This window comes from Schistocerca nitens, chromosome 4 (assembly GCF_023898315.1).
Source record: "Schistocerca nitens isolate TAMUIC-IGC-003100 chromosome 4, iqSchNite1.1, whole genome shotgun sequence".
Classification (NCBI taxonomy): Eukaryota; Metazoa; Arthropoda; class Insecta; order Orthoptera; family Acrididae; genus Schistocerca; species Schistocerca nitens.
In genome coordinates this window covers 944,444,848-944,566,743 of record NC_064617.1, presented here as the reverse complement: position 1 = coordinate 944,566,743, position 121,896 = coordinate 944,444,848, and the positions used below count along the sequence as shown (strand labels likewise).

General features: G+C 43.6%; 3 protein-coding genes across 5 annotated transcripts; all 3 read right to left on the bottom strand.

Annotated features, from left to right (window-relative positions):
- Positions 1–275: 275 nt before the first annotated feature.
- On the bottom strand, positions 276–64,721 carry LOC126253590 (cuticle protein 63-like). Of its 3 annotated transcripts, XM_049955025.1 has the most exons (3): positions 64,689–64,721; positions 56,662–56,889; positions 276–724 (listed from the first exon to the last, which is right to left on the bottom strand). In XM_049955025.1, exons 1-3 carry the CDS (start codon positions 64,701–64,703, stop codon positions 410–412), a joined length of 558 nt encoding a protein of 185 aa, XP_049810982.1. In that variant the 5' UTR covers positions 64,704–64,721; the 3' UTR covers positions 276–409. The 3 variants fall into 3 exon arrangements, with proteins under 3 accessions (XP_049810982.1, XP_049810981.1, XP_049810980.1); XM_049955024.1 differs by lacking the exon at positions 56,662–56,889 and having other exon boundaries at positions 276–961; positions 64,689–64,707; XM_049955023.1 differs by lacking the exons at positions 56,662–56,889; positions 64,689–64,721 and adding an exon at positions 2,647–2,681 and having other exon boundaries at positions 276–961.
- On the bottom strand, positions 31,369–41,217 carry LOC126253592 (uncharacterized). Its single transcript, XM_049955027.1, has 2 exons — positions 41,146–41,217; positions 31,369–31,912 (listed from the first exon to the last, which is right to left on the bottom strand). The coding sequence occupies exons 1-2, from the start codon at positions 41,158–41,160 to the stop codon at positions 31,505–31,507; spliced, it is 423 nt and encodes a 140-aa protein (XP_049810984.1). The 5' UTR covers positions 41,161–41,217; the 3' UTR covers positions 31,369–31,504.
- A 23,914-nt stretch (positions 64,722–88,635) lies between the features above and the next one.
- LOC126253591 (cuticle protein 63-like) lies at positions 88,636–96,116 on the bottom strand. The gene is made up of 2 exons (XM_049955026.1): positions 96,030–96,116; positions 88,636–89,187 (listed from the first exon to the last, which is right to left on the bottom strand). The coding sequence occupies exons 1-2, from the start codon at positions 96,042–96,044 to the stop codon at positions 88,777–88,779; spliced, it is 426 nt and encodes a 141-aa protein (XP_049810983.1). The 5' UTR covers positions 96,045–96,116; the 3' UTR covers positions 88,636–88,776.
- Between the last annotated feature and the right edge of the window lie 25,780 nt (positions 96,117–121,896).

Below are 121,896 nucleotides of genomic sequence, written 5' to 3'. Positions count from 1 at the left end.
TCTGGAACTGTGCGACCGCAGCGGTCGCAGGTTCGAATCCTGCCTCGGGCATGGATGTGTGTGATGTCCTTATGTTAGTTAGGTTTAAGTGGTTCTAAGTTCTAGGGGACTGATGACCTCAGCAGTTAAGTCCCATAGTGCTCAGTGCCATTTGAACCATTTTGAACCTCAGCAGTTTGGTCCCTTAGGAATTCACACATATTTGAACATTTTGACCGTAAATTAGGTGAGTGGAAACATATGTTTTCAAAGTAAGTCAAGGATATTAACACAGATTTTAAAGAAAAGCTTTATTTGTAATCAATGAAAATGTAAAACAAATAATCGCCACTTTTAGAGATTTGTTGATAGGCAGATGAAATTGGCATGACATTACGATACATCAATTAAGTTAAACTGCTGGTACGCTTCACCAGTGGTGTCCGTGACCGAGGGCGGCACCATGCGCACCCAAAAGACCGTGCGCTGCGGGCAGGGCGGGCGCTGCGACGGCGACGAGGGATGCGGCGTGGGCGGCGGCCAAGGGGGCGGCGTGGGCGGCGACCAAGGGGGTGGCGTGGGCGGCGACCAAGGGGGCGGAGTGGGCGGCGACCAAGGGGGCGGAGTGGGCGGCGACCAAGGGGGTGGAATGGGCGGCAGCGGCGGCGTGGGCGGCGGCCGCGGCGTGCGCTGCGGCGCCGTTGAGGTGGGCGTCGCGGGCCTGCGTCTGGGCGACGGCGGTCAGGTGGGCGGCTCTGGTGGCAGCCACCTCGTGGGTGTCCTGCACGTAGCCGCCGGGTCCGACGGCGATATGCGCCGGGCCGTAGGCGGCCAGGCCCGGGTGGACGCCGTGGACACCGTGGGCGGCGACGACGGCGTGGGGCGCGGCCACTACTGCGTGGGCGGCAGGGACTACACCGTGCGCAGCGCCCAGGTAGCCGGGTCTAGCCACGGCCACAGCGACGACGGCGACGAGGAGTACCTGCGAACAGTTGGTAGTTGCTACATGCTACAAGATCAATAGGTAGGATGCATGCTCACTGTCCACATCTGTCTGCGCTTAGCAGTTGAAAATACTGTCGATTCACTGGAGGTTAACCTTACTGAGCTGTTATGGACGTGAGAAGTGGCATGAAAGCGATAGTTAATTTTAGAACTTTGTGGTCAATCCTTCCATAGCACAGTAGAGACACTCATTAGTCTAGTAGGGTATTTAGAGACAAACAGTTTTCGTTCATTGGCAGAACCCTCAATGTTCTAGTAGAATATCTGGAATAAAAGGTTTGAAGGTATGCATATTACTGAACCATTCAAAAGTGCAACGTATTTAATTAGTCATTTCGGATAAGCCAGCAGAGGAGACCCTCAAAATTGATGTGATATATCTCGGTCTGCATTGAACGAAAAATATCGAACGTTGCCCGTTTAGAAATACATCACGATTAATCCACAGAATTTTAGCACCTGTAGTACCTACAGTAAGCTGCTCGTATGTTCACTGAGGATAACCATGGGCACTTAATCTGCACACCTCTCTTTTCTAATCCGAAGATCAAGTAAGACGCTTAGAAACTAATGACATTTAGCTCCTAGTGGGCACCGATTGACACCAGTATGGAAATAAAGAATTTGTGCCTCACCAAGAATCGGACCCGGGTCTCCTACTCACCAGGCAGATGTGCTAACCACTACGTAACCTTAGCACAGTCACCACTAAGTCACGACGACACGATGCTCATCGCAACTGTGCGGACTACCCAAGAACGCCTCCCGTAGTGCCCCTGCCCATCATCCTCATTACTCGTGAAATTTCGATGATACCCCTAACCGCATCGTTGGGTGGCTTGCGGAGTATAAATGTAGACGTACAGTTCGAATGTAGTGTCCATCCGCACTGAAGAGATCATTGGCCTACGTGTCCTTAATATATACGTCGTGTTTGTTCCTTCTGACATATCCGAAAGAACAGGCACCACACATAGAAGATAAAATACGTTACTACAAGGATAAGAGCGCTTTGTAAAGTGTATCAGGTGTTCATTGAAAGCATCACAATCCTTCGTTGGTTGCGTTACTTTAGACCTGCCTACTACTTTCTTCTTTGCAACAACGACTGTGAACAAAACATAGTGTCGTAAATTAGTGATCATACTTGTTCGCTTGAGCAAACTTATGCGAGACATTCCTTATGGACACTAGTTCTGAGAAGGCAAATGTGTTGTAACCTCGTACGATGAATAGTGGTTGCATGTACGGATTACTTTTCATTTATATTCAGTGGCAGAGTTCTATGCGGTGTGTCGAAATGCTGCCGAGAGAGATCGATGTTAATCATATTCATTTGCACTTTAATTCGTATGTGGTTCTATAAATAGTATAGTTACTGAAAATTTTTTAAGTTTTTAAAACTCACTGGGTATACTCACAGTGGGATAAGCTGAGCTATAGAAAGTAACAGTCGTCCTATGGATTCATACCAATGTCAGGCTCTGTAGTCCACTGAGTCCGAAAGTCTGCGTTCGCGAGGCGCACATATGTCTATGAAGTAACTGTGGTTTAGTCTATTTAGTTACGACGCAATGGGGAAATACCAGTGTGAATTTGGCACCCGGTGGAAACTGTAGGAATATGTGTAGCGAAATCACACGATGCCTGACCGCTACTCACCAGCAGGACCTTCATGGCGGGGCTGTTGTTGGAGCTGCTATGAACTGTACCGTGACACTGGCGGCCACGTCCTTATATACCGCGCGCTGGGCTCGTGAAAGTACCAGGCGGACTCGGTTCCTGGCCTTCCCTGCCCAGGGGGACTGTCCTCTGGCCGTGTCGTTTCGTTCGGCCTTCCCTCATCTCGGCCTCTGCAGATCCCTTTGTTAGTTCAAGTAGCCGAAATACGCATACTTGTCCACGTATCAGTTTATCTCAGTTAAGGCTACGGTATCAAGTGGACAATAATGATCTTACGCACACGAAAGGAATGAAGAGAACAGAAAAATCAGCACAAGCGCTAAGCATTTGCTGATTTAGAGAAAGATTTGGCCAACGTAATGATGTGAAGTTGGAAGTACAATCAGTTTTTGTTGTGGTCTTCAGTCCACAGACTGGTTTGATGCAGCTCTCCATCCTACTCTATACTGTGCAAGCTTCTTCATTTCCCAGTACCTACTGCAACCTACATCCCTCTGAATCTGTTTAGTGTATTGATCTACTGGTCTCCCTATACGATTTTTACCCTCCACGCTGTCCTCCAATACTAAATTACCCTTGATGCCTCAGAATTTTCCCTACCAACCGATCCCTTCTTCTAGTCAAGTTGTGCCACAAATTTCTCTTCTCTCCAATTCAATCAATACCTCTTCATTAGTTATGTGATCTACCCATCTAATATTCAGTATTCTTCTGTAGCACTACATTTCGAAAGCTTCTATTCTCTTTTTGTCTAAACTGTTTATCGTCCACGTTTCACTTCCGTACATGGCTACATTCCATTCAAATACTTTCAGAAATGACTTCCTGACACTTAAATCTATACTCTATTCTTCAGAAAGGCTTTCCTTGGCATTGCCAGTTTACATTTGATATCCTCTCTACTTCGACCATCATCAGTTATTTTGCTCCCCAAATAGCAAAACTCCTTTACTACTTTAAGTGTCTCATTTCCTAATCTAATTCCCTCAGCACCACCCGACTTAATTCGACTACATTCCATTATCATCGTTTTGCTTTTGTTGATGTTCATCTTATATCCTCCTTTCAAAACACTGTCTATTCCGTTCGACTGCTCTTCGAAGTCCTTTGCTGTCTTTGACAGAATATCATTGTCATCGGCGAACCTCAAAGTTTTCATTTCTTTTCCATGGATTTTAATACCTACTCCGAATTTTTCTTTTGTTTTCTTTACTGCTTGCTCAATATACAGATTGAATAACAGTGGGCAGAGGCTACAACCCTGTCTCACTCCGTTGCCAACCACTGCTTCCCTTTCATGCCCCTCGACTCATATAACTGCCATATGGTTTCTGTACAAATTGTAAATAGCCTTTCGCTCCCTGTATTTTACCCCTGCCATCTTCAGAATTTGGAAGAGAGTATTCCAGCTTTTTCTAAGTCTGCAAATGCTAGAAATGTAGTTTTGCCTTTCCTTAATCTATCTTCTAAGATAAGTCATTGGGTTAGTAGTGCCTCACGTGTTCCAACATTTCTACTGAATCCAAACTGATCTTCCCCGAGGTCGGCTTCTACTAGTTTTTCCATTCGTCTGTAAATAATTCGTGTTAGTATTTTGCAGCCATGGCTTATTAAACTGATAGTTCGGTAATTTTCACATCTGTCAACACCTGCTTTCTTTGGGATTGGAATTATTATATTCGTCTTGAAGTCTGAGGGTATTTCGCTTGTCTCATACATCTTGCTCACCAGGTGGTAGAGTTTTGCTAGGCCTGGCTCTCCCAAGGCTGTCAGTAGTTCTAATGGGATGTTGTCTACTCCCGGGGCCTTATTTCGCCTTAGGTCTTTCAGAGCTCTCTCAAACTCTTCACGCATTATCATATTTCCTATTTCATGTTCATCTACATTCTCTTCCATTTCTATAATATTGTTCTCAAGAACATCGCCCTTGTATAGACCATATACTCCTTCCACCTTTCTGCTTTACCTTCTTTGCTTAGAACTGGGTTTCCATCTGAGCTCTTGATATTCATACAAGTGATTCTCTTATCTCCAAAGGTCTCTTTAATTTTCCTGTAGGCAGTACCTATCTTACCCCTAGTGAGATAAGCCTCTACACCCTTACATTTGTCCTCTAGCCATCCCTGTTTAGCCATTTTGCACTTCCTGTCGATCTCATTTTTGAGACGTTTGTATTCCTTTTTGCCTGCTTCATTTACTGTATTTTTATATTTTCTCCTTTCATCAATTAAATTCAATATTTCTTCTGTTACCCAAGGATTTCTACTAGCCCTCGTCTTTTTACCTACTTGATCCTCTGCTGCCTTCACTACTTCATCCCTTAGAGCTACCCATTCGTCTTCTACTATATTTCTTTCCCCCAATCCTGTCAATTGTTCCCTTATGCTCTCTCTGAAACTCTCTACAACCGGTGGCTCTTTCAGTTTTACCAGGTCCTATCTACTCAAATTCCCATCTTTTTGCAGTTTCTTCAGTGTTAATCTACAGTTCATAACCAATAGATTGTGGTCAGAGTCCACATCTGCCCCTGGAAATGTCTTAAAATTTAAAACCTAGTTCCTGAATCTCTGTCTTACCATAATATAATTTGTCTGATACCTTCTAGTATCTCCAGCCTTCATCCATGTGTACAACCTTCTTTCATGATTCTTGAACCAAGTGTTAGCTATGATTAAGTTATGCTCTGTGCAAAATTCAATCAGGCGGCTTCCTCTTTCATTTCTTCCCCTCAATCCATATTCACCTACTACCTTTCCTTCTCTCCATTTTCCATCTATCGAATTCCAGTCAACCATGACTATTAAATTTTCGCCTCGCTTCACTATGTAATTTTTTAATTTCTTTTATCTCATCGTACATTTCATCAGTCTCTTCAACAGATAGATTCTTAAACAATTTGCTTGATCAAAACAAGGAGACTTTTGTGCTGATACAAACGAAAGACGAGTTTGCAGCTTATTGTGAGATACGTTGAAGTAGTACCAAACTAGGAGAGGGCAAGTTTGGTGGGAGGGCGGCGGGGGGAGGGGGGGGGGGAGGAAGAACACACGTGGATCTGAGATAAGCTGTGATAGTTTCGCGTAAATGGCAAAAGAGTTTGAAGATTTCGTGTCAAATAACTCTGGGTTTACCTGTTATTAGTCAATACCCTTCACATTCCGTGGTTTTCTTCAAAGTGATATTGAACTGATACTTCTTTGGAGCGGATCAGTCGGAATATTCGGTAGGCGATTTTCGTTTTTTTATGGAGGTGTGGGTTACATATGCCCTCATCTGCCCCTCCGTGGGAATCTCTTGGAAACAAATTATCAGTATCTGATGACAGGGTTCATAGACAATATGGGCTTCCTTGCCGAACGTGAACATCACCAGGAAGAACTATTCAGTGAAGTGCAAATACCACAGAATTTGTCAGAACAATAAAGTCATGTAAACCGCAAGAAACGTTGATAGTTACTACTGAATGTCAGAACTTAGTAGAAGAAGATGTGAGCGACTCTGCTGTTCTTGATACAACGTTACATTACAGAAGTGAAACAATGTACAAAAGAGATTCGTACATATAATTTATACTTTCCGTCAATAAGCACTTCCAGGCATGAACGTTAGAAACAGGTTATTGAAACACTGCAATGTTTACAGCAGGTGTACAGTGATGTGTAACAGTGAACATGAACTGTATGGAAATCGTAGAAAAGAAGGAACATTTGAAACGCAGCGCTACGAAAGAATAACAAAAACTGAATGAATAAAGAAAATACGGCATGGAGACGCAGTGGAACCAACAGAGATATTTGTCAGTGGATGGGGCAGTCGAAGCAAAACGTTTACAAGGCTAGATAGTATACTAAGCAAAACAGATTAACAGAGTCCCTGCGCAAGCATACCCTGAGTGTTCACACTTAACGAGAGCGGTGTAATTTTTCTTCAGCCGGTAGACGAGTTGCGAGATTCGTGCATGACAAACACCAATCTGGACATTGTTGTTTCACTGAACGACGATTTCGGTTTCGAGAATGAGGCGCGAGATCACGTTGGAGGAGACTAGTCTGTAAAATTACGTGACAGACTACTGTCGACATTAATGTGAGAGATTCAAATTAAGTCTCGTGGATTTCGCCCTTATTAACTTTTGGTTGTAATTGTGTATTCCCGATAATATCAAGTGTACCAAAACTTGTAGTAATATAGCTTATCACGATAAGATTAAGTTTTATTGGATTCAAATGAGATTATCACCGAGATTGTCGCCTATAATGGTCAAAGCTTAGGGCATTTATTATGCCATTTTGCCACCGCGAGTGATTCATTCAGCATACTGAGCTCAAGCTACTTATTTTGATAGGTAGTAAACTCGTATCTCTGGTAATATACCCAGACGGTTAGCAAAATTGTTATACGAAAATTTAATGTGCGTTTCTTTCAACTGACAGGAATAATTAACTGTTTTTCAAACAAAAGCGAAGTAAAATTAAATTAAATTTTGGAACACGTTTCATTTCAAGTTTTCCTCTCTTTGAAATGAACTCATTCTGTGGTACTATTAGCTGGGAGACTCCGTCCGGGATAGTATGGCCGCCTACTCAAAGTCTTTTCATGTGAATTCTCTCATTAAAAAATTGATAACAAGAAATCGAAGCATGATCATATTTGTTAAGATATTTGCGAGTCGTTGGGACCTATACGTGAGAGCCTCGCAATTAGTCAGTGAGAATGAAGCTCAGATTTCGACGAACTGTTGTAGTTAATAGTGATACTTTGCTTGGAGTTGGTACATTGAAACGGAAAACCAATACAGGGTGTTACAAAAAGGTACGGCCAAACTTTCAGGAAACATTCCTCACACACAAAGAAAGAAAATATGTTATGTGGACATGTGTCCGGAAACGCTTACTTTCCATGTTAGAGCTCATTTTATTACTTCTCTTCAATTCACATTAATCATGGAATGGAAGCACACAGCAACAGAACGTACCAGCGTGACTTCAAACAGTTTGTTACAGGAAATGTTCAAAATCTCCTCCGTTAGCGAGGATACATGTATCCACCCTCCGTCGCATGGAATCCCTGATGCGCTGATGCAGCCCTGGAGAATGGCATATTGTATCACAACCGTCCACAATACGAACACAAAGAGTCTCTACATTTGGTACCGGGGTTGCGTAGACAAGAGCTTTCAAATGCCCCCACAAATGAAAGTCAAGAGGGTTGGGGTCATGAGAGCGTGGAGGCCATGGAATTGATCCGCCTCTACCTATCCATCGGCCACCGAACCTGTTGTTGAGAAGTGTACAAACACTTCGACTGAAATGTGCAGGAGTTCCATCGCGCATGAACCACATGTTGTGTCGTACTTGTAAAGGCACATGTTCTAGCAGCACAGGTAGAGTATCCCGTATGAAATCATTATGACGTGCTCCATTGAGCGTAGGTGGAAGCGTAGGTGACGAAACTAAAATGAGCTCTAACATGGAAATTAAGCGTTTCCGGACACATGTCCACATAACATCTTTTCTTTATTTGTGTGAGGAATGTTTCCTGAAAGTTTGGCCGTACCTTTTTGTAACACCCTGTATAATACATGAACAGATACGGATACCACCTGATTATCTAAATCCTCATAACTGGGAAATACTTACCTCTTATCAGCGTACTTCGTAAGACAATCAAAGGAGATCAAGTAATTCATGACGGCCTCTAAATACTCGTAGGACAGGACGTCGGATGTTAGCAGTATAATAACCACGAATAAAATAGTAAATGGTCTGCGAATGTTTACTTCAAAGTTGGAGTTTTTCATCCAACACCAGTAAATGACGGCAATAAAGATTGCCGATAGATACATCCCATGCTTCTATAAATCACCCGAGTATTTGGACATATAGTGAAAGAAAAACATACTAATTTTTCTCGTAGAGTGTGTTGTGATGTATTATCTGAGAATTGGATAGAGTAATGCTAATTTACATTTACAAAAAAGAGAATGGATAATTAGTAAAGGTACCTACGGGCCAAATACTATAGCAATAATATAAAATATTTTTACCCAAGTTCCCAGTAACCTTTGTAGAAGAATACGAGAAGACGACGGAAAGGTACTGTTTTGAAAATAAGTTTAACAATAACTTCATTGAATATATTGACAAATTTGTGTACATAAGTATACCATAACAAGATTTGGATCTGTAACGCGCAAACCAGCAAGAAACTAAATATTCTGCAATTCTCAGTAGAAACAAGCAAGCTGTGAAAACGAAAAAAAAAAAAAAACAGAAAATATAAGAAATGGAATAAAGAGAGCATTTGGGAAGCTACAGGAGGTAGGCATAGGAAATTCTTTGCTAGTTTCCTCGCACGAAGAAACGGTCGATTCAGAGACGTAATGAATAATGGGAAAACGACAAAAGGAAAGAAGCAGGAGACCTTCTAGGCGTGCAACTATAGGTTATAATATGTAAGGCTATGTTACTTATGCAACAACGTTTAACGAAAGTAAAAGCCGTTGCACCAGTCACCAAATTACGCAGCATTTAACATTTTAAGTTATTGTCTACTTAAACATGGTGTTTGATGTACTTAGTTTCACACACTGATATTACCATGTTTTGCTTAGTTCCGCCATCATCATGCGTATTCATACCTGTTCGTCATTCGATATGTGCCAGCAGTGATGCGTCCTTCTCATTGTCAATTGTGCACATTTCTTTTCTGTCTTCACTAGATTGATTCCATGCAAGTACACAAGACCGTTGTTTTCGTATGTCATTATTATACCTCTGATACTCTCAACACTAGCTACCCTCTTGTGTTTTAATTCCTTTTATTTTAAAGTAACGAATCATGTTAGATGTTAGAACCAAACTGCTTGTCCAGCGTTAGTGATATTGCAATGGGTTCTCAAAAACGTGGAGTAAATAACCATACAGGCTGAGTTAAAAAGGACTTTACAACTTTGGAATTATATAGAAATTTATTGAGATAACTTACAGAATCGTTAGATGTGTCTAACTGTAGCAAAAAACTATCAGTTTGATACATGTAGTGCATCAGTACCCAATTCCGCCACCACGAGCGCCAGCGTAGTGCACAGTTAAAATGGCTACTTTCACTGGTGAGGAGGGTGCACTGTTAGAGTGTATCTTGATATGCTTGAAAACTTTTTACTTCCACATTTCGATGAAGATGACAGTGTGGGACGGTTTACTACCAGCAGTATGATGAACCACCTCATTTCCTCACTGAACTTCGAGGTTCACTCGATAACCTCTTCCCAGGTCGATGGATTGGCTGTGAAGAGCCAACGGCGGCGCCAATTCGATCTCCGTACCTAATACTACTGGATTTCTTTCCTGGGGTTTCATTAAAGACCAGGTGTATGTTCCTCCCCTACAAAACAAATTAGCCGACCTGAAAAATTGAATCTACGCTGCCATGGCAAAAGTTACGCCCGATTTTCAGTAAGGAACGTCGAAAGAAGTTGATTATCGGCGTTTTGTTTGCTGCGTCACAAATGAATGTCACACTGAACGACAATGACACTTGACTTTCTTATGTGCAACTTGAGGCTGTTTTCTAGAAAATGACACATCACCGGTTCAGTAAGTTACCTCAATAAACTTCTATATCATTCCTAACTTGCAAAACCCTTTTTTGACTCACGTTGTACTTAATGCTCTCTTTCATTGATTCACATCTGTACAAATGCAGATCTGCTCCCTACACTATGACTGTTATACACCACATGCTATTTCTTGACAAGCTTCCTGTTATTAGGCGACAGCAGGAGATTTATGGGAATACAGGCAAAGGCATAGGCTCAAATGGCTCTGAGCACTATGGGACTTAGCATCTGAGGTCATCAGTCCCCTAGAATTTAGGACTACTTAAACCTAACCAACCTAAGGACATCACACACATCCATGCCCGAGGCAGGATTCGAACCTGCGACCGTAGCGGTCGCGCGGTTCCAGACTGAAGCGCCTGGAACCGCTCGGCCACACCGGCCGACAAAGACATAGGATTCCACGTGTTTCCACTTCATCTTCATGGTCGCCCCCACCATTGCCCTCTTCCTCCAGGACACAAAAGACACAGACTGTAGGATTTCCCGCACCATTCCCCCTTGTGAATTCTGGCTCTTCCCCTACTTACTCCCCCCAACCCTCTACCCAAGATGCCCACATGTGGTGAGGGCAGCACATTGGGGTTCTTCCCTGCAATCCCCATCACATCCACCCAGCTTGTGTATAATATTTTAATGCCTAACGGGAATGGTCAGAGATACATAAAGCTGTGTATGCTGCAAAAAAGAAATGTTTTGAGGTTAGCGACATATTTGTTGAGACATATACTCGACAAAAAGCAATGTCCTACATTTTACAAATAATACATGTAACTAAATTAATATTAATTATTGTATGTAAACTCCATTCTTCTTCCTTGCATCGTGAACTCAATGATTACACCATCGTAGAAGTTATGGCTGCTTCTTAGATCATGAAGAACAGCCATTGCTGCGGACAGAAGAACCCAAACCAGAAGACCCGGTTGACTGTGTGTACACCTCTGGTGCGATTTAAGTCTTCTCAGTGCTGAGAAAGATCTTTTTACTGATGCATTTGTGCATAGGACAGTAACAAATAAGTAAACCTAACTTACACACTTCAGGCAGTGCTGTATCTAATTGTCTGTTCTTCGGTGAACTCACAAGTTTATATGGGTGTTAATTATTAAAGTCTTCATATAAATACAATACGATTAGTTCATTTTTCAATCGAATGAAATCAGACACATATTTATGGGTATGTTTCAGTTTTTCAAATTCAGGTTTGAAACATTTGGTCTGTGTGTTTCAAGCAGTTTTGGGTCTGGCAAAAATATGAATTCAAGGAGATGCAGTCACTCAAACCTTTCTTCAATTTGCACAAAAATATTGACAATAATATGGCAGTAGAGAGGACGTTCTTTATATGGAATACTCTATATTGCAACGTAACTGTTTAGCAAGAGGTTCGTCTTCAGCACCAGCCTGTGGTGCCTGCTTCTCACTTCAGGTGAAGTCATTCTGGTTTCTGAGGTTCAGTATTTCCCTTTTGCTAACAGCATACTTTTGTGAACAATACAGAACAGCTAGGTGTTTGGACTAAAGGATATTGGAAAGTATATTTGTGAAGAAAAAACTCTGCTGAATGTCAGAAATAAAAAAGTTGTTTCAGGGCTAGTCCAAAATTCCATCTATCGTTGATGTGCAATTACTACTTCACAGACCCAGTCTGAACGTTCACACAGTAATTTTTGAAAGAATGTCCGCCTGCTTAGCTGTGTGGTAAATTGCTTGCCTTCCATACAGTGGGCCCGGGTTCGATTCTCGGCCGAGTTGGAGATTTTCTCCACTCGGGAACTGGGTGTTGTGTTGTCGTCATCAACATTTCCTCCTCATCATCGGTCGCAAATCACCCAAGGTGGCACCAAATCAAATATTACTTGCACTTGGAGGCCGAATCCGAATGGGACATCCAAGCCAACAATGTCATACGCCCATTTCATTTCTTTTTTATGTTGAAAGAATTCAAAAATGAGCTTAGGTTTTCTTTTGGAGTGTGACCCAAATGGGATGAATAATTCCATCGGGATGGGACGTGGCTTGGTATTCTTTTCACTGTGAAATCGTTTTGTGTATGTGTTATTATTGACGATTTGCGGAAATATGAAACCAAACCTGTTGACGTCTGAAAAATACTATGCGTTCTTTTACACAAGAAACGGAATGACATAGAATGAAATTTTAGCTGTGGCTAAGACACTGATCAAATATTACCTCTGAATGTAGTTATTGAACTTTAGCTCTTAGTCCACCCGAATGGCCTGCCGTCACAGCTGCACTGTAAAATGTTTGTTTTGTCACCTTAGGACTTAGATCAAATTCTTTAAGAATCTTGACCGCTTGCTGAAGGAAACCATTCGCTGCTCTGTGCGCACTCACATCAGTAAATGGTACGAACCTTTCAAGAAACTTCCCAGTTTCAGAATTGATGTACCTTAGAGCGGTTGAGCGTTGAGGAGAATTCATTATATCTGATGTTTCGTCTAGTAACAAAGCAACAGTTGTTCACTATGTTATTTCTTCTTTAATTTTTTTACAAGTACCTCACTGAAAGCAAGTATTAGTTTTGTTTGAAGTTCCTCGAAACACTGAGCATGTCTCAGGATGATTACATAATGTTGTATCATACCAGGATACTACGTCAGTAAGATCCAAGTAAACGCCCTTATTGAGAGGATATCCCTTATTCTCTCCGCGAAACTGAAGCTCGTGAAGAGCAAGGACACACACAACGCCAATTAATTTCTCTGTTTTTTTTTCTAACAGATCGAGTATGATGTGCAATATCAGTGTATAACTGTGTATAAAACTGAATATCTATATGCGTAGCGCCGAAAGTTTTCAGCTGCAACAAAGGAAAAATGTGAAACTGAAATATCTCGTGCTTCTGTATGGGACTGTGTAAATTCTTCGAACTACCATATACAGTGTTTGGCCATATGCTTTGTTCTTTTGCGAACAATAAACACCGATAGCTAAAAAGTTTAAGTTTCGAGCTTCCCGAGATCCATTCTGTCTTGCTGTGTAGAGAAGCACGGAAATGTCAAACGTCTTTTTCCTTTATCAGTTGCCTTGAGATAAAGCAGTTCTGTACGGCATCTACCAGATAGCACAATTTCAGATTTTTTGTTTACGCTCTTTGTAACAATTGTACTATACCACACTCTGACTCCACCATGTTCCAAACAGAGAACAAAGAAGAATGTAATCGTTTTTCATAGACATTAATTGTAACTCAGACATCATTTTCACTTGAAAAGTACTTTCGCCAAGTGTAAGTTAACCAACTGGCAGCGAAAGACCCACAGCTTTCGCGTGTCGCTGAATATCATGCCTGCAGCGCAAGCGCACCATCACGCTTGCCGCGCAACGAGCAGCTCTCGGATTAGCGGTAAGAGTTGTAGCTATTCCACAGCAGAAACGCGAATCGCGGAAGGAACTTCTATGTTTCGAGAAAGCAGGAGAATGACTAATAGTAATAGCTGAATTATTTTTCAGTTTTCATTTTCAAAATTCGTATGGGTAAGCAGCACTTACCTAGCTACCCAGAACGCACGCCCCTGATGCTGGATGCAGTATAGAATGGATGGTGGATGTGGTTAAACATGGATCAGGGACATTTTTATTTATTTAAACGTCATAGTGCTGAAAGAGGAACGTCTGGCATGTCCGATCAGTCCGGCATATAATTTCAAACAATAACACTTCAAGGGGCAGGCTCAACCAAAAAATACGTTGGTGGCTTCTGGCGGCGCGAGGCAATGCTGGTAGTCAGCGCAGGTGTCTGGCAAAGTATATCGAGCGGCTGACTGGTATTTATTTGCCGGCAGTCCTCCAAACCCCACTTCAGCACCTTAGTGATGCGCCTCCCATCCCTCTCAAAGTACGCTCTCTAACCCCCTCGATGCGCTCTAGCGAGGGTGCAAGCCACGGTGTAGCTGTTTCTGCATGTTCTATGGTTAACAGGCTGAAAAATTATTTAAAAGACGCAGCAGGGTGGCTGATCACAATCTCCACCGCCTTATTTACTCTTGCTCGTACATGCATCTGGCGTCGTGGTCACAAGTGCAGAGGCTGATAACTGAGCTTGCAGGTATTCCACACTACACCCAAGGAGGGAGTCAAACAGTATTCGAGTTCCCCAGAGATTACTTACAATTGAATTGCAAGTACAAGCAAATTTACAAGGCACTAAAGGAAGTAAGGACATGATCACATGGCCGAAACTGTTGTCATCTGGGACTTTCGAATATATAAGAAGCCTTGATAGCTGTATCCGATCAACAGTCTGCGGTAGTGCTTAATGTCGCTCTGGTTCTTGGGGAGACGAGTCCAATTGTTGAACGGTTTGGTTTGTGGTTATTACTGGAAAACGTGAAGAGTCTTGTTACTTATATTGGTAATATCAAGCCCACGCAAAATGAAGCGCTCCTTAGCAAAGAAAATTTAAATTTCCTTACGCTCATTACAGTACTGATTTGCGACAGTATTATGGTGGTAAAAATTAGTGATCTAATGGTCTATCACTAACAATTATAGAGGACACGGTCTATATTGTTAAAGAAGAAATATGTGGTGTATGTAGCAGCTGTGTATGTGGTAAATTCTCCAAGTTTATCTCTTTGAGACACAGCATCATACAACTACCATTTATCCTAAAAGCAATGATGATATGTCTGCAGAAGGAATACCAGGAGAGATAGGCAAGGAAGCACTGGAAAACTTTTCAAGAAAACACAAAAGTCCTGTGGTTATACCATAGAAAGTAGAATTTACTAATATCAAAATGGTTGTTCTGATTGACCAACTGTCTGGAATGTTGCAGCACTTTCTTGTAGACAGCTATTATCTTAAGGTCCTTGATGTAACACCGGATGTTACAGGATTTTTGAGAAAATGAAGGCGCGTGATTGCCTAACATGAAACCGCGACATTTGTGTGCAAGAATACTACCAAGAGAACAGTGATGTGATTGTGCACAACGATAAGACTGTTAGAATACACTGTTTGCCGTGGAAAAATTCAAACTGTTGAATGAAGATAGATAACAAAATTGTTTGTCGAAACTGAAGCCCACGAGTAAGCATTTTATCAGTTTAATAAAGTATGCAGACATGTGGTTACAAGAAACTTCTACATCTTTCTTGGCTAAACAACATGGGATCACCAGGCTGGAGGTTACAATATACAGCTCCAGAATGGATGGTCTGTTTTAGCCTGTCGAAGACTGCCTAGGTGTATTAAACACCAACAAACAGTATTTACAAACTAGTCCACTGTGCTCTGTACCAATCGCTTCTAGATGGTTCAAACAAATGGATAATTTAAAGAATGATTTATGTGTCGTGTTTAACAGTTTTCTCCAGTTTGCTTACTGGGGCAATATAAAGAATCAAAAGTTGACTGTTGTACAATTAAATCTCCCAAACAACCATGACTGAGAAAAGGTTATAAACTGCATTATTGTGTTTTAATTATTTACCTGTAATCTACATGGAAAATGTTAAGTAAGACTCTCACAAAAGTGACTTAAGTATTATATATAAGTCTTGTATTAAAATTGGAGAAACATATTTTTCTCTATCCAAGACATGTTCTTCACAATACTGTCAAATATAGATATAACGACATTATGATTGGTTAATAATAATATTCATCAGCCGTTAAGCAAAAGAAAGTATCGAACTGACTTAAACCATTTTCTTTTAAAGAAATTATTTGTTTAGGTGCAGCTAGTGTGCTACATGTGTGCAAAAGAAAACTGGAAATGGAGAAGACTGTATTCAAAAAGCGAAAACTGGAGTATGTGATAAAATGACTGCCATGAAGGACGGCTTTAAACTGCTAATGGAAAAAGGTCAAGCAATACAGACATGCGAACAAGTGTGACAAAAGATTTTAAACGCAGTACATGAAAAATCAGGATATAACTGGTGAATACAAGATACCAGAATTTACTGTAAATACCGATGGAAAGTGGTCACACATTGGAGTATTTACAGAAAATTAAGGATCAGACGACATTGTTTACTCCATTACTACATTGTAGGAATATCTCCGATGCCCTCATTGACGATAAAACGTTAAACAATAATCTTCCTACCTTCCTATATTACGGAATACGTGAAAAATCAGTATATAACGTCCATTCCTGTATGGATCTGCTTAAAAAGGACGGCATAGGTTTAAAATGGTTGTGGTCTGGAAATGGTACACTCCTAGTAATAAGAAAACCGTCTGCAGAATTTAAAACCGATGCATAACTACATTTCACGTCTATTTGTTTGCTACCAGTACACAAATTCCACAAGAACATGGAGAAGTAGAACCGGCAGGGTACGCCAGATAGGATGTGGAATGCTTTAAGAATAGTTTAATGCTAGAAATAAGTGGTAAAATTATAATCCCTTGAAAGCTCGCAAATAAGAGAAGTAGGAGAAAGAATGGAGCTAATTGTTAAGGTCATACTAGCGATAATTTATAGGAAAAAATAGCTATGTATTGCTATTCATGAACAGAATTTTGTGGTTTTATTAAATTACTGAATGGAGGAAGAATTATATGATTCTGATGTAGATTTAAAATAAAAGTTATACTAAACGTTATTATAAGTACATGAAAGAAACATAAATAAATATTTGTTTTCTGTGTGTAAATGTGTATGCATAAACCAACAAACAATTTTTACGAGAAACCTTGTATCTTATTTTCTTCCCTCATCGTAAATAAAAAAGAATACTTCATCGTCGAAAACGTTCGTGCGTTTTTGAGATGATGAATTAATATGGCCTCAGATCACCGAAGTTAAGTGCTGTCGGGCATGGTTAACACTGGGATGGGTGATCGTCCGCATCTGCCAACCGTTGTTGGCAAGTGGGCTGCTCTGATCCCTTGTGAGGCTAATTGAGGAGCTGCTTGATTGACAAACAGCAGCTCCAGTCACAAAAACTGACAATGGCAGAGACAGCGGTGTGCTGACTACTGCCCCTCCATATATGCATTCAGTGACACCTGTCAGCTGAGGATTTCACAAGGGGCGCTCAGTACTGTTGAGTCTTTCGAGGCCTGTTAGAACGGCGTGTAGTTTTAGAATGAATTGGGCATCACTGGATGGGAGGCTACAATATCCATCAATAGAACGTATGGTTTATTTGACCCTGTGGAAGGCTGAGTGTACTTTACACCAACAATGAGTATTTTCGGAGTGTCCCACAATAATCTGCCAATCGCTTCCTTGTGACATAAAGTACTGCATAAGTATAAAACAGTTGCTGTGTTGCGTTTAACAGTGTCTTACAACTTGTCTACTGGGTATCAATAAGAATACCCTGAAGCTGACTGATGTACAGTTAAACCTCCCAGACAATCAAGACCAAGAAAAGATTGCAATTTTATCTCAATGGAGGACTTGTTGCCTCAATACCATCATTTGTAGCTAATATTGACTTAGGATTAATTGCAATCAACACTATTATTCAGTGTATTGGACAGGTTTAAACCAGTCCCCAGTAAAGTAATTATTTAAAATTAAAAACGAGTTCCGTCGACTCTCGACGCTCGTGTAACTGCAGAGTCGACGGAACTGGCAGTGTCCATCCACCGCTCTGGAGTCTGAAGATGACTCTATGAAAGACTCGAAACCGGTCACTCACTCCAATAACAAAAAAAATGCGATCACGGCTGTTTTAAATTTTAATTTTAACAAATTTTAAGATCGCTGACTATGTTTTCAAAAATTTTAATAAATTATTTCTTTAAATGCATTTAATCTTTCATGGTTTCATAAATAAACTATAATGGAAGAGCTAGAAGTGCAACAATTCTCTGTCTGTACCAGAATTGTCCAGGGGGGAGGGTTACGGGATATCCTATTGTCTGTTCTGTTCTCTGGGGAGGGGAGAAGGTGAGAATGACCTTGGATGGGAAGGACCTGTACTCATAAGATACTTTACTGGTGACATACTTTTCTCTTTAGAGGAGGAACAGCTGCTATGAACATATATGTGGCGAACAGATCCATGTTTTTCACAGACAGTGCGCTATCTGGGCACAACTCGCAGGCAGACTCAAAGCTTTATTTAGCCAGACTGGTATGGTGAACACCGTTTTGAACTGATACAATAATCTCTGTGGAATGTGAAAAGTGTCTAGAGGAACTTGCCACAGACGTTTGAACGCTTCACTCGGAGGGAATTGGTGCTGTTATAGATCTAGTAATATCAGATACTGAAATTTCTTCCTCCTTATCGGTGCACTTCTCTCACACTATTTTTGTGCACAAATCTGAATCATTTTCACAGTCAAGTCAAAAAGTCTACTATTTGTATTCTTTGGAACTTTACCACAATTTTTCTCATTCAGTCAAGGAGCCACAGCAGACGTGCACTGACTGTACCATTCACAGTCCTACGGGACACACACGTATAATGAGCATCAAACGATTGCTATCTTATCACTAAATTAAATTGTTTAACTTTATGTCCATCTCGTTGCTCCGACGGGCGAGCCAGGTTTCCATCGCTCTACGTTAGGGACTCCCAACACACTCTTTTCGCCGCAAACGTCACCGATCGTGTGCAAAAGAAACAAATGCAACGCTAAAGGCAGGCTGTCGATATATAGAACGATACGCTGTTTATATATGTTTCAGTAGTTTCAGGATAAATATTGTCGATATTCTCCTGTAATCATTTCTTAAAGCGTGATCAGCTAGTAGTAGTCCATTTTGTGTACTTATTGCTTTAACCGTTTAGTGTATTTCCACCCTAGTCCACCGTTAAAGCATGAAATAAGTCTCCGAGATTCCCAGTTGCCCTTTCTCCGACTGCCTGGACGCCATGTGCTATCAAGACATACCTGCTTACTAATGATACGGCAGACTGGACTATGCCAGTACATACCTCTTTTCCTCTTAGAGCTTACAGGTAGACATTTCGTCTCAGCACGATATTGTGTGCTACTGACCAATAATTCCGGGTCACATTCAGCGATACCACCCACTACTGGCAATAAAATGGTCTATACTAGTCAGATTAGTGCTTTGTTAGTCTTAGCGTCTCTGCTTATATTTATCAGCTCTTCAGTAATTACTTTTTCCCTAGTTTGATATAGATACAGTTTGATTAGGATGTGATTGAATAAATATACTGTGATCCGTTGTCGTTCTTCTCCTATTCCCTTTCCCTATTTTTCGCCCACGAGTAACCATTTATGCGGCTTGAACATTAATAAAAACGATATATATATAGAGGCAACGGTTGAAAAATGGGCCTCTGCTGGTATTATGGGCCCCCTACATATTTGGAAGTACAGGCCACCAATTCTAGAAGAGAGCACATTAACTACTAGAACTAGTTGCCAAAATTCACTGTAGAGTGCGCAGACGTAGTAGCTGTCATGGTTTGTGAGTAGTTGTGCTGTGAATTTTTTCGCTGTCATCAAAAGTTTGAAAGGTTTGTGTTTACTTGAATAAAACACAAACTTCTAACATGTTATTAGTAAAACCATCGTACGGTACGTATTTGGCTTGTTGTTGGGATGCCGTTTTACATTAAATAACGTCGGTTGCGAACCCAACTAACCGTAGGCAAAATCGTTTTTCCCAAGATGGCGAGGGTGGATATATGGGCCCCTTTTGCTGCTGGTATTACGGGCCCAGTAAAATCAATCAGATTTTATGGGACCATTTACAAATATTGCTACTCTTTATGTTTCAGATACCTCGAAGACATCTTGTACCCCCAAAAAAATCGAAACGGCAATCGTGGGACAAAGCAAATATGACAAATGCTATTGTAGCTATTAAAGAGAAAAAAATGGGGTTGAAAAAAGCGGTTAAAGTGTACTCTGTCCCTCGTTCTACGCTCCAAAGGCTTTCACGAATCGATAAACCGGTCGAAGAAATAGTTAATATTAAATTGGGCCGTCCACCGGTTTTACCACAGGGACTTGAGGACGAACTGGTTAAATATCTTCTCATTATGGAATCCAAATTCTACGGCCTTACAAAAAATGACGTCAGGCGCATGGCCTACCAGCTTTGCACAAGAAATAAAATCCCTCATCCATTTGTAAAGGGCGAAGTTGCTGGTCGAGCTTGGTTTGACCATTTTATGTCGCGGCACAAAAGTATTCCGTCTATTTTGAAGCCATCCGCAACTTCTATTTCACGTGCTAATGGGTTTCATAAACAAGCTGTCGACAATTTCTTCAAATGGTTCAAATGGCTCTGAGCACTACGGGACTCAACTGCTGAGGTCATTAGTCCCCTAGAACTTAGAACTAGTTAAACCTAACTAACCTAAGGACATCACAAACATCCATGCCCGAGGCAGGATTCGAACCTGCGACCGGAGCGGTCTTGCGGTTCCAGACTGCAGCGCCTTTAACCGCACGGCCACTTCGGCCGGCGACAATTTCTTCAATTTACATGAAGCTGCATTCAGTAACTACAAATATCCTGCGGACCGAGTTTTTAATGTAGACGAGTCAGGCCTTATTGTCGTTCAAAGCAAAATTTCTCGTGTCATCGGCCTGAGGGGAAAAAGGCAAGTCGGTGCATTATCTGCCGCTGAAAGAGGATCACTTGTAACGTGTGTGTTCTGCATGAGCGCGTCTGGTACTTTCGTCCCACCAATGCTAATTTTCCCCAGGAAAAATATGACGGATACAGTGATGAAAGGGGCTCCGCCTGGCTCTATAGGAAGGTGTCATCCCTCTGGTTGGATTCAGAGCAACCTTTTCACTCACTGGTTAATCCATTTTATCTCTAAAACAAAGCCACCAAAAGATGATCCTATTTTGCTTATTTTAGATGGCCACCATACCCACACAAAGAATATTGACGTAATTGACATAGCTCATGAACATCCCGTTACAATAGATAGCTTGCCTCCGCACACTACACACAAGCTGTAACCACTAGATAGGAGCTTCGTGGGACCCCTTAAGAATCATTATAGTGACTACGTAAGGCAATGGATGCTGCATAACAATAGGTCTCTTGGGCCATACGATATTGCTGAGCTAGTTGGGAATGCATTCCTGAAATGTCAAACAGCCGAAATAGCCATTTCAGGGATCAGAGTCACAGGAATTATTCCTGTAAATTGAAAAGTGTTTAATGATATTGACTTTGCTCCTTCTGAAGATATTGACGTGCAAACTATGACTGTGGATGCTCTGGAAGCCATTAAAGAGCGAACTCAAAGAATGGTTCAAATGGCTCTGAGCACTATGGGACTTAACATCTATGGTCATCAGTCCCCTAGAACTTAGAACTACTTAAACCTAACTAACCTAAGGACATCACACAACACCCAGCCATCACGAGGCAGAGAAAATCCCTGACCCCGCCGGGAATCGAACCCGGGAACCCGGGCGTGGGAAGCGAGAACGCTACCGCATGACCACGAGATGCGGGCAGTAAAGGGCGAACTCCGAAGGACAAGCCTTCAAGTCAATCAGCTCAATGAATTCATCCTGGCACATCATTGAGATTAACTACACCATCTGCAAGAGACTTGGCAGAAGCTGGGCCCTCAGGGTGCTCTTCCCAACAACGTTTTGGTCATGTTTCTCCTCAAGACGTATTGCCGATACCAAGACCAAAAAGAAAATTGACAAACAAAGGCCCTAAACCCATTACGTGTGTTGTTGTAACTTCTTCTCCTTATAGAACAAGTAAAAGAAATAAGTTAGTGTATGAACATGAATCAGATGAAGAAGGTGAAGAGGCAAGTGTAGGTTTTGATTCGGGAGAATCCCTCCCAGACATTGAAGTTGGTGTTACTGTCCCTGATGTTGACGACGCTGTATGTCTATTTTGTGAAGGGGTTTTTTTCATTGGACACAAAAGGTGAACTTTGGATCCAGTGTACGCCTGTGAGATGTGGGCTCACAACGAATGCGCTGGATGCGAAAAAGATGCTTATGTGTGTGACTATTGTAAATAGACGAGGCGTAGGCTGTGAAAATCATCCCACCAGTAGACGAATTAACGATGTTCAGAGTGAGACTTTCTTTCATTATACAAAAAAATTAAATAAAATTATTTTTTTTTCAAATTTTTGTTTCTTTTTATTTCCAACTACCTTGGGGCCCATATTACCAGCACAAAATCTTGACGCAACAAAATGAACACTATCAGGAAAAAAATAAAGTTTTGTTTTAAATATTAAAAAATTGAACCAAACCACGTCATAAGTATTGCAGGACATACTAGAGAAATGTTTTATGTTAATTTCAGGAGATTGTAATAAAAATAAAAGGTGTTATATAAAAAAAAACAATGTGGGGGCCCATTTATCCACCTATATATATATATATATATATATATATATATACTGCCCATTTTCAGTGCAGTAATATGTTCGTTGTAAATAAGTGTGTGTGTGTGTGTGTGTGTGTAAGTACAATCTAACTTCTGCACCATTTCAGTTCAGTAATTTGTTCATTGTAAATAAGTATTGTAGTAGTTCTATTACATGTTTATTATCTCATAAACAAAATGAACTTTTTTATTTTAAATTGAGTGCATTAGTGGTTGTAAAATGATTACTTCATATACTGTTCACTAAAAAATGACGATCATTCCACTTGGGACCCGTGGAAGGTACATTAGCTCATTTGTTTCAGTTGTAAATATTCGTCATGTATTATTGTTTTTCTGGCATGTTCCACATCCTGGAGGACCTCAAAAAAAATGGTTCAAATGGCTCTGAGCACTATGGGACTCAACTGCTGAGGTTATTAGTCCCCTAGAACTTAGAACTAGTTAAACCTAACTAACCTAAGGACACCACAAACATCCATGCCCGAGGCAGGATTCGAACCTGCGACCGTAGCGGTCTTGCGGTTCCAGACTGCAGCGCCTTTAACCGCACGGCCACTTCGGCCGGCTGGAGGACCTCCTCAGTATGGATCAATTGGAATGAAAGCAAATCTAATCTAATCTAATCTAATCGGTATTTTCAGGTAGACGAACGCTCAGGAAGGCGGTGGACTATCTTTACATCAGATTTGGAGGACCAGGTCCTACAGGATATTGAGACTAACTCTAGTACAAGCTCCAGACAAGTGGTTCTCCAACACGCTGTAAGCTAAAGTACGATTACGTGTATACTGATGACAACCGCTATCCTTATCACCTGCGACAAAGTGCAAGGATTACCAGCATCTGATTTCCCTCTACAGGAAGGAGTTTGTTGAGGGATTTTACACTATACTATCACTACACCGACGAAGAAACGTTAACCAGAACTGGCATAATCAATGTGTATAATCGTCATCTGTGTGCTACAAAGGAACTTTTATTCGTTACCGCCATCTTCCGGGACAACGATTCGTTTTCAGACACATGTTCACAGGACCTGTTTCCTCCATTTTCAGTCAGGACTCTCTCCCTGCAGTTAATCGGTTTTAATATCGTTTATCCTGTATCATGGGTAATTCAGTCGCCTCTGCGTTAGGGTATTATGCAACCCGTCACGCAGCAGATATACCGTGCAAGATTTTCATATTCTCTCCCTCGGTACGTGCACACTGTCAGTCCTACAGAAAAAAATTAACAGGACTTTTATGTAGGAAATTATGTAGCTAAATGATGTACATGATATCAGTCAGTGTCATACTACTTTACCGCACACGAGTTGGAAATCTGACTGCTGAAATTAGACTCAAACACCGAAATAATACTCTTAGTAAATTTTTCCTATTCGTACCTTTTTTTAAAAAAAGCATTGAAATCTCCAAAAAACTAGTAACTGTTTCTTCTCCTCTAACAACTAGCTCAATAATTCCTCTACATTTCTCATAAACACCTGAAATTTTCCTAGAGGGAATGTGTAGGATATTACAATTATCAGTGAAGTATTCTGCAACAACAACTAACAAGCGTATGCTTCTAGGTTCTTACAAACACACAAAACTATTCATTTCAATATTATTCGACTTTGTGTCAAATTTTTACACGGAAATGATGAAAGTCTATGACCCATGATATTTAACTTCTCCATCCCTGTGGTTACATGGTGTTCAGGGAGGTACGGTACATCTATCCCTTCATAATTTTCCACGTCTTCTAGCCATACCACAAGCCCATGTACCTTGTTTTTCAAACCCTAATGTTGTGATGAAATAAATTAATTTTATTTTTCCGGAACCTGTTACACATATTATGGTCTTGTACTGCTCTAATTTCTTTCAGTACTGACGCTAACCTTAAAAAATTGCCCGCTTGATTCCAATAATCTCGGATATTTTGTCTTGCATGCTTTTGTGGCCATCTCTCCATTTCTGTAAGATACTCAGCTAATATTTCCTTCTCTTTCCTGTTTAAGTGAAGGCCACGTGTAGTGTGTCCCCATCTCCATCACAGTAACAGGCATGGCACAGATATGAGACTTTGCTTCAGTCAAAAGTAACTCGCACTGCTCTTTCTTCACACGGGTAGCAGCTGTGTTAACCAAGGAATGATCATGTCGGCCATGTGAGTGTGTGCTGTTGCTGCCTCTATTTTCTCCAAGTTACCATTAATGCTATATTCGTTAATGCTGTATTATCCTGTCTGTTTCTTGCTCCTCCTAAAATCTGTACCTGATCCGCTCTATTAGTATCTCTAATTAGGGCCCCTACATTTTCTGTCACTTGGCTACGCTCGGCGCTATGTTTCATGATGCTTGGGACCTGCTATTCTACACCCAGCTTTTCCTGTAGTAATTGGCGTACACCTCTCCCGCGATTGATTCCATGGGAGCAAATCTCTTTTTTTTTCTACGTGACTTTTTTGGTGACTTTGCCTTAAAGTTGTTCCTACGAGTCTGCTGCACCACATTAAGCTCAAAAACTGAATGGAGCTCTTTCCCTATTTCAGGTAAGACGTCAAACTGATTGCTAGTCAGAATTTGAAATGTGATTTCTGAGGTTTTCTCCTTTTACCCATTACTTGTCATCTTCTCCCTCTCTTTCCCAGTCTCTTTCCCCCTTCCACTTTTCTAATGCGAAATACTCCATTTCTAATTCTGCCTGTAGAACAGAAAACTTTTTCCCCTGTTCCACGATTTCCTGTTTCGACTACATAATCTACAACTCCAAGGAAGAGCATCGTCTGACACTTCCGCTGCATTCTCCTCAATGAAACACCAACCCACAGTCCTGACAAGTTTCTGCAATATCAATTAACCTACGGTAACATCCACATTTGACAAACATGACGTTACTCTGATAGTAAACTAAAAGACACCAGAACACATTTTAACTGTAATAAATTAATAATCAGTAAATTTATCTTTCGGTGAGATATGAAACTGAATCCAGGTGTCAGGCAGATGTCGAATAATACGACAGAAGTTCATTAAACGTAGGTAGTACCCGACACGAAGTGAATGAAAACTATAAAAACACGATATTTGCTAACAAAATTCTTAAACCGACGCTATCATGAAATAAGCAATGACGGGCGGGGCAAGGAGGACATCAAAAGCAGAACAGTACTGGCAGAAAGGGCATTCCTGGCCAAGAGAATTATACTAGTAAGAAACATAGGCCCTAATTTGAGGAAGCTAATTTCTAGCACACCATTGTATGGTAGTGAAATGTGGACTGTGGGAAAGGCGTAACAGAAGAGAATCGAAGCATTTGAGATGTGGTGCTGCAGACGAATGTTGAAAATTAGACTGACTGATAGCGTAAGGAATGAGGAGGTTCTGCGCAGAGTCGGAGAGGAAAGGAGTATATGGAAATCACTGACAAGGAGAAGGGACAGGATGATAGGACATCTGTTAAGACATGAAGGAATGACTTCCATTCTACTAGAGGAAGCTGTAGAGGGGCAAAACCTTTAGAGGAAGGCAGAAATAGGAATACATCCAGAAAATAATTGAGGACGTATTTTGCTAGTGCTATTCAGAGATTGTCACAAAGTAGATGAAGTTACGAAATTCTGCTACCTAGGCAGCACAATGACGGGTGGAGCAAAGATGACATCAAAAGCAAACTAACACTGGAAAAAAGAACTTCCCTGACGAAGAGACGTCACTAGCATGAAATATAAGCCTTAATTTGAAAAAGAAATTTCTGAGAATGTACGTTTGGAGCATAGCGTTGCACGGTAGTGAAACATGGACTGTGGGGGAACCGGAACAGCAGAGAATCAAAGCCTTTGAGATGTGGTGCTACAGATGAATGTTGCAAATTAGGTGGACTGATAAGGCAAGGAATAAGGAGGTTCTGCGCAGAATCGGAGAGAAAAGGAACATGTGGAAAACACTGATAAGAAGAAGGGACAGGATGATAAGATATCAGGGAATGACTTCCGCGGTACCAGAGGGAGCTGCAGAGGGCAAAAACTGTAGAGGAAGGCAGAGACTGGAATACATTCAGCAGATAATTATAACAGATGCCAACTGTCACCTCCATCACAATTTGAGAAGAACAATGATGCCCATACCTAAACACTGGAGGAAAAGTGACGTTTAATACCCACTGTGAAAGCTGTCAATGACTCAGGGAAGAGCTGTATATGCAGTAATATAAACTTTTGATTATTTGTCTGATAAGCAGCGAAGCTAGGTTTAAATCTAATTTGAAATCATTTCCCCTGGAGGACTCCTCCTATTCCATTGACAAACTGGTAACCAATAAAAAACGACAAAAATATTGCTTTGAGTGTAGTCTCATGATAGGTATAAAATGATAATGTTTTCATTAATGTTATGACTAATTATTTATACATATCCTGTATTGGCTTGTTCCATATCATTTCAATGAAACAATCGTTTAAATGATCTATGGAATATGTAACTAACTAACTGCACTGGGATACGTTTTCGCTAAGGGCCCTCGTCTTCAAATTATTCAAGAAAACGTACAAAAGTTACATTCAAACGCGTCTTTCTTTAATAACTCGAAGATCGTGGTCTCCAGCGAAATCATATCACAGCAAAAAAATTAACTACATTAAATTTCCTACAAAGAAGTCTTGTTCATTTTTTTTTTCTGTGGGATAAATAGTTTGCATGTGGCGAGCGTGAGTGTAGGAAAATCTCACACATTGGTTTCGAAGGCGCTGAGAATTGCATAAACCCATATAGTAGCGGCAGCTGAATTCTGATAAGGAAATGCATCTGATCCAGTCATTCTCTCTTCAGCCAGTATGATGATTTCTGCTGTGGGTAGTGGTGACAATTAGGTATATCCTCAGGCCCACACACAATGCTTCCACTGAAATTGACCAGAACACCCCAGAGAATCCCAGGAGGCACATTTTTGCTTGGACATAGCAACTGTTCTTCTGGTTCCAAGGCTAATTCGGTGAGTTCCTGTACTGGCCTGACACTTAGGCATGGGAATCATTCGAGGGAGCCAAAAGTGTTGAGTCAATTTTTCAGAGTGACGTCCGCCCTTGGTAGCTGAGTGGTCAGCGCCACTGAATGTCATACCTAACGCCCCGGGTTCGATTCCCGGCTGGGTCGGAGTTTTTCTCCGCTTAGTGACTAGGTGCTGTGTTGTCCTTATCATCATCATTTCATCCCCATCGACACGCAAGTCGCCGAAGTGGCGTCAAATCGAAAGACTTGCACCAGGTGACCTGTCTACCCGACGGGAGGCCCTAGCCACACGACATCTACATTTTACTTAGATTTCCATTTATTAGAGTGACAGCTCATCGGGAGAGCCTTACAATAATGTAATCAACACCAGTAGTATACCATTTATTAAACAAATCTTGGTACTAGCACTTGATACCACTCAAGAGCTGTGGACAGGTAGAGATATTTGCTGTGGGTATCCAGCTTCAAAAATGATCAGAACAGCGGAGGATAGAGGAGACTTAATGGATGTTCTCGAGCAGCAAGAATGCAGTGATGGGAAGAGTACATTGGGGCTTCAGGATGACACCACACACAGCAGTACAATTGGCGAATGAGATACGTTTATTGTGATGCCCCTTGGCTGGACGCTCTTGTTATTTTGCAGAGTATGTAATGTGGTGCCGTGTCTTAAATCTCCACCAGTAAGTAGGTTGTGTCTGTTTCCATCTTTCAGTTAGAGCCTTCCAACTGTGTTGCTATAAAGATACCTGTTCATCACCAGGTTGTCAGACTACAAATTTCAGACGTTAGTCTTGCATTACGAGACTGTGTCTTCTGGCTAACATATATGGATCCACCAAACCGCATGAATAGTTTAAGAGATGTAGTTTACAACTTGAGGCTGTAGATGTTTTTATTCTGCTTCTGCTATTTTGTCATTACGCCTTGTCAAGCATACATATTCCATTCATGTCATGGGATAGTCATCCGCCTGTCAACTGCAACTCGATTCCGAGTACGCACAGCATGTCAACTCAACTCATTGATGTGTTTCTGGTCACTGAACAGACCAATCCTGTATAAGATATGTGTCTGCACAAATCGCACTGAATTGCGGGGTGCTAATTAACGGTGCTTTCTTGTTCGTCGCATGGCCTCTTCATGTTTATTCTCCTTGAAATAAGTTGACAGAGGTTCAAAATGGTTCAAATGGCTCTGAGCACTATGGGACTCAACATCTTAGGTCATAAGTCCCCTAGAACTTAGAACTACTTAAACCTAACTAACCTAAGGACATCACATACACCCATGCCCGAGGCAGGATTCGAACCTGCGACCGTAGCAGTCCCGCAGTTCCTGACTGCAGCGCCAGAACCGCACGGCCACCGCGGCCGGCATTGATAGAGGTGGATGTAGCGTTCCTCCACAGTAAGCGATCCACAGCACATTCTTGATTCGTTTTTATGTTTATGCCAGTCGTTTTTATGTTGTGTTTTAGCTGGTCCTTGCCGCAAGAAGGGCCCCACGGTTTCTGCTGCCAGAGTAATGTTCACCAAGAAGTATGTGGCTGGGAAGCCTTGTGTCATTCAAGCGATGAACGTGGCCTAACCAACTCAGCTGATGAGCGGTTATGGTTTCCTCAGTGCGGTTTAGATGCGCTTTCTCGAGAACAGCTGTGTTGGTCACTTGGTCGTCCCACTTAGTACGGCACCTCTTGACACCATGAGTTTGGTATGCGGCTTTAGTATTTTATTCATGAAGAAACATGTAATGGAGTACTTCTAGGACTGTGTCCAACTTTATAAGTATGGAGACTACGACTGTGTTCAGTGATAACATAAAAAATATGCCTTAATTCCTGGACTTTTGTTATTCTCTTGTAGGTAAGGATGAAATCTATGACTGTATAAAGCAATCCAATACGGAAAAAAGATTTTCGGAATGAAATTTTTACTCTACAGTGGAGTGTGCGCTTGTATGAAACTTCCTGACATATTAAAACTGCGTTCCAGATCGGGACTCTGACTCGTCTGAGCTACCCACGCATGACTCAGGACCCCGCCTCATCGCTTTACTTCCGCCATACCCCGCCTTCTACCTTACAGCCCGCAGCTCGTGGTCTTGAGGTAGTGTTCTCCTTCCCGCGCACGGGGTCCCGGGTTCGATTCCCGGAGGGTTAAGGATTTTTCCTGCCTCGAGATGACTAAGTGTTGTTGTCTCGTCTTCATCCTCATCTTTCATCCCCACTACGGTCGGAGGAAGGCAATGGCAAACCTCCTCCACTCGGACCTTGCCTGGTACGGCGGTGCGGGTCTCCCGCATCGTCCCATACGCTCCTTATAGTATGGGACCTCATCATCATCTACCGTACAAACATCACAGAAGGTCTCCTGCAAAACTTGCAGGACCTGGAAGAAAGATTATTGCGGAGACACGGTTTTGCCACAGCCTGGGAGATGTTTCAAGAATGAAATTTTCGCTCTGCAGCGGAGTGTCCGATGATATGAAACTTCCTGATAGATTAAAACTGTCAAGTGCTCTACCCGCACTCGCCTACGAAAGACAAAGGTCTCGATTTCGAGCCTCGGCCCGACTCGCAGTTTTAATCTCTCAGGAAGTTTCAACAAAGATTTTGCTTACGTCTGTGATCACATCTCTTGCCCCTATTGCTATAAAGCAGGATACAAGAATACCGTAACTTATACTCAGTAACTAAAGGGTGCGTTTGATTGGCAGGGCACTTAGAAAATGTAACAGACCTACTAAGGAGACTGCCTAAACTACGCTTGTCCGTCCCCTTGTAGAATACTGCTGCGCGGTGTGGGATCCTTACCAGGTAGGACTGAGGGAGTCCATCGAAAAAGTTCAAAGAAAGGCAGCACGTTTTGTATTATCGCGAAATATGGGAGAGGAGGTGACAGAAATGATACAGGATTTGGGCTGAAAATCATTAAAAGAAAGGCGTTTTTCGTTGCGACGGAATCTTCTCACGGAATTCCAATCACTAACTTTCTCCTGCGAATGCGAAAATATTTTGTTGACACCAACCTACATAGGGCGGAACGATCACCACGATAAAATAAGGGAAATCAGATCTCGTACCGAAAAAATGTTCAAATGTGTGCGAAATCTTACGGGACTTAACGGCTAAGGTCATCAGTCTCTAAGCTTACACACTACTTAACCTAAATTATCCTAAGGACAAACACACATACACCCATGCCCAAGGGAGGACTCGAACCTCCATGACTGCAGAGCCCTAGATCGCTAGGCTAATCCCGCGCGGCTCGTACGGAAAGATATAGGTGTTCATTCTTTCCGCGCGTTATACGTGATTGGAATAATAGAGAATTGTGAAGGTGGTTCGATGAACCCTCTGCCAGGCACTTAAATGTGATTTGCAGAGTATCCTTGTAGATGTAGATGCCCTGACATGGTGTCGAATGCTTGTACTTAACAATATCGTCCGCCCCCAGTAGCTGAATGGTCAGCGTGACGGATTGTCAAACGACTGGGCCCGGGTTCGATTCCCGGCTGGGTCGGGGAATTTTCTCCGCCCAGAGATTGGGTCTTGTGCTGTCCTCATCATCATCATCCTCATCGACTGCAGGTCGCCGAAGTGGCGTCAACTTGAAAGACCGGCACCCGGCGAACGGCCTGCCCGAGGGGGGGCCCTAGCCATACGATTAAATAAATAAACTTGACAATATCGGAATGTCTAAATTAATGTAGCATAGTACAGCCATCGAATTTCATTAGCTGGGGTTAAGAATAGTAAAACAAGTCTTCTGTAGCTGCAAAATATAAATTTATTTTATTAAATAGTTAAATCTGGTGGTGGTGTTTGAAGTGCTCTCCCTCTCGTGCAGGGGTCGGTCGTGTTGCGAGGTCCGGTGTTATGCTTGACGGAGCACGCGTCCGTCTAGCCGTGGTGGCCGTGCCCGCCGTATCCGTAGCCGCCGCCCCCGTGGCCGTAGCCGCCGCCCCCGTGGCCGAAGGCGGCGTCGTGCGCGTTGACGGCGGCGTCGCGGGCGTGCGTGTGCGCCACGGCGGCGAGGTGGGCGGCCCTGTGGGCGGCGACCTCCGCGGTGTCCTGCACGTAGCCGCCGGGGCCCACGGCGATGTGGGCGGGGCCGAAGGCGGCGTAGCCGGCGTGGATGCCGTGTCCGCCGCCGCCGCCTCCGTGTCCGCCCCCGTATCCTCCGCTGAAGCCGCCGCCGTACCCGCCACTGAAGCCACCGTGACCGCCTCCAAAGCCACCGTGGCCGCCACCGAGACCCACATACCCGGGCCTGGCCGTGGCAACAGCGACGGCGGCTACAATGAACACCTGCAACGGGTAATGATTCACAATCATTCACTGAACGCACGAAACAGTGCTACGCTTCAGTACTGTGCGGATGGAATGAAGAGCTCCTAGTGGAGGGGGGTAGGACGTCAGACGGGCCGACTTGGAGCAGGAGAGGCATCACAGGACATTTTAATTTCCACTGTCTATACTTTTACAAATAAATTCATAAAACTTTGTCAGCATGACCAGGAAGGGTTCAGAATTTACACTCACAGAAGTGCAAGTTCGAAAACATAACAAAATAAATTTTTTTCACATGTGAAATTTCATCATTTTTTTTCACTTACTAATGGCAGCATTTGTTGCTATAGGTACACTTTTCTTCATAAGTAAGAGAGATTCTTCGATGAATTTTGCACAGCATACACACCTTACTCAAAGGTGTATGAAACTCTAGAATTTTACAAATCTATTAAAAACTGTGCTAAAAATAGAGGGAATTAAATAGAAAATTTGTGTTTCTTGTAAACATGAGGTTTAAAATATAACAGCTCATTCGTTTTTTCATAAATTAAATAAATTCTAGAGTTTCATACACCTGTAAGTATGGTTTGTATGCTGTGCAAAACTCATAGAAGAATGTCTTTAACTTATGAAGAAAAGTGTACCTATAGCAACAAATGCAGCCATTAGTAAGTGAAAAAATGATGAAATTTCGCACGTAAAAAAATGCACTTTCTTATGATTTCGAACTTCCACTGCAATAGATGTGAATCCAGAATCCTTCCTGGTGTTGCTGACAAAGTTTTATGAATTTATTTGTAAAAGTATAGACACTGGAAATTAAAATGTCCTGTGGTGCCTCTCCTGCTCCAAGTCGGCCCGTCTGACGTCCTACCCCCTTAACAGAATACACAGCATGTCATTCTGAATGGAGAGAAGTCATCAGTGTGTTGGTCGTTCTCTCTCTGCATCGAACATTCTTGCCATAACCACATCACAAACATTACGATCTGACGTTTTCCGCACTGCCACAATTGCACCATTAAGTGGAGTATGCCTGTCAGTGTAAAGTGTCCACAGTTCTGTGCCTGAGCTGCTAACTGGAGGAAATAAGCATTAATGGGTTGCTCTTGCCTCATGTACCTGGTGGAACGAAGCAACCAAAAATGTATTAGGTCCGCAACTTTGCTTCCGCCGTTTTGCAGTAGCGGCAGTAGTGCCAGGTGGGTTTCAGCTGGTTGGTCATAGTGTAATACAATAAGCTTAGACACCAGTAAACATAATGCCAAGAAAATATTAGTCGATTTGTGATTCCACCATAAGGTTACGCCGGCCGGAGTGGCCGAGCGGTTCCAGGCGCTACAGTCTAGGATCGCGCGACCGCTACGGTCGCGGGTTCGAATCCTGCCTCGGGCATGGATGTGTGTGATGTGCTTAGGTTAGTTAGGTTTAAGTAGTTCTAAGTTCTAGGGGACTGACGACCTCAGAAGGTAAGCCGCATAGTGCTCAGAGCCACTTGAAACACAACGTTACTCTTAAGTACGTCAACTTACGTACCCATTTGTCGCCATTTGCGGGAAATTTTAATTTTCTGCTTTAACATGAAGAAATCTGCGGCTATGGCTCTTGACATGCTGGGTAAGACCAATGGTGAGGCAACTATTATTGGAAGAACGTGCAGAGAATGTTTTCAAAGCCATAAGAACAGTGATTTTGATATCGAAGACCGACATGGCGGGGGAAGACAGAACGTTTTCGCAGCTACTGAAACAGACGAAGACAGTCACAGGACATCATTATCGAAAGCAATTGACGCGTTCGAGCCCAGAACTGAAACACAAACGGCTTTTGATTGTGTAAATCATGAAATTCTGCTAGACAAGCTCAAGTATTGTGGCATGAGTGGGACAGTGCACAAATGGTTTAATTCGTACCTAACCGGAAGAGTGCAGAAAGTTGAAATAAGTAGTTCTCGTAACATGCAAAGATCAGCACATTCCTCAAACTGGGGAACTATCAAGAATGGGGTTCCACAAGGGTCAGTCTTGGGTCCTTTGTTGTTCTTATTATATATTAATGACTTGCCATTCTATATTCATGAAGAGGCAAAGTTAGTTCTCTTTGCTGATGATACAAGTATAGTAATCACACCTGACAAACAAGAATTAACTGATGAAATTGTCAATACTGTCTTTCAGAAAATTACTAAGTGGTTCCTTGTAAACGGACTCTCACTGAATTTTGATAAGACACAGTACATACAGTTCCGTACAGTGAATGGTATGACGCCATTAATAAATATAGACCTTAATCAGAAGCATATAGCTAAGGTAGAATATTGCAAATTTTTAGGTGTGTCCATTGATGAGAGATTAAATTGGAAGAAACACATTGATGATCTGCTGAAACGTTTGAGTTCAGCTGCTTATGCAATAAGGATCATTGCAAATTTTGGTGATAAACATCTTAGTAAATTAGCTTACTACGCCTATTTTCACTCATTGCTTTCATATGGCATCATATTTTGGGGTAATTCATCACTGAGGAATAAAGTATTTATTGCACAAAAGCGTGTAATCAGAATAATAGCTGGAGTCCACCCAAGATCATCCTGCAGACATTTATTTAAGGATCTAGGGATATTCACAGTAGCTTCTCAGTATATATACTCTCTTATGAAATTTGTTATTAACAACCAAACCCAATTCAAAAGTAATAGCAGTCTGCATAACTACAATACTAGGAGAAAGGATGATCTTCACTATTCAAGATTAAATCTAACTTTGGCACAGAAAGGGGTGAATTATACTGGCACTAAAGTCTTTGGTCACTTACCAAATAGTATCAAAAGTCTGACAGATAACCAACAAGTATTTAAGAAGAAATTAAAAGAATTTCTGAATGACAACTCCTTCTACTCCATAGAGGAATTTTTAGATATAAATTAAGAAAAAAAAATATTAAAAAAAATATAAAAATAAAAAATAAAGAAAAACAAAAAACACAATAAAATAAAGTTGTTATATTAACTTAAGTATGTTGTTAAATTAACCTAATTATGTCATGTATTGGAAAATTCGACTCGTTCCACATCATTACGAAATATCGTATTCATGATCCATGGAACTAGTATTAATCTAATCTAATCTAATTAATCTAATCCAAACAATACAGTGATAGACACGTGAAGGTAATTTTGCAGCAAGTCAGTGCTCGACCCCATGTCGCAAAACCCGTCAAAAATACATCGAAACGCTAAAATGGGAAGTCCTATCCCTCCCGCCGTATTCTCCATACGTTGCTGTCTCTGACTACCACCTTTTCCGATCAGTGGCATACAGTCTGGCTGACCAGCACTTCTCATCGTATGAACAAGTGCAAAACTGAATCGATTCATGGATCCCGACAAAAGACGCACAGTTCTTCCGCCACGGGGTTCGTATGCTATCCGAAAGATGGGAGGCTGTAGTGGCCAGCGATGGGCAGTACTATGAATCATAATTTTTTGCAAGTTTTTCACAATAAATATCCAAACTTCGAGAATAAAACGGCCGAAGCAAAGTTGCAGACCTAGTGGTATTTGTGATAGCTATAGTTATTAGTGTGCAAATGACATGAATTCTGATCTAATGTTTCCAGAATGAGATTTTCACTCTGCAGCGGAGTGTGCGCTGATATGAAACTTTCCTGGCAGATTAAATGTGTGTGTCGGACCGACACTCGAACTCGAGACCTTTGCCTTTCGCGGGCAAGTGCTCTATCAACTGAGCTACCCAAGCACGACTCACGGCCCGTCCTTAAATTTTGCTTCTGCCAGTACCTCGTCTCCTACCTTCCAAACTTTACAGAAGCTCTCCTGCGAACCTTGCAGAACTAGCGCTCCTGACAGAAGGGATATTGCGGAGACATGGCTTAGCCACAGTTCGGGTCTAATGTTTAGTGCATTGTCCTTAGTCTCCAGTAGAAATATCGGCACTTAACATCATTACACACTGCATGTAAGACATTGTGATATCGTTGGAATTTCCCGGATGATGCCGTTGTATGCAGAGAAGTTGTAACAATAGAATATTGTAGTTAAGTGCATGAAGACTGCGAGGAATCGACGCTTGCAGCAATGAGTGGCGAGTTTATCCACAGCACAAACAAATGTAGCGTACTATAACGACAAAGGAAGACCCTATATTATATGAATGCACGTTTGCAGGACAAATACTGGAAGCAGTTACTTCCATTAAATATCTAGGAGTATACATACGGAATGGTTAGAAGTGGAATGACCATATAAAATTAACCGTGGATAAGACAGAATCCGGTCTGAGATTCATTGGAATAATCCTTAGGGCGTGCAGTCAATCAACAAAAGAAGCGGCTAACAAAACACTGGTTCGGCCAATAACCCAATATTGCTTGTCAGTCTGCGATCCATACCAAAGAGTTGAGAGAGGAGATTTGAAGAAGAGCGGTGCGTTTCTTTGCAGGTTCATTTGGTAACCGCAAAACTGTCAAGCAGATGGTCCTCTGCCTCCACTGGCAGACGCTCAAAGGGAGGCGTTCTACATCAAGGTATTGTCTACTGTTAAAGCCTTAAGAACATACGATCCTTGAAGAGTCAAACAATATACTGCTTCCTCCTGGGTACGTCTCGCGAAAAGGCCATGCAAATAGCATCAGAGAATCGATTCCACGCGGAGGCTTACTAACAATCGTTCTTCTAGCGAATCATACGCGACTGGAACAGAAAAAGGGTGAATTGGCAGTGGAACACAAAATACGCTTCACCACACACCGTAAGGTGACTTGCGGAGTGTAGATGTTGATATAAATTATATAATTTTATAACCGCTAATCGAAACAAGTCAAATGAGACACTATCAACAAACTCTTTGAGCCTATCAAAAAGTTACGAGACGTGTATTGCAGTTTTACTTATGCCTAAGACATATTTATTACAACGGAACAATACTGATGACTGCTCACTAATTTCTTGGATACCTTGTATTCTTGACGACACAGCTCACTCAACCAGCACGCCTCATCAAACAGTATATTTGTCCCACAAACGCAGTTCATTGTTAGTTCCCTGGCGACTGAGGTCTAGAAAACGATTGTGATATAGAACACTCAGTTTACAGAATAGTCATTTAAATGTGCAAGATGCCTGGACCAATCAATGCCAGGAGAGAACGTCCACAATGCATCACCAACTAATTAAAATTCTCTGAGAGCGAATATCGGGTTTTCATTTTCCCTTACGATTCTGTTGGATACTGAATCGGACCAGAAGTCATCGGGGCAGATGAAAAGCATTGATACACCAATGGCTCGCCGTTGTGGCCGAGCGGTTCTAGGCGCTTCTGTCCGGAACCGCGCGACCGTTACGGTCGCAGGTTCGAATCCTGCCTCGGGCATGGATGTGTGTGATGTCCTTAGGTTAGGTAGCTTTAAGTAGTTGTAAGTTCTAGGGGACTGGTGACCTCAGAAGTTAAGTCCCATAGTGCTCAGAGCCATTTATCTCACGCTTACATTAACCTGTGATCTTCCAATGTTCATCACTTACCTAGAAAAATGTATTCCCTAAATTTCAGTACTCAATATTAATTATTCTTTAGTGTTGTGATTTTCTTGCGTCAGTGTATGATGTCTTAAACATAACTGCACATTCGATTGTGTGCTGTGCTGAATCCTGGCAACGCAGCGAAAATTCAGTTTTTCGCAGCTCCTGCGACGTTGAACGGGTCACTATGTGTCATATCACAGTACTGACGTCGGTTTTCAGAAAGAGGAAATATTCGTTACGAGATACACTAAAGACCTCAAGAGTAGCGACTACATAGCACATTCCAGTACATTTATCAACGCTATTCACTACCCCCGACCGAGTATTTTTTACAAGAAGTTAAGATGCCAACAACAAAAGTATAGTGAACTTTACGTGAATTGAAGATTTTATGTATGTTGACAAATACCAGTACGGTACTCGCTTTCGACCACTATTGAGCATTTTAAAAATGCAGTACATACGCGATGAGCATAATTATGTGGGCACGTGACAGATTTAGGTGAAGCTTGTTTTGAACTACGCCTATGTAAGTCTTACGCTGTAAGAACTACAAGATGTCAGGCCTCAAATACCTGCCGGCCGTTGTGGCCGAGCGGTTCTAGGCGCTTCAGTCCGGAACCGCGCTGTTGCTACGGTCGCAGGTTCGACTCCTGCCTCGGGCATGGATGTGTGTGCTGTCCTTAGGTTTAAGTAGTTCTAATTCTAGGGGACTAATGACCTCAGATGTTAAGTCCCATAGTGCTCAGAGCCATTTAAAACCTCAAATACCTCGTTTACGATACCGCCAACTTCAGCAAGCTATAACTGTCACTTAAGACTCTGTCTTACCCTTTTGCTCTCTGTTTTGCTTTACTCTTTTTCTTTTCTTATTTTGGAATAAGTGAAGAGAATCATCCTGGTCTATCATGGGGTTGGAGCACAGCTGTCCCACTAGAAGGGATCGGCGATACCTTTGACGGTGCGTCAGTTCTGCTTTCGCAAAAGCAAAGAACACCGTTGCTGGTTGCCAGCGCTGAGAAAGGGAGGCAAAGTTTGTTCCATCACATCGCTCCTCTCCCCTCCCTCCCCTCTTTTGTTTACTCTCGCGGCCGATTCCCACGTTACAGTGTCCATACTACAGTAATGCCTACAATTAGCTAAAGCGTAGTAACTCACGCTAGAACGATTTCTACATCCCCGTTCATTTTTATACATCTACATCTACGTGATTACTCTGCTATTCACAATTAAGTGCCTGGCAGAGGGTTCAATGAACCACCTTCATGCCGTTTATCTACCGTTCCACTCTCGAACGGCACTCGGGAAAAGCGAAAACTTAAATTTTTCTGTGCGAGCCCTGATTTCTCTTATTTTATCGTGATGATCATTTCTCCCTATGTAGGCGGGTGCCAACAGAATGTTTTCGCAATCGGAGGAGAAAACTGGTCATTAAAATTTCATGAGAATATCCCGTCGCAACGAAAAACGCCTTTGTTTTAATGATTGCCACTCCAGTTCTCCTATCATTTCTGTGACACTATCTCCCCTATTTCGCGATAACACAAAACGAGCTGTCCTTCTTTGTACTTTTCGTTGTCATCCGTCAGTCCCATCTGATGCGGATCCCACACCGGACAGCAATACTCCAGAATAGGCCGTACAAGCGTAGAGTAAGCAGTCTATTTGATGCACTTTCTAAGTGTTGTGCCAATGAATCACAGTCTTTGGTTTGCTCTACCCACAATATTATCTATGTGATCGTTCCCATTTAGGTTATTTGTAACTTTAGTCCCTAAGTATTTAGTTGAATTTATAGCCCTCAGATTTGTGTGACTTATCGCTTAACCGAAATTTAGCTAATTTCTTTTAGTACTCATGTGAATAACTTCACACTTTTCTTTATTCAGGGTCAACTGCCACTTTTAGCACCATACAGATATCCTATCTAAATCATTTTGCAAGTTGTTTGGATCATCTGATGACTTTACAAGAAGGTAAATGACAGCATCATCTGCAAACAATCTAAGACGGCTACTCAGATTGTCTCCTATGTCGTTAATATAGATCAGGAACAATAAAGGGTCTATAACACTTCCTTGGGGAACGCCGGATATTACTTCTGTTTTACTCGATGACTTTCCGTCTATTACAACGAACTGTGACCTCTCTGACAGGAAATCACGGATCCAGTCGCACAACTTGTAAGTAGGCTGTTTAGGTTTTTATTTTGGTTATGCCACGTAGCGCTCTGTATGAAAATCACTGGCTGTGCTGTGTGCAGTCTGTGGCTGGTTAGCATTGTTGTAATATTCGCTATTGTATTGTTGGGCAGTTGGCTGTTAACAGCTCGTAGCGTTGCGCAGTTGGAGGTGAGCCGCCAGTAGTGATGGATGTGGGGAGAGAGATGGAGTTTTGAGAGCGGATGATCTGGACGTGTGTCCATCAGAGACAGTAAATTTGCAAGACTGGATGTCATGAACTGATATATATATATATATATATATATATATATATATATATATATATATATATATGACTTTTGAACGCTATTAAGGTAAATACATTGTTTGTTCTTTATCAAAATCTTTCATTTGCTAACTATGCCTATCAGTAGTTAGTGCCTTCAGTAGTTAGAACTTTTATTTAGCTGGCAGTATTGGCGCTCACTGTATTGCAGTATTTCGAGTAACGAAGATTTTTGTGAGGTAAGTGATTCATGAAAGGTATAGGTTATTGTTAGTCAGGGCCATTCTTTTGTAGGGATTATTGAAAGTCAGATTGCGTTGCGCTAAAAATATTGTGTGTCAATTTAGTGATGATCAGAATAAGTAAAGAGAGAAATGTCTGAGTACGTTCAGTTCTGCTCAGCTGTTTGAAAATCAAATAACGTAAGGGGTTCATCAGCACAATCATTCAAAACATTTTCTGAGGGGACGTTTCAAACTGAGGCGATACTCTGTAGGCACGCAGTTATGTTAGAAGACGCTTGTGAGAAACGGTGTCGAAAGCCTTATGGAAATCTAAAAGTATGGAATCAATTTGACACCCCATGCCGATAGCACTTATTACTTCATGAGTATAAAGAGCTAGTTGTGTTTCACAAGAACGATATTTTCTCAATCCGTCCTGACTCTATGTCAATAAATCGTTTTCTTGGGGGTACTTCATAATGTTCGAATACAGTATATGTTCTACAACCCTACTGCAAATCGACGCTAGTGATATAGGCCTGTAATTCAGCGAATTACTCCTACTTCCGTTTTTGGTTATTGGTGTAACTTGAGCAATTTTCCAGTCGTTACGTACGGATCTTTCTGTGAGCGAATGGTTGTATGTAATTGCTAAATATGGAGCAATTTTATCAGCGTACTCTGAGAGGAACCTGACCGGTATACAATCTGGACCGGTGGTCTTGCCTTTATGAAACAGAAGCTTTTCATTCTATAGTGAGATTTGATGGTAGAATTCCGAACGAGTTCTACAATAAAGGTAAAAGTATCAGACATCTATAACTATGGAGAAGCTGTCTCTTACCCTCCCATATGCTTCTAAGAGGCCACATCCAAGAAGATTTCCTTTTCATTAATTGCTCTAAGTCAATCATGTAATAGTCATTCTGGTATCATTTAATGAATGGAACCCTATGGTCACTTAGAAGAAATACATCGAACAGAGAAGAGAATGAATGTCCACACAACTGCTGTTAAAGCAGGTGATTGCTACTCACCAGAAAGGTCTTCATGGCAGGTTGGTTGTTGCAGCTGCTGAGGACTGTACCGTAGAAGCGCAGGCCACCAGCTTTTATACCTAACACTGATGCTGTGAAAGGGACGGTCCCACTGACCGTGGCCTTCCACGTTCTATTCAAGTCAATGTCTGTGAAGCCACGCCGAATCGCGCTACGAACTTGTAAACATCTACAGTTCCGTAGTAATGGTGTCCTAATTCCCGCAGGAAAATCCTGAATTTTACTTATTACTGAATATTAACCTCTGTTCTCGTCCTGAAATGTATCGTTAAAGAAACTTTGTTTAAACCAGAATCTCTTCTCTTTGTATTCTATTGTTCGACTTAAAAGACACACTGGTCCAAATGTTTTGATGACAAGTTTCGTATTCATGAATTATTTTTGTTATATTAGCTTTCTCGTGAGACTAAATGGATATTGTAAAGGTGTGCGGTGCCATAGGCGTTGAAATTTTGTTCAAATGTACTGAGTTACGCTGAAAGATGCCGCCCAAAATCAGCAAAAAAAAAAAGTACATAGGTGGTACTCGTATAATGTCACTATCATTTCCTCCTGAAGTTCTGTCCCTAGTGGCGTCAATATCGAATCAATTTTATGGCCTGTATGTCTATTCTTCCTTACGCAATGTGCTACACTGGCTATAAATACTGGGTGATTCAAACAGAAAGAACAGATTTCCATTGTTTATTACAGACAAAATACGAGGGCTATTCCGAAAGTAAGGTCCGATCGGTCACGAAATGGAAACGACTATGAAAATCCGATAAAGCTTTGCACAGATGTGTTGGGTAGTGTCTCTAGTATAACCCCAGTTAGCATCACGTCGCTCTTCTCATTTCTGAGCTCGCAGTGAGTGCGTAAAGATGTCTAGAAAATAGTGTCTGCCGCCAAGTACGGGGGCCTGGTGAGAAATTTCCCCTGAACCTATGCAGCTAACATTACATAACTGTCGTGCTGTTTCGTCTTCAAGACAATTCTCAGCCGCATTCTGCAGGGGCAATGAAGATGCTCCTGCATCGTTTTCAAATGGAAGTGTGAGAGTACCCACAATACAGCCCGTAATTGTCTCCCTCTGAGTTTCAGCTCTGGTCACATGAACCGCTGGTTATGAAGACAACATTTCGGCACAAGACAACGAGCCGTAGGCCAGCGTAGAGAATTGGCGGAGAGCACTGGCGGCTGCCTTCTATAGCGAGGGTATGGGAAAGTTGGTACAACGCTACGATACACGTCTAAGTCGGGTCGGCGACTATGGAGATAAGTAGCTGCAAGGTGTATCTAACTGTTGCAAATAAAACATTTTTGATTTTTACCGTGGTTTCCATTTCGCGACCTATCGGACCTTACTTTCGGAATAGCCCTCGTACGAAAGATAGAATCACATTTTGCATATCGTTAGATAAAGGAAGTTTCGAAGTTTTGTGTTCGTACGAACACTATTATACATGTACCATGAGCACCGAGCGTTGCTCGAGAAACATCGAAATGGTGGTCCGTTTCATTCCACACACGAATCAAGACGTCCTGCTTACTGAATCGTCACCTTCAACCATTCGATTTCTCAGCTCTTGAAGAGTAGTTGCCATAGGTGTGACAAAGACTCAGTCTTTTATGTACACCCACCGAAAAAATCGCGAGATGTGACTTCTGGTCACCTGGGAGGCCAAAAGCAGAGAACAAGATCTTTTTGTCCACCTCTCCCAATCCAATGTTGTCTGACAGTATTGTTAAGATAACGCCGCACATCAATGTGAAAGTGAAATCACTGGAAATCATTGGAAATTTTGTGAAGTTGAGGGAACAACCAATACAAACAAACGCGCAGCTGTGTCAAAACTTAGAACCTTCCTTTATCCAGTGACATGCGCAAGTGTTCCATCTTTTATAGTTTGTTTGTAATATAAATAAGTTTAATCTGTTTTTTTCTTTTTGAATCATCAGGTATAATACAAAATTCTAGAAAATTCACTACTGATATGTGAGTTTGCATGAAACACACCTCTATTACTATTCTATACTGTTCTCCTGTTCTGTTCCATATAAGAACATTCATTTTATCAAATACAACGCTTCAATGGGAACGACCGTGATTGCGGCATCAAAAAATTGCGTATAGAGACACACTCACATTTATATTTTTAGATCGCCGGTTTCTACCGTCCCAAACGGTTTCGACCGTGTCAAATGGTCATCATCAGATCTGTGAGCCGGTGCAGAAAACAAGTGACGACACACCCTCCTCCGGGAAGCACATTTACGTGATGATGATGATCATTTCAATGAGTCGAAATCCGCAATCTAAAAACAAAACCTTGACTGTGTCTGGGACTATTATGAAGTACTGTCAATTTGGGATTTTTTTATCACGGGTGAAAGTCATGTTAAGATCTACAGCCATTCACCGTCTAAAATCACTCTCCATTCGTAAATTGGTAATCATGTTCACAGAGGATGACAACATTTGTTCTGCTTATGCTACCCTGAATAGTAACAGTAACAACAGAGCGTTACCTTTAATAGCATTTGCTTCTCGAAATTAAACGTACTAATTCAGTAGTTAGTGTTAAATGTCATAACAGCACTGACGAGCTGACAAAAATAACAATTTTCAGGTAGTAATTACATTTAACGATTGTGCTCTTGAGGTGCCTTGTACTGCAATTTCTTTAAAATGCATATCTCATCACTTGTACAGCGTAAGAATAGCACTAATTACGTTAGGCTTCTTCACTTTCACCCATACACACAGCGCTGCACGTTCTACATAGGCTATCATTCAGTTTTCCATTTATTGGGCTGTTCTTACAACGGTCGAAACCTAATGGCTTCATTACTGAAGAGCAAACACCACTGTACAGTGTGTGTCTATGAGGCTCTGCCAGCGTGATTGGTGCGAATACATTTCTGGACACGCTAAGAACTTGACTGATCTGGTCTCCTGCATATTATTTCGAATACAGATGTAGTTGCCTACGTCAGATGGACTTGCGATTTGAGGAAAAGTTCGACCAATTAGAGCTTTGTCTTGAGTCACGATGGAAGAAACGCTTTGCCTGTGAACAGTACTATGTACTAAAGTATGTGATTATGTTTTCTGACAGTTACTGGGTGGATTTAATGAGGCAGCTGAAGAAACTACCGGAACACTTCGTGAACTTCGCCAGATGTCACTTCCAGGAATTCATGGATATTTGACTACCAGCTTTCGTTGGGAAACCCTCTGCGCTTTTACAGTTGCACGGATGTACCGTAACCGTTAGCGAAGTGAGGCAACGGCAGCTCCAGTCGGAAAGAAACTTCATGGGCAAATTAACCTTGGCATTGGCCCTAAGGCCTTGTGTCTAACACCTGATATAAAAGAACGTCCGTGAGCAGACAGTCGTTAGAAGCGAAGGCTGTCCGGCTGAAGATCATGACAGAGGGCATAGTCAAAGTGATGCTGGCACTGAAACGCAAGGACTATACAGTAATGAAAATCAGTTTTATTTGTGGGCATGCATGCTGCATTTATGACGAAATATAACTATTGTCTGTTGTTTTACAGGTTTTTTCACAAGCTGTTCAGTCGAAGCAGAATCTACATCTACATACATACTCCGCAATCCACCATACGGTGCGTGGCGGAGGGTACCTCGTACCACAACTAGCATCTACTCTCCCTGTTCCACTCCCAAACAGAATGAGGGAAAAATGACTGTCTATATGCCTCTGTACGAGCCCTAATCTCTCTTATCTTATCTTTGTGGCCTTTCGTTGAAATATAAGTTGGCGGCAGTAAAATTGTACTGCAGTCAGCCTCAAATGCTGGTTCTCTAAATTTCCTCAGTAGCGATTCACGAAAAGAACGCCTCCTTTCCTCCAGAGACTCCCATCCGAATTCCTGAAGCATTTCCGTAACACTCGCGTGATGATCAAACCTACCAGTAACAAATCTAGCAGCCCACCTCTGAATTGCTTCTATGTCCTCCCTCAATCCGACCTGATAGGGATCCCAAACGCTCGAGCAGTACTCAAGAATAGGTCGTATTAGCGTTTTATAAGCGGTCTCCTATACAGATGAACCACATATTCCCGAAATTCTACCAATGAACCGAAGACGACTATCCGCCTTCCCCACAACCCCCATTACATGCTTGTCCCACTTCATATCGCTCTGCAATGATTACGACTACTCCAAACCATATGAACTTGTCAGTCACACACATACCGACATTAGTCGCAGAAAAAGGACCACACTCTCGTGGTGGTTTCCTAACCCACTTTACTTTTACTGCTACTAAGAAGCTCTCAGAGGCGAAAATCGACATTTTTGCGAGCATGGCCAAAATAAAATGGTTCAAATGGCTCGGAGCACTATGGGACTTAACTTCTGAGGTCATCAGTCCCCTAGAACTTAGAACTACTTAAACCTAACTAAACTAAGGACATGACACACATCCATGCCCGAGGCAGGATTCGAACCTGCGACCGTAGCGGTCGCGCGGTTCCAGACTAGATAACTTATCTCTCCTTGTATTTGCCCGCCCCTGGTAGTTGAGTGGTCGGCGCGACGGAATGTCATAGCTAACGGCCCAGGTTCGATTTCCGTTTGGGTCGGAGATTTTCTCCGCTCATGGAGTGGGTGTTTTGTTGACATTATCATCATCATTTCATCCCCATCGACACGCAAGTCGCCCAAGTGACGTCAAATCGAACGACTTGCACCAGGCGAAGTGTCTACCCGACGGGAGGCCCTAGCTTCAAGGCATTTCCATTTCCTTGTATTTTATCACCCATAACTTGAAAATTGCAAAGATTGTATTCCTGTCAACATCGTCAACAGCTTTTCCCCGAAATCTACAAATGCTATAAATCTGGGTTAGTTTTTCTTCAATTTATCTTCTTGGAAAAATCACAGAATCAGCATTATTTCAGGTGTTTTAACAATACTCTTGAACCCAAACTCATCGTAATCCAAGTCGGCTCCTACCAGTCGTTCCAACCTTCTGTAAATAATTTGTGTCAGTATTTTACAAGCATGAATACTTGAACAGATAATTCATTAATATTCACATCTGTCGGCATCTAAAAAGCCTGTATATCAAAGGAACACAGTTACCGTTCCGAAGTGAGGCTTCTTTAGCGCTAACTCGATGTCTTGACCCTGGTAAATTCTAAAGCTACTACATCGCACTCATTCGCCACATTTGATAGTCTTCTAGAGAATTATCCTTGTTCATTTATTTAAGAGACCTCTACAGGTTCTCCTACCCTGCCCACCAGCTGCTGGTTTCATTTTAGGAAAATAGTTTAATAATAAGAACTTCAGTTTAGGGCGCCAAATTCAGTTATGTTCTCTTGCTGTAAGTACTGATTGAGTAGAAGTCCAGCCTACTCATAGCGCGACAGAAAGTAAAGTAGCATCTCTCTGTCTGAAATATAGCGAATGTTCTTACGTTTACCCAAACGCAACCAGAAAATTCAGTGCAACATACTTAACAAAAATCGTTTTCATTGTTGTGCTAGATTTTATGTGAAAATCGATTAAATAAATCGGGTTATATCCACAATGTATTTTGTAAACGTTTTCGTTGATGTTCTTTTTCCTCAGTATGGAAATCTGTGGACAACTTCATTTCGTCATAACTGTTAAAAACCTTGGATACATATCTGAGGAATGCCAAGGATTCAATTTACGTTTTTATGTTACTTTTTTAGGCGTCTTTGGAATACAATTAAGTGTTAAGTGCCTAATTCTTCATAGACTTTAATTCTTTGTCATTTTCTGTATTTGAGCAGTATCTTAAAATGTCTTTCTCAATCAAGGAATTCTTACTCCATTCCTGTTGGATGCTTTGAAACTTATGTACAATTGGATATTTGAGGATTTATGTTTTGTAATACAGTTTAGATTCAGTGATTGGTCAAGGACGATGATATTACCGTATTTTATGGGCTATAAGACGCACTCCTTTCTTCGAAAAAAATGCCTCCAAAATTAAAGTATGTCTTATACACGAGATTAATGTAAAAATGTCCAATGTCTGATTTAAAATTCCCGCCAGTTAAAAATGGCCATGTATTCGACGCCGCGGGAAACCTGTCGCTATCTGGCAACATTGAATTCAACTGGCACCAGCAGGGCGCCGATGCAACGGGAACGTGCGTTGCGGGGCTTCACAACCTTGTTAACACTGTCTCTCTCCCGCCCCACAATCACAAACCCATGACACTGTCTACTCTATGATGCGTCATTGCAGTCTACGGTGCCAGTGAACCTGAATTAAAGCGATTTGTGTTATCGGTAACAGTACACTATGTTCATTATTAGGTGGTTTCGTAATGAAAAAAAATAAAAGGTATTCATACTGAAAGGTCTCTGTTGGATTCCTTTCATGTTAATTTCTTAAATCTGTTGTCATTTACGGCTTAAATTCCTCTTCTAAATTTACTGTGGCGTTTCTGACTATCTGGGAGGAGACTGAGTAGTGGAACGTGTTACTTTTACACATAAACAAGAACGATCTGTCACACTACTACTCTTTAAAACACAGTTTATATGTAATTCATGTCACACAGTCTCATACGGAACCTACATCCGCTTTCTTTTATATACTGTATATGATAAGATGCTGTCATCCCCCTTCCCTTCCGTGTGGATGAATGAGCAAATGTATTTCTAGTTGCATGCTTGAGGGTAGCAGACAAGCCTGTCTCCTAGAGAACAGTAAGACCAACGTCGGAACAGGTAGCTACGGTTTCTAAAAGCAGAGAGGTTTCTATTCTTAGTATGGTCCTGTCCGTCCCTTGTCATGTTGGTATAGGAAGCTGCCTTTCTGGCCACTTCCGTTTGTATTTGTGAGGCACCCCTCAGGAAGGGACCAGGTCAGTCTGTCCGCGGCGAACGTCTGAAGTGGTAAGATCTCCGGCTAAGCGCGTGTCTGCTAAGTCCGTAGGACAATGGATTTCTTAAGTTTAGCCTAACTGAAAATTTAATCACCTTTATTTCAGGTTTATCTCTAAAATATCTAATGTTATCTTAAATTGCAACGCAGTGTAATTCGCGTGTGAAGTTCAGAATATCTTCCGGTAGTTGCTTTGTCACTACTTTGTGAGTAAAGTGGAACCACGTGTTGATCAGTAACTCTATGATCATCAATCTTAAATGCGAATGCTCGTGTGATTATAACGTCTCGTCTTGACAATATTTTTTTAAATATAGCAACTTTTCTTTATGTTCAACCCACGTGGGGTGTACTTTATGAGACCAGTACCACGTGCTTATACAACTGTTTGACCCATCAGGTTAATAGTAAGACGATAGTAACCAGTTCGAGGTTTTTCATTAGTAAATTGCGTTTCGATGTAATTTATTTTAATTATCAAAATTATTGTGGAGCTACGCTCTTTGTGTAAACCAAGTTGACCACGTGAAGCATGTGGTGAAAGCATCAAAGTAGCCCTCAGCTATTCTTTTCGGGAAGATTTCACAGAGAGTTAGTATGAATTTAGTATACCAGTGTGCGGTCATTACATGACGGACAGGATTGCGCTACGAACGTAACTTCTTTGGGTGAAAATTGAATCGGTTGGTTGTGGTTAATTTCCTCTTGCATATGTTTCAACGTTCTTTGTGTGTTATTTTATGAATGCAGTGTTGTATGTAGTCTCCCAATCTTGGCTCCCTTTTAATGTGTTCCGTAAGATTACAAACTCACATTTTTACAGTCCTACATAAGGCATCAGCTTAGTTATGACTCAAGTTTAATATGCTGAAATTTCAATGATCAATGTTAAAATAAATTTCCAAATATAAATTGATTTATTTCTTTTCATTTAAATTCTCTCTTATATATATATATATATATATATATATATATATATATATATATATATATATATATATATATATATATATATAGGGGCGTTCAGAAAGTAAGCTCCGATCGGTCGCGAAATGGAAACGACTATGAAAATCCGATAAAGCTTTGCACAGATGTGTTGGGTAGTGTCTCTAGTATAACCCCAGTTAGCATCACGTCGCTCTTCTCATTTCTGAGCTCGCAGTGAGTGCTTAAAGATGTCTAGAAAATAGTGTCTGCCGCCAAGTACGAGGGCCTGGTGAGAAATTTCGCCTGAAGCTATGCAGCTAACATTACATAAATGTCGTGCTGTTTCTTCTTCAAGACAATTCTCAGCCGCATTCTGCAGGGGCAATGAAGATGCTCCTGCATCGTTTTCAAATGGAAATGTGAGATTACCCACAATACAGTCCGCAATTGTCTCCCCCTGAGTTTCATCTCTGGTCACATGAACCGCTGTCTTTGAAGACAACATTTTGACACAGACAACGAGGTGTAGGCCAGCGTGGAGAATTGGCGGAAAGCACTGGCGGCTGCCTTCTATGATGAGGCTATTGAAAAGTTGGTACAACGCTATGACAAAAGTCTAAGTCAGAACGGCGACTACGTAGAGAAGTAGCTGAAAGGTGTAGCTAATTGTTACAAGTAAAACATTTCTGATGTTCACTGTGGTTTCAATTTGGCAATCAATCGGAGCTTACTTTCTGAACAGGCCTCGTATATATATATATATATATATATATATATATATATATATATATATATATATATATATAAACTGTTGTCGCATGACGATTAAAAGATTATAATTAATGTTGGGAATTTGGTAGGCTAGACTGGATACCTGGTGAAACAGTTGCTCAGTAATGCAAGGTTAACTTCCCCAGACAGCTCACAGCTTTTAAACCGCTTTTATTGTCTATCAGCACCGCTTTCATAGAAAATTAAAGCAACAACGTTACAATACGATGTGGGTTATACATTGAAAGTAATAGCGTATGCAGACGAACATGGAAACAGAGCAGCTGAACGGCATTTCGCCCATTCACGAACAGAAAAAACCACTGGTAATTGTCGGGCTGGTGAAAAGCAACTGAAAAAAAGAGGAAGACTAAATATGCAAATAGAGGACTGAACGCAAAATGGCCAAAACTAGAAGATGACATTCTAAAATGGATTTATGGAACGTCAAAATGGCATTGGAATTAATACAGAAATTGTTCAAATACACGCTTGTAAGCTATCGCTACAGTGGAGCTTAACAGATTTTAAGGGTGGAATTGGTTGGTGGTACAGGTCTACGAACCGTCATGGACTTAGTAGCATGCAAACAAAAACGAAAATAACTCAGAAAATGCCCCTAGAGTACGAAGAATAATTATTGTCTTTCAATCGCTCTATGATCCAAGATCGGAATAAAACCAATGTGGAACTAAGCCAAATAGCTGATATGGACGAAATTCTTCTGACATTTGATGTTCCGAGTAACAGAGTGATTGCTATGAAAGACGCCAGAACTAAAGCAATAAAAACAAAGTGGACATGAAAAAATTCACTGCACTGTTATCCATATTGTGTTGACGGCACAAAGCCTAATCCAATGATCATTTTCAAGCGTAAAACAATGCCAAAACCTTCTGAAATACCGCCAGGTACATGTACATGTACATGACATGGAGCCAGCCGGAGTGTCCGAGCGGTTCTAGGCGCTACAGTCTGGAGCCGTGCGACCGCTACGGTCGCAGATTCGAATCCCGCCTCGGGCATGGATGCGTGTGATGGCCTTAGGTTAGTTAGGTTTTAGTAGCTCAAAGTTCTGGGGGACTGATGACCTTAGAAATTTTGTTGGATGGACGAGGCTGGTATGAAATTGTGGACTAACAGAGTGTGTGGGAGAGAAGGAAAGGTAGTTTATTGAAGAAGAGTTCTCATCCCGTGCTATATCAGTTTAGTAGTAATTTGACAAATTCTGTGTAAGAGAAATTGAGACAGGGAAATACAGAACCTGCTGTTATTCCAGGAGGATTTACTTCACAATTGCAACCTCTTGCCAGCTAGATGAATAAACCATTTGATGTATCTATGAGAGAGAAGTGGAACAAATGATCATGTATGACACCCACCACGAGTTCACACCGAAGGAAGCTTTAAAACGACCTACATTTAAACAAGTGAATCACTGGATGAAACTGCCGTGATCTAGAGTGAGAGAAGACATTATTGTAAAATCTTTCAAGAAGTGCGGCGTAACTAACGCTGTCGATGGCACTGAAGACCATCTTATGTATGAAGAGGACAACGATGACGACGATGAAGAAGAAGAACAATAGCAAAAACAAGAAAAGTTCAGACGACGATTGTCAGGGATTTTAAATTTCAGTCCGGTTATATAATTTTTTTTAGTCTGGCTTTGCAATCTACTAATAAAAATTGTAAGAATGCCATTTTTTTTAAATTGCTTGAAAAAGGTGCGTCTTATAGTCCACAAAATACGGTACATTTCTTCAGAAATGAAGGATAATTGAGGGAAATTTGTTGTCCTTCGTCCTCAATTGCCTGTAATATTTTGTTACTAATTATCTCATTGGGATCGTCTAGATAGTAGTGGATAAAACACATTTCTTGATGTACTCGTTTCACCAGTTTAGCAACAACATCCAAAACATAGTGGAGTTAGTATTTATTTCCTAGTACTGCGCTAATCAAATTATGATTGTCAATCAACAGAGGAACAACTATAAAAACGGTGCAAGAACACATTAATAGACAATTTTGAACAGGGAAGATATCATATTTCTTATGATTTTCTGGTTTTCAGTGATTATGAAATCCTAAGGGTAGGCCTAACATTCTACGTCTAAAGGACAGCATTATTATTACTGCAAGTAAGTTTAAATTGCTGTTATTTCCTTTCGTATTTTGTTAAAACGACAAATGTACGGGACATCTGCCATTTCAACGAAATACTCAGTCTTAACCTGTTATTGATTTGAAAATGTATTTTGGCGCCTGTTAGTGCAGAGCACAACACTGCATTATACACTGAAGAGCCAAGGAAACTGGTACACCTGCTTAATATCGTGTAGGGGCCCAGCGAGCACGCTGAAGTGCCGCAACACGACGTCGTATGGACTCGACTAATGTCTGAAGTATTGCTGGAGGGAACTGACACCATGAATCCAGCAGGGCTGTCCATAAATCCGTAAGAGTACGAGGGGATGTAGATCTCTTCCGAGCAGCACGTTGCAAGGCATCCCAGATATGCTCAGTAATGTACATGTTTGGGGAGTATGGTGGCCAGCGATAGTGTTCAAACTCAGAAGTGTGTTCCTGGACCCACTCTGTAGTAATTCTGGACTTTTGGGGTGTCGCCTTGTCCTGCTGCAATTACTCAAGTCCGTCGGAATGCACAATGGACGTGAATGGATGCAGATGATCAGACAGGATGCTTACCTACGTGTCACCTGCCAGAGTCGTATCTAGACGTATCAGAGGTCCCATACCAGTCCAAATGCACACGCTCCTCACCCTTATGGAGCCTCCACCAGTTTCAACAGTTCCCTGGTGACATACAGGGTCCATGGTTACATGAGCTTGTCTCCATACCGGTACACGTCCAAACGCTCGATGCAATTTGAAACGAGACTCGTCCGACCAGGCAACATGTTTCCAGTCATCGACAGTCCAAAGTCGGTGTTGAAGGGCTCAGTTTAGGCGTAAAGCTCTGTGTCGTGCCGTCATCAAGGGAACACGAGGGAGCCTTCGGCTCGGAAAGGCTATATCGATGATGTTTCGTTGAAAGATTGCACGCTGTCACTTGTTGATGGCCCAGCATTAACACTTGCAACAATTTGCTGAAGGGTAGCATTTCTGTCACGTTGAACTTTTCTCTTCAGTCGTCGTTGGTCCCGTTCTTCCAGTATCTTTTTCCCGCCACATCGATGTCGGAGATTTGATATTTTACCTGATTCCTGATATTCACGGTACACTCGTGAAATGGTCGTACGGGAAAATCCCTACCACATTGCTACCTACTGTCGCTCATGCGCCGACTATAACATCACCTTCGAACTCACTTAAATCTTGATGACCTGCCACTGTAGCAGCAGTAACCGATCTAACAACTGCGCCGAACCCTTGTTCCCTTACATAGGCGTTGCCGACCGCAGGACCTGTTTGCATATCTCTGTATTTGAATACGTATGCCTATACTACTTTCTGTGGCGCATCAGTGTAGTTGACAATCCTGTCCACTGTTAGTTCATAGCACAACAACGTATAGTAAATCCTGCGTTATTGTGTACAGCTTTTACTGTTATGACGCTGACTGTGTACTTGGAGGGAAAAAAATATCAGACCCCCGAAGCCATTAGATGAATATAATAAATGTAAGCAATACTGAGATGACTATCTTGTAATAAATATTCTGCAAAGAATGTTGATACCACGATAATTGTTGGTGAATGTGGGCAATTTCATTGTTGTTGTTGTTGTTGTTGTGGTCTTCAGTCCTGAGACTGGTTTGATGCAGCTCTCCATGCTACTCTATCCTGTGCAAGCCTCTTCATCTCGTAGTACATCCTTCTGAATCTGTTTAGTGTATTCCTCTCTTGGTCTCCCTTTACGATTTTTACCCTCCACGCTGACCTCCAATACTAAACTGGTGATCCCTTGATGCCTCAGAATATGTCCTACCAACCGATCCCTTCTTCTAGTCAAGTTGTGCCACAAATTTCTCTTCTCCCCACTTCTATTCAGTACCTCCTCATTAGTTATGTCACTACCCATCTAATCTTCAGCATTCATCTGTAGCATCACATTTCGAAAGCTTCTATTCTCTTCTTGTCTAAACCATTTATCGTCTACGTTTCACTTCCATACATGGCTACACCCCATACAAATACTTTCAGAAACGACTTCCTGACAGTTAAATCTATACTCGATATATTCATTGGTATTTTTGTCGGTTAAGTTAAATCAGTTCTACAAGAGGACTGCTGCGTAAATTCACAGCATCACTTCATTTATCATTCCAGCAACCATAGCTATATTGTGCATTTGTCATTCATCAATGGTGTGATCAAACATACCTTTCACATTAGACTTAAGCCAGCAAAGTGAACTACCTAGAAACGTATGCTATCCTAGCAAATTTCCCATAAAGAAGCAAACCATGGAGAACCTTCAAATAATCATTCAATAAGTGCAAAATACACTCCTGGAAATTGAAATAAGAACACCGTGAATTCATTGTCCCAGGAAGGGGAAACTTTATTGACACATTCCTGGGGTCAGATACATCACATGATCACGCTGACAGAACCACAGGCACATAGACACAGGCAACAGAGCATGCACAATGTCGGCACTAGTACAGTGTATATCCACCTTTCGCAGCAATGCAGGCTGCTATTCTCCCATGGAGACGATCGTAGAGATGCTGGATGTAGTCCTGTGGAACGGCTTGCCATGCCATTTGTGGCGCTCACCTGCACGGCGCCACACACGCATACGACCATCATTGGCACCAAGGCAGAAGCGACTCTCATCGCTGAAGACGACACGTCCCCATTCGTCCCTCCATTCACGCCTGTCGCGACACCACTGGAGGCGGGCTGCACGATGTTGGGGCGTGAGCGGAAGACGGCCTAACGGTGTGCGGGACCGTAGCCCAGCTTCATGGAGACGGTTGCGAATGGTCCTCGCCGATACCCCAGGAGCAACAGTGTCCCTAATTTGCTGGGATGTGGCGGTGCGGTCCCCTACGGCACTGCGTAGGATCCTACGGTCTTGGCGTGCATCCGTGCGTCGCTGCGGTCCGGTCCCAGGTCGACGGGCACGTGCACCTTCCGCCGACCACTGGCGACAACATCGATGTACTGTGGAGACCTCACGCCCCACGTGTTGAGCAATTCGGCGGTACGTCCACCCGGCCTCCCGCATGACCACTATACGCCCTCGCTCAAAGTCCGTCAACTGCACATACGGTTCACGTCCACGCTGTCGCGGCATGCTACCAGTGTTAAAGACTGCGATGGAGCTCCGTATGCCACGGCAAACTGGCTGACACTGACGGCGGCGGTGCACAAATGCTGCGCAGCTAGCGCCATTCGACGGCCAACACCGCGGTTCCTGGTGTGTCCGCTGTGCCGTGCGTGTGATCATTGCTTGTACATCCCTCTCGCAGTGTCCGGAGCAAGTATGGTGGGTCTGACACACCGGTGTCAATGTGTTCTTTTTTCCATTTGCAGCAGTGTAGCTGCAGCAGATTGTTTGCGGACATTCTGAAGGACGCTTTGGTGTGAGAAAATACCGCGTTAGAGGACTAAGATAAACTTGTTACACTCGTTTTCTTTATAGTTACCTTTCCAAACATAATAAAAAATGGAGTCATGTACAAGCATTAAAAAGCAAATAAAATATTCTTTTGATTTATATTTCTGTTATTTGTCTACAATTTGTTAAAAGGACACAAGTCTGGAGTTTTTGAAAAGTAGTAACATTGTCAGTCTGCTCAATATAAGAGAGTTCAGACCAACCATCCTCATTAAGAGTGGTATTACTGTGGTCTGGAGTGGAAAATTCGGAGAAAACTTTCCTAACCGAAAATTCGTTTGCCCTTTCAGCAAATGATTAATCACTTGTAGAGGAAAATGTAGCCATCACATGGAAAGCTGTAGCTACTTGACTGGCCGTGACGTCCTCCTACAGGTTAACTTGCGAGCCAGGCAGCTGGCCCAGACAACAATCGGATTCTCACGTATGTCTGGTACACCAGCCAGTCAGGTTTTAGAGGGATTTCCAAATCACTGAGCATTTGCTATGCTAGTCCCCAGCTCCGTCTTGCAAAATACGATAGACAAGCAGTTAAAAAATGGTTCAAATGGCTCTGAGCACTATGGGACTCAACTGCTGAGGTCATTAGTCCCCTAGAACTTAGAACTAGTTAAACCTAACTAACCTAAGGACATCACAAACATCCATGCCCGAGGCAGGATTCGAACCTGCGACCGTAGCGGTCTTGCGGTTCCAGACTGCAGCGCCTTTAACCGCACGGCCACTTCGGTCGGCACAAGCAGTTAAAATGCGATAACAAGCAGAATAATAAAGTTCACGGATTTCACAGACAGATGGTGCTCGTGACTGCACTTTGTCGACGGGAAGCACATCCAGCTAGAAAGTTAAAAAAATACGTTCCCCAAATTAGGATAATAGAGGAACCTTTATGATGGGTTTAATACTAGAAAAGAAGCAAAAAGCTTAGGTTGCATAGTGAGATATAGAATCAGACAAGTCAACGTAAAATGCAAAAATATATATTTATTTACAATTTACAACGACGTATAATGATCAACTAGGGGGTGATTTCGTCTGACGTGCACACGTTCTTCGTCATTATGGGGATGAAATCGATGACACAGCAGCTGCTGGGACGCGTCTAACCGTGGTAGCCATGAGCCAGGCCGAGTCCGTGCACTCCCAGCAGCCCGTGGGCGCCGGCCAGCACTGGAGCGGCGACGACAGCGGGCGCGGCGTGGGCGAGGATGGCGGGGGCGGCGTGGGCGGCGGCGGCAGCGTGGGCGGCGGCAGCGGCATGGGCGGCGGCCCCGTTGATGTGGGCGTCGCGCGCCTGCGTCTGGGCGACGGCGGTCAGGTGGGCGGCGCGGGCGGCGGCCACGTCGTGTGTGTCCTGCACGTAGCCGCCGGGGCCGACGGCGATGTGCGCCGGGCCGTAGGCGGCGTAGCCCGGGTGGACTGCGGGGGCGGCGACGACGGCGTGGGGCGCGGCCACCAAGGCGGGGGCGGCGGCGATCACGCCGTGGGCGGCGCCCAGGTAGCCGGGCCTGGCCACGGCCACAGCGACGACGGCGACGAGCAGGACCTGAAGACAGTCCAGTGTGCTTCATTCGTTTTGACTTGGTCCTTGCTCTTTCAGTGTTTTTTGACATTATGTACTTATTTGTTTGTAAAACTTGAAAGAATCAGTTACGGAGATGTGTGGTGCGTAATAGTGCCCTACAAATTTACCTGGCCTTACTACAAAAAGAAGAAGTTAGACAACCAGTTTCAGTTGTTGAGAACCATCTTCAGATCATACTTTCTAAACTAACTGACATGTTAAAGCACATAGTGTGCCGAACCAATAACGCACTGCAATTGTGCCCCATGTACTAAAAATATGATGGGCAGATCACAAAATTCGTTATGGTTACATTGATAGGGAATAATAGTATATTCTTCTTCAATAATTTTTGATATTCTAATTAATTTCCTTCCTCATTATCTTCTTCTTCTTTTCCTCTTCTTCTGCCGCTGCTGACTCTCAGACACTAGTAGAGTTTCCAGAATGAGATTTTCACTCTGCAGCGGAGTGTGCGCTGATATGAAACTTCCTGGCAGATTAAAACTGTATGCTGGGCCGAGACTCGAACTCGGGACCTTTGCCTTTCGCGGGCAAGTGCTCTACCAACTGTATTACCCAAGCACGACTCACGCCCCGTCCTCACAGCTTTACGTCTGCCAGTATCTCGTCTCCTACCTTCCAAGCTTTACAGAAGCTCTCCTGCGAACCTTGCAGAACCAGCACTTCTGAAAGAAAGGAGACGAGGTACTGGCAGAAGTAAAGCTGTGAGGACGGGGCGTGAGTCGCGCTTGGGTATCTCAGTTGGTAGAGCACTTGCCCGCGAAAGGCAAAGGTCCCGAGTTCGAGTCTCGTCCCGGCACACATTTTTAATCTGCCAGGAAGTTTCACTAGTAGAGTTATTCAAGAGGGTCTACCTGGTGAGTTGATCAGCATTGGTGTTATAAAGAAATTGAAGTAGCAATAGAAAAACACTGACTAACACATGTTATCACTGTACAGTTACTGAATACGGCCATCATAGCTTTCAGATGTAGTTTACATTGTTTCCTCGCTGTTGTCTTACAACGAGACGCACCTCCTCATAATTTAAGATTACAAAATATTGACAGATGAACTTCATTTGCTGAAGACTCCTTGAATACCAGTCCAACACATTGATTCTCTCTGATAACTTTCAAATGATTCTTTCCTTAGTGATGTTCTTTGTTATCTTTGTTGATCTTCAATTTCAGTATCATATACGGTGGGACTGCGTCATAGAATGCTACTCATCCCAGCTATTTTACATTCAGCAGTGGAAACATTCATGTTGAAATACTAATAAAGTAAAATGGTCTATGAGACACTGGCCTATGCTATATGCAAATATATTATAAAGATATTTCAACATTCCAGCTGCGTGAAGCAGTTCAAACTCTATAAGCTCTTAGTTGAAGACTCCACGTCCGTTTCCAAGTGGTAACTACTAACGGTTAGACAGAAAACTGTAATTAGCTGTATTAGGTTAATAAATGTATATTGCTTAGAAAAAAAAGTTCATTTGAAATCTACCTTCAATTTCTTTAGTCCACTGTCTTCTCTCTCGAACTGACTTACCAATTAGTTAGCATTATGTTATATAGCTATGGAGCGGCGTGGCTATCTGTTGCAAAACTCTATGCTCTAGATGTTGTGATCATGATGTTTTGTTTTCTGGGGCGCTCAACTGCCCGGTTATCAGCGCCCATACAAATTCCCAACCTTTGCTCAGCCCAATCTCGCCACATGAATGATGATGAAATGAGGACAACACAAACACCCAGTCATCTCGAGGTATCTAGACTACAAAGAGATGTGAATATGGATGATGCTATTTTTGGATCAAACATAAGTACAGATAGGTATCTCTCCGCCACTTTGTATCTACATGATGTGTATAAAATGCTTTTTGGCAATTAATTTACGTGCATTCTCAAACGTGACACTGTTTCTGGGCTGCATTATTAAAAAGCCTCCTGCCATACGGCGTTTCACTCCGTATTTTCAGATATTTTAGCGCTTTACATTCTAACTTATTTGTGTACGCTTGCATCCATTAGTGGCTGCCATCTGAAAATTCCGTTTGTCCATAACCGGCCATGTCTAAAAATAAAAAAATTTTTTAAATCGGAATAAAAGCATAGAACTGTCATTGTAATTTCTTCATACATACGCTTTCTCCGGACCTAAACAAGCTAAAAGTGTATCCAAACTAAAATAACTGTCAAAATACTGCGCAACTGCACTATTGGTCTTTATTAGAAATTGTGTTGGACAATACCAGATGCCCAATACTAAGCAATGCAGATAACCAATATTTACACACTCATACCTTTGGAGTAATGTTCCATAAAGTGACGTCTACAACTATACTACACCAGCCAGGTTACATTGTGTCGCGGAGGATACCTTTGGAACTACCACATTTCCCCTCCCTCCCTTTCCTTTTCGCGAACTGCTTGTGGGAAGAACAATTGTTGGTAAACATCATATTGACTCTATCGTCTCCAATTTTCTTCTTACGTTCATTTCACAGGGCATATATGGAAGGAAGTAGTTTGTTGTCTAACTCCTCCCGGGACGTACTAGGAATTTTAATAGGAAACATCGGGGAAACAGTAAGTATCTCTTGTAATATTTGAAACTAGAGTTCTTTGAACATTTTCGTAACGCTCTCTCGCCGACTATTCGAACCCATGACGAAATGCCGCTACTGGATGCATCGTTCCTATCTCTTCTATAGGTTCTACATTGTAAGCGCCCTAGACTGATGAGCAGTACTCAAGAATCGGTCCGACGCCGAAGAGAAAGAACGTGGCACGTACATCGCAGCTCGCGACACCGCAGGTCTTATGAGTTCTAGCAGCCGTCTCTGGCAGGGAACAAGTAGGTGTTTCAGACGAATTTAATAATTCTTCGATGTGCAACTTTAGTGGGTACCTGTTGACTGACATATTCGTTCCCCGTGTGTCCTGCACGGAGAAGAGCATTCGTCACAAATGTCAGGTCACAAGTTCGTTGCGGGGACCCCATCTTTCGTGGATCCCAATCGACCGAGCAAGAATTTCGTAAGTCATTTCTTTCGTGGATAAATTTTACCTCTTTAAGATTCTTTCAAAGATCTAAGCCCGGCACGTGAGTTTCCTACAGTAACTTCTATGTAGTCATTTCACTTCAGGTCGCTCTGGATGGTTACTCGTAAGTGTATTACAGTAGTTCCTGTTTCCAGTATTTTGTCGTCAACAGTGTAATAGAACAGTGGCCGATTTGTTCGCATATTTATGTCGAATACGTCACATTTATTTACGTTCAGTGTCTACTGCCAGTCTGTAACCCAATCACCGATCCTCTACACGTCTTCCTGCAATTCGCTGCAGTCTTCTGGCGTTGCTACCTTCTTAGATAGTTGCATCATCTGGGAACAACGTTATGCAGCTTCCGACGGTAACCACTTGATTCGTAAAACAATAACCGTCTTATCACACTTATATTGGGGTCCTCTTGAAATTACTTTTAGAAGTGTCGACGTTTTTCTGTTACGAACGTAGTGTTTAGCTGAATCCGCAAGGAGGTTCAGAATCCAGTATCCAGTTTGTCGCGATACTCGGTAAGCTTGTATTGTGTCCCTTCACGACAATATGGAACTGTCTCAAACGCCTTTCTGAAATCAACCTATACGTTCAACGCTTTAGTGACGTCTATGGCGCACTGATCTTATGGACGAACAGAACTCGATAAACTTCCGTTACACGATAGATCAGTCTAATCTAATAGCCGTAAATTCAGCTAAATACCTAGGTATTACAATCACGAACAACTTAAATTGGAAGGAACACATAGAAAATGTTGTGGGAAAGGCTAACCAAAAACTGCGTTTTATTGACAGGACACTTAGAAAATGTAACAGACCTACTAAGGAGACTGCCTACACTACGCTTGTCCGTCCTCTTTTCGAATGCTGCTGCGTGGTTTGGGATCCTTACCACATAGGACTGACGAAGTACATAGAAAAAGTTCAAAGAAGGGCAGCACGTTTGTATTATCGCGAAATATGGCAGAGAGTGTCACAGAAATGATACAGGATTTGAGCTGGACATCATTAAAAGAAAGGCGTTTTTCGTTGCGACGCAATGTTCTCACGAAATTCGAGTCACCAACTTTCTCCTCCGAATGCGAAAATATTTTGTTGACACCGATCTACATAGGGAGGAACGATAACCACGATAAAATAAGGGAAACCAGAGCTCGTACGGAAAGATATAGGTGTTCATTATTTCCGCGCGCTATACGAGATTGGAATAATAGAGAATTGTCAAGGTGGTTCCATGAACCCTCGGCCAGGCACATAAATGTGATTTGCAGAGTATCCATGTAGATGCAGATGTAGATGTAGAGCGAGGCGAGTTTCGCAAGATCTCTGTATGCGGAATCGATGTTTAATTTTATAGAGGAAACTGTCGTTTGCCAAGGACTTCGTAATACGTAAGCATAGAACATGTTCCACATTTCTACAAGCGGCTGACGACAAACAGCTTACAGATTATGCCTTTGCACCATTAGCAACAAACAGCGCACACTCCGCTGCAGAGTGAAAATCTCATTCTGGGGGGTCCGCAGCTCGTGGTCGTGCGGTAGCGTTCTCGCTTCCCACGCCCGGGTTCCCGGGTTCGATTCCCGGCGGGGTCAGGGATTTTCTCTGCCTCGTGATGACTGGGTGTTGTGTGACGTCCTTAGGTTAGTTAGGTTTAAGTATTTCTAAGTTATAGGGGACTGATGACCATAAATGTTAAGTCCCTTAGTGCTCAGAGCCATTTTAACCATTTGAACCATCATTCTGGGAACAAACATATATTTTCTCTTCGGCAATGACGGTTTCCGTGTATGGTTGTGAAGTTGACGTGTTGCCCACTTCTTCTGCAACTTTCTATAAAGAGTAACTTAGAAACTGTTGTTTCTTTTGGATCAAAGTTTGAGCTATGTTGGATATCTCTTACTAGCAATGTTTTGCATGGTAGCAGAGAAAAACATTTTGCATATATGTGGTACTAAATCAGTGAAATCTTGTGATCTAGTGATTATGTCCGGAGTGTAGTAACCAGCACAAATTCCATTACAGGGTAACACCGTACACATGTCTGTCGGGCACGAAGGTATCGAAGCTACAAGACAGCAGGACACGCTCTACCAAGAGATGATGGTTGATGTAGAATATTTTAGGAATTCTTACTCAGATTATTTTTACAAAGGGACGAAAACTTTATAAGGATAGCCTCAAAACCATTCCCGTCCGACAGTGTCGATAATCCATTTGGTGAAGTACGACTTAGGTATGTGGCCAAATCGCTGAAAAAAAAATCTGTGAGAACTCAGCCCGTGATGAAAGCAATGCAGTTCTCTCACTGGTCGGCTAATGACAAGTGTCAGGACGCACTGAGTGGCGAAACAAGTGTAGAAGGTGCTTCTAGAATTACAGATATGCACCTGAAGTAAGCAACGTTTTGGAAGATTTCGTGAAAAGCAATATGTCACTTAAGGATACGAAACTAAACCTCGAATTCTCTCCGAGGTAATTCGGAAACACAGGTTACTTCCATGGGACAGAGTCATTGCAGTTGCACCTTGGAAGTTATATTTATATCAAAAATGAAGAAAGTTCCTCCAGCTGTATTTAAGGTGTCGATTTTATTTTGGCAACTAGTTTCAACGTTGTGAAAACGTCATCTTCAGGCCCACACACTCGTTGACGTCAACTGCGTGACTAACCTTCCACACGGAGCACGTCCGTATCTCACCACTGGCTTCTAGTAGCAGCCGCACGCAGTTGACGTCAACAAGTGTATGGGCCTGAAGATGACTTTGTTTCAATGTTGAAAGTAGTTCCCAAAATAAAATCGACATCTCAAATACAGCTGGAGGAATTTTCTTCATTTTTAATATAAATTTATACCAGCTGACGTCCCACTGTCCTCCATTTCAACTATCGATGTACGAAGATTGGAAGTTATATGTTGCTAGATTGTCATTCCAGAACGATTTAACTACTGAATGCCACTACGTGCTGAGATTTTCAGAAAAACTGAGCCAGGGAATTTTGTGTTCGATCTGTGCTGTATTCGGATTCACTGCTGATAAATATATTACTATCAGACCTTGTACAGGGTGTTACAAAAAGGTACGGCCAAACTTTCACGAAACATTCCTCACACACAAAGAACGAAAATATGTTATGTGGACATGTGTCCGGAAACGGGTACTTTCCATGTTAGAGCTCATTTTATTACTTCTCTTCAAATCACATTAATCATGGAATGGAAACACACAGCAACAGAACGTACCACCGTGACTTCAAACACTTTGTTACAGGAAATGTTCTAAATGTCCTCTGTTAGCGAGGATACATGCATCCACCGTCCGTCGCATGGAATCCTTGATGCGCTGATGCAGCCCTGGAGAATGGCGTATTGTATCACAGCCGTCCACAATACGAGCACGAAGAGTCTCTACATTTGGTACCGGGGTTGCGTAGACAAGAGCTTTCAAATGCCCCCATAAATGAAAGTCAAGAGGGTTGAGGTCAGCAGAGCGTGGAGGCCATGGAATTGGTCCGCCTCTACCAATCCATCGGTCACCGAATCTGTTGTTGAGAAGCGTACGAACACTTCGACTGAAATGTGCAGGAGCTCCATCGCGCATGTTGTGTCTTACTTGTAAAGGCACGTGTTCTAGCAGCACAGGTAGAGTATCCCGTATGAAATCATAATAATGTGTTCCATTGAGCGTAGGTGGAAGAACGTGGGGCCCAATCAAGACATCACCAACAATGCCTGCCCAAACGTTCACAGAAAATCTGTGTTGATGACGTGATTGCACAACTGCGTGCGGATTCTCGTCAGCCCACACATGTTGATTGTGAATATTTACAATTTGATCACGTTGGAATGAAGCCTCATCCGTAAAGAGAACATTTGCACTGAAATGAGGATTGACACATTGTTGGATCAACCAGTCGTAGAAGTGTACCCGTGGAGGCCAATCAGCTGCTGATAGTGCCTGCACACGCTGTACATGGTACGGAAACAACTGGTTCTCTCGTAGCACTCTCCATACAGTGACGTGGTTAACGTTACCTTGTACAGCAGCAACATCTCTGACGATGACATTAGGGCTATCGTCAACTGCACGAAGAATTGCCTCGTCCATTGCAGGTGTCCTCGTCGATCTAGGTCTTCCCCAGTCGCGAGTCATAGGCTGGAATGTTCCGTGCTCCCTAAGACGCCGATCAATTGCTTCGAACGTCTTCCTGTCAGGACACCTTCGTTCTGGAAATCTGTCTCGATACAAACGTACCGCGCCACGGCTATTGCCCCATGCTAATTCATACATCAAATGGGCATCTGCCAACTCCGCATTTGTAAACATTGCACTGACTGTAAAACCACGTTCGTGACGAACACTAACCTGTTGATGCTACGTACTGATGTGCTTGATGCTAGTACTGTAGAGCAATGAGTCGCATGTCGACACAAGCACCGAAGTCAACATTACCTTCCTTCAATTGGGCCAATTGGCAGTGAATCGAGGAAGTACAGTACATACTGTGTGTGAGGAATGTTTCCTGAAATTTTGGCCGTACAGTTTTGTAACACCCTGTATAAATTCGTGAATGTACGTACTAGAGTTATTTTTTGGGCTACAGGATCTAACTCGCTCTTAGTCACTGGTCGTGAAGCATTGACCATTCCGGAACGGAACGCGCTAGTGGCTATGCAACCCTTCCGGCGAATATGGTGGATACTCACCAGCAGGACCTTCATGGCGGGGCTGATGTTGGAGCTGCTATGAACTGTACCGTGACACCGGCGGCCACGTCCTTATATACGACGCGGGCGCCGTGAAAGTGCGACAGGGGCTGCCCGTGGCCTTCCACTGTGCGAACGGCCGCCCCGTCACCAGCACGCCGCCGTCCCCCCGTCACAACCCGCCAGGGGCGCTCGCAACATTCCTACGGGCTTCCGTTACTCTTAAGCTTATAATCTGTGGCTATTTAGCATGGTGCGTTAAAAATTACAGAGTACGTGAGTACACAAATTTTATGAGTAAACATTTGCAGTAAAATGTGCTGTTCAGGCAGTTCCACAGCACAAGCACAGTCGTCCATGACGCCTATGGCATCGCTTGAGGCGTAGCGCCTTATAACGATCCTGTCTTGGAGGCGGTTAAGTGGGAGATGTGACTCAGAGCTGGATAGTGACAGATGGTGACGCCAGACTGAACGCGCACGTATCTACATCTACATCTGCATCTACATCCATACTCCGCAAGCCACCTGACGGTGTGTGGCGGAGGGTACCTTCAGTACCTCTATCGGTTCTCCCTTCTATTCCAGTCTCGTATTGTTCGCGGAAAGAAGGATTGTCGGTATGCTTCTGAGTGGGCTCTAATCTCTCTGATTTTATCCTCATGGTCTCTTCGCGAGATATACGTAGGAGGGAGCAATATACTGCTTGACTCTTCGGTGAAGGTATGTTCTCGAAACTTCAACAAAAGCCCATACCGAGCTACTGAGCGTCTCTCCTGCAGAGTCTTCCACTGGAGTTTATGTATCATCTCCGTAACGCTTTCGCGATTACTAAATGATCCTGTAACGAAGCGCGCTGCTCTCCGATGGATCTTCTCTATCTCTTCTATGAACCCTATCTGGTACGGATCCCACACTGCTGAGCAGTATTCAAGCAGTGGGCGAACAAGCGTACTGTAACCTACTTCCTTTGTTTTCGGATTGTATTTCCTTAGGATTCTTCCACTGAATCTCAGTCTGGCATCTGCTTTACCGACGATCAACTTTATATGATCATTCCATGTTAAATCACTCCTAATGCGTACTCCCAGATAATTTATGGAATTAACTGCTTCCAGTTGCTGACCTGCTATATTGTAGCTAAATGATAAGAGATCTATCTTCCTAAGTATTTGCAGTACATTACACTTGTCTACGTTGAGATTCAATTGCCATTCCCTGCACCATGCGTCAATTTCAGTACAATTTTCTATTGTTACAACCTCTCGATATACCACAGCATCATCCGCAAAAAGCCTCAGTGAACTTCCGATGTCATCCACAAGGTCATTTATGTATATTGTGAATAGCAACGGTCCTACTACACTCCCTTGTGGCACACCTGAAATCACTCTTACTTCGGAAGACTTCTCTCCATTGAGAATGACATGCTGCGTTCTGTTATCTAGGAACTCTTCAATCCAATCACACAATTGGTCTGATAGTCCATATGCTCTTACTTTGCTCATTAAACGACTGTGGGGAACTGTATCGAACGCCTTGCGGAAGTCAAGAAACACGGCATCTACCTGTGAACCCGTGTCTATGGCCCTCTGAGTCTCGTGGACGAATAGCGCGAGCTGGGTTTATGCATCAGCCGATAGAGGACAGTACTGGATAGGGGACTGATTTAGTTTCGATTGTGCCCACTAGAGTGCACTAAAGTAATAGAATGTTTTTTATACACTGTTCTAGTATTTTCATAAAGTGTTATTATGTCTTTTGTGTAGGTATAATGTTATAAATGTGTTTTAGCAGTATGAATGATGCGTGAATCTGGCTTAAGGTTAATATGAAGATAATTGTTTAGCGAGCTATCTAGTGGGATTTAGTGTGGGAACATTTCGAAAAAGTATGGATATGGACAAAGGGGATTTTTGTAGAATAGATTTGTAAAGTAAGTTTACGGTAAAGGGAAATTTAATTCATGTATAAATAACAATAGTAAGCTGCTTGCCCTCGGGAAAAATTACGGCTGTAGTTTCCCCTTGCTTTCAGCCGTTCACAGTACCAAAACAACAAGGCCGTTTTAGTTAGTGTTACAGGGCCAGATCAGCCAATCATCCAGACTGTTGCACCTGTAACTACTGAAAAGGCTGCTGCCCCTCTTCAGGAACCACACGTTTGTCTGGCCTCTTAACAGATACCCCTCCGTTGTGGTTGCACTTACGGTACTGCTGTCTGTATTGTTAAGGCACGCAAGCCTCCCCACCAACGGCAAGGTCAATGGTTCATGGGGGGACGCTACCTAACTATCAGTTTAATAAGTCACAGCTGCAAAATACTGACGCAAATTCTTTACTGACCAATGGAAAAACTGGGAGAAGCCGACCTCGGTGAAGATCAGTTTGCATTCCGTAGAAATGTTGGAACACGTGAGGCAATACTGACCCTACGACTTATCTTAGAAGAAAGATTAAGGAAAGGCAAACCTACGTTTCTAGCATTTGTAGACTTGGAGAAAGCTTTTGGCAATGCTGACTGGAATACTCTCTTTCAAAATCTGAAGGTGGCAGGGGTAAAATACAGGGAGCGAAAGGCTATTTACAATTTGCACAGAAACCAGATGGCAGTTATAAGAGTCGAGGAACATGAGAGGGAAGCAGTGGTTGGGAAGGGAGTGAGACAGTGGTTTAGCCTCTCCCCGATGCTATTCAATCTGTATATTGAGCAAGCAATAAAGGAAACGAAAGAAAAGTTCGGAGTAGGTATTAAAATCCATGGAGAAGAAATAAAAACTTTGAGGTTCGCCGATGACATTATAATTCTGACAGAGACTGCAAAGGACTTGGAAGAGCAGTTGAACGGAATGAACAGTGTCTTGAAAAGAGGATATAAGATGAACATCAACAAAAGCAAAACATTCATAATGGAATGTAGTCGGACTATGTCGGGTAATGCTGCGGGAGTTAGATTAGGAAGTGAGACACTTAAAGTAGTAAAGGAATTTTTCTATTTGGGGAGCAAAATAACCGGTGATGGTCGAAGTAGAGAGGGTATAAAATGTAGACTGGCAATGGTAAGGAAAGCGTTTCTGAAGAAGAGAAATTTGTTAACATCGAGTATTGATTAAAGTGTCACGAAGTCGTTTCTGAAAGAATTTGTATGGAGTGTAGCCAGGTATGGAAGTGAAACATGGACGATAAATAGTTTAGACACGAAGAGAATAGAAACTTTCGAAATGTGGTGCTACAGAAGAATGATGAAGATTAGATGGGTAGATCACATAACTAATGAGGAGGTATTGAATAGAATTGGGGAGAAGAGGAGTTTGTGGCACAACTTGACTAGAAGAATGGATCGGTTGGTAGGACATGCTCTGAGGCATCAAGGGATCACCAGTTTAGTACTGGAGGGCAGCCAGGAGGGTAAAAATCGTAGAGGGAGACCAAGAGATGAATACACTAAGCAGATTCAGAACGATGTAGGCTGCAGTAGGTACTGGGAGATGACGAGGCTTGTACAGATAGAGCAGCATGGAGAGCTTCACCAAACCAGTCTCAGGACTGAAGACCACAACAACAACAACAATAGTAAATAACTTTATGCATAAACAAAACTTCAGCATATTAGCTAATTACGTCGGTAAAAAGTGCAGTCGTTAGGTTTACTGTTTTGCGATTGATTATTGATGAAAAGCGCGGACTGAAGCGGGAGAATATTGTTTTGCTATTGGCTGTTGAGTAAACTGACCAATGGTAAAGCAATACTCTTCGCGCGCCTTTCTCTGCTGGTAGAGAAGACTTAGAGTATTCTAGGAGTCGGAGTCTAACCATGAAACCGTTCGGACGTGTGTAGTAGTAGTTCCGATGGAAACGATAAGTTGCTGGATCTAGCAGTGTTTCATACATCAAAAGTGTGGCAAAGTGACGGCATAATTATTCCGATGGGTGTGTAGAAATTTCGGAATTTTGAAGTGAATTTTGTGACGAGAAAAGACATAAATTCCGCGTGGCGTATTGAGCAGGTCGGTAGCTAAAAACCGTGACTGCATTAGGTACCGACAGACTTAATATTTGGCGAGCATTCTGAATCAAAAACAATCCGTATTTTTGTATCTATTACGTTTTCGGGAAATGCAACACCATACACTTGCTAACGTGAGTGAAAGGGATTGTGAGTGACTGTGTTAAGACTAGCACGTGCTTGGCAGTGATCTTGTTCATCTAAGTTTCAGAATATATTAATTAAGGACAAAATTTCCAACCTTTCATTTCGTGTGAAAACTTTCTCCCGAAACGTAGATTAGTGACTTTAATTGCGGCCTGCTTCAGGTCGAAGTATAGTAGGTTTTTTTTCGGCTTCCCTACTGATCATATGCTGAGACAATGTTCACAGGTATGTGCTGTTTCGTCGTAAAGGGACGGAAGGAACAGCGCCGCCGCACGCTCATATTGCCACCTAGACCGATCGCCACATGCCATCGCCAGAGATCGTCTGATAACATCGGACAACAGCTTGCTCATTGCGCGTCTGACCTCTATCGTCAACTATTGACGGAACAAACGCCAGGACTTCTATGCTTAAAGACGAGTTCTTTATAGTATTTGCTACTGAAACGTCGTCCAATGTATGTCAGTGGCCTAAGTCTGTCTCCACAGGAACTTGACGAATACAGCGTACTCTTCCCTCAGTTAACGGAATAACCAGAACAAGAAGATGGTGGGTACGAAACTCATCGAAACGTTGCGACAAGACGACGCCACCACTCGGCTGATAACCCGAGAAGAATTTATCAACCAGAAAAGATTTAGGAATGTACAAGAAAAAAGAGCCTATTCAAATGGTTCAAATGGCTCTGAGCACTATGGGACTTAACATCTTAGGTCATCAGTCCCCTAGATTTTAGAACTACTTAAACCTAACTAACCTAAGGACATCACACACATCCATGCCCAAGGCAGGGTTCGAACCTGCGACTGTAGCGGTCGCGCTGTTCCAGACCGAAGCGCCTAGAACCGTCGGCCACAACGGCCGGAAAAGAGCCTATTACATGAGATGATTCGCGGTGACATGGGAAAGCAAATCAACTACAGAAAATGCATTTCAACCGAAAAGAGGCTAGTCGTAAACGTATAATAACTTTTTTCATTCATTCTATTTACTACCTTGTTCGAAAAAATTTGTTTGCCCTTTATTTTTTGTCAACTCCAATTCTGCTAGATTACTTCTCTCTAGAGTATCTCACACTGAATCTCATATAAAGAGCAGGCTAGGATTTTTATCTGAATCTGCTTGCAAATATTCTGCAGCCTTCATTTTGTAGACTCATTTAACTGTCTGAATAAGTTTAATTTACCTGTGAGTAGCATGTATTTTTCGGTTAATAAACGTATAATTTTGAAGAAATGAAATGACTGTAAGTAGCATGTATTTTTCGGTTAATAAACGTATAATTTTGAAGAAATGAAATGACAGTGGAATGAACGAATGTATTCCGCTAAACTTTTAAGTTTCCCACAGTTTGTGTTTCGCCTGAGAGAACGTCGCCCGATTCTACTGAAGAAAACCAACTGATTCGTATTACACCGGCCAGCGTCCGAAGTTTGTGCGTTAGTGGAAGGCAGATAGAAAGATTGGGCTTAACGTCCCGTTGACATCGAGGTCATTGGAGACGCAACACAAGCTCTAATAGCGTCAAGGACGAGGAAGCAAATCGGCCGTGCCCTTTCAAAGGAGCCATCCCGGCATTTGCCTGGAGCGACTTGGAAAAATCACGGAAAACTTTAATCTGGATGGCCGGACGCGGGTTTGAACCGTCGTCCTCCCGAATGCGAGTCCAGTGTGCTAACCACAGCGCCACCAGGCTCTGTATGTACGTTGGTGCGTTGAGATTTGCTGCACTGAAATGGCTTTCTCATTTGGAAAGATTGGCTGTCTTCGGCCGATGTCGGTCGGCGGTGGAATCACACGATGTCGGGGTTACTGTGCCTGCAGGCCTGGAGAATGGCACAATCGTCCGTTAAAATTTCGTATTTCATGACGCTTCATATCGCTGTAATTAATTTCTGAACATATTACTATTTCCTACTGAAATATCGCGGCTTACAAGCTGTATGCTGTGATTATATTAACCAAAGCTGTGCAGATTCCTCGATATCCTCTCTTTTCTCGCATAGCCTTTTCTCATTTTGTGGAGCACTCTAACGAAGAGTGATATGTCTATGGTTGGTCCTTGCATTGTTCTGGCACTTAAAAAGATGTTAAGCTTTCGCCATTGTGATAACCAGATACCATTGCATATCTGCAAAATTTCGAGTGTTTAGTATGGGACATAAAAACTTCGCGATTCTCATGAGCAATGTGAATAGCTGGTGTTAATGCCTGCCGCGATTTTCAATTACATTGCATTTCTTGACGCTTTATGACGTCAAGAGATTATCTTCGTGCCTTACGTGCTATCGATAAAATTGTGTACATTCCATGATACGACAAAGAATCGCACAAACGAAGTAAATCAGCCAATACTGGCACAAAAACATTTGCCCTTGTTTCGTCCTGACTGATAAATCTTGCACTCACTGTAGCACCTTAGAACTGCGTAACAAGAATAATACCCTGGAAATAGTTAATATTAAGAGATAGGATTCTGCATAAAAATATCGGGAAATGTGGAGCAGTGATTAGCACATTGGACTCGCATTCAGGAGACAGGGGTTCAAATCCGCTTCCGACCATCCTGATTTAGGTTTTCCGTGATTTTCCTAAATTAGTCCAGGCAAATACCAGGATGGTTCCTCCGAAAGGTAACGGCCGATTTCGTTCCCCATCCTGTCCTAATCCGAGCTTGAGCTCCGTCTTTCATCACCTCGCTGTCGACGAGACGTTAAACACTAATGTTCCTTCCTTCCTTAAATTCATGAAAATAGGCTAAAGGAAATACCCATGGATCCAATGATGATACGAACTTCCGTCGAACTGATAAAATAACTTAGCGCTTTTTTAAATTACTTCGCTTTCGCCGGCCGCGGTGGTCTCGCGGTTCTAGGCGCGCAGTCCGGAACCGTGCGTCTGCTACGGTCGCAGGTTCGAATCCTGCCTCGGGCATGGATGTGTGTGATGTCCTTAGGTTAGTTACGTTTAAGTAGTTCTAAGTTCTAGGGGACTGATAACCACAGCAGTTGAGTCCCATAGTGCTCAGAGCCATTTTTGAACTTCGCTTTCATGTTTAGAAAAAGGTACACAGTTATGGGATAATATATTCCAGATGCTGAAATAATATTTGTAGCTCTTCAGGTTTCTCGCGAGTGCGAACGGTTTTGAATATTTAACCCGGGAACGGAACAAGTAAAAAATTCTACTAACCTTCCCCAGTCACAAGTAAGGATCATTTTATGCTCATAATTCAATTAGCTACATTTCAATAACTTGATTAGATTCAAGAAACATTTCTTTGAAGGATAAATTGTTATAAGTACCCAGTTTTCACAGTTTTTACAAGCTTTTGCTGGATCTTCGAGGCAGACGGACTTAGCGTGCAGTACGCTAAAGTCGGTTTTCTCTTTCATTATTGTGTGTGCAGAATGGACGTTTTCGGCATTTAGATACACTATTAGACGGTGCTTCTGATGGAACGCCGCGCAGTATTAGCCGAGCGGTCTCAGGCGCTGCAGTCATGGACTGTGCGACTGGTCCCGGCGGAGGTTCGAGTCCTCCCTCGGGCATGGGTTTGTGTGTTTGTCCTTAGGATAATTTAGGTTAAGTAGTGTGTAAGCTTAGGGACTGATGACCTTAGCAGTTAAGTCCCATAATATTTTACACACATTTGAACATTTTCTGATGGGACGGTATGTGTTTTCAGAATACCCTTCATCAGTGCTAGAAGCGAAGACTGTAAAAGATTATTTGCTAAACACAACGGCGTATGCGACAAATGTTATTGATGGATATTGTGTCTTACATTTCCTTTCTCGTTTTCTTTCGTGATTCATCCAGTACAATTGAAGTCCAAATTGGAGCAACATGACCTACAGGTCAAAGGCTTTGATCTTTAGTACTTGAATATGTCTTATAAAATTTATCCGAAATATCAGTGGCACTTTTGGTGCTTTTTTAAATCTACATTGTTTTTAGAAAGTTACGCTCTTATGTTTCTCCGCTTTCTTTCTGCCAGTACGATAGTGATTTCTATTTATCTGTGTACTCAAGAGACACCTAATAACTACAATTATAGGGTTATTTGCCAACATCCAGCTAATCAGTCAACAGAAAGACGCAGAAACTAATCTCACACCAGCGCCACAATGGGACACTGGTGTGCCCTAAACCGTTATTTATGTAAAAATTCTTAAGTTACGCGACTTCTTCTGACAAGAAACTGCAGGAATTTTCTGTCGTTGCCTAATGGGAATTAACAGAGATAAATAAATGCGTGTGGTACTTTAGTACAATTCTGTAGCGCTTTGGTTTGTTTGTATCCTTCAGCGCACTTCGTAATGTACTCATGTGTTTATGGGAGGTCTGATATCGGTTGTTGTTTTACGACGTCTCAGTTAATTCAACACTCAGTTCCATAGACTTACCAATTTTTGAAGTATTCAGCCTAAAATAAGTTAACACATACGCGAATGTTCTCTAACGTTACCACGTCATAGTGACGCGCAGAACTAATTGTGTAATTCTTTTGTTCTGTGCAAAGTTGCAGTTTTATTTCCTATTTTCTTATTAATTTTCTTAAAAGCTTAAATAAAGTACAAAGAAACGTATAGTATAAAACTAAAGACCCGCCAGGGTAACCGAGAGCGCTAATGCTCTGCTTCCTGGACTCGGGTAGGCGCGCCGGCCCCGGATCGAATCCGCCTGGTGGATTACCGACGAGGGCCGGTATGCCGGCCATTCTGGATGTGGTTTTTAGGCGGTTTTCTACGTCCCGCTAGGTGAATACCGGGCTGGTCCCCACGTTCCACTTCAATTACACGACTCACAGACATTTGAAAACGTTTGCACTATTTCATGGCTTCCACTAGATGCAGACAACAGGGGTACACTACCTACGTCCCAGGGGTTCGGGGTGGCAGCAGGAAGGGCATCCAGCCACCCTCTGCAACTACCACTGCCAAATCCGTAATAACACGGCTGACCCCGCGTGAGGCGGGACAAGGTCCAAAGAAAGACAAAACAGTATAGTATAAGAATATAATATATTATGTCAACCTTTTCGCTAACATTTCAAAAGGAACTGCACTGGATAGGTCAAAGAAGTTATTTATTATTCAAAGAAACAAGCAGTTTCAGTTTGTTGCAGACAGCGAGTAAGATCGTTTCGGTTGTATGTTTGTGTTGTTGTGAATAAAACATGTGGCTTGGCATATATAGGGTGTCGATGTATTGAGATGACGGAGGAAGGTGTTTGGCGCCTTGGATTACTTAACGTAAAATCGCCATGGAGACGCTGTGTGAGAAAGATGCTGCCTTGCCACTAAATTCATGACATCCACTTCGACAATGTGTCAATACAACTAACAACTGATTCTGTAAAGTGCAACTTCCTGATGATTTCTTTTATATTTTATGACTGTCAGTAACTACAAGTAATCTCAGTAGATCTGCCTTTTTTGTAATCATATTTTTTCACACATCATAGAAAAACAAAATTCGTCATTCCGTCGGTACGTTTAGGCATTTATCGGCAAAGTCATTAATGAACAGAGCCAAATATTGAAATTTCTTTTGAGAGCCAAATTATTTAACTTTAACTAGTTAAGTGAAATGGTATTAATTAATGTAATCCTAAGCTCGCCCTTGATAAAAACATGCTCGGCGTGACTGAACTGCCCTCCGCTGAGGCCAATCTCTTTCAACTCTCTCGACCACACTCGTCTTTTGTCCTTTTTGCATCTATTTCCATTGGTTTATCTCCTCCTCTTCAACATAATTTTGCGAATACTCGAGACCATATCTTCTTTCATCCCACAAAGCTCCCTAAAATTAATTTAATTAAATTTACTTAAGGTTTCAAGTCTTTGTTAAACTAAGGGTACAACAACAAATCTTGAAATCATACTTAATAACGACATTGTTTATTGATAAAATTAAATTGTAGGGTATCCATGAAATTAAATAATGCCAATGACTGAGAAACACTAATGTGAACAACGGCCTTTCATCTCCTTGGGAAGTTTGTGTTAGTGAAGTTTGTACATTGCAGTTTTTAGTTTCAGACACGATCCAACGTTCTCATCAATAAGGCGACTTCCCAATTTAATTTTAATTATGAACAGCCCCAGTTGCACCGTTTACCTAGAATTGACCTAGGTTTCAGTCGGGATAACCCAACCTTCTTCAGAATAACAGTATCTACTGTTTGTCCATAGTGGACATCGTCAAGCTAAAACACAGACTTGAGTCTGTGTCGCCTGGTCACCAAGAACTGTAGCAGGACGATTGATTCACGGATCCAGTTATATGGCTCTTTCCGTGTACAGCGATTTTACGACTATGACGAGTGGGGCCTGAAGATGATATCACTGTAATGCCGAAACTGGTAGCACATAGATGTTCATAAAATAAAAGAAACTTCGACACAACATACGGCTGTTGGTAGATTATTGCATCAAGAAGTTCATGCCAGCCGTCGTCCCACGATCCATAATGGATCAACGAAGATTCAATGGATGCAGGTGATCAGACAGGATGCTTACGTACGTTTCACCTGTTACAGTCGTATCTAGAAGTGTCAGGGGTCCTATATTACTCCAACTGCACACGCCCCACATTACAGAGCATCCACCAGGTTGAACAGTCCCCTGCTGACATGCAAGGTCCGTGAATTCATGAGGTTGTCCCCATAACCATACACGTCCATCCGCTCGATACAATTTGAAACGAGACTTTTCCGACCCGGCAACATGTTTCCAGTCATCAACAGTCCAATGTCGGTGCTGACGGGCCCAATCGAGGCGTAAAGCCTTTGTCATGCAGTCGCCTAGGGTACACGAGTGGGCCATCGCCTCCGGAAGCCCATATCGATGACTTGAATGATCCGTACGTTGACATTTATTGATGGCCCAGCATGAAAATATGCACCAATTTGCGGAAGGGTTGCACTTCTGTCACTCTGAACGATTCTCTTCGTCTTTGTTGGTTCCGTTCTTGTAGGGTCTTTTTCCGGCCACAGCGATGTCGAAGATTTGACGTTTTATCGGATTCCTGATAGCCGGCCGAAGTGGCCGTGCGGTTAAAGGCGCTGCAGTCTGGAACCGCAAGACCGCTACGGTCGCAGGTTCGAATCCTGCCTCGGGCATGGATGTATGTGCTGTCCTTAGGTTAGTTAGGTTTAACTAGTTCGAAGTTCTAGGGGACTAATGACCTCAGTAGTTGAGTCGCATAGTGCTCAGAGCCATTTGAACCATTTTTTTTTTTTGATTCCTGATATTCACGCCACACTTGTGAAATAGTTGTAAATCCCCATTTCATCGTTACCTCGGAGATGCTGTGTCCCATCGCTCGAGCGGCAGCTATAACACCACAGTCAAACTTACTGAAACCTTGATAACCTGCTATTGCTGATAAGTGCGCCAGACACTTGTGGTCTTATATAGGCGTTTCCGATAGACGAACCGTATTCTGCCTGTTTACATAACTCTGTATTTGAATACCATTTTCTTTGGTGCTTCAGTGTACGTAGAAACTGAGAAAAAATCATTCAAGGCGGCATCGCCGATGGCCAGAGATGGGCGCGGCTGCCGAACTTGTTTGGTATTGGTGGGGCTGACTAACAAGTATTAGTACGGTGACCGAACAGAGTGTGTAGAGGACGGGGACTCGGCTGCAGTCCACACACCAAAATTTAGTGCATATGCGTGAAATCAGCAGTATTGAAACGAACTGAAAAGCTGTGTCTAAATTCAAAAGCGAACGGATACGTTTTGTTTGATGTACTGTAAAAGTTAGAAGTATATAATGAGCTGTAGTAACAGAAAAGACCACATAGAGATGTAACGAGCGGTTCCCACGAAGCAGCTTATAGCCGTCTTCTTTCAGTGTTCAACCCTGAGGTTGGTTTGCAGTAGAGCGCCATTCCTCTCTTCTGTCTACCTTGCTCTTCATTTACACCTATGTGTTACATCCAACGTCATTCATGACCTGTTGCATGTATGATATTCTTGGTAGTCCCCGCTTCCTTCCCTCCTTCCCTCAATAGGTCCTTCTGCTATCGTTCCAATGACGTTGTCGTGTCGTAGGATGTGCCCTACAAGTTTGTTTCTTCTTGTTTGGAGGTGCCTCTACACATATCTGGTTTCCCGTACTCTTCTAAGCACCTCTTCATTTGTTACTTTGTCTCTCCAGCTGATCTTCATCATCCTTCTATAGCACGACATCTCCAGGGCCTCTAGCCGTCGTCTCTCTTCTCTTCCAACTGTCCAAGTTTCACATCCGTATAGGGCCACGCTCCAAACGAAAGCTTTCATGGGATTAGCCGAGCGGTCTAGGGTGCTGCAGTCATGGACTGTGCGGCTGATCCCGGCGGAGGTTGGAGTCCTCCCTCGGGCATGGGTGTGTGTGTTTGTCCTTAGGATAATTTAGGTTAAGTAGTGTGTAAGCTTAGGGAGTGATGACCTTAGCAGTTAAGTCCCATAAGACTTTACACACATTTGAACATTTGAAAGCTTTCATGATACGTTTCCTTATTTTTCAGACTGACGTTCTTGCAGGTAAGTTCCTCTTCTGATTAAATGCAATTTTGGCCTTTTGTATTCTGCTCTCAATTTCTTTCCGACTTTTACCATCCCTTGTGATTTGCTACCCAGGTAAGTAAATTCCTCTATAACTTAAAGCTCCTCTCTTCCAATTCTCAGCCGTAGATGAGAGTAATGAGTTTTTCGATTGTCGTGTTATAAACAATAACAACTCATTAAACTGTGAAAAGTCTGCCCCTCGTGGTCTCGCGGTAGCGTTCTCGCTTCCCGAGCACGGGGTCCCGGGTTCGATTCCCGGAGGGGTCAGGGATTTTTCCTGCCTCGAGATGTCTGGGTGTTGTTGTGACGACTTCATCATCATCATTCATCCCCATTACGGTCGGAGGATGGCAACGGCAAACCACCTCCATTAAGACCTTGCCTAGTAAGGCGGTGCGGGTCTCCCGCATCGTTCCCCTACGCTCTGTAAAGACGTATGGGACTTCATTTAATTTTCAAACTGTGAAAAACACTGTAAATGCAGAAAATCTAAAAAAACTCTTGGAGCTGATTTTTCAGCAGAGGATCTCTTTTTCCTTGAGAAAATATAAAACGAATTGTTTCCCATTTGGCCGTTTTCTTCGTTACTCTATACAACACCTCTCATTCGACTGTAAGGAAATTAACTACTATACAAAATTAATCTCTTTTGTATCTTATAGCTCCGAATCACGGGCCGATGTCTGTTTCTTCGATATTGGTCAAAGTTACTGTGATGCTACAGCATAAAATTTGAAGCGTTTGCGGTGAAATATATGGTTTCGGGCTACTTTATATAGGGTTTATTTTATTTGACACATTGCTGTGTAATAAATGTAGCTAACATATGGGAATTGTTTTTAAAGTTGGAAGGAAAGCCACATCTCACTACATATGGTGAACATAGAAGTTGAACTATCGTAATTGAGCGCGCATCCGCCGAGCCCGCTGCCTGACGGCGCGACTTGCAAGTAGCCCGTAAGTCAGCCGTAAACAGGTTGTGCAAGCAGATCCTAGTTTCTTAAAACTACCGATCGCTATTTAGTGCTTATTTACTGGTGGAAAAAATGACGAATAACTAGACATTCCACACCAACGGTAACATAATGGAAAATCTGAAAAAATCTCATACTTAGGATAAAGCTTGACAAAAGTTTCTTTGCGACATTATCAATCGTTATTTATTAAATGAATATGATTCTTGTTGTACAATATGTGAGTGAACTTATAAAGTCTGTGCCCAAATCTAAACATTTGTATAAATAAAATTTTAATGCAGCCTACTCTCTTCATTGACAGTAATACTTACGTGTTGGCCGGCCGGTGTGGCCGTGCGGTTCTAGGCACGTCAGTCTGGAACTACATGACCGCTATGGTCGCAGGTTCGAATCCTGCCTAGGACATGGATGTGTGTCATGTCCTTAGGTTAGTTAGGTTTAAGTAGTTCTACGTTCTAGGGGACTGATGACCACAGACGTTAAGTCCCATAGTGCTCAGAGCCATTTGAACCACTTACGTGTTGCTTGCAGGTTAAAGACGTGAATGAAAAGTCCAGGAGTGATACTAACACTAAACTTCGGCAGAGTGTCCCATAACAGCTGTTTCTGCTAGAGGAGAAAGAAATTAGTGATGAAGGCCCCCTCGAAAACGAGGTGACATTGCCCAGACACTGGCTATGCATTTTGCGGAATCTACCGCTACTATTCACTGTGATCCAGCTTTCTGCCGCTACCGCACTGCCATCGAGAGGGGTCACTTGGACTTCCGGTCTCCAAATTCTGAACCCTACAATTGCCCCTTCACAATGTGGGAACTGGATTCGGCGCTGTCTGAGGCTCATGATACTGCGCCTGGCCATGATCAAATCCGGTACAGCATGCTGCAGCACTTGTTACTGCCTTCCAAGGAAGTTCTCCTGAATTTTTTTAATACGATATGGTTATCTGGCACGTTCCCTGACTCGTGGAGGGAGGCGATTTTGATCCCCCTCCTCAAACCAGGGAAGGACCGAACGCATCCCAGTAGTTATCGGAGTATTGCTTTGACGAGCTGTGTCGGGAAGACGTTGGAACGCATGGTCAACCGTCGCCTGGTTTGGCTGCTCGAGGCCAGGCAGCTCCTTAGCCCCTCTCAGTGTGGCTTTCGGAGATGTCGTTCAACTATAGACAACTTGACCCTGCTTGAGGCGGCCATCCAGCAGGCCTTCCTGCGTAACCAGCATTGTCTAGGTGTCTTCTTTGACATTCATAAGGCGTATGACACTACTTGGCGCTGCCATATCCTCAATCAACTCCATGAGTGGGGCTTTCGTGGCCGTCTCCCCATCTTCATTCGGTCCTTTCTTTCCCACCGCCTCTTTCGATATAGGGTTGGTAATGTGCTATCTGATTTGTATGTGCAGGAGAATGGTGTTCCTCAGGGAAGCGTTTTAAGTGTCACCCTCTTTGCCGTCGCCATTAACAGTATCACGTCCACTGTCCGGAGTCCTGCCCAATGCTCCTTGTTTGTGGACGATTTTGCTGTTTTCTGTTCTTCCTCCAGTCTCGTCACTGCTAGTCGGCAGTTGCAGCTTACGATAAAGCGCTTGGAGGCATGGACTGCGAAGACGGGTTTTACCTTTTCTGCAGACAAATGTGTGTGTGTTCATTTTAATCGTTCTCGACGTCTTTTTACCTCCCCTGAATTGCGTCTGAGGGACACCATTCTTCCTTTTAGAGACACTGTGAGGTTCCTGGGCCTCACTTTTGATTCCAAGTTGTCGTGGTTGCCTCACCTTAAAGACCTCAAGGTGCGGGCCCTGAAGGCGCTGAATATTTTGAAGTGTCTGAGCCATCGGTCCTGGGGAGCAGATCGGGTGCGTCTGCTGCAGTTTTATAGGGCTTTCGTCCGATCGCGTCTTGAGTATGGTTGCACCGTGTATGGGTCCGCACGGCCTTCGTATCTGAAGATCCTTGACACAGTACACCATGAGGGTATCAGGCTGGCCACTGGTGCCTTCCGTACCAGTCCCATCCCCAGCCTGTGTGCTGAGGCAGGGGAACCGCCGCTCGCCATCCGGCGGCAACTCCTCATGGTGCGACGGGCGTGTCAATTCCTTGCCTGTCCTACCTCCCCTGCGTACCCTACCGTTGCCCGACCGCCTATGGAACGACTCTTTTCCAGTCGTCCCAGGGCAACGAGACCATTTGGGATTCGTGCCAAGCATTTGCTTGAGTCCCTTGGTGTCGAGCGTGTGGCCCCCCAACGACAAGGTTTTACTCGCCTGCCTCCCTGGTTGCTCCAGAGGCCCAGCGTCCTTTTAGACTTGTCGGTGTACCGGAGGAGCTGCACTCCTGCGTTTGTTTTTACCTCCTTATTTTATGATATTTTAAACCAGCATCCCGACCATGTACCAGTATTTACGGATGGCTCCAAACAGGGGGACTCTGTTGGTTGTGCTGTTGTTTTCCCTGATCGAGTCGTCAAGTTACGGCTTCCTGCAGCGTTTACCATCTTTGATGCCGAATTGTTTGCGATCCTGCGGGCATTGGAGCAGATGAGATGTGTTCCCAGTCGTACGTTCCTCATCTGTTCTGACTCCCTGAGTGGCCTTCAGACCATGCAACACTTGTACCCAGCGGATACGGTCGTCCAGAACATCCATGATGCCCTACTCCACCTGCAACGGCAGGGGAAGGAGGTTTCCTTCTGCTGGGTGCCGGGACACATGGGTATTAGGGGAACGAACTGGCGGATGCGGCTGCCGAAGATGCGTGTTCCCTCCCTCACGTTGTTGAATGTGCCGTCCCCCTCCATGCTGTTACCTCCCTCCTGTGTTTTCGCGTTCTGCGTCAGTGGGAAGAGGAGTGGCTGGCAGTCGGTGAAAATAATCTACGTCTGCTCAAGGCCACCACGCGGCCATGGCGTACGTCCTACCAGTCATGCAGGCGGGATGAGGTTCTCCTCACTCGCCTCCGCATCGGGCACAGTCCCTTCACGCATGGCTTTTTACTCCGGCGGGATGACCCCCCAATCTGCAGTGCTTGTGGCGTCCAGATTACTGTCCGCCACATTTTACTTGACTGTCTTTTATTCTCTGACCAGAGGGCGGTGGTTTCTTTGCCACCGGATTTGCCCTCTATTTTTCAAGATGACGCAACTACTGTAGTTAAGGTCTTACGGTTTTGTGTCCTGTCCAGTTTGTTGCCTCGGATTTTAGGGAGAGGGTTTTAATGTGCTGCTGGGTGACTGGCTCACCCAGGTTTTAGGTAAGAGGTCAGCCAGTCACGATTACCTCCTTGTTTCCCTTCGGTTTCTGTTCTCTTTTCCTTGTTTCCCTTCCTTTTTCGTGTGTTCCTTCTCCTCTTGTTTTGCCTCTGTATGTGAGGATTTGAAACTGCGTCAGGTTTGTCTCTTTTAGCCGTACTCCTTGTTCGCTGTCCGTCTTAGTCCCTTCACTGCATGTGTTCTTGTTTTTTTATGCGTTTGGGCGCTGATGACCCCGCTGTTTAGCGCCCGTAAACCTCAAACACACACACACACACAAAACGAGGTCGTTGGAGACGGTGCACAAGCTCGGATTAGTGAAAGACGGAGAAGGAAAGCGGCCGTGCCCTTTCACAGGAACCATCCAGACATTTGCCGTAAGAGAGCTAGGGAAAACCTAAATCTAGATGGCCGGAAGCGGGATTGAACCGTCGACCTCCCGAATACGAGTCAAGTGTGGTACCCACCGCGTCACCTCGCTCGGTTTTCTCGTGGAAGGGAAGTTAGTTTATCAGCTCGTAGTACAAGAAATTCAGAAGGATGTAGGCTGCAGTAGGTACTTGGAGATGAAGAAGCTTGCACAGGATAGAGTAGCATGGAGAGCTGCATCAGACCAGTCTCAGGACTGAAGACCACAACAACAGTACCAGAAACAGAAATCAAGAAGTAAAATAAAACTTTTGCGAGGAAAAAATTGATATTTGCCAAACAAAATTGTTTCGTTGTCATCGTAAGCTAAAAGAAGTGGTAGTTCTCAGCTTGCACATGTGAACACTAACGAATTTAAAAGCTAAATATTTATTACTATTTCTTTCATGGAGGTTCCGGTTCGTAAAAGTATTCATTTAATCGCTTAGATTACAATGTCCATTTCGAGTAGTAGTAATAAGCAGCCATCGTTTCCCGTTTACTTGGTTTCAATATGGCGTCGAGCCAACGCTTGACTAGGCCTATGTACAAATTAGGGGAGCCGCCCTCTGTCTCCGCTTCTATTGAGTGATATAATTCTGTGCGATGAAAGACGGACGGCTGCTGTCGCCCACGGCAACAATCTGACGCGATGAAGCAGTGGGCGAGGGAATCGAATGGAACACTGGTGGCAGTTTACCGTATTTTACCAACGGTAAGACGCACTTTTATCTTCGAAAAATTGCCTCCAAAATTCATATGCTTCTCGTACTCGAAATTAATATAAAAATGGCCAGTCTTTAATTTAAAATTTGCAGCCTTCTTAAAAATGGCCGTGTATTCTTTGCCGCGGGAAACCTATCTCTATGTGGCGACAGTGTATTCAACTGGCAGCAGCAGTACACCGATGAGACGAGCATGAGTTGCGGGGATGCACAGGCTTGCTAACACTGTCTCTCTGCCACCCCGCCATCGCAAACACAGAAAACTGTCTGGCCTACGATGCATAATCGCAGTCGATGGTGCCAGTGAATTTGAACTGAAAGTGATTTGTGTTATCGGTAACAGTACAATATGTTCGTTAAGTTTCGTAATGGAATACAATAAAATGTATTCGTATGATGCGGGATATAAACTGAAAGTAGTGTCATATGCAGAAGAACATGGAAAAAGAACAGCTGAACTCTAAAACGACCTACAGTCAAACAAGTGTTCAATGGATGAAAGAGTCGTGGTCTAGAGTGAGAAAAGTCATTACTGTTAAATCTTTCAAGATGTGCAGCATAAGTAACTCTCTCGAAGGCGGTGAAGACCTTCTGACATATGAAGAGGACAACTGATGACGAAGAGGAAGAGAAGGAAGTTCAGATAATGAATTTTCAGGGATAGTTAAAGTCAGTGCTGTTTTATAAACTAAGAATCTTTTTTTAGTCGACAGTGAATAAAATTCTTCTGGGTTTGAGGCCGCATTGTCACTATAAAATGCTGCCATTTCGGCGACTGTTGCAAGTCGCCTTCCTCAGGTTTTATTGCTAACTATTGAATCAGCACTAGTTTGGTTACTTACATACTATGAAGGAGTACTGTCATTGAATATGAGGGTGAGGAGGAAGGGTATTAGAATTTTATTGGTCTTTGCATTACGTCTTGTCATTGGCGGAAATCGGCGTTTTCCATTGGAGTTTCCTTTATACACTCCTGGAAATGGAAAAAAGAACACATTGACACCGGTGTGTCAGACCCACCATACTTGCTCCGGACACTGCGAGAGGGCTGTACAAGCAATGATCACACGCACGGCACAGCGGACACACCAGGAACCGCGGTGTTGGCCGTCGAATGGCGCTAGCTGCGCAGCATTTGTGCACCGCCGCCGTCAGTGTCAGCCAGTTTGCCGTGGCATACGGAGCTCCATCGCAGTCTTTAACACTGGTAGCATGCCAAGACAGCGTGGACGTGAACCGTATGTGCAGCTGACGGACTTTGAGCGAGGGCGTATAGTGGGCATGCGGGAGGCCGGGTGGACGTACCGCCGAATTGCTCAACACGTGGGGCGTGAGGTCTCCACAGTACATCGATGTTGTCGCCAGTGGTCGGCGGAAGGTGCACGTGCCCGTCGACCTGGGATCGGACCGCAGCGACGCACGGATGCACGCCAAGACCGTAGGATCCTACGCAGTGCCGTAGGGGACCGCACCGCCACTTCCCAGCAAATTAGGGACAATGTTGCTCCTGGGGTATCGGCGAGGACCATTCGCAACCGTCTCCATGAAGCTGGGCTACGGTCCCGCACACCGTTAGGCCGTCTTCCGCTCACGCCCCAACATCGTGCAGCCCGCCTCCAATGGTGTCGCGACAGGCGTGAATGGAGGGACGAATGGAGACGTGTCGTCTTCAGCGATGAGAGTCGCTTCTGCCTTGGTGCCAATGATGGTCGTATGCGTGTTTGGCGCCGTGCAGGTGAGCGCCACAATCAGGACTGCATACGACCGAGGCACACAGGGCCAACACCCGGCATCATGGTGTGGGGAGCGATCTCCTACACTGGCCGTACACCACTGGTGATCGTCGAGGGGACACTGAATAGTGCACGGTACATCCAAACCGTCATCGAACCCATCGTTCTACCATTCCTAGACCGGCAAGGGAACTTGCTCTTCCAACAGGACAATGCACGTCCGCATGTATCCCGTGCCACCCAACGTGCTCTAGAAGGTGTAAGTCAACTACCCTGGCCAGCAAGATCTCCGTATCTGTCCCCCATTGAGCATGTTTGGGACTGGATGAAGCGTCGTCTCACGCGGTCTGCACGTCCAGCACGAACGCTGGTCCCACTGAGGCGCCAGGTGGAAATGGCATGGCAAGCCGTTCCACAGGACTACATCCAGCATCTCTACGATCGTCTCCATGGGAGAATAGCAGCCTGCATTGCTGCGAAAGGTGGATATACACTGTACTAGTGCCGACATTGTGCATGCTCTGTTGCCTGTGTCTATGTGCCTGTGGTTCTGTCAGTGTGATCATGTGATGTATCTGACCCCAGGAATGTGTCAATAAAGTTTCCCCTTCCTGGGACAATGAATTCACGGTGTTCTTATTTCAATTTCCAGGAGTGTAGCTTGCCATTGGTGGAAATCGGCAAATAGGAAACTGAGCGGCGACTGCAGCGTAGCGCTGTTTACTAACTGCCTAATATCGACTAGGGCGCGTCAGCATTCTGTGTACCCTCCACCGCTTTGGCCTACCGCGCGCCTGTTGCTCTGCGAGAGCTGTCCTTCCGCAAAGCTGTCACGGCTGGCAGCCAAGACGCTGGAAATCCGTACGCGTCTTCTCTATTCATATTGTAGGGTCGCTTGGCTATTTCTATAGCCTCTCTACTCTTCATCCCCAAAGGAAACGGCTGTTTCGCCAGTACGCGGGCCTCTCGAAATTCGATCTTCATCCTTCACTGTTCCTGATGTTCTGCCACCACTGATTTTCTGTATTGTTTGAGACGGATATATGTCTCGTGTTCAATTAACCTTACACTTATTGGACGCCCAGTCTCATCTACATACACTAGTCCATATTCGCACCCGATTTCATAAACTCCGGCGGCATGTAATTTGTCGAGGCCAGAACGTCTTTTATTTTGTTGTTGCTACGAAAAATCGGCTTAATATCTGCCCAGCGGAGAATTTTGCTCAGACGTTTAGTAATCCCTTGTGCGTATGGTAGCAGGAAGGTGTTAAGTGCTTCATTCTGCATTTCCCCATTGCCCTCCACCTTCGGTGCCATGTTTTTCTGTATCATCCTCATGTCGTAGCCATTAGCTCAAAAAATGGACCTTATGTTCTGTAGTTCAGCTTTCAGATTGTGTTCATCGCTGATCCTGTAGGTTCTCTTAGTTAAAGTCCATAGAAGGAATGACCTATGAGGAAACTCTCCAGTTTCTATTTGAAAGTGCGTGGATTACTGCTAAGATTTTCGAATTCGACTGGTGGGTTATTGAAAGTGGATGCAGCAGTATATTGCCCACCTTTTAGCACAAGAGTTAAGGAAGTTCGATCCAAATGCAGGTTTGATTTCCGCCGAGTATTAACCCAGTAAAAGCTGCTTACTCTTGGGAATAAGCTAACATTGTTAAGAAGAAATGACAGTAAGAAATATATATATATATATATATATATATATATATATATATATATATATATATATATATATATATATAGAGAGAGAGAGAGAGAGAGAGAGAGAGAGAGAGAGAGAGAGATAGAGAGAGAGAGAGGCCAATGTCAAAATACCCAGACTCATGGACAGGGGTCGACAAGAGGTTCGTGAACTTACACCACTTATTGCCCGAACCACCCGTTTCTGAGCCAAAAATATCCTTTTAGAATGGGAAGAGTTACCCCAAAATATAATACCATACGACCTAAACGAATGAAAACAAGCGAAGTAGACCAATTTTCAAGTCGAACGCTCACTCACTTCTGATGCCGTTCGAATGGTAAAAATGGCGGTATCAAGTCTTTCAACAGGATCCTGAACGTGGGATTTCCACGACAGCTTACTATATCTGAATACCTAGAAATGTGAACTGTTCAGTTTCACTAATCATATACGCGTTCTGTGAAATTAAAACGTCACGTTTTGTTGAATTGTGTGTCAGAAACTGTAAAAACTATGTCTTACTGTTAGTTAGCGTTAGTTTAGTTTCTACAACCCATGAACATAGATCATGTACCGCACTATTTTATACCGACCCAAGGTTGCACACAAAATAATTTAGTACCAAGCTAGTGTCATCAACAAAGAGAAATATTTTAGAGTTACCTATAATACTGGAGGTTATCTCATTTATATAAATAAGGAACAGAAGTGGCCCCAACACTGATCCCTGGGGCACCCCCTACTTGACAGTATCCCACTCAGACCCTACATTACAGCCGTCATCAACATTGTGAATACTGACCTTTTGCCGCCTGTTGCTAAAGTAAAAGGTGAGCCAATTGTGACCTACTCCCCATATTCCGTAATGGTCCAACTTTTGGAGCAATATTGTGATCGACACAATCAAATGCCTTCGTTAAATCGAAATATATGCCAAGTGTTCGAAACCCATCCAGTACCTCACAGATAAAAGAGAATATAGCATTTTCTGGTGTTAAACGACTTCTAATGCCGAACTGTACATTTGATAGCAAATCGTGTAATACGAAATGATCAATTATCCTTACATACACAGCCTTTTCAATAACTTTTGCAAACACTGATGGCATAGAAATAGGTCTAAAATTATCTGCATTATCCCTTTTTTCTTTTTTATAAAGCAGCTTTACTACTGAGTTCACTCTGTTAAATCTTGTTTTCTTTTGTTATGGTGAGTGTGTGTAATTCTTTTAGTTATGACCTGTATTAAACAAGTCAATAAATAAGACGATTTCAATTTCCATTACAAACAACCTTTAAGTCACTTTTATCTCTGTGTGCAGCTTCTGCTTTTGCGGAACCGTGGAGCCTCTATTAAGCTTCCTGCACCGTGTGAGACAGACTGTGTGAGGCTGGCTGCCCGCACTACGCCTATGTGGGGCTGGGCTTGCTTCATCTGTTCCCTAAATCCCTATTAGGTAATGAGCGAACTTGCAGTTAACACACTGTGTGGTACTGCTCATGAATTTTAGGGCCAGAAAATATTCCGGAGAACTGTACAAGTAAAGATCTTATGATGATGGCTGTAGTGGACTGTTAAGGCAGCCAGTCCACAGTGAGGTAGCCGAAAGGGCACGCGTCAACTCACGCCGTCTGGCGTTAAGTCTGGAACAGGATTCGTAATGAATGTGATAAAGGAAAGAACGTAGCTACTAGAACACTTAACTTTTATATCGTCCTTTGGTATACAGCATTCTTGATGATACAAGTGAGACTATCTTGAGATACATGCAATGGTACAAATGGCGCCTTGCTAGGTCGTAGCCATTAACTTAGCTGAAGGCTATTCTAACTGTCTCTCGGCAAATGAGAGAAAGGCTTCGTCAGTGTAGTCGCTAGCAAAGTCGTCGTACAACTGGGGCGAGTGCCAGTACGTCTCTCGAGACCTGCCGTGTGGTGGCGCTCGGTCTGCGATCCTGACAGTGGGGACACGCGGGTCCGACATGTACTAATGGACCGCGGCCGATTTAAGCTACCACCTAGCAAGTGTGGTGTCTGGCGATGACACCACAATGGCTTCTATTGTGGTGTAATGTAGCAGCAACGAAGTAAATTACTACGTTTTTGTGTATGAATAAGTACTTCCAGTATATATAAAGAAAATACTTGGGACATATATATGTTCAAATAAAAGACGAAGTACGTCTAGTGTATTTAGGCTGCTGTTGTTAAAAGTAATGTAGTCTGAAACTAGAGTGTAACTGCGTAATTGCTCTTCTTTTCAGTTACTCAGGCCGTCATAACAACTCTGTGTCGTAATTGAATAGCACTCACTCTTGATGAGATATTTTAGTCGTAGGACGATTGGCGCGGTACCTCCAGCATGTAAAGCTCTCAACTTAAGTAGTGGAGCACTGATGTAAGTGTGAAATTAAAGGAGGAAGGATCAATAACTTCGTCAATACTATCTGCAGTAATACGTGTTTATTTATAAATAAAGATCGTGTTCTTTCAAACAAAATAAAGGTGGTTGTACATGAGGTGAGCAGGTATGGGCGTGAGGTGTGATGCGGCGTCCAGTGAGGTGGGGACTGTCATCAGCTGCGTGGTCTAGCCGTGGATTCCGTGGATTCCGTGGATTCCGTGGCCGTAGGCAAGTCCGTGGCCAGCGAGCAGGCCGTGACCGCCGGCGAGCACGGGGGCGGCGACGACGGCGTGGGCGGCGGCGGCGGCGTGGGCGGCGGCGCCGTTGATGTGGGCGTCGCGGGCCTGCGTCTGGGCGACGGCGGTCAGGTGGGCGGCCCTGGTGGCGGCCACCTCAGGGGTGTCCAGCACGTAGCCGCCGGGTCCGACGGCGATGTGCGCCGGGCCGTAGGCGGCGTAGCCCGGGTGCACGGCGTGGGCGGCAACGACGGCGTGGGGCGCGGCCACCACAGCTGGGGCGGCGGCGAGCACGCCGTGGGCGGCGCCCAGGTAGCCGGGCCTGGCCACGGCCACTGCCACGGCGGCGACGAGGAAGACCTGCAAATCGCGCAGTTGTCGATGTATCACGATGTACCACCTATAGAATTTCAAGCTTGGCAAGTGATCACAGTCCTGAGTAAGGAACGACTGGTATTAGGCAGGCGAATTGTAAGGACAGCACATTCACTTCAATCAATAACTTAAAGTACTGTCTTCTCAGAGCGAGACTGTTGTTCCGGTCCTGCCCAAAACGGAAAATTTGTGGTAAGGACTATGGGACCAAACTGCTAAGGTTATCGGTCCTAGGTTTACGCACTACTTAATCTAACTTAAACTAACTTACGCTAAGGACAACACACACACCCATGCCCAATGGAGGACTCGAACCTCCGACGGGGAGAGCCGCAGGAACCGTGATAAGACGCCCAGACCGCACGGCTATCCCGCGCGGCGTTCCTGCCCAATTCCCTTCGGTTTTGGAGTACTTTTATGTCCGTTTCTGTATTAATTAGCGGGACATTTTGCTGATTCACCTGTAGCGATTCAATAAAGGTCTCCAGTAGAACTCAGACAGAAAAAAATGTATACTGATGCGGACAGAACGACCACTGCATTGCTTTGCACTGTACAGAATGCCAGAATTCACCATTTATTATTCAAGATAGAAGTTACTTATCTCAAAAAGTAAGGTACTATTCCATCCCACTGGATGATGCTATTTTCGTCCTTTACATGTGCACAATATACCACCGAAGTAAAATTATGGAAAAATGATTGTTAAGCCATTCTTCCAACTACAGAACTGCTTTATGTTATTTTATTACTAAAGATTTCTCATATCACTGCAGACGTAAGAGGCAGTAAACAGTAAGTATTAGCTTAAAATCTCATTGATGGCATTGTCTAGAAATTCAGAGGCATACTGCTCCTTCTAAGGATTGTATCTATCTGTACATTTGCTCTTTCATTACCCACATCATTCCATAGTACAAAGTAAAGTATGCCCTTTGCTAGTACTTCTTGTTCGTCTTCCTGCTGCAAACACAGACGGTGTAGTCTAAGAAAGACTGCAAGTGCCCTGTGTGACTGCTTATAACTTCGTAGTAACTGAATATTCTTCTTCAACATTCACTTCCAGAGCTGACGTGGGTGTTCTCGAAATGTGCGACCTTGCAATTGCTCGAAGACTACTGCCTTAACTTATTTATAAGGTGTTATGCTAATTTCCTTGCAAATTTAATCTCCTAAGCAAATACTCATGATGAAACATCAGGTTAAAAGCTGTATGCCTTCACGACTTAAGCGACAGTTTCCCTACCCTTACTAATTTCCTAACATTTAAAACTGTATAGGATGTTTCCAGTGCAAGTTACTGAACGACCAGCTCTGTGTGAACGCATAAGATGGTGAATTTCTTATGCCTACAAGTTCTTTCAAGATCTGTCTCTCGTAACAGCAGATCTTAAACTATACGGAAACTTACAAACACATGAAAACTGACTGCTCGGTGTGCGCTGGTCCCGGCGGAGGTTCGAGTCCTCCCTCGGGCATGAGTGTGTGTGTTTGTCCTTAGGATAATTTAGGTTAAGTAGTGTGTAAGCTTAGGGACTGATGACCTTAGTATTTAAGTCCCATAATATTTCACACACATTTGAACATTTTTTGACTGTTGGGCCAGGAGTTGAACAGGAGTCTTTTGCGAAAGTATGCAGAACTTGTACAGAGTCTGAACTGGTCGAAAGAGGTGACTGAAGGTACTAGCTTCGGGTCCAGTGGGGGATCGTTCTGGGATGACTCAATTGGAAGGAGTCACAAAAGTCGAAAGTACGGGCCAGAACCTCGATCTGGAATATTAAGATGTTAGGTCATCTAGTCACAATGGTCACTCGCCTGCGGTGTGAAGTGTTCCGTTGAAATACATAAAATATAACTTAGGAACAAAACAGTCTATCGCGGCAAATGTGCAGTTAGGGTGGAGGCTGTATAAAGATATAGCTGTCTACAGTGAACAGCAGCATCGTTCTCCGTACTCTTTCACATATCTGAGAGGCGTACCAGATGAACGCCCTAATTATGGTTATTACATATCGTACGTATTTATTAATGACTAATGATATCCAACGAGACTCGAAATACGGTTTCGTTGCTGCCTGTTTTCTCAGCACACATTTCGTCTCTGACTCGGGTGATGTCGGTACTATTCGTCTTCCTCCAGTTCGTCACCCTCAGCGGACTCGAAGTTACGGAAACGTTTCATTACTCGCCCGTCCTGTTTCACGCACTTTTTTGCCGACTCGGTAGTTTCCTTATTTCTCCAATTTTTTATTATCAGCGGAGGAACTCGTCAGTGACACGGAGTGCCGAATACCTGATGTCACTTGCCATTTGTTTCTTTTGCCACACACAATTCGTTTCCGACTCGGTCGGAGTGTGCAGTATTCGAAATCCTAATTTTTTTTTTTTTTTTTTTTTGCTTTTCACACGCTACGGTTACCGCTATACTGCAGAACCCCGGATTTTTGATAACGTACAGTGTCAAAAGACGAGTATTAATTGGACTGCGGTAAGTGGCCGGAACACAGCTACTGATGTCGAGTGACCGTGAATTTGTCGCCGTGTCTTGCTGTGGCAGAGGCCTGTTTCTGAAGTGTTTAGTTAGTAGAAGACTCACTTCTGTTGGACGTATTCCTTCTAACAACGACTGTGTGCTCTAAGAACTACCTCCACGGTTAAAGTCATTATTATGAGTATTGTTAATGATTGTGAAAGTATTGAATGAACACTCCACTGAAACTATAGTTTTACCTCTCAGAAATGGAAGCCCATTTCTTTCTTTCTTATTACTTTTTGACTTGACTTAAGAGGATCATGATGATTATACATCAGCTTCGGCTGTGTTAGTTGCATTTGGTGGCTGGGCAACCCACTTCACTCCACAACTCCCCTCGGGAAACGGATCTGTCTAGCCCATCTGTGTACGTCTATGGTACATCCCATGGTTGTGATAACGTTTCTTAAGTGTTTGTATCTGAGGTGAACCGAGGTTAAAAGCCCTCTGATTACCTAGCTGGTTGTGTGAAACCACCCAAAAGAGCCATATCTAGGCTGTCTCACCGGACCTCGTCGTTATCCAGTGAGGCGGATTCGATCCGGGTCCAGCTCGCCTCGACGTGTCCTGGATATGAACCTGTTACAGCTTTCGCATATCCAGGCAGATCTCATAGACTTAAAGTCCTTTATCAGTAAGTCCATTCGTCCCGTTGTAAAATTCTCAGTGTAACAAACATTCTGCGTAAATTTTTCGCGATATCGTCTCAGGTGTTCCCTGTTAACTGTTCTACATCCACTTTAATACCTTTTAACGCGAGCACGTATTTCGCGTCCACACTGCAACCCCAGACCTCACAGACTCCAACTGAACACATGTCGGCAGCACTGGACGTGATGCAGATGAAAGACGACCAACAGCGGAAGAAAGGTACACAGCCCCTGGCTAGAGTGAGCGATACGCTTATAGCGTACGTGAATATAGCCGCAAATTTATGGGAAGAAAAGAAAAAAGTATTTATTTGTAATGGCAACAAGGGACGGAAAGGCTATTTAAAACTTGTACAGAAACCAGAAGGCACCTATAACAGTCGAGGGATATTAATGGGAAGCAGTGCTTGAGCAGCAAGTGAGACGGTGTTGTAGCCTATCCCCGATGCTGTTCAATCAGTACAATGAGCAAGCGGTAAAGGAAACAAGAGAAAAATTTGAAGCAGTAATTAAAGTCCAGGGAGAAGAATTAAGAACTCTGAGGTTTGCCGATGACATAGTAATTCTGTCATAGGCAGCAAAGGACTTGGAAGAGCAGCTGAACGAAAGGGACGCTGTCTTGAAAGGAAGATATAAAACGAACATCAACAAAATCAAAAGGAAGATAATGGAATGTAGCCGAATTAAATCATGTGATTCGGAAATGAGACGTAGGCTTTAGTTGAAGAGTTTTGCTATTTTGACAGGAAAGTAACTCACTATGGCCGAAGTAGAGAAGATATAAAATAACTCCTACATTTAGCCATCGTGACAGCGTTACAAATGTCATAGAAAGTTTGAAGTGGGCACACTTGCAGATAGATGGCGCACTAAACGGTAAGGGGCTGCTCACTAAATTCCGAAATCTGATCTTCACCGAGGATTTAGGGCATATATTATTACCACCAACTTTCTAATCGCGCAATGCTCACCATTCAAAGATAAGGGAAATTAGAGCTCGTACTGAGGCGTTCAGACAGTCGCTTTTCCCTCGCGCGATCCGCGAGTGGAACAGAGGGGGGAAATGTGACTTTGGCGCGAATTGTGCCCTCCGCCACACACCGCTTGGAGGCTAGCTGAGTATATATGTAGATGTAGAAGAATGGAAATGGCAAGAAAAGCGTTTCTGAAGAAGAGAAATTTGTTAACGTCGAATATAGATTTAATTTTTAGGAAGGATGTTCTGTAGGGCTCTGTATGGAGTGTAGCCACGTATGTAACTGGAGCACGGACGATAAACAGTTTAGACAAGAAGAGAAAAGAGGCTTTTGAAATGTGGTCCTACAGAAGAATGCTGGAGATTAGACGGGTACTGAACATAAATGGGGAGACAAGAAATTTATAGCACAACTTGACAAAAAGAAGGAATCGGTTGATGGGACACATTATGAGGCATCAAGAGATCACCAGTTTAGTATTGGAGAGAAACGTGGGGGATAAAAATCGTAGCGGCAGACCAATATGTGAGTACCTTAAGCAGTTTCCGGAAGGGAAGGAGCGCCTGTCCCCGGCACGAATCCGGCGGACTTGTTTCGAGGTCCGGTGAGCCGGCCAGTCTGTGGATGGTTTTTAGGTGGTTTTCCATCTGCCTCGGCAAATGCGGGCTGGTTCCCCTTACTCCGCGTCAGCTACACTATGTCGGCGATTGCTGCGCAAACAAGTTCTCCACGTACGCGTACACCACCATTACTCTACCACGCAGACGTAGGGGTTAAACTCGTCGGGTGTGAGACGTTCCCTGGGGGGAGGGGGGGGGGTCCATCGGGGGCCGAACCGCACAATAACCCTGGGTTTGGTGTGGGGCGGCGGAGGGGTGAAGTAGACTGCGGTAGTCGTCGTGGGGTTGTGGACCACTGCTGCTGCGGCGGGGACGGAGCCTCTCTGTCGTTTCTGGGTCCCCGCTTAACATAAACTTAAGCAGATTAACAAGCATGTAGGTTCCAGCAGTTATCTGGAGACGAAGAGGCTTCTACAGTATTGAGTAGCATAGAGAGCTGCTTCAAATCAGTCCTCGGACTGAGGGCTACAACAATAACATCAGTAATGATGTTTAGTAATGAAACACGTGAGGCAATCCTGACCTTACGTTTTATCTTAGAAGAAAGATTAAGGAAAGGCAAACGTACGATTCTAGCATTTGTAGACTTAGAGAAAGCTTTTGACAATGTTGACTGGAATACTCTCTTTCAAATTCTAAAGGTGGCAGAGGTAAAATACAGGGAGCGAAAGGCTATTTACAATTTGTACAGAAAGCAGATGGCAGTTATAAGAGTCGAGGGTCATGATAGGGAAGCAGTGGTTGGGAAGGGATTGAGACAGGGTTGTAGCCTCTCCCCAATGTTATTCAATCTGTATATTGAGCAAGCAGTAAAGGAAACAAAAGAGCCGGCCGCTGGTGGCCGAGCGGTTCTGGCGCTACAGTCTGGAACCGCGCGACCGCTACGGTCGCAGGTTCGAATCCTGCCTGGGGCATGGAAGTGTGTGTTGTCCTTAGGTTAGTTAGGTTTAAGTAGTTCTAAGTTCTAGGGGACTTATGACCTCAGCAGTTGAGTCCCATAGTGCTCAGAGCCATTTGAATCATTTTGAAACAAAAGAAAAATTCGGAGTAGAGATTAAAATCCATGGAGAAGAAATAAAAACTTTGAGGTTCGCCGATGACATTGTAATTCTGTCAGAGACAGCAAAGGACTTGGAAGAGCAGTTGAACGGAATGGACAGTGTCTTGAAAGGAGGATATAAGATGAACATCAAAAAAGCAAAACGAGGATCATGGAATGTAGTCGAGTTAAGTTGGGTGATGCTGAGGGAATTAGATTAGGAAATGAGACGCTTAGAGTAGTAAATGAGTTTTGCTATTTGCGGAGCAAAATAACTGATGATGGCCGAGGTAGAGAGGATATAAAATGTAGACTGGCAATAGGAAGGAAAGCGTTTCTGAAGAGGAGGAATTTGTTAACATCGAGTATAGATTCAAGTGTCAGGAAGTCGTATCTGAAAGTATCTGTATGGAGTGCAGCCATGTATGGAAGTGAAACATGGACGATAAATAGTTTGGACAGGAAGAGAATAGAAGCTTCAGAAATGTGGTGCTACAGAAGAATGCTGAAGATTAGATGGGTACATCACATAACTAATGAGGAGGTATTGAATAGAATAGGGGAGAAGAGGAGTTTGTGGGACGATTTGACAAGAAGAAGGGACGGGTTGGTAGGGCATGTTCTGAGGCATCAAGTGATCACAAATTTAGCAGTGGAGGGCAGCGTGGGGGGTAAAAATCGTATAGGGAGACCAAGAGACGAATACACTAAGCAGATTCAGAAGGATGTAGGTTGCAGAAGTACTGGGAGATGAAGAAGCTTGCACAGGATAGAGTAGCATGGAGAGCTGCGTCAAACCAGTCTCAGGACTGAAGACCACAACAACAACAACAACAACAACAACAACAATGAAAGTAAAGAGTAACGAATGGTTTGTGACGGGTATATCTCTCGACAGTGCCGGAGTCTTACGGCACAAGAATTAAGTGGTTAATTTCACGGTTCCAGTCAGAATTTTCCACGGAGACCCGCAGGCGGCCAGAGCGGCTGGCTACCGGTACTCACCAGCAGGACCTTCATGGCAGGAGTTGGGTTGCGGCTGCTATGAACTGTACCGTGACAGCGCGGTCACAGCTTTTATAGTCGGCGGCGCGCCGTGAAAGGCCCGCCGTGTCCGTGCGCCCACGGCCTTCCTCGGGGCTGCCACGCCTGTCACCGCGGACCCACGTCGTCCCGCCACACCCCCTCGCACTTTGCCTTCACCGCGACGAACCGCGCAGGATCCCCTCTAGACGTCCCGCTATTCAGTTTCCTACAGCACCACTGTGGGTGTAGGTGGCCACAACAGCGCCCGCCAGCGGAAGACGCGACCGTGGAGTGCGGGCAGTGTCACGGTTAACGAGGCACTTGGCCGCTAGACGCGCCTCCCGCGCGACCGCGAAGGGTTCGTTCCACTGTGTGTGCTCTCCGTTCCGCAACAGAAGGATAGATATTTTACAAGTATTCTGCCTAGAAAAGCTATTTTTTATGTACCGGTTAGTTACCATTAAAGTGCAGGTGGTGACAGAGGTCCAGTTTGGGCTCACTTTCTTCGTATGACAGCGAAACTTGTTCGTCATGCTAATGCCGTAATGGGAAACGATTTACGCCGGAGTTCCAATTTTGGTCACCAGGTGCTAATCTGGCGCTGTGAATGCAAGAAAGACGTAAAGAAATGTTTCCGTATGTAATGGATTAGGAACGGGACGTAGGCAGAAATCGTCAAACGAGTGAGCAAGGCATAATTCTGATTTTATGATTAATCGTCGCTTACACAATTTGTTCAATTTGAGCAGCCGAAACGTCGATGAGATGCTGCTGCGGTGCAATGTGAGCAATGTGTTCCTGTTTACTGGCCTTCAGATCAGGCAGAGACCGAACGTGTTTTTGGTAAACGCGTTCTTTTAGATATCGCCAGACACTGAAGTCATGCGGATTCGATACTGAAGGCCATGCACCCGAAAACCTCAAGAGATAACACGTTCATGCAAGGCTGAATTAAGCAGATGACGGACATGAGGTGCTAACCTATCTTGCACGAAAGCAATTGTTTACACACAGTTGTGCTCTTTCATAGCAGGTAGCGCGTGCTGCACAAGGAGGTCTCGACAGTGTCCAGACTTCAGCGGTACACCTGACAGGCTCTCAGGGTGTATTCACTTCAAAGAAGGACGGAGCGATATTAAAGGTGCTTGTGAATCCACACCACACTGTCACATAAGTCGAGTGGAACAGCTCTTCGTGCCCCTCGTGAGGTCCAAAGGTACCGCAAATTTGGCAATTCTTTGTAATCACTGTATCTTGTACTGCAAAATGTCACTCGTCACTCCACAGAATATTGCCCGGCCACTTGTTACCATCTTCGATCAGTGCCAGAAACCGAAGAGCAAATTCAGAACGCTGCTGCGGATCATGCTGTAATGTCTGTATCTTGTATGTGTACTAGTGAAATAAACACTGCAAAGCTTTCCGAACGGTTGACTGCGGAATGGACAATTCTCATGAGGCTGCGCAAAAACTAGCACTCCTCCTGATGTGTCGGCAGCTGGGCCAACACCTTGTAGATCGAAGTGGCTGAAAGTGCACGCTAAACTAACGCAGACGGGCGTGAAGTACTGGAACATGAGACTTATTAATGAATAAGAAGAACAGTACGTAGCTGGAATAATTTACTTAACTTTATTCTCTTGTTGGAATACATCTCTTGAATAGTAGTAAGCTATAAGCACTGATACACATGGCGCCTTGCTAGGTAGTAGCTATGGAATAAGCTGAAGGCTATTCTATCAGTCTCTCGGCAAATGAGAGGAAGACTTGGTAGGTCTGGTCGCAAGCTATGTCGTCCGTACAACTGGGGCGAGGTCATGTCCGTGTCTTGTGACCTGCCATGTGGTGGCGCTAGGTTTGCGATTACACAGTGGCGACACGCGGGTCCGACATGTACTACAGGACCGCGGCCGATTTAAGTTACCACCTAGCAAGTGTGGTGTCTAGCGGTGACACCACACCTCCATTGGCTGCATTGTCTGTAAAAGCTACAGCAACCCCGTCAATGACTTCCGCCGGAATAGGATGCTGTCCTCTCTCCAGTTCCACACCAAGCTCACCCATGTTTTCGAATTTCATTATAATCTTCTTTAAGGTATTTAATGACATCGTGACTCTGCTCAGACATTTCATTCGGCGTCCGCAGCTCGTGGTCGTGCGGTAGCGTTCTCGTTCCCCACGCCCGGGTTCCCGGTTCGATTCCCGGCGGGGTCAGGGATTTTCTCTGCCTCGTGATGACTGGGTGTTGTGTGATGTCCTTAGGTTAGTTAGGTTTAAGTAGTTCTAGGGGACTGATGACCATAGATGTCAAGTCCGATAGTGCTCAGAGCCATTTCATTCGGCGTCGCTCTTTCAGTACATCACTCTAACCGCTGTCGTTCAGATAAAACAGTTTCACTGGCAACGCACGATCTCTCTTCTTGATACCCATACGCTTCACTCATGTTATGGCTTTCGAGTGACAGTGTCAATGTCATATCGTCATACAAACAGTCTAAAGCGCCAGATTTGCACCAGGTGGCCAATGTCGGAACTAACTTTTTCCGGTTAAATAGGTTCCGCATTAACCCATTAGCGAATCGATCAAGTTTCACTGCCATAGGATAATTACACTAATAAGCACCCGGTAATTACAACTCTATTGGTATGGCAACAAATTCTTCACGCGCCTCTCGCCTCAATGTGAGCGCTAATTTTCGGGAAAGCTACTCGCCCTCTCCACCTTCTACCGAAATTCCAGCTTTGCTGGTTTCCTGCATGATCTGAACGCAGTTGACTCGATCCTCCTAGAGGGGTCAAGTTCACAGCAACTCCATGCATTAACTCCCAGTTTTCTGTGGGACATTTGGTCCCAACAGTTGATTGTTTTCAAGGTGGCACGTCGGTAAAATCAGCAATGCTGACTATGTAGCAAGGAGGTGTGGTCATCTCTTCACGGCGCTGCGCTGCCATTTCCTGCCTAGCCTTAAAATGGAGAAACAGCACTGATATGCACGTTGAATAAAAATTTTGTTTACAAATCGTTGGATGTGAGGTTATTGGTTTATTGACGCGTTTCGATTACATCCGTCATCAGAAAATCGAAAAGGTAAAAAAAAAAAAAGAAACACACGCAGGAGTAGCACGGTGAAAATGGTGCGAGGTTTTTAATATGTATGTTGTTACGTTCTGCTCCGTACGACAAATAGTGTGCTCTAATTGTGTGTATATGTTCAGTTCATTAACTGAATGGTTTGTAGGCACATATACATATAGTTACACGTCAAGTGACACCACACACACTACAGTGGCAACATACCTCATAACGGGAAAATTACACAGCCTTTTTCTATGGAAATATTATCTGAGGGTTTAATGCCAGCAATACGAAACAAACAAAGATCGGTGTGAAGCATAATACTAGCTCGTATGTTAACAAAATATCTCAGGTGAATTTTGCATTGCAATTTCATTTAAATTAATACTGCTTTAATATCATGTGTTCGCGTAGAGAAATATTATTGTGTGGCACTTTTATCACTGATCATCTCGGAGTAAGTTAATTTCTGTGAATTTACATAGCTGAGGTAAAAGATAGCCATTATGCTGCAACCACAAGAATTTAAATAAAACCGCTATTAATCTTTGCAAATAAAATGAAATCACGCTGAAGTTAAATAATGTAACTAAAATGCAAACTGTGTAAGATATTTTTGCGGTTCTGTGCCGTTTAATGTTGGAAATATTCAAATAAAACGTTGTGGCCGTGCAAATGGCCGAAAAAAATCAGTCATAGGCTCGCGCTGTATTGCGAGTTCCGATACTCTGAAAAAGAACGTCGTTAGTTTCGAAAAGCGTAGAGATGCTAAGGATACATGAACACATATATTTAACCACAATGCAATGTTAAGTACACTTACAATGTCTCTCACGTGCACCTTCATCCAAGATGAACTCCAGAGTAAATGATTACATAAAATCAAAAACGTTCAAATGTGTGTGAAATCTTATGGGGCTTAACAGCTAAGGTCATCAGTCCCTGAGCTTACACACTACTTAACCTAAATTATCCTAAGGACAAACACACACACCCATGCCCGAGGGATGACTCGAACCTCCGCCGGGACCAGCCTCACAGTCCATGAACATAAAATCATTCGACTGTTTCACAGTTATTAATATTTCTAATATAGAACAAAAGGATAATATACATAATAAATCCATATTTTTTTTTAAATACAATTACGTTGAAAGCTGAATGTTTTTCTGTACTTTTTACGTACGCCTTTCAAGAATCATAAATGCCTTGATTCATTGCACTGTTCGTAATTCCATATGAATAAATATTGTTATCCCCGGGGCAGCCAGTACAATGGCAAAGAGCCAAACAAATAAATACGACAACAGAGAGCATGAAAGACGCATATTGGTTAAGGGAGCAGAAGTATGAAGCCATGAGAACGTCACGCATTCCAAAACGTTGCTGGATTGCACACTGCACAGGGCATGAGATAGCGTCGAAGATAACGAAATGGGCAACTGGTGGCACTCATGGAAACTCTTTGTGGGGTTAAACGCAAGAGATATATGTATTAAAATACTGTACACGGAAATCGTAAAATACACTCCTGGAAATGGAAAAAAGAACACATTGACACCTGTGTGTCAGACCCACCATACTTGCTCCGGACACTGCGAGAGGGCTGTACAAGCAATGATCACACGCACGGCACAGCGGACACACCAGGAACCGCGGTGTTGGCCGTCGAATGGCGCTAGCTGCGCAGCATTTGTGCACCGCCGCCGTCAGTGTCAGCCAGTTTGCCGTGGCATACGGAGCTCCATCGCAGTCTTTAACACTGGTAGCATGCCGCGACAGCGTGGACGTGAACCGTATGTGCAGTTGACGGACTTTGAGCGAGGGCGTATAGTGGGCATGCGGGAGGCCGGGTGGACGTACCGCCGAATTGCTCAACACGTGGGGCGTGAGGTCTCCACAGTACATCGATGTTGTCGCCAGTGGTCGGCGGAAGGTGCACGTGCCCGTCGACCTGGGACCGGACCGCAGCGACGCACGGATGCACGCCAAGACCGTAGGATCCTACGCAGTGCCGTAGGGGACCGCACCGCCACTTCCCAGCAAATTAGGGACACTGTTGCTCCTGGGGTATCGGCGAGGACCATTCGCAACCGTCTCCATGAAGCTGGGCTACGGTCCCGCACACCGTTAGGCCGTCTTCCGCTCACGCCCCAACATCGTGCAGCCCGCCTCCAGTGGTGTCGCGACAGGCGTGAATGGAGGGACGAATGGAGACGTGTCGGTTTCAGCGATGAGAGTCGCTTCTGCCTTGGTGCCAATGATGGTCGTATGCGTGTTTGGCACCGTGCAGGTGAGCGCCACAATCAGGACTGCATACGACCGAGTCACACAGGGCCAACACCCGGCATCATGGTGTGGGGAGCGATCTCCTACACTGGCCGTACAACACTGGTGATCGTCGAGGGGACACTGAATAGTGCACGGTACATCCAAACCGTCATCGAACCCATCGTTCTACCATTCCTAGACCGGCAAGGGAACTTGCTGTTCCAATAGGACAATGCACGTCCGCATGTATCCCGTGCCACCCAACGTGCTCTAGAAGGTGTAAGTCAACTACCCTGGCCAGCAAGATCTCCGGATCTGTCCCCCATTGAGCATGTTTGGGACTGGATGAAGCGTCGTCTCACGCGGTCTGCACGTCCAGCACGAACGCTGGTCCAACTGAGGCGCCAGATGGAAATGGCATGGCAAGCCGTTCCACAGGACTACATCCAGCATCTCTACGATCGTCTCCATGGGAGAATAGCAGCCTGCATTGCTGCGAAAGGTGGATATACACTGTACTAGTGCCGACATTGTGCATGCTCTGTTGCCTGTGTCTATGTGCCTGTGGTTCTGTCAGTGTGATCATGTGATGTATCTGACCCCAGGAATGTGTCAATAAAGTTTCCCCTTCCTGGGACAATGAATTCACGGTGTTCTTATTTCAATTTCCAGGAGTGTAGTTGTATATAGGATGCATCACATCAACACAAATAAAAGTAAAACTGCTACCAAAGACATTGGTCATACAATGTTGCTAAAATAATGTGGTATGCAACTAAAAGTAGGGGTACGGAATGGGAAGGGAGGAAGTATGGAAGGGGGGGGGGGAGGGTGAACCGTAAATAAAGAACTGAACTTGAAGAAAATAGATAATTTTATTAATCTACCAGTTTCAGTGCCACACTGGCAGCATCTTCGGGACCCAACACACGAGACTAAGTAAGTCGTCTAGTAGTTTCTGCTATTAATGGGACCACTACATGCAACGGCCACAGATGTGAAAGCTCTGTGTCTACCGAGACGTTTTTAGAAGTACACGGAAATCAGTTGAATAGATGACTTACGTAATTCTGTGTGTAGGCGCCTGAAAATGGTGTCAATGAGACACCGAAAATGGTACATCAACAAAATTATTAAATAAAATCACGGCCGTTGGTATCTATTTTATTCAAATCTTCAACCAGACAGAGTCCCATTCCATTTACACAGGATGGTATTACAGATACTTCATAAGTGAAGAAGGGAGAATTTATTTGGTTACAAAGTAAAGAGTAAGAAAGAAAATCAACGAAGAACGTATCTAACAATAAGGTTATGTTCTGAATGGATCATGCAATCGTACTAACATCACCAAAAATAGTATATAGAAATGGCAATGTTTGGCAGAGGTGACTGTACAGATACAACAGGCTTACATAAATGTAACAATTTATAACATTTTATGTGGCACCTGAGTACAGTAGGCTATTGGAGACAGCGTGCAACAAGTCGAATATCCTATAGTGTAGAAGGGAATAACATAGACAAAGCTTACAGCCTTAAATTATGCAGAGGTTAGGACAAATAGAGGAACCCTGGGTGAAAGGCGCCGCCTGGGACCAAAAACACAAAGAAACAGGAAAAGAGGAAGTAACAACTAGAAAAACTGTATGTGGTCAATAGTGGTGATAGTACATCGAAAATCACATGACAAACTAGAAAAGCATAGCTTAAAGGCTACTAACAGGAGCAGACAATAACATACGAAATGTAAAGCCACTAGAAAGACACAATTAGTAAGTAGCAAAAGTCATCGAGCAACACTAAGAACGTCTATATAAACAACAAGCTCCATGGCAGAAAGTATCTGAGAGAAAGGGAAAAGGGGGAAGAGGGGGGAAGGCAGCATCCTAATTTTGCTATTATTTGATCTTCCGGTCTTCTCATAGAAGGAGAGGGCTTTCTCTCGGAACCGATCCCGAAGCCTCGGAAGTTCTGCAGTGTCGTGAAGAGCAAGTCGCGTGATCGGTGCAGTGCGTGGCGTAGTGCGTGGTTCTGGAAAGGTAGGAACTGAAATGAAATGATCAAATGGCATTTATTGATTGCTGGGATCCCCCAGCTGGGGACGTCTGGCCGCCGATTTGCAACCCTTTTCAGTTGACGCCAAACTGGGCGACTTGTGTGTCGATGATGGGCAACACAAATCCCAGTCTCCGTGCGTATAACATCTCCGACCCGCCAGGGAACCTATCCTGAGCCAGCATCACTTCTTCGTTTCGTTTGGTCTGGGCGGACGTCACATGACAGCTGTGGTGTCACCGCCAGACACCACACTAGCTAGGTGGTAGCCTTTAAATCGGCCGCGGTCCGCTAGTATACGTCGGACCCGCGTGTCGCCACTATCAGTGATTGCAGACCGAGCGCCGCCACACGGCAGGTCCACGGCAGTCCACAAAAGTTGGCGACGAGGATTTTGCGTTCGTATAACTTTTGTGGACTGGCCAGAGCGCCAATCCACAATGACGGGTAGCCGAAAGGCACGCGTTTAAGCTCACGCAGGCTGGCGTGAGGTCTGGAACAGTTAAAGGAGGTGAGACTAGTAAAAAAGGTACGTGGCTTCTGCAATACTTAACTTTAATCCATAATTGGTGAACATCGCTCTTGACGGTACATGCATCACAAGATTAATAGCAAATGATAATGGCGCCTTGCTAGGTCGCAGCAAATGACGTAGCTGAAGGCTGTGCTAACTATCGTCTCGGCAAATGAGAGCGTAATTTGTCAGTGAACCACCGCTAGCAAAGTCGGCTGTACAACTGGGGCGAGTGCTAGGAAGTCTCTCTAGACCTGCCGTGTGGCGGCGCTCGGTCTGCAATCACTGATAGTGGCGACACGCGGGTCCGACGTATACTAGCGGACCGCGGCCGATTTAAAGGCTACCACCTAGCAAGTGTGGTGTCTGGCGGTGACACCACAACAGCCATTCAAGGTGATGATTGATTCCCTTACTCATTTTTTTTATTTCAGAGGACAATGGGCCCTCTGACCGAACACGCTGACCTACCGTGCCGTCAGATTTCAGCTAAGGAGGCGGAAGGAAAGAATGTTGTGACTCTACTCGTGTGTGCCTGCCGGCAGCCTGACCGCTGACAACGGCGGAGTATTCCCCAACAGGGCGGAGCAGCGCTTCAGGATTCGGTAACGGGTACAATTTGCTGACTCAGTTTCTGGCTTTCTTCTTTACTGCCTGGACCTACCAGCTGCAAGAGAGTCGGCGATCGATGGTGACGCCAAGATACCGAGCCAGGAGCAACCAGGCGACAGGACTGCCTTTGATGGTGATCGCCCGTAAATCGGCTGGGATGTTACCTCGGGTGACCAGTAACAACGGCGAATTCTAGCCGCATTTGATGTCCCACTCGTTGAGCGTGTCATACGCGCCTTGGAAGCGATAGCGAAGAATATCAGCGTAATACTGTCGTTGTAGATCGCCGTTGCTGATGAGAATAGTATACAGAAGAATGAAAAATAAAATTGAGGATCTGCTATGTGACGATTAGTTTGGCTTTAGGGAAAATAAAAGCACCGAAAACGCTGTTGTGACGTTGTGATTGATAATGGAATCTAGATTAAATAACAATCACGAAACGTTCATAGGATTTGCCGACCTGGAAAAAGCGTTCGTTCGTGTCATATGGTGAAACACGTTCGAAATTCTGAGGATTATAGGGGTAAGTTATAGGGAAAGACGGGTAATATATAATGTGTGCAAGAACTAACCAGGAACAAGATGATTGGAAAACCAAAACTACGTGCTTGGATTAAAATGGGTGTACGACAGGGATGTAGTCTTTCTTCCCTATTGTTCAATCTACACATCAAAGAAGCAATGATGAAAATACAAGAAAGATTCAAGAGTGGAATTAACTGCAAGGTGACAGGGAATCAGTCACAAGATTCGCTCATGGCATTGATAACCTTAGTGAAAGTCCATCTGCTGAATGTAATGAGTGTCGAATATAGACTGAGACTAAAATGAAGAAAGACCAAAGAATGAGCAGTTGCAGACGTGAGAACAGCGAGAAACTTAACATTAGGGTTATCATACCGAAGTATATGAAGTTAAGGAAGTCTGCTACCTACGCAACAAAGTAACCCATGACGGACGAAGCAAGGAGGATATCAAAGGCACATTAGCCGCTGGCAAAAAGTGCATTCCTGGCCAAGAAAAAGTCCTCTAGTGTCAAACATAGGCCTCAATTTGAGGAAGAAATTTGTGAGACTGTAAGTTTGGAGCACAACATTGTAAGGTACTGAAACATGGAAGGTAGGAACATAATCGAATTGAGCTGAGGCGCTACAGAAGAATGTTGAAAATTAAATGGACTGGTAAGGTAAGTAATCAGGAGGTTCTCCGCTGAATCGGTGAGAAAGGGAATACATGGAAAACACTGATAAGAAGAAGGGACAGGAAAGTAGGACTTCTGTCAAGACAGGGAATAAGTTCCATGGTACCAGAGTGACATGTACATGGTAAAAACAATAGACGAAGACAGAGATTGGAATACATACAACAAGTAATTTAGAACAGAGAGTAGTTCTGCGCTGAAGAGGCACGTGGGAGGAATCAGTGGTGGCCCAGTCAGCTGACTGATGGCTAAAAAAATTGAAAGGAATCGTGTTGCTTGAAACGTTGGTTGTCAAGTGTATTGAGGGCAATATCCTTATCCAGAAAAATCAGATTCGTCGACATTACTGTGTCGATTGCCTCCGTAATAATGCTGACGCGAAAACCGTTAGCTGAGCAGACGGGAGACGTATTTTTTAAATCATGCATGTGATTTTCTGTTACGTTGTGCTCGAACAGTGTATACTTATTTTCCTGCTCGACTCTTAGGCTGCACATAATGTCCGTGAAATCTGAAGGCACACAGCGCTCTGTCAACTTGTTCATAGTAGTTTCGGTCATGCAAGAAATGCGTTATTGTTCACCAGTAGCAGAACAAGATTAACATGCGAGGTTCAAAACATCGTTCCAGTAGAACAATGTCTCATAGAGAGGAACCCACGTGAACAGGAAACGACATCAAAATCCAGCAATAAATCTCCTGGATCGAGTTTCATTGCTTTTAGGGTGAGCACAAAAAATTAACCTATGACAATTCATGCCGCTGTTCTCCGTACACAATGCTCACTACACTTGTTAATCCTTTTTGGAATGCGTCCCACAAGCTTGAGCAGTGTTCTGACATTGGACGCACAGGTGACTTTCACGCAGTCTCATTTGTAGACTGAGTGGATCATTCTACACTACTGGCCATTAAAATTGCTACACGAAGAAGAAATGCAGATGATAAACGGGTATTCATTGGACTAGAACTGACATGTGATTACATTTTCACGCAATTTGGGTGCATAGATCCCGAGAAATCAATACCCAGAACAACCACCTCTGGCCGTAATAACGGCCTTGATACGCCTGGGCATTGAGTAAGACAGAGTTTGGATAGCGTGAACAGGTACAGCTGCCCATGCAGCTTTAACACGATACCATAGTTCAAGAGTAGTGACTGCCGTATTGTGACGAGCCAGTTGCTCGGCCACCATTGACCACACGTTTTCAATTGGTGAGAGATCTAGAGAATGTGCTGGCCAGGACCTGCAACGCCCGTACAGGACCTGGAACATGCGGTCGTGCATTATCCTGCTGAAATGTAGGGTTTCGCAGGGATCAAATAAAGGGTAGAGCCACGGGTCAGCCGGCCGAAGTGGCCGTGCGGTTAAAGGCGCTGCAGTCTGGAACCGCAAGACCGCTACGGTCGCAGGTTCGAATCCTGCCTCGGGCATGGATGTTTGTGATGTCCTTAGGTTAGTTAGGTTTAACTAGTTCTAAGTTCTAGGGGACTTATGACCTCAGCAGTTGAGTCCCATAGTGCTCAGAGCCATTTGAACCATTTAGCCACGGGTCGTAACACATCTGAAATGTAACGTCCACTGTTCAAAGTGCCGTCAATGCGAACAAGAGGTGACCGAGACGTGTAACCAACGCCACCCCATACCATCATACCATCACGCCGGGTGATACACCGCGATGTCTCCAAACACGGATGCGACCATCATGATGCTGTAAACAGAACCTGGATTCATCCGAAAAAATGACGTTTTGCCATTCGTGCACCCAGGTTCGTCGTTGAGTACACCATCGCAGGCGCTCCTGTCTGTGATGCAGCGTCAAGGGTAACCGCAGCCTTGGTCTCCGAGCTGATAGTCCATGCTGCTGCAAACGTCGTCGAACTCTTCGCGCAGATAGTTGTTGTCTTGCAGATGTCAACATCAGTTGACTCAGGGATCGAGATGTGGCTGCACGATCCATTACAGCCATGCGGATAAGATGCCTGTCATCTCGACTGCTAGTGATATGAGGCCGTTGGGATCCAGCACGACGTTCCGTATTACCCTCTAGAACCCACCGATTCCATATTCTGCTAAAAGGTATTGGATCTCGACCAACGCGAGCAGCAATGTCGCGATACGATAAATCGCAATCGCGATAGGCTACAATCCGACATTCATCAAAGTCGGATACGTGATGGTACGCATTTCTCCTCCTTACACGAGGCATCACAACAAAGTTTCACCATGCAACGCCGGTCAACTGCTGTTTATATATGAGAAATCGGTTGGAAACTTTCCTCATGTCAGTACGTTGTAGGTGTCGCCACTGGCGCCAACCTTGTGTGAATGCTCTGAAAAGCTAATCATTTGCATATCACAGCATCTTCTTCCTGTCGGGTAAATTTCGAGTCTGCAGCACATCATCTTCGTGGTGTAGCAATTTCAATGGTCAGTAGTGTATTTCACGTCCCAACAAACCGTTACACCCAGTTTTTTCATCTGAATTGATTGATTCCAGTTGTGACTCACTGATGTATTCAAGAACAACACTTTACATTTCTTAACATTTAAAACAAACTCAGTAAACTGGTAAAACACAGTGCCCTTTGGCTAAGGAATCGTCGCACAGTCTGCTCCACCTCAGCACTGGTTTGTAAATTGCGGCTTTCAGTACAAGGAACAGGCGAATGTCTGATGGGACCAGATCGGTGATCCATCTCTCCCATCCGAAGCGATGAATCTGATCCTGTGTGAGCCTTGTTGTGTGTGGTTTTGTGTTGCCTTCAAAGAGCACAACACTTTCACCTAAAAGCCCTGGTCTCTTTCGTCGAATGACGGACCTGTATTTGGTGACAGTGTCTCAGTAGCGTGCTGTATTAATGGTCACTTGCTGTAGGAAAGCAAGTGGAATCACATCTTTCGCGTCCCAAAACAATGTGGCCATAACCTTTGCTGTAGAGTATTACACTCTGAATTTTTTCCCCACTGGTCATCTGGGATGTTTCCACGTCATTAAAACGATTTTGAATTCTGGCGTAAAACGATGACCCCATATCTCATCGTTTGTGATGTTTCTGAACAGGAATCATTTCCCTTTCACGACTACTGCATCACGTGATCGAGGTTTATTCCCTCCCCTGTACTTTTGTGATCCAGGCCAGGTTTCTCAGTGCCTATCTTCCAGACACTTTTCGGTAACCCAATACATCATTGAGCACGTGGTGGGCCTGAAAACAGCCAAAACGCAGTGTGGACGGCACATCTGATACCGTTATATACATGTTCGCTAACACCATGTCCTGCAGTCTAGCAATGTAGTTTCCATTCTTGGATGTGGAAGGACGCTCAGTTCTACCTTCATCCTCCACACTCTGCCTTCCTTCGCTAAACATGCAACAACAATGACCAACCATTTGATGACACACGACGTTTCCACCATACACTGTCTGTTGACATTACTGGAAGACGAACAACACCTGCTATAAGCAGGTTATTTCTGTATTTCCTTCCTTATTCTGCGTTATTTTGTACCATGGAACTCCGTTCCCCGGGTAACTTCTATATTCTCCACCCTGTTGTCCAGAGACACGAAGATAATACTCAGGTCAGGCAGAGATCAGGATAAAGAAAAAACTTAGAGTAAATACGCACCCACACGGACAGTAAAAACTCATTTAAGAAACACAAACAACAAGATTAAGAGTATTTCATAGTATCTGGCGAATAGAATTAACGACAATTCATAGCCAACTCAAAGCTCGTTCGCCCATAGCTCCCGCACATCACACTTCCTTGGGCAATGCTGCATAGACACAAGGGGCCGACTGACACTTTAACCCACAGTTGTGCAGCAGGTCTCAGCTACGACCACGAGTTTCAACAAGAATGGTTGAAGCCTCCAGATTGGCGCTAGTCAACCTCGTCCGTACCGCCCACTAGTTGGCATTCCTGCTTTCACGCTGGGCGGTAGGCAGCAGGAGTTCTGAAAGATTTTCAAAAGGTTTACATAAAATTTGGTCATGAAGCATTTGGTAAGTATTTATTATTACACACTTTAAGTTCCTGCGACCTGCTTTATAATTTTATAAAATAACGTTACTTTCTTACTTCATAAATCACTGTTACTGTTAAACCGGTGGGTGGTTAGAAATTTTTAGCACTAACAGAGACACAACAGTGGGTGGTAGGGAAAAACGGTAGACTACCCTGCTCTAGACAGAAGAAGAAGCGAGACTGACCAATCGTTTTATCTCGAATGACCCCCGTTAACTTAGTATGCGAATGATGCAATGACTGACCGATGTCTTGTATTGATTTCCTCGCCGGATTCCACAACGTAAAGGAAATCAGTACACAGCTGACAGTACAAAGCATCATGCAAATAAACTATTGATCACTGATCCCCCAGACGTTTCGGACACAGAATGTCCCATTAGCAACCGCGCGTTTCTGTGGAAACCTCACAAAGCAGGCCAAAAGTAATTTCCCTAGACGTGGAGCCTAGACCCTCAAGGGACACACATGCATACTGGCGCAAAGCCTTAAACCGACAGGTAGTAATAACAAATGCTTCACGTAGTTCGCCTACAAGAGACAATACATATGTCCCTACTACCAACCTTCCGTCATACCGAAACACTGAAACACTCACAAGGGAGCCAACAACAGTTCCCGAAAACGTGGTACAAATTGAGTAGGAACACACACACACACACACACACACACACACACATATATATATATATATATATATATATATATATATATATATATATATATATATATGTGTGTGTGTGTGTGTGTGTGTGTGTGTGTGTGTGTGTGTGTGTGAGAGAGAGAGAGAGAGAGAGAGAGAGAGAGAGAGGGAGAGAGGTTGTCTGTTCCTACTCAATTTGTACCACGTTGTCGGGTGGTCCATTGATAGTGACCTGGCCAAATATCTCACGAAATAAGCGTCAAAAGAAAAAACTACAAAGAACGAAACTCGCCTAGCTTGAAGGGGGAAGCCAGATAGCGCTATGGTTGGCCCGCTAGATGGCGCTGCCATAGGTCAAACAGATATCAACTGCGTTTTTTTTTCAAATAGGAACCCACATTTTTTATTACATATTCGTGTAGTACGTAAAGAAATATGAATGTTTTAGTTGGACCACTTTTTTCGCTTTGTGATATATGGGGCTGTAATAGTCACAAACGTATAAGTACGTGGTATCACGTAACATTCCGCCAGTACGGACAGTATTTGCTTCGTGATACATTACCCGTGTTAAAATGGACCGTTTACCAATTGCGGAAAAGGTCGATATCGTGTTGGTGTATGGCTATTGTGATCAAAATGCCCAACGGGCGTGTGCTATGTATGCTGCTCGGTATCCTGGACGACATCATCCAAATGTCCGGACCGTTCGCCGGATTGTTAAGTTATTTAAGGAAACAGGAAGTGTTCAGCCGCATGTGATACGTCAACCACGACCTGCAACAAATGATGATGCCCAAGTAGGAGTTTCAGCTGTTGTCGCGGCTAATCCGCACATCAGTAGCAGACAAATTGCGCGAGAATCGGGAATCTCAAAAACGTCGGTGTTGAGAGTGCTACATCAACATCGATTGCACCCGTACCATATCTCTATGCACCAGGAATTGCACGGCGACGACTTTGAACGTCGTGTACAGTTCTGTCACTGGGCACAAGAGAAATTACGGGACGATGACAGATTTTTTCCACTCGTTCTATTTAGCGACGAAGCGTCATTCACCAACAGCGGTAACGTAAACCGGCTTAATATACACTATTGGGCAACGGAAAATCCACGATGGCTGCGACAAGTGGAACATCAGCGACCTTGACGGGTTAATGTATGATGCGGCATTATGGGAGGGAGGATAATTGGCCCCCATTTTATCGATGGCAGTCTAAATGGTGCAATGTATGCTGATTTCCTAGGTAATGTTCTACCGACGTTACTACAAGATGTTTCACTGCATGACAGAATGGCGATGTACTTCGAACATGATGAATGTCTGGCACATAGCTCTCGTGCGGCTGAAGCGGTATTGAATAGCATATTTCATGACAGGTGGATTGGTTGTCGAAACACGTTGACCAGGTGTGATGTTCCCGGATTTCTTTCTGTGGGGAAGTTAAAGTATATCTGCTATCGTGATCCACCGACAACGCCTGACAACATGCGTCAGCGTTTTGTCAGTGCATGTACGAACATTACGGAAGGCGAACTACTCGCCGTTGAGAGGAATGTTGTTACACGTATTGCCAAATGCATTGAGGTTGACGGACATCATTTTGAGCATTTATTGGATTAATGTGGTATTTACAGGTAATCACGCTGCAAAAGCATGCGTTCTCAGAAATTATAAGTTCACAAAGGTACATGTATCACATTGGAACAACCGAAATAAAATGTTCAAACGTACTTACGTTCTGTATTTTAATTAAAAAAACCTACCTGTTGCAACTGTTCGTCTAACCCTGTGAGCCATATGTTTGTGACTATTTAAGCGCCATTTGTCACAAAGCGAAAAAAGTGGTCCAACTAAAACATTAATATTTCTTTACGTACTACAAGAATATGTAATAAAAATGGGGGTTCCTATTTTTAAAAAACGCAGTTTATATCAGTTTGACCTATGACAGCGCAATCTAGCGGGCCAACAATAGCGGCATCTGCTTTCCCCCTTCAAGCTAGTGAACTTTCGTTCTTTGTAGTTTTTTCGTTTGACGCTTATTCCGTGAGATATTTGGTCCGGTCACTATCAATGGACCACCCTAGACCCACTCTGAAACCACGTAGACGTCACCTTGTCAGTCCATACAACAGAACACAGTTTCTAAACCACAGCTGTTAGAACGTAACGACACTCGTTGATGCCTTCACACTTAACCAGTGAATAACCTCCATCTGACAGCTGTGCAAAAGCACTTCCGCTTTGGAATATCACTTCACTCTGCTGCTCATGACTGCGCGATGGAGAAGGTTTCGTAACAACATGTACGAGTACATACGTGACTTCACGCCTCAGCCGTACAAGGAGTAAAACCGATCACCACGAAAGCTAAGGGCGGCCGGTACTGCTGGCGAGATCCGCTCTGCTGCACGTCACGCGATGAAAGACCCCCGTCTTCGGTCGCTGCAGGCCTCAGGTCGCGGAAACGTGCGCCAGGCGGCGCCACTTCGAGAAAGCCCACTGCGCGCCGTAAACAGTGGGATTTTATGGTCAAACCCGCGAAAGCCAGCACCACACGACACAAAGATAAACAATGAGATACTGGAAGGCGGTCGTGAGAGGATACAACGTAACACACTACTATGAGACTGGATTCGCATTCGGGAGGACGACGGTTCAAACCCGCGTCCGGCCATCCCAGTTTGGATTTTCCGTGATTTCCCTAAACCGCTTCAGGCAAACGCCGGGATGGTTCCTTTGAAAGAGCACGGCCGACTTCCTTTCCATAATCTGTTGTGACCGATAACCTCACTGTTTGCCCAACCCCCCCCCCCCCCCCCCAAATCAACTAAACAACCAACCAATAATACTCTAATTCAGTGGACGATTATCAGAACTGTTTCAAGTTCTGACATGACAACATCGTACCATTTTCCAAAAGACAACATGCGAAAAAATGGGATCTCAACGCCGTAATTAAAGGACATCTTCAAGAACCGTAACTGGACTAAATGAAATGAGACAAATTTATCGAAGTTCACCAGTACAAGACGGGAAATGAAACGACAGCAAAACCTCATCGCAGTGCTGCTTTCATGGCTCATTGTCCAAACATGCAAAACCGGACACACTTTACGACGTCAGCCATGTTCTATACGCCCAAGCGAGAATTGAAAATTATGTTCCAAGGGACGGAGCTCAAAAATGGTTCAAATGGCTCTGAGCACTATGGGACTTAACAGCTATGGTCATCAGTCCCCTAGAACTACTTAAACCTAACTAACCTAAGGACATCACACAACACCCAGCCATCACGAGGCAGAGAAAATCTCTGACCCCGCCGGGAATCGAACCCGGGAACCCGGGCGTGGGAAGCGAGAACGCTACCGCACGACCACGAGATGCGGGCATGGACGGAGCTCAGGAAAAAAAAGAGTTTAGTTACAGGAGTAGGACTAAAAATAATATCATTATTAACGTTAACACTAGCCACGTATACATATCCTGTAAAATGAATCGTTTGCGATGCCCCACCCAGTTCTATCCTTCTATGGATCAGTTTTCGCCTATAAATGACCATGATTGGCGATCGGTCTCGTAATTATAATGGGCGGGAATTGGCGTGCAGTAAGACCTCAGTGATGATTTCACTAATAGCTCTAGGCATTACAGAGTTAAGCTCTTACCACACAATCTTTAATTTCGAATAATTATAACCGATATAGTCACTTGACAAGGAGACGGAGAGAACACAATAGAAGTCACAACCACTTTGAAATAGCGACATACATTGTATATGGACAATATGGAGTCCACATATGTATTACTTTCGTTGCGCAGCAAAAGACACTGTCATTAATATAGAAAAAATTTATTTTTAAATTTGAGTCACTTTCATATGAAACAACACTGAAATGTTGAGTGAAAAGATCCTGCTAAGCACTGAAGAGGCATAGCTACTATGGTGGTGCTATTTGTAATTTTTGTAACTAATAAACATCTTTCTTTCACATTATCTTTACACATAGTTGACCACTGACTGAAAATGAGTTTTTACGCTGATGTTTCCTGATCATCTTCAAAGCGAAGAATTTTTTAACTGTAAGTACTTCAATGTTGCTTAACAAAAGCGCTTTCCTGCAAGTTTGTTGAAACATAAATTTGGTTTGTCACACGCCATGAATCAGTAAAATCGTATGTTCTGAGTAGCACAGTAATAATCTTTTTTGTAGTAATGAAAAGTTGCACAATACCTTTTGTTGTCTTCTTCTTTATTATGCTTGTCAATGTAATAAAATAGCTGGTACTTTGTACAGGATCTGATGCTTTGCTTGTTGTTGGTTGTGGTGGTCTTCAGTCCAGAGACTGGTTTGATGCAGCTCTCCATGCTACTCTATCCTGTCCAAGCTTCTTCGTCTCCCAGTGCCTACTGCAACCTACATCCTTCTGAATCTGCTTAGTGTATTCATCTCTTGATCTCCCTCTACGATTTTTACCCTCCACGCTGCCCTCCAATGCTAAACTGGTGATCCCTTGATGCTTCAGAACATATCCTACCAAGCGATCCCCTCTTCTAGTCAAGTTGTGCCACAAATTTTTCTTCTCCCCAATTCCTTCGATACCTCCTCATCAGTTATATGATCTACCCACCTAATCTTCAGCATTCTTCTGTAGCACCACATTTCGAAAGCTTCTATTCTCTTCTTGTCTAAACTTTTTGTCGTCCACGTTTCACTTCCATACATGGCTACACTCCATACAAATACTTTCAGAAACGACTTCCTGACACTTAAATCTATACTTTGCTTACTATGGCAATAATAATTTTAAGCACTTAATATAGGCCTATGTATAACCAGCTTACGATTTGAAAATGTTACTGATTTAACATCACAGTATGTGAAAGGACAAAGTAAACAACTACTGAAATAACAACACTGTGATAAAGGTTGTTACTTGTAAACACTTAACTTGTAAAAGAGAACGACGAATCATGACCTTTACGATACCTCGTCACTATATAAAATAGAAAATACTAAACTTCACCACAGAAATAAATACTTCAGTCATTTTGTGGTGTTGAGCAACATACTGCAGCCTCGACGAGATTTTGCAACCAATGAAGGGTTTAGTAGCTTTTGCACAATGGCTTCCAAGCCGTAATTCCCATCATAATATTTTACTAGTACAGTGTGTAGTGCTGCCACATAATATCTGCCTCCATTACAGCAAACAACGACTTCCCACTGGCCCTCGTAGTAACAACGCCACTTTTGCTTGGTTGACAAATAGCTGCTTAATACTGCAGAAGTATGTATAGCAATAATATAATTACATCCCGAGGCCTTTTAACAGTGATTGTGCTCGTTCAATCACCACACACTACAGTACGTGGGCGTCGCACCACACGCTACTTCACAACATTTCCGCCTCACAAAAAGAACTGTTCTGGAACTTTTTGTCGCAACGTTTCTCCCGCCTTACCCTTCCGTGGGTAAGTTCCTTTGGATTTTAACTTAAGACTAAAGCCATGACCCGTCACAGCGTTAATTATGAAGATTCATAATACTTTTAAAACTAAGATCGACTTTATACAGAGATTAATACTAAAAAAACATTATTTACAGCTATACATTTAAAACACAATTACAGATTATTATTGCTTGTGTACTTCGTAGACTGGTGGCAGCACTATAGAGGCGAGCTGCCTTACTTTACCGTGTTACGCGTTAGATGGCATATGCGCCCTCAGTACACTGTGACCTCTCTGCTTGCTTTATACAGCGTGTACAACTGCCCTGCTACAGATCGTATTCATTTAGGTTGTGACAGAGAATAACGAAATAACTTCCACTAAATGAAATAGAACAATTTCTACACTGTGACTCTTGAGTTTCTCCCGGCGTATTTGATAATCAAAATATCCACGGGTGTACTGCCGGTCTACAGTGTCCAACGGGCACAATATTTCGTCGATCATACATGTCGCCACCATCAGGTGAACTGACGGACTGAGCTCCTGTGAACGTGCCGGCACGGAGATCCGTACACTATGGCTGCTCAGGGGGAACTGGTTTCGGTCGCGGCGGCGGCCGATTTAAATACCCTCCGCCCGCGGCGCGCTCACTCCGCCGTCCGCGCCCCGCGCCACGGTCGCGTGGTGGAACAGATTGCGACGGCGTCTGAGATGACGTCGGTGTGATGGCTCTGTCCGCCGTGGTCGTCACAACTATACGTTTGCTCGATTTACTCTTGATTAACCCAATCGCTGGTTCCCAAGCCTTGCTAAGATTATAGCCACAGTCACGGTTTATGAGGTCGTCATTGGTGCGAATTTCGATGGCCTCTCTACCAACGCTGTCCCAGTATCTCGACGTCTGTAACAGAATCCTCGTGCGGTCATACTCCATGGCGTGATTTTCCGACAAACAATGTTCAGCGACCGCCGACTTGCTCGGATACATCAGTCGAGTGTGCCTCTGGTTTTCACGGCATCAAACCTCGACGGTACGCATCGTCTAACCAATATACGACTTGCCACATTGACACGGAATCTCGTACACGCCGGCCTTCCTCAAACCGAGGTCATCTTTGGCTCTCCCCACCAGTGCACGAGTTTTATTCGGAGAACAAAACACAGTTCCGACCCGGTGTTTCTTCAAAATGCGGGCGATTTTCCCCGAGAGTGCGCCTGTATATGGGATAAACGCAGTGCCTACCTCCTCCCTCGTGATTTCATCCATCTCCACAGGTTGTGCTGTAGTGGGTGAGCGGAGAGCACGTTGAATCTGCCACTCTGAGTACCCAGCGATTGCGTTAATCAAGAGTAAATCGAGCAAACGTATAGTTGTGACGACCACGGCGGACAGAGCCATCACACCGACGTCATCTCAGACGCCGTCGCAATCTGTTCCACCGCGCGACCGTGGCGCGGGGCGCGGACGGCGGAGTGACCGCGCCGCGGGCGGAGGGTATTTAAATCGGCCGCCGCCGCGTCCGAACCCAGTTCCCCCCGAGCAGCCATAGTGTACGGATCTCCGTGCCGGCACGTTCACAGGAGCTCAGTCCGTCAGTTCACCTGATGATGGCGACATGTATGATCGCCGAAATATTGTGCCCGTTGGACACTGTAGACCGGCAGTACACCCGTGGATATTTTGATTAATTTCTACACTGTGTGACGCATACTTGTGCCGTTGCACGTTCCATATCATTTCGATAGAAGAAGAATCTTACAAATGACGTGTGGAACATGTAACTAACTAACTAACCAGAGTAAGAATTGCTAGCAGTGGAAACATAGAAGTAACTACTGTCGGTTACCATACTGATGTGTTATGGCACCACTTAACACAGGAATGTAAACTGAGAAAAGCATAGCTGGCCGCGGTGGCCGTGCGGTTCTAGGCGCTGCAGTCCGGCACCGGTCGCAGGTTCGAATCCTGCCTCGGGCATGGGTGTGTGTGATGTCCGTAGGTTAGTTAGATTTAAGTAGTTGTAAGTTGTAGGGGACTGAGGACCTAAGATGTTAAGTCCCATAGTGCTCAGAGCCGTTTGTTTGAGTTAAGCATAACCCACAACATGTGGCAACTGCAAGAACAGAAGACATCCAGTCTATTAAAAAATCTTGAGGAATATCGGACGGCGCTAAAAACGTAAGGACCAATCAACAGAAGCAGAACCAGAGACCTTAAAACCTTTATCTGGAATAGCAATGGTGTGCAGAATAAAAAAGAGCAACTGGAAGACTTCTTCACATTAAGCGACACATGTTACTTCTAACCGAAAGATATCTCGGACAAACTGAAGTTAAAAAATATGTTAGGATACAGAAAAAAACCGATCAAGCAGAAGAGGAGAGACTGCCTATCTTCTGAAACCAGAAGGAGAAATTGTGGCAGAAAAGCTCGAAGCGAGAGTAACCAAGGCCTGGACAATCACATAGACGTTAAGTTTCATCGTTGCATGTTTAAAATAAAATGTGCCGTTAGGGCCGTAGGACTTGAGACATATTTAACAGATATGGCAAAAAATTTAGTATGCATCTTAAATACCAAAAACCCGCTTTGGAATTCGACATGTAATTATCCGGCAGCAGCTTGTAACGTGTCTTAGCAAAAGTCATATTATGTAATAAAGAGAAAACATTGTGTGTGAAACTACACTGTAGTCCTGTAGGACAGATCATTTAAAAACAAAAAAATTTACTAGTTCTAAATTAAGTATTTATTGAGCAATATGCCCAAGTCCAGCTGTCATGCACATGGTAAAATCTGTTTGCTAGATGGGTGATAAACTGGCAAGCTACACTAAAAGAGGAAAAGAAAGCTATGTACCAAAAATCACACACCTTTAAATAATTACAAAAAAGCCATATATGCCTAGTAATAGTACTAAAAGTGTGTAATGATATGGTAAACACAATGGACTCAATGTAGATGAGAGTGATTATGCTAAGAACAGTTGATATGCTTTAAAAATAAACTGTGTGCATAAACAATCTAGGAAAGGACGGAATATTGTGTGTAGTAGGGACAGAAAATGACTGTTGTATCTGCACCAATATATACGTCGGTATAAGTCAAGTGTTGAGTGACTAACTGTCATAGTGCAGTGCTCAACGAACAATATACTGTGTGTAAAAACGGTAGTTAGTGATCCGTTCGGAGTCGATTCAAACATCGCCCGACGGAAACATTTAGTGTGTGTGAACCGAAACATTTTCTCGTGTTGAGAGACGCTCTGGCAGCGTATCGACCGTGAGAACAAATGAAAGTGTGTAGTACAACGTGCGTGTGACGAACCCTAAATATCAGTGTCACAATGCGATTCACTTGTGAAGCCACAAGAAACCCGTTATCACGCCAAAACATCCTGTGCATACCAGCGAAACGACGGCTTACTGAACAATAAACGCTTTTAACCAAGTTGCATTTTCTTCCACAGCGAATAATCTGTATCCTTAAAGACAGTACACCGTTGTGGAATATTTGTTTCATGCGTTGTGACGGGGAGCCATGCGGAGAAGCAGAGACGGGTGCCGTGCCGCCAGCCAGCCGGTCGCGGGAAACAACTGCAACACGCCGACATTGGTGAATGGTTCGGCGCGGTTCGCGACTACTCGGGCGCCACCCCAACACTCCGTCGCTGTTACGGCGAGCAGGTCGTCGACCCCAGCGGTCGTTGGCACGCCGCGTTCCAGACGACGCTACGCAACAATTGCTTCGCGCCGCCCGCTCCGTACGACGTTGTTGAAATTCAACCGAACATTACCAAATACGCTGTTAATGTACTAATATGAAAATGATTTATTGGACACGAAATTACGCGACAAACATTTTTTTCTTTATTTTACTGTGTATAAATTCAAAATATTCATTTGTTCGATGATATATGTTATATGTTTTCGTCACATTAGTGAAGCAAACTGACACGAATGACATACCATGGTAGAACATTTGTCGTGAGTAAGTGTAGAGACAATCCATTACACTACTGTAAAACTGTTTAATGATTGACTTTCAGTGTGACACAGAACACAAATATTATCACGAATGTGAAAGAGTGTAAAAGGTACATTTTTAACAAGGAGACTAAAAGTTCAACATTTTGTCATAAATAACCTTTGTTATCTGTGAACATTGGATAAATTCCAACCTTTTTTGATGAACAATCAAATTGTGTTTTAAGACAAACCAGGCGAGATGACCATGGCTCCGGCGCAGTTTTCCCAGGTTTTCTGAGCGCACGTAGCCCGAATGGGGGAGCCAGAAAACTGTAATGACCCTGGGACTAGGTTTACGGTCACCTCGCAAAGTGTGAGAAAACCAGAAAGAGTGTAATTAAAGCTATAGTGCAAAAGAGCAAAGAAGTGAACAGCGAATATTCCAAATAAGGTGACAAACAAGGACAAAACGGACGTTGGTGGCAGCATATTGCCGAACATTCTTAACGTTAGTCAAGGCATTGTAACGTCTCTTAGCAAAAGTCATATTATGTAATAAAGAGAAAACATTGTGTGTCATGTTTTGTTCTTGTATAAAATTATGTACTGTTTTTTATTTATTTTAGATAATATCTGTGTCGGCGAGTACTGAAACCGCCACAGACGATACTTATTAAGTATCAAACAAAGATGAGAATGTGTGACTAGTATAAATAATACAGAACGAACATTAATTTTTCTGTCGTCTTCTTCGAGTTACGTGAGTAGGATAGCCTGTGACGTGATAGTGTACGCTAGCGTAGCATTCTTTTGTCAAAATTGAGAGACGGACGCCATTACGTACTCATTGTAAGGTGTGTAATAATTAATTGATTTGTTTAAATGTTTTGAATAGAGTTGCTTAGTGAAACCTTGCATCATGATTTGTAATAAGCTTGCCTGGCATATATCCCATCCCTTTAAGACATTTTCAGTTATTTAAATATTATTCGTGGTGCAGAGCTGCGCTACGAACGAACGAGCCGCTGCCGCGGCGAATTCAAACTGCATTAAATGAAATCTATCATACCGCAAAGATGCGGGAAGGTAATAGTGAAATAAAATTATTTCTTTCAGCTTTCGGACTTGCAGAGCAGAGCAGCATATTTTATGGTGTGTTTTGCAGGTTGACGCGGGCTGCTGATAATATATTGCTAACATTACAAAAGAGATAATTTACCTTCATAACATAAAAGAAATCTTGCTGTGCTTAGTTCTGGTCTGGCAAACCTTATAGTAAAAACGTCTTTTTCTCCGATAATAGTCTCATGTTCTTGTGCTAGTCGTGGTACTTATTGGTGTTTTACTGTTAACAAAAATCCACTGCAAAAGTTTGATGTTGAACAATCATTGCGAACTGTAACATCAGTATTCATAACAAAGTAATTTTCATTAACCTTTTCAATAACTATAACGTAGGGAAGATATGTTGAACTTTATAGTGAGTTACAGTAACGAAAAAATGTTCCCTTAATAGAAAGCCAGATCCAGAAGAATAAGAACATAATTTTTTTGTTGTTGAAAATGAATGATCCCAAGAAAGTCACGGCACAGCATCACTAAAAGGTATTTCGGGGCTCTTTTCGTAGTAACATATTTCATTTAATATATGAGTTGTTACGCGAGTAATAGTAAAAACAAAACAAATGACCGCATCTCGTGGTCGTGCGGTAGCGTTCTCGCTTCCCACGCCCGGGTTCCCGGGTTCGATTCCCGGCGGGGTCAGGGATTTTCTCTGCCTCGTGATGGCTGGGTGTTGTGTGCTGTCCTTAGGTTAGTTAGGTTTAAGTAGTTCTAAGTTCTAGGGGACTGATGACCATAGATGTTAAGTCCCATAGTGCTTAGAGCCATTTGAACCATTTGAACCAAAAAAAAAAATAGAAAAGAGACCGAAGCGAAAAGCTCCACGCCCACAAACCACAGCCCCATAATTTTCGGTTTTGCCTGATCTGTGCGAA